At 40.5% G+C, this 111,989-nt stretch overlaps 8 protein-coding genes across 14 annotated transcripts; 3 read left to right on the forward strand and 5 right to left on the reverse strand.

The window, feature by feature from the left end:
* Nucleotides 1-4,083: 4,083 nt before the first annotated feature.
* On the forward strand, nucleotides 4,084-10,355 carry fbxl3l (F-box and leucine-rich repeat protein 3, like). The gene is made up of 5 exons (XM_037781189.1): nucleotides 4,084-4,410; nucleotides 6,084-6,444; nucleotides 6,713-6,835; nucleotides 7,033-7,204; nucleotides 8,046-10,355. Exons 2-5 carry the CDS (start codon nucleotides 6,085-6,087, stop codon nucleotides 8,687-8,689), a joined length of 1,299 nt encoding a protein of 432 aa, XP_037637117.1. The 5' UTR covers nucleotides 4,084-4,410; nucleotide 6,084; the 3' UTR covers nucleotides 8,690-10,355.
* Nucleotides 10,356-11,209: 854 nt separating this feature from the next.
* Nucleotides 11,210-30,254, reverse strand: atp10b (ATPase phospholipid transporting 10B). The gene is made up of 21 exons (XM_037779212.1): nucleotides 29,721-30,254; nucleotides 26,880-27,084; nucleotides 26,436-26,521; nucleotides 26,027-26,130; nucleotides 24,496-24,627; nucleotides 24,130-24,257; nucleotides 23,543-23,795; nucleotides 22,315-22,523; nucleotides 20,801-20,965; nucleotides 19,605-20,136; nucleotides 19,411-19,511; nucleotides 19,195-19,321; nucleotides 18,889-19,073; nucleotides 15,704-15,971; nucleotides 14,566-14,642; nucleotides 14,357-14,482; nucleotides 14,070-14,270; nucleotides 13,898-13,978; nucleotides 13,653-13,757; nucleotides 13,233-13,420; nucleotides 11,210-11,544 (listed from the first exon to the last, which is right to left on the reverse strand). The coding sequence occupies exons 1-21, from the start codon at nucleotides 30,128-30,130 to the stop codon at nucleotides 11,289-11,291; spliced, it is 3,939 nt and encodes a 1,312-aa protein (XP_037635140.1). The 5' UTR covers nucleotides 30,131-30,254; the 3' UTR covers nucleotides 11,210-11,288.
* A 2,927-nt stretch (nucleotides 30,255-33,181) lies between these two features.
* gabrb2a (gamma-aminobutyric acid type A receptor subunit beta2a) lies at nucleotides 33,182-71,086 on the reverse strand. Of its 2 annotated transcripts, XM_037780447.1 has the most exons (10): nucleotides 71,013-71,086; nucleotides 70,785-70,885; nucleotides 70,263-70,330; nucleotides 56,485-56,705; nucleotides 45,779-45,861; nucleotides 40,417-40,554; nucleotides 40,018-40,170; nucleotides 36,951-37,195; nucleotides 36,339-36,479; nucleotides 33,182-35,227 (listed from the first exon to the last, which is right to left on the reverse strand). In XM_037780447.1, the coding sequence occupies exons 1-10, from the start codon at nucleotides 71,084-71,086 to the stop codon at nucleotides 34,871-34,873; spliced, it is 1,581 nt and encodes a 526-aa protein (XP_037636375.1). In that variant the 3' UTR covers nucleotides 33,182-34,870. The 2 variants fall into 2 exon arrangements, with proteins under 2 accessions (XP_037636375.1, XP_037636376.1); XM_037780448.1 differs by lacking the exon at nucleotides 36,339-36,479 and having other exon boundaries at nucleotides 34,871-35,227.
* Nucleotides 71,087-71,341: 255 nt separating this feature from the next.
* On the reverse strand, nucleotides 71,342-79,754 carry gabra6a (gamma-aminobutyric acid type A receptor subunit alpha6a). The gene is made up of 10 exons (XM_037780449.1): nucleotides 79,602-79,754; nucleotides 79,416-79,522; nucleotides 79,239-79,306; nucleotides 78,625-78,845; nucleotides 78,446-78,528; nucleotides 78,206-78,349; nucleotides 77,198-77,350; nucleotides 76,864-77,111; nucleotides 74,065-74,297; nucleotides 71,342-72,301 (listed from the first exon to the last, which is right to left on the reverse strand). Exons 1-10 carry the CDS (start codon nucleotides 79,658-79,660, stop codon nucleotides 72,280-72,282), a joined length of 1,338 nt encoding a protein of 445 aa, XP_037636377.1. The 5' UTR covers nucleotides 79,661-79,754; the 3' UTR covers nucleotides 71,342-72,279.
* Nucleotides 79,755-81,133: 1,379 nt separating this feature from the next.
* nudcd2 (NudC domain containing 2) lies at nucleotides 81,134-86,186 on the forward strand. The gene is made up of 4 exons (XM_037779365.1): nucleotides 81,134-81,584; nucleotides 84,248-84,296; nucleotides 84,388-84,539; nucleotides 85,378-86,186. The coding sequence occupies exons 1-4, from the start codon at nucleotides 81,396-81,398 to the stop codon at nucleotides 85,459-85,461; spliced, it is 474 nt and encodes a 157-aa protein (XP_037635293.1). The 5' UTR covers nucleotides 81,134-81,395; the 3' UTR covers nucleotides 85,462-86,186.
* On the reverse strand, nucleotides 85,799-92,067 carry ccng1 (cyclin G1). Its single transcript, XM_037779364.1, has 6 exons — nucleotides 91,865-92,067; nucleotides 88,308-88,571; nucleotides 87,957-88,210; nucleotides 87,542-87,620; nucleotides 87,145-87,255; nucleotides 85,799-86,956 (listed from the first exon to the last, which is right to left on the reverse strand). Exons 2-6 carry the CDS (start codon nucleotides 88,569-88,571, stop codon nucleotides 86,765-86,767), a joined length of 900 nt encoding a protein of 299 aa, XP_037635292.1. The 5' UTR covers nucleotides 91,865-92,067; the 3' UTR covers nucleotides 85,799-86,764.
* Nucleotides 92,068-94,434: 2,367 nt separating this feature from the next.
* LOC119493869 (septin-8-A-like) lies at nucleotides 94,435-104,762 on the reverse strand. Of its 6 annotated transcripts, none has more exons than XM_037779356.1 (10): nucleotides 104,606-104,762; nucleotides 101,238-101,352; nucleotides 100,907-101,102; nucleotides 100,198-100,384; nucleotides 99,949-100,110; nucleotides 99,637-99,733; nucleotides 99,284-99,452; nucleotides 98,180-98,312; nucleotides 97,884-98,071; nucleotides 94,435-95,171 (listed from the first exon to the last, which is right to left on the reverse strand). In XM_037779356.1, the coding sequence occupies exons 1-10, from the start codon at nucleotides 104,690-104,692 to the stop codon at nucleotides 95,117-95,119; spliced, it is 1,389 nt and encodes a 462-aa protein (XP_037635284.1). In that variant the 5' UTR covers nucleotides 104,693-104,762; the 3' UTR covers nucleotides 94,435-95,116. The 6 variants fall into 6 exon arrangements, with proteins under 6 accessions (XP_037635284.1, XP_037635289.1, XP_037635290.1 ...); XM_037779361.1 differs by having other exon boundaries at nucleotides 101,203-101,352; XM_037779362.1 differs by lacking the exon at nucleotides 104,606-104,762 and adding an exon at nucleotides 104,224-104,578 and having other exon boundaries at nucleotides 101,203-101,352.
* Nucleotides 104,763-105,960: 1,198 nt separating this feature from the next.
* sowahab (sosondowah ankyrin repeat domain family member Ab) lies at nucleotides 105,961-108,995 on the forward strand. Its single transcript, XM_037779355.1, has one exon. The coding sequence runs from the start codon at nucleotides 106,265-106,267 to the stop codon at nucleotides 107,798-107,800; it is 1,536 nt and encodes a 511-aa protein (XP_037635283.1). The 5' UTR covers nucleotides 105,961-106,264; the 3' UTR covers nucleotides 107,801-108,995.
* The last annotated feature ends 2,994 nt before the right edge of the window (nucleotides 108,996-111,989 follow it).

Genomic DNA, 111,989 nt, shown 5'->3' on the forward strand with positions numbered 1-111,989 from the left:
AGTGAAGTAGGCCTACAGTATGAATACAGTGAGCTTAAATCCTGGGGGAAAACTGTATTACTTGTGCTTTAACAGGCAGGATTTACTATTGGTGCTTCTTCATGTTTGCATTTCCTTTTCCTGTAGCTAATTAAAGCCAACACAAACACTGTTCGAGGCTATTGTTTGTGCTTCTATTGATGCCACGTATATTGTTTACTTGAATTACAATAGGCTGAAAGGTTAGTATGGAATTTTTGCCCAATGATGCCAAAAACGTTCTGCCTACTGCAGGTTTAAAGTGGCAGTAGGCGGTATATTTTTGGCAACATCGGGCAAAAATTCCATAATAACCTTTCAGCATATTGTAATTCAAGTGTTCTGAGAGAAAACAAGACTTCTGCACCTCCTCATGGCTCTGTTTTCAGACTTTAGAAAATGTAGCCCGTGACAACACTTTGACCAATCACAGGTCATTTCAGAGAGAGAGAGCGTTCCAATTCAGCGTTCCTATTGGCTGTGCTACAGCTGGTGGGCGGTGCTTGGTATATCCTCAACTGATCCCAACATGGTCACAAATTTCTCATTTTACAGCTAAACAGTGCACTACAAGATGTTTCTGAAAACATTTGGGGCGAGAAATAGGCATCATAGTAACAGAATATTGATTCATATTTGATCAGCGCTGCCTAGTTTGACTGTTTGATCGGAGTTCGCGAGGGTTTGACAGCTGCTCAGAGACGGCAGGCTCCAGCTCGGCTCTGATTGGTTGTTTTCCTCCAGTCTGTGAAACCTTGCAGATGCCATTAGGAGCACTGGAGGACACCGGAGGACACAGAGGCACATGATTTTTTTCAGATTGTCTCATGCGCTACTCTCAGGATATAGTGACTGTTTTATAAAGATAACTTTTTCTTATCATATTTGCTCCATTTCTACCCGCTGCACCTTTAAGCCTCCTTGTCTCCTTGACTCCTTTCTCCCTTGTTTTGTCTGACCAGTAATAATTGTCACTCTGTAATCATCTATGCACCCTGTATGGTCAATCCGGGCCACAGTGTGTCTCTGAAATGTGATACATCATCACTACAGTGATACATCTCATATAGTTATGTCAAGCCATGGGGTAACTATAGTTACCCCATGGCTTGACATAACTTCAGACTGTGTTTCAGGCAGCACTGAACAATGACACTGGTTGTCCTCATGGGGGAGCTTTAAACACAGGGCAAACTTGTGCCTTGTCACCATGACTGACCCCACTACATGGGACATAAACATTTGCCCTGGTAATAAAATTGCACCTTCTTTTTTCTGTGGGTGGCTGCTGGTCCAATTATGATGGAAATTTAAAGAAAGAAGTGAATTGTGTGAACTGGTCAGAGGGTTCCTGATTTGTTTGTGTGGGATGACCTGTTCACTTGTTAAAATGTGAAATAGAATATGATAAATTGCTGTGTTTGATATTTTAATGGTGTATGAGTCAGCTCCTAATTGAGATTCCCAGGAGGGGTAGTTGTTTCCATGGCAACAACTAATGGGGTTCCAAATAAACAATAAACACGTCCTCTTAACAGTAGCCTACATATTATGGAAAAAACATTGAGTCAGTTATATTAATATTTGAGGCACAGCTGCATGCTTTTGAAGGTCTAAGGATGCAGAGGGGAAACTAGAATGACTTGCACAAACTGATTTCAAACAGCTTCACTTTTGTATTCCTGATCATGGCATGCCAAATACTAAAAGCTTTTTCTGTCACCATGCAACCATGCATCATTGATTATATGATACTGAGAAACAGTGTTTACAACACCATCTGCTAACTGGGAGTTTTATTTTGTAGTAATCGTGACATGATAAATGGCAAACTATATGGGAAACATTTGTCACAATAAATGGTAAAGGTGGGTTAAATGGCCACACACACACACAAGTATGCTAAATGGAAAACACAAAAACAACATCAGAGCTGCCAAGTCTGTAAAAGTACATTTTCATACTATAATCATATAGTAGTATTTACCAATATTTAACAGTGAGAGCAATTGCATTATGGGAACCTGCTGTCAAAAGACTACTGCTATATTGTGCTTATGAATGCAAAACAATGATCATACAGTAAATGCATGCACATATATGCAATATCTTACAAAAACCCAATGAGCCTGTATGATGAAGTATAGTGGCTGATTCACTCCTCCAGCCATCCTCCTTGTCAGTGTGCAGGATCTACTGGACACAAAGACATCCATCAACACAAACCATATGCGAGCATCAATAGACGCACAAACAATAGCCTCAAACAGTGTTTGTGTTGGCTTTAATTAGTTACAGGAAAAGGAAATGCAAACATGAAGAAGCACCAATAACAAATCCTGCCTGTTAAAGCACAAGTAACCTACAGTTTTCCCCAAGGATGTAAGCTCACTGTATTCATACTGCAGGCGTACTTCACTTTCTACTTCCCTTACCAAGAAGAAGTTTATTCAAGTGTGCTATTAGTATACATCTTTTAAACTTGAAATAAGAGAGTATACTTTCAGTTGACTTTTTATGTACTTATCAAAGATATACTTAAAGTGGCAGTAGGCAGTATATTTTGGCATCATTGGGCAAAAATTCCATAATAACCTTTCAGCATATTGTAATTTAAGTGCTCTGAGAGATACTTGGACTTCTGCACCTCATCATGGCTCTGTTTTCAGGCTTTAGAAAATCAAGCCTGTGACGGGAGACTTTGACCAATCACAGGTCATTTCATTGAGGGAGCAATCCTATTGGCTGTGCTCCGGTCGTGGGACCGGTACTTGCCGTTCCTTCACTAGGTTTCACAACGGTGGCGGCGTCACAAACTTTTTCATTTTACAGCTAAACCCTGCACTACAAGATGATTCTGAAAACATTTGAGGAAAGAAATAGGCATTAGAGTAACATAATATTGATTCATATTTGATCAGCGCTGCCTAGTTTGACGTTTGGTCGGAGTTTGCGAGTGATTGACAGCCGGCTCTCATAGACAGCAGATGGATAGCAGACCTCAGATCAGCTCTTACTGCTTGTTTTCCTCCAATCTGTGAAATCTTGCAGATGCCGTTGGGAGCACCGGAGAACACCGGAGGACACTGTTTTTTTCAGGTTACCTGTTTCATGTACTACTGTCACGATATAGAGACCGTTTTATAGAAATAACTTTTTTACTGACAAGTATACGGAAAAGTCTAAGTATACTTGGCTCATACTGACAAGTATACAGAAAAGTCTTAGTTTACTTGGCTTATACTGACAAGTATACAGAAAAGTCTAAGTATACTTGACTTATACTGACAAGTATACAGAAAAGTCTTAGTTTACTTGGCTTATACTGACAAGTATACAGAAAAGTCTAAGTATACTTGGCTTATACTGACAAGTATACAGAAAAGTCTAAGTATACTTGACTTATACTGACAAGTATACAGAAAAGTCTAAGTATACTTGACTTATACTGACAAGTATACAGAAAAGTCTAAGTATACTTGGCTAATAGGCCTACTTGTACTTAATCTTTTAATCGAGATACTTAAGAAAGTATAATGAAGTATCATTGCCCTACAGGCCCAACAGAAAGGTATACTTGGCTTGTAGTTGTGCTTACTTTTAGATAGATAGATATTAGATTAGATAGATATTATATATATAGATATTATTAAAAGTTTATTTAAATATATATTATATATATTAAAGTTTATTATTAAAGTTATTATATATATTAAAGTTTATTATTAAAGTGTATGACAGAGCATTTTGTAACTTTGCAATAAAAACACCCTCTACAACGTGTAGTGTTCAGCATTTATTAAACATTATGGTAGGCCTATTTACTCTGCAAATATCTTTGATTATTAATGACCATTTTTACATCTCACACACACACGCGCACACACTGACCTGCTTCCCAAGTGCGCGTGCACATAGTATGCTATCTTATTCTAGCTGCTCATAGGTCACACACACACACACACATGCACGCACACTAGTGTACATAAATAAATCAAAGCAAATGTAACCTCTCTTTAATAAGGATGCACAGGAGCATGTAGACATCCCCCTCTATACAGTATATCTTTGCATGCATGGTGGTGGGGGTGTTGTGGTCAGGTAGACATCCCCTCTATATACCTCTGCATGCATGGTGGTGGGGGTGTTGTGGTTGGAGATGCAGCCGAGCAGATCCATGTTTTGTCCCCCGCTCAGCTCACGTGTCTCTGCTGCTCGGCAGCGCCCGTCAAGCTGTCGCTAAAGCCGAGAGGAGAGCTTATTATGGGAGCTGCTGCTGCTGCTGCTGTCCTATATAAGCTGCAGCAACACACTGCATTTCTGCAGTTCTCCCCAGCCATGGATTCCAGTGGACGCTGTCCGAGAGCAAAGTGTTGTTTGTGAGACATTCATGTAAGTAACACGTGTTTTTATTGGTGTTTATTTTTCTGTGTTTGAAATTATTATGGGTCTGTTATGCTCATAAAGCGTCCAGATTTCTGTAAATGTGTCTAGCTGGCGCCACATGTGGTGCTTTATACTATTGAGTTCAGTCCAGTCCAGTCCAATTAATAGGTTTGAATATAAGTAGTAGCCTACTGTTCATCTATCATGCTCTTAAAGAGCTGTCTGAAGAGTCACCAGAGTATCAAGCTTCAAAACTTGTTGTAAATTGTTATTTATAGACTGGACCAGCTGTAAACAGACTTTACAGGTTGTTGAAACCTGTAGCTGAAGCCTCACAGCAGAGCAGGTCTGGTTACTGAAGTGAAGATACTTTCAATTATACTCGTAATTTTTTATGATTATTTATTTTTTATTATTATTATTATTATTATTTTTTTAACTCTACTCTTTCTTTTTGTCATTATTATTATTGTTATTTCTTTTCTTGGTTTTGTTTTGGTTTTGAATGTTGAGGTTGTTTTCTCTAGTGTACTTGATGGGTTTGTCTGTAAGCTCATCTACCTAAAAGTTGGTTTATAGACTGTTGTAATTACAAACAGTGGATTGCATATATGAAAACAGCCTTGAAAAAAGGAAAAAATAAAGTATAAAAAAAAGAAAGAAATTATACTCTTTTTTTAGAAGACTTTTATAAATAAGCATGAGCCAATAATGATTTAAAATGTAATAGTATCAGCTCACATTCAGATAAAGACTGCAATGCTGTGGAAAAATATGAGTCCCCAGTTATGAACCTAGTGAGTGTGACATTTCACACTGGTGGGTCATGCATGCGTACAGAGATTACATAAGTTTTATACTGGGACTGAGTGAAAGATTGCCTCAACAAGACTGCAGGAAAATCTTTGCAAAAAGGCTTCATCATCACTTCGTCCACAAGTGTTTTGACAAGTTTTTATGAGGTGAGTTTGCTATTATTCAATATCCATCAGAAGACCATATTTGATAGAGGCTTCAGTGCAGGTTATATCAGCAGTGGCAGTTTTCATGTTCATGCATGCAAGCTTGGGTGATATAAGCGGTAGTTTTTTTTTTAACTCAGTGTACGATAGAAGAACATGAGACGTGCACTTGGCATTTTCACAGAAATTAGTGGTAGATTTTAAAGTATAAATTGTCTGATAGAATTAGCAGTTTGTTTAATAAACAGTTGTTATAGATTATTATTGATTTATTAGAGTCAATTCCTGCCAGTGTGTTAAAACATCTGGTAAAATATTAAAAACAAACCATTTTCAGTAATGATACTGATTCAGATTTAACTGCTAGTAGACATGGGGGTTAAAAACAAGGATTCCAAAGAGTTGGAGATGTTTATCCTTAAAGCCAGAAATGACAAGCGGTGATAATATGCTGGATGAAAGAGTAACTTACTTCTAGAGGTCTAGTTATTAAATAACTACTATCTTTTATGTAGACAAGGAGAGAGAAACTAACCTTATTTTAGGTGAAATTCACAAAATTTTGCCTGGTTTCAGCCACAAACCTGAGAGTGTACTGTGCCTCTCAGGTCAAAAACCAACAAATATACTGATGTACACACTGTGCATGGATCATTTTACTGTTTGCATTTAAACTTTGAACATATCATGATCTCTGTGTGTGCTGATTTCTTTCAGAATGAAGCGAGGAAGGACAGGTTTCAAGTCAAAGTGCCAGCTCTTCCCCTCCCACGACAAGAGGGCTAAAAGACAGAAGCGGAGGACGTCCAGCTTTGCCCTGACCTCAACAGAGGACTGGGGTAACCTGCCCCACCATGTCGTCCTGCAGATCTTCCAGCACCTGTCCCTGGTGGACCGGGCCAGGGCCTCGTCCGTCTCCCGCTGCTGGAATGACGTCTTTCACTCCCCCGATCTGTGGAGGAGGTTTGAGTTCGAGCTTAATCAGCCGGCCACGTCTTACCTGCGCTCCACTCATCCTGACCTCATTCAGCAGATCATCAAGAGGCATGCCCAGCACCTGCAGTATGTCAGCTTCAAGGTAAAAGCCCTTCCCTGCTGTCACCCATTTCTCCTCTCCTTTCACCTCCACCTCCATTTTCACAACACAGCTGCCACGAAAACAATATGTGGCCTTCTTAATCCAAACCACCTGCTGCAGAATTGATAGTGACGCATCGGCTGCCTTGGCATTAGTGGGCTTAACACATCCAGGGCTGAGATTATTCTTACAGTGCACCTCCGTCTCTCCATTCCTCATTTTTGTGTGTGTGTTTTACCTAAATGTTGAATCCCTGCTTGTAATTCAGGTGGATAGCTGCACCGAATCTGCAGAGGCGGCCTGTGACATCCTCTCCCAGCTGGTGAACTGTACCATTAAGACCCTGGGGTTGATTTCCACGGCACGGCCCAGCTTCATGGATGTGTCTCAGGTAAGAGACTGCCTGTGCTTCATACACACATCTCAGCACTTTCACGGCTGCCCTGTTTGTTATAAAAAGCTGGATTAGCCACATCATGTCTGTCGATTGCACGTCAATCTGAAGACGGTAATCATTCTGCACAAATCCTGCTCATTTATCTGCTATCAGACATTCTGGTTTAATCAGCGTTGTTTGTCCCTCCTCAGGCCCACTTTGTGTCTGCACTGACAGTGGTGTTTGTCAACTCCAAGTCCCTGTCCTCCATCAAGATTGATGATACGCCAGTGGACGACCCGTCCCTGAAGGTGCTGGTCGCCAACAACAGCGACACCCTGAAGCTGCTGAAGATGAGCAGCTGTCCTCACGTCTCCCCAGCAGGTCACTGGGATTTTTTTTAAAAGGGGATTTTCTTGTTTTGCTTTTATTAGTCAGCAGCAACAGTAGAGAGTGGGCCAGAAATGAGAAGAGAGAGAAAGGGGGAATGAAGTGTTGCTGCTGGCCAGGCTTGAAGTACAAGCACAAGGTCAGTGTATTAAATCCCTAATGTAGGCCACCAGGATGCTCCATGTTGCTTTACTTTGGCATTACAAATCGCATACTTATTACTTTTAATACATACTGCAGCTGCCCTTACAAAGTACGTACTGTTGCATGCAGTATGCATACAATTGGGACAGACTACTTTGTCAAAACATTGCGCCTTGAACTTTGACCCTTGTGTTCATATATCTGCTGTGCAGAGGATTGTTGGTCAGAATAGCCAGTAAAGCATGCTTGCATACTCCTAAATGCGACTGGATGTAGTAGGACATCCTGGTATTTTTGGCCTACTGTATTTGACATACTATGTATTGGGACATACTAAATATTTTTCTGGCATACTAAATAGTATGGTAGTATGGGTATTGGAACGCACAGTTTGTATTATAATTTTGTAAATTGTACATTTTTATTCTTATTTTATTCTAACGTTTTATCTATTCTTTGTTATTATACTGTTTGTCTCGCACCAAAAAGCCAAAGAAAATTCCTCGTGTATACCCCTTACACCTGGCAATAAACACCTTTCTGATTCTGATTCTGATTTGTGACTAAATAGATGATCGATATTTCAGTCAACTGAACGAAATCGCACATCCTTAGAGCCAAGCTGATTATTTGTCCTTTTTTCAAGGATCTGCTCCCATTCAGATGTTCTGACGTCTCTTTCTGTCCTCAGGTATCCTGTGTGTTGCAGACCAGTGCCATGGACTCAGGGAGCTGGCGTTGAACTATCATCTCCTGAGCGATGAGCTCCTGCTCGCCCTGTCCTCTGAAAAACACGTCCACTTGGAGCACCTGCGCATCGACGTGGTGAGCGAAAACCCCGGGCAGACACACTTTCACACCATCAAAAGGAGCAGCTGGGAGGCTCTGGTGAGACACTCGCCTAAGGTCAACATCGTCATGTACTTCTACCTCTACGAGGATGAGTTTGAGCCCTTCTTCTGCGAGGAGACTCCCGTCACCCACCTGTACTTTGGCCGGGCGGTTAGCAAAGAGATGCTGGGACGCATCGGGATGAACTGTCCCCGGCTGGTGGAGCTGGTGGTGTGCGCCAACGGCCTGGAGCCCCTGGACGAGGAGCTGATCCGCATCGCCGAACGCTGCAAAAGCTTGACTGCCATCGGGCTGGGCGAGTGCGAGGTGACCTGCAGCGGCTTTGTGGAGTTTGTAAAGACGTGCGGGGGCAGGTTGACTCAGCTGTCAATCATGGAGGAGGTGTTGATCCCAGACAGCAGCTACAACATGGAGCAGATCCACAGCGAGGTGTCCAAGCACCTGGGCCGCATGTGGTTCCCCGATATGATGCCCACCTGGTAGGCTGACATAAAGCCAGAAGGGAGGGCTGCAGTGTGATGATGGGTTCTTTTTGGACAGGCGAGAGACAGTTTCTCTGTCGTCAGTGTTCATTTCTAAATCTGTCACTTGTATTTTTACCTGCAGTAGATTTGATATAAGACTGAAAATGCTTTCTTACTTAAAAACAGATTGATTTCTGTCGGCTTTCTCTCCAGATCCAGATATATCGTGATGTGACATCTTGGATGTAGTAGGTTCTTTCAGTCTGTGAAGGATGGTCTGAATTGCAACCTTTCAACCATTGTGCGTAAAGGATGTGGATCTGCCATCTGCTGGTTGCTTATGTTAAAAGCATCACACTTCATCATTTATGCTGAACAGCATCTCCCACAATACATCAGTGTGTGCTGTTCAGTGAATTCTGGGTCTTATTTTGTGGTGAAATGTTAATTATTTTCCTTATTGCTACATCCCTCTAAGTCTCGCCCTATCTACTCCTCCTTAGCATTCCTACATTTACCATGATACAGTTTGAGACCTCGTCTGGACTCATCCAGCCATTGGTAGAAAGAGCACGAACAATAGTTATAATAATGCAGTACAGAGAGAACAAGAGTTTCCAGTTGAGCCAGAGCAAGTCACACCTTCATGTAAAATGCAATGGACTCAAGTCTATCTATGTTTGTGTCAGTGGAGACTTTAATAGTTCAACTATACTACAACATTTTGATTTGGTTTTCACTTGTCAGTTAAAATATCTGAATTTAATTTAAAGGCTTTAAATGGTGCTATAAAATATCTGAATTCAGCTTTAGACATCTAAACCATTCATACGGACTATCTTCTTTTTTTCACTGCTAAACTTGATTTTATTTTCCATTCAAATTGGCATTCAAAGCGCATGTTCTATGTTTATAGTCTGAAATCTAAGTTGATAAGACAATTGTCATTTTGACCTAACAAACTCTCATTCTTAGAGAGATATCTCCATGTGATGTTTGTCATTATTGTCATCTTCTAAATTTGCTTAGTGATCCTCAATGATAAGATAAAACACAACCAAACCACAAAATGGACCCTGGAATACAATGAACATCACACATTCTGTAGTTAGTAATAGTAAAAACAGTGTTTTAAGTTCTGTTGTCACAGGTTTTCATCAGAAATATGCATATTTCAACGGGTTATGAAGAACTGAAGAGTTATGTTTAAGCTTTTTTTTTACAAAAAATATTTCAGATGCACTTTATTTTTTAATGTATATGGACATCCCTGTTCATCTAGGAGCACTGGCTAAAACAGATGAAGGTTTCCACACTGGATGTCTTTACCATGTTCAAAATAGAGGCCTTTGTGACAATCATAGTAGTAGTTTGAGTTTCATTTTTTTTACCATGATATATTTTTGTTACCACATGGTACAAATTTATTTTGTACAAAATAGTTTTGGTGCGTTAAATTAAATAAATCCCCCCAGCATCCAGTGCCACACTGCAACAAACGATGCATTAAAACAGCTGTAAAGATCTGCCTTGTATTGGTTAATTTGTCACATATCACACATGTTTACATGTTTTCTTTCTGTATGTGCAGCAGTGACAGGGTTGCTCAGCTCTGCTTCACTGTAACAGCTGTTTCTTTAACTTATGCTGTATTTAATTCTCAATAAAGATTATGTTTAATTAACTTAAATGTTGTGTATTCTTGCTGCTATAATATGATCAAGCCTTTTTCTGACTTTGTCCCTTTTGACCTTTGTGCAGCTTTTCATGTTCAACACTAGAGAGCAGCAATGGTCTAACTGGAGGCGGTGGGACCTTATATAAGCAGAGTTGCTACTGTATAATGAAGTATGCCAATGATAACTCAGCCCTTTTTACAAGTGGATTCAGCTTGTGCACACTCCATTTACATAAAAATGCTCCAGACTTTGTAGCTTAGGAGCCTTTTTCTTCTGATTCTTCTGAATTTACCTTTTTGCTTGTTTGATGCTGCATCTAAAATAAGATGACACACACTCACACACAGTTGGGATAAACACAGTTTGATTGTTTTCACGTGTATTTTCACAGCACATTTTACAGATATACAAAAAACTACACACAAGTAGTCACAGGCCCAGCCTACAGCATAAAAACATAATTTTCTATACAGGCAAATTTAATGGAAAATCTGTAAACTACACACACGTGTGTGTCGGCCTCAGTGACAGGATGCATTGTGACTGTTTAGGGTATCTAGGTGAGAGGAATATATTAAACCAGCTAAGCATTTTGTTCTGGAAAAGTGCCACGTTTTGGAGGGGTGGGTGGCATGACTAATTGGGTTACCACTGTGCTCTGAAAACCCATCAGGAAAGTAACAGGCTTATGTGTTCACTATGGCAGCTTGTTATGAGGAGAGTAAGGAGGAGAGGGCCTACATACTTTTTATCACTCATCACCCCAATCGATGATTCGTCACAAGTCAGAGAGGAAGAGTATTTCTCCCTGATTGCATCTATGTAAGACCACCCCCTCAAAAAAATGAAAATATTCTGAGATATATCCAGAGCCAGATCAGAATATTTAAAATTTTCTGAATAAATAATCATCTTATTCCTTCAACGAGTCTGTGTTTCTCATGTGTGTACAGGCTTCTCGGTGATGACATTCAGTGTGAATTCAGTGGCAGACTCAAGATAATCATCAACAGGGGTTTCTAGGATGGGACTGGGTGGGGTAGACGGCCCGGAGCGTTTGACCTGCACCTTGCCCCCGCAGCTCCTCCACTCCTTCATCCACTGGTCCCTCGTGGAGGGCTCCAGCCGGTCCAGATGCCTGGCTTGCACGAGCGGGGAGGGGGCGATAGAGTTCCTCAGCACGTGAAACATGTACCTGGGGGAGAGAGTGTGGTGGTGAGAAAGTAGGCCAGTGAAAAATATGCGGCCCTTTGATGTAAATCAGAGCATTCCCTCTAAATATCAGCACTTTCAGACGCATCAGCAACCGGGAGGAAGAGCGAGCCGCGGTGCAGATCGTTCCTGGACTTCACAATTAACATTATTTAATCACAAATCAGCCGAGACTGTCTGTGCACCACAACAACCGTACAATTACATAGCAGTTCATGATCTGCACAAGTCAAATACACGCTCCAAATTAATACAGAAATAATATAATTATGAGGTTGATTAGGTTTAAACAGAGGTGGAAGGAAGACTACAACGGTGGTTCAGACCTTTCTGACTAGTGACCCCTAAAAATTAGCAATGTCACCTGTGATCCGTCATCACAGGTTAGCTATGTGGAGCAGTGGTGGAAGAAGTACTCAGATATTTTACTTAAGCAGAAACCACAGAGTAGAAATACTACAAGTAAAAGTCCTGCATTTAAAATGTTACTTATGTAAAAGTACAAAAGTATTAGCATTAAAACATACTTAAAGTACCAAAAATAAAAGTACTCATCATGCAGAATGTCCCATTTCAGAATAATATATATTGTATTATTGGATGATAATTATTGGATGCATTAATATGTAACGATGGGTGGGGATAATGTTAACTACTTTATATACCGCTGGGTAGCTTGTGAATTCCTCTCCAGGGATCAGGTCTTATCTTAACCTATAATAATAATAATACATCATAATTTATTGGTTTATTATATTCTGTATAATTAATCGGAATCTGTAAAGTAACTTAAGTTATCAGATAAATGTAGTGGAGTAAAAAGTATAATATGTCCCTCTGAATTGTTGTGAGGTAGAAGTGTAAAGCAACACAAAATGGAAACACTCAAGTAAAGTACAAGTTCCTCAAAGTTGTATTATAATATTGTAATAAGTGCAGTACTTGAGTAAATGTACTTAGTTACTTTTCACAACTGGTGTACAGTGGTTTTTCCTTCTTTATTTGTAGGATTTTTAGAGACCTAAAGGGGTGAGAGTACCCAGCATTTCACAAGAAAAAAAACTGAATTATATTAAAGAATATATATACATATATATATATACATACTGGGTCCCCTCAGATGTATTTTGGGATCACTCAGGGGAAACACTAGACTAGAATATCCTTAATTAATGTTAAATAGAAATAAGACTGCAAACTGCTTAAATGACAGTTACATATTGAGTTGAAACAAAAAGTCAATTATTCGATTAGTTGATCAACAGAAAATGAATCTGCACTTATTTAAACTGCTTTTTTCTGTTTTATTTCATAGTCGAGATATGGAATATCTTTGGATTTTGGACAGCTGGTGGGACAAAACGGGACATTTGAAGACGTTGCCTTGGGCTCTAGGTGTGATGGATATTATTTTCTGACATTTTAAAGACAAAATATCAAATTGATTTTTAAAAAAGAAGCGTTAGTTGCAGCCCCAGTTACATATGGTCATCTTGTAATGGCCAGTGAGGCATCAGATGACCATATTTTTTGTGTAGGCTGCTTTTAAACTGTTGTCTTTCCAAGTACATAATATGGTAAGAAGCTACTCTGTAACAATGACAAGGGCACATTAAATTACTACCCCCCCTCTGTGTGTGACAGACACAGGGAGGATAACAGTGACGGTACCTGGGCAGCAGAGCCACCACAGTGGTGATGATGCAGACGAGGTAGAACATGGGGTCGGCCATCTGGCTCTGGAGGATCCAATACGGGTTGGATGGAGGGTTGCAGGTGACGCAGAGGGCGCTGTAGGCAAGCGTCACAATGAAGAACAACGCCACGCTGCCCAGCATGATTACCCAGTGAACCACCGTCTGCAAGGCAAGACGCATAAAACAGCAATTAGACATATTGATAACAATTACATTTGTCTGTTTAATTGCATTCATTTAAAAATACAGTGGATTAATGTAAACATATTATTATTATCATATTAGTTTCACATGCAGACCTGACTCAAACTATTTAATGATAGGAGTTTTGGCTCACTGAGAGTATATAGCGTGATTATATCTAGAAATAGATATCCATCAGTTGAGCACTCACCCAGGCTTTGATCTCTATTGACAGATGCAACAGGATGGTAAATAAAGAAATTGTGTTCAAAGGAGTTCCAAAGGTAAAAACATCAATGTCTGAACCCTGGTACGCCTGCAGGGGAGAAAACACATGTCGTCAAATTTTAAGCAAAAAGCAGTAAACCAGTGAAATAACTGGTAACTCGGAGGACGCACCATGACAGATGACAGACAACTTTAATCAAAGACAGACTATTCAAATGTTTCTCTTACCAAGTATGGAAAAAAGAAGCACACCAGACTCTGGTAGAAGGCGTCGAGTATGGAGACCCAGAAAGTTGTAAACGTGTACTCCTAAACAAGAACCAGACACACACGTTTAAATAAATCAAAATACATAAACTGTGTAAAAACGTAGCTACTATCATTTGGGAGTGTCACTGACCCCTTCACCCTGTCCGGTCCGGTACAGTTCAGGAACACCCAGCAGCATCTCTGCAGAAACGTCTTTGTCCATTATCCCAAACATGATGGGCGGCACAGAGGTGAAGAAGAGGTTGAAGAAGATCATCAGCCAGATGTCGATCATGGCGGTGCCGGAGAAGCCGCAGAAGAACTGATACCAGAACAGCAGGTTCACGTAGGCCTGGGGGAACACATTGAAGTGCAGATGATTAGATGAGAAACCTGCAGGCTAGATGCTGATTCAGACAGCAGAGATACGACACTCACCACATTCTTATAGAAGAAGTAAATGATCATGTTGGCCAGTCGGGTGTAGCACCAGTGTCCGTGGACCAGGAGGAGTTTTTTCAGGTGTTTGAAGCGAGATATAGCGAAATCACTCGCCATGACCGCCTGCAGATGACACAGAGTTTTGGACAGTGAGAGCAGTAGAAGAAACAAACAACATTTTCAAAGATAAAGACCTCAGTTCAGACCTGCATGCCCTCCTGACCGGAGAGCCCGATGCCGATATCAGCTGCTTGGATCATGTTGACATCATTTGCACCATCACCTGAAACCACACAGTGAGTTTAACAACAATAGTCTATTAAAAGAAGAAAATGTATTAAAAGCCACTTATTTTATGGGTCTTAACACATTAATACAAATAAAATGCATTTATTTGGGGAATTTAATGTGAGTTTAATGCAAAAAAAATTCTATATTTTGCCTATATTTTCAAACTAGATCATTTTCTCAATACCTGAATTAACTCAATTTGTCGTCCTTATAGAACCCAGTGAAGGGATGATGTGTCTCACCATGACGCAAATATAAAATGTAAAGTCTGCCAGGAAAACAAACCTTCACCGTCAGTATGTATAATATATTTAGGCTCTGGTAAGGAATGAATTTGTTTTTATTCAGGGTAAATGAGGATCTCGACCGTCTCTTGTCTAATGTCCAACAATATATTTCTCAGGAGGTTCAGTGACTCAGTTATCTCAATTACCTTTCTGTTCTCCTGTAGCACTGTTTGCTCTCACAAAACCATTTCTTTCCCATACAATGCTTTTTGCTTTCCTTCTCATAGCTCTGCAGACATTTTGACTTGTCATAGTAAGAAAAGCACAGGTGTTACTAGTAACATTAACAATGGTTCTGTTCTTTTCAAGTGTCCCAGTAAGTCATGACGGTGAGCCAGCATGAACAACACCAGGACCCTGAAACTGAAGAAGCTAACTGGAATTCAGCCATCATTAATCGGATAATTTACACCTGGGCTTTTCCTACTGTGACATGTCATAATGTCTTTTGTGAAAAAAGCCTATTGTATCCAAGAATTACAGTACCCCAGCAGTGTGCAATGGTAATCAATTTATTGATTTTCTGTTGAAAATTGGCATGCAAAAATGCTCTCAGGGGCCCGCTATAGTCTTATATATATATACTGTATATATATATAGATATAAAACAAAGACTTCCAAAAACACCACATTTCTTTGTCACTTTATGTTATACTGTTTTACAGTTTATTGTATTTATACAGCTGCTTTCTTCTGTTTTGCATAGATTAAAGTCCCAAATAAATGCATTTGGAATTACGTGAATAGCTCAAGAAAAGTTTCTTACCAACAGCGAGGGTCATGACCTTGAGCTTCTCCCTGATCAACTTCACCACTCTGCTCTTCTGTAAGGGCGTGACTCTACAGCAGAGCACAGAGCGGCAGCGTTTAGCCAGGTCCACAAAGCGGTTCTGCAGGTCTGACGACAGAGCCATGGCCAGGGTGCGTCCGTCGATCACCAGAGAGATGTTTTGCTTTGTATCCACATTACGCGGGTCTTTGTGGTACCTCCTCACCTCCTCCAGTGTGCTGTCCAAGATGGATGTGCACACGATCTGGAAAACAAAAAAATTAACTTTATTACATTCGTCATATACATACATGACATTTGACCTCTGCATTTAACCCATCCTTAGCATTTAGGAGCAGTGGGCTGCTGTGAAGCGCCCTGGGAGCAACTTGGGTTCAGTGTCTCACACAAGGACACATGCTTACACATCGACATTTGCTTATTTTGTGGTCTCATTGTAGTTCCAGCATCTCAAATGTGAAGATGTCCTGCTTTTCTTGGTCTTATGTGATAGTTAACAAAACAAAATAAATAACTTAAAGTTGTCATCTTTGGCTTTAGGAAACATTGGATGAGCTTTTTTTTTTTTACCAGCAAATAATCCGTTATAATTCTAATTAATTGTAATTATATGCTTATATTATAATTGTTAGTTGCAGCCCTGTTATAATACAACGCCCTATTAATTTGACTGAACTGCACTGAAGGTAGTAAGGTGTCCTAAAGAAAATACAAAATTAGAGGGTAAGTTGTAACTTGGATGTGACATCTCTTATAATCCAAAAAAAAGAAGAAAAAGTCAAAATGCATAACATAACAAGGCATAACGTTGAAGACAATCTGTGCTACAGAGTAGAGATTATGGTATGTGCTGTTAAAAGAGACATAACATCACTCTGCTGTTGAGTCATGTTCACGATGTCTGACTAGAAGCAATTACGAGCCTCTGGTCCCATCGGACTCGTCATTGTTGTCTGTAAATAACTCCAGCCTCTTAGCCAAAAGGAGAAGCGACATGATGAAAAAAATTGGGTCACATGCTGTTTTTATATCATCTATCTGATGCTGGTTAAATTTCATTAGGTGTGGTAGGGTGATGACTGTGGGAATGCATCCCTCTGGTGGTCATCGAGTTACAGTGGTTAAAAAAAAAAGTTCATTACCAATATGAGCAAAGAGGTATTTCCCCTGAGGGCTGAATATTAGACTGGTAATTAGATATGAAAGCAGTAGATATTGTATTGGGGGTATCTCACTCCATTCATCATCAATGACTAGTCCCGTCTGAGAGGAGCACGGCAGTCCCTTTGTTCCAGAAAGCTCCCCGTGTGTATCCGTTAGAGCCGACGGGTAATTTCAGTCTATTTGAGGACGGGGATGATTAGACGTGGTCAGGCTGTTACGAAGGGCTCATTCCTGTGCTACCAGATCTTTAATGGCCGGGAAGCAGGGCCCCACACCTGACACTTTATCTTTCTCAGATGAAAATGTGAGGGTTTGACCTTTAGTTAAAATGTAAAAGTGGTCAAAAAAGGTTTGGCCATTTAAATTGGAGGGAGACAAGCTCACAGGTAAAACCTCCTGAACTTACTGCTTGGAAAACACACGACTTGTTCTGAATGACCATCAAGAAAAGCAAACGCTGTCCTCGGAAACAAGCTGTATGTGATGCGGGAAATATAAATAACATAAAGGGCCAATATTCAATAGGAGTTAGTGGTGCTTGTATGCTTCTAATGCACCAGGTCTTTTTTTACCTTTGATTCATTCATTTGAAAACTCCATTCACCTTCTACTGAGTGGCTCAAATATTCAGGCATATATATTTAAGCAATAAATTATATATCATTTTGTATTGTTTAAAAAAAAGAAAAGAAATAAATGGACCTGTAATTTAAGTTGGGAAGTATTATTTTGTCAATGACAGCCCTATTAAATCTGATATCATGAACCACGGGATCATGAATCACAGTACATAACACACCACATTTTATAAATTTTTATGCGGATGATATTTAACTTTATTTTCAAAAATCCCGCCAAATCAATACCAACGTTGTTACAACTATCCTCATACAACGCTTTGTATGATATCTTACGAAAAGTTATTTTGTTATATTTTGTGTGTTTTCCTATGAATGTCCAGCAACACGAGCGATCAGTGCGCCTGCCCAAGCTCCTGTGGTATTTAGGTGACAAAACTACTTTGTTAGGTTTGGGAAAAGATCTTGGTTTGGGTTAAAATAACTACGGAAATGGCGTTACTTCAGTATGACAAACAAGACCTCTGGTTTCACACAGGACACAAACAGCGGTCTAATGGGTGAACGTCCTGTGTTTTTGAACTTACCCATCCACACAGACCTCCTCCCTACGCGAACTTTGTCTCTGTTTATACTACATCACCTGTCTTGGCTCATGATTACGTAGATTACTTACAAATTGATTATGTGGGTTATATATGAATTATAGTGCTTTACTTTTCGTAGGTATAGCTATGAACAATGCATGAGAACAGCCTGCTGTTTGACAGACCTGGTAAGATCTCCAGATGTAAGATCAACTGGTTTAGGTCAGTAGAATTACCCCTAAATTAAATCTAATGTTTCAGCATATATATATTTATATATAAAAAATCACCAAGAGATACAAGTTTAAAGGAATTGTTCAAGTTGAATGAGAAGATTGACCTCTCACCTCTGTACGGTAAATATGAAGATACTGCCAGCAGCCGAATAGCTCAGTTTAGCATAAAGCCTGGAAACAGCTAACCTGTCATTGTCCAAAGGTAAAAAAAAATTCACCTACAAGCACCTCTAAAGCTCATTAATCAGTTGTATTGCGTTTGTTAAATGTGTAAAAATGTGTCTGACTATTTCTTGGACTGGTAACCTCCTGGATTCTCTGCTTGTTACCTAGCAACTACTAGTAGGCAGATGTTGTTACCTTCGGACAGGTGTTTCCCCCTGTTTTCCAGTCTTTATGCTAACCTAAGCTAACTGGCTTATTAAGCTTGTTTTCCATTTTCATTTCATGTTTGATGTTACCAAAACAAATTCTAATTGTGGAGTAAGAAATGAGTCAGAGGTGTACCGCCATTTCTCATTTCACATAAGCAGTAAAGAAAAGCAGCTCTGAGTCAAACAGCCAACCTTCAGTGAGGCAGACAGCGGCCTCCTCACCTTGTTTTTGCAGCTCATGTTAATCACCAGGTCTTCCTCTTCCAGTAGCCTGCAGGCATAGCCGATGTTGACAGCTGTCTCCGGCTTGTCACCAGTCAGCACCCACACCTGGATCCCTGCCTCCCGCAGAGCCATGATGGTGTCTGGGACACTCTCCTGCAGACGGTCCTCAATGCCCGTCGCTCCTGTAGGAGGACATATATCCAAAGTCAGGCATGATTCAAACACAGAGCTTATCACACAGATGCACAGTATGCTTTTCAAGTGTTTATTATGAATGATGTGTGTTGGGCTGATGTATGTTACCCAGCAGGGAGAGGTCTGTCTCTAGCTGCACAGCAGTGTCCATAACAAGCTCCTCTCTGTTGTCTATAGCAGCCAGAGCTCTCTGTCTGCTCACTGACCAGCTTTCATACTCCTTGTCACTCACAACCTGCAGCACACGCAGAAAAAAAGATGAAACAGAGCTCCTCTAGTATAAGAAAACGATGCTGGTAAATATTAATATATCAGATTGTGCACCTTCTTTGTAAAGCAAAGTGTACGCAGCCCCGATTTAGCATAGCAGTCGAGGTGATACTGAGTACCTGCTGCTATATTCTTCAGCTTCCCACTGAGCTGTTCTGAAAATAATATGACAGATTTATTTATATAGTTTCATTTTGAATCATGAATTGACCCAGGGTATCTCAGTATTGACTTTCACATGCTCATACCTGCGTACGGTGTCCCGAGTAGCTCCATGATGGCATAGTCTGCCCCTTTAGTGTACAACACATACTCTTTGGTGATTGGGTGTCGCACCAAAACAGACATTCTCTTCCTGTTGAAGTCAAAGGTCAAGGTGTCCAGCACCTCAAACACTAGGTCCTCCCCAGACGGGAGCCTCACTGTCACGCTGCCAGGGGTGCGTGCCAGCAGGGTGAAGCCATATGCCTTGGCTGCGTACACCAGGGCTGCCTCATCTGGACTCTTTGCCTCATAGCTCAGATCGTCTGAGTTCGTTGCAGACTGGGATGGAGCGTAGAGCGAGCATCTTCGGAGCCCACTGGGGTCTTCAGGCTCCTCTAGTTTTATAGGGGGGTTAAAACTGTCTTCTTCTACAACTGAGTCCTGTGAGATGATGAGATTTCTCTTTGGCTTGCGCTGCCAGGAGGTGAAAATATTGCGAAGAGAGCCAGTCTTCAGCAGGTTGGACAAAGTATCCAGTGGGTTGGTAGTCTGACCAGAGCGTGAAAACATGTTCACCTGAAAAAGAAATTTGTATGTCACATAGTGTTTTTATATCGCCCATATGGTGATCACACAAAAACACTCTTAAAACCTTGTCATCCATTTCCACTCTGTTTCTTTTTGTGCTTTTACCTTTAATTACAAACTCAAGGGAAAAGCCACATATTTCTCCCATCTGCCAGAGCTGGGAACAGCACAGACGAGAGCAGCGAGTACTAAAATTAATAAAGCAACCCTGATTGCCCCTGCAAATCTCCCTTTACTATGTGGCTAATTTAGTGAGGATTCTTTACAACTGGGGCTTTAGAGATGAAAGGAAATTAGTACTGACCACTGATGAAAGAGCAGAAACTTGAAGCTAAACAATTGAAGAGAACTTTCAAAATTAAACTAAATGTTTGAGGTTAATAAGACGAATTTAAACTTAATTGTTGTCTGTGTTACTGATTAAATTATGGAGATTTTGCTGCTGTGCTGCAGCCAAATGGCTGGACACCAGGTCTATAGCTCTTTATTAAATAATGAATGAGACAATTAATAGATTCTCCACAGTGTTTTCTAGAAGAAAGAATTTTTTTTTGTAAGTTTGCATACTGAGAACAAATCCTTTCGTCCATCTTTCCTCTCCTGTCTGTGCCCTCCATCTCTACTTCCCATCCACAGCAAACGGAGCACTCACCCTCTGTCTCTGAGCTGTTGCCATGGAAACCACCACCGTGTTGCAAATGGCGAGACCCAGAAAAAAGTCCAGGTAAGGATCTATCTTCCGGCTGCCGCTGCTTCTGCTGCTCTCTGCCCTCCTAATCTGCTGAAGCAGCTTCCTGTCTGGAATCACCTGAGTTTCCTGTTGGAGTAAAAGTTAATCAGTTTTTTAATTAAAAGCTCATGTTGATAAACTATTTCTTGCTTACACTCCGCTTTCACTGTTTTGACATGACACAGGATTGGAAAAAGTTTTTAGCTTTTAACCTTTTCAGCCAGTTTTGTTTGCTCATGTGCAAGGGGATATATTGCAGGAAGGACAAAGGGACAGAAGGAAGTTTTCATTCATGCAAACATGCTTCTCTGTTAGAGACTCAGCATGAGGAAAACCATAGATGGGCTCTGTGCTGCCTCACTGGAATAAACACTAGACTGTTGCTGTCTCAGCCTGTATCTCCAGGCCTCTGCTCTTTGCTCTGTGGACCAAAATAGACACAGAGCTACTGTATATCAAGACGACGATGACTAATCTATAGTGCACGTTTACAGTTTATGTGACATCAGTGGTCTATGCCAAATGGTGCCCAGCATGACCATATGTCCCGTCACAGACACGGGGGCGTCTTTGAGCCAAAATGGATGTGCTTATCACTGACACCTAGCAGCTCGGCCATCTGCAGCAGGGACTGGGCCCATGAGGCCCTTTGACACGAGGATGGGTGAGATCTGGGTAAACAAATGACACTTTGAGGTCTTTTGAGCGTGTATTCAGACATGGAACAGAATATTTTGAATGCGGTCATAGGGTTAAAAGTTAAAATTTCTAGACATTAGAAACATGTATGACATTAATTACTCAATTAGACAGCAGATATCATGAAATGATGCAGAAAATACTTCTCGTCATAGACTGGAAACCTGTCCAGGATGTATCCTGCCTCTCACAATATCCATGCTGGGATATGCTACAGTTCCCCGTCACCATAAGCCGGATAACTAAGTTAATAAATGGATGGATAGATAAAGTTACATTTCCATACTGATAAATGCATTCTTAATAATGTTTTTGTGGTAAGACATCATCATAAACTCAATAAGGACATTATAATTCATTTCCCTTTACATTAGAGTAAGACGAGATGTCTCAGTAGCCGTTCCAGCTCCCTACATTAGGTTTGATTGTAGTGGGCCAGTTCACATTATATAAATGCACTGTCATGTTTGATTTTGAGCCATTTATTTGTGCTACTCAGTAATGATTATAAGTGGAAGGACACTTGTTAATCAAGAAGAATGAGTCTAATTTGTGGGCCCCTCCGGGTGGCCTTGAGTCAACTACCTGACAACTACACCTTCTGCATGAGCAAACAAAATGATCACCAGCATTTTCCCCATGGCGGCGTCCTGTGACCCTTCATTATAATATCAAGACGGGCAAAACCCGTGACTTCACCCCACTGCCTTTTCTTCCACACTTAGCGACCATCTTACCAGCGGACTGCTGAAGGCCACATCGCTCTGGGCATTTCCCTTGATCACGACCTTGCTCTTGCGTTGGTTGTCACGGTGATGTCGCATGTCTTCAGGGATGCTGGGGTCCTCAGCATCCACGGACCATCCAGTCTGTAGGTGGGGTATAGGATGGTTGAAGATGACCTCCTCCTCTGACTCAGGTTCCTCAAGGAAAGCAAGGCGGATGGCTGCAAATCCCCAAAAAACATGTTGATACATATTGTATATTGTATATATTGCATACCGTATGTTAGGTCCAGAGTCAAGTTTAAATGTAAAGCCCTTAACCAAAACTGCAACTGTGTCTAAGGACTTTAAAAACCTGGATTAAACAGCCGCACCCAGGTAGAATCAAAGGCTGCCCCAAAAAAACCCTCAATTAGCCAAATAAATGAACTTTGGGAAGAATTATAAAAGAGAGAACTCAACTCCAGGGTAAATAGATCAGTAATACAATTAGACAGAAATCAGATTGAAGCTAGGCAGCACACATTTGGAAGAAAAAAATCCAATTCAGTCCAAAAAAAGTATCCAATTTGTGCCTTAACTCCACTACATCTTAATATTCATATTCTGTCTGATCAAATTTCAATATAGAAGATAATCTAGGCTTGGCTTCACACACGCAAGACAGAGTCACAAATGCAGATCAACATCAAAATATCGCGACACAGCACAACTTGAATTGGAACAAATTAGGTTTCACACTGCAGAGCCAATCAGGAAGTGCATTCCAACTGAACAGGTGACAATCAAAACATGTTATTCAATCTCATTAAGTCCGCAGCCAGGTGAGCGGACCTGTGACACTGGAACACCACAGAAATTAATTAGTGGATAGACGAGACAACTATTTTTAGACTCTTACCACTAATAGCACAAAAAGTAGTTTGGCCAGCGGAAAGGACGTGTTGTTATCCAAATTATATCAGCTTTACTTTGAGCTAATTCTAAGATAAGCATGCTAACATTAGTCAAGGTGTCAAAGTGAGTGTAATTCAGTAATACGTTTCTCAGGTATCCTGTGATGCAATGAAGTGTTTCACAAGTGGAAAGTATGTAGGATCATCCAGACCTTTTTATGTTAGGCTACTTCTGGGATTGTGCTGTGTCTGAACATTGTTGTGTGTTTCACGAGAATGTATACAGTATATATATATATATATATAATTTTGGTTACATAAAATGTCTCAATATGAAGGTTTACCATTCTCTTTGTGCGGGTACTCGGTGCCCATGACGGAGCATCTGCGAAACACCATCTTGTTCTCAGTGAGGGTGCCAGTCTTGTCTGAGAAGATGTACTCAATCTGTCCCAGGTCCTCCGTGATGTTCAGGGCCTTACACTGTATGCGGCTGTTCGTCTCCTCATCATGCAGATCGATGTCATTAGTGATGAAGAAGATCTGACCCATCTTCACCAACTCAATGGACACGTAGAGGGAGATGGGGATCAGGATCTGAAGGTGAGGAGAGGAGAGGAGAGGAGAGGAGAGGAGAGGCAAGGAGACAAAAGAAAGAAAGGAGAAGAGAGGAAAAGTTGGAGTGGGGAGAAAATTGAAATATAGACAAGAGAGACAGCAGAGAGCGAGAAAGAAGTGATAAGAGAAATGAAAGGAAAGGAGGCGATAAGTGATAAGAGGAGTGATGGAAAAATAAAAAAGAGAGAGTAAAGTGGACAACAGATGTTGAAAGAGAAGATATTAGAGAAGAAAGGAGATGAGAGGAGAGTTTAAGAAACTAAGAAAAACACAATAAATCCTCCCTTTAATACACACAGTCAGACTTGTCCACCTGCAGCAGGATGATCATGGTGAAGAACATGTAGAAGCCAGACAGACTGGGACTGTCCAGGTGACCGCTGCTGTCGGGGACCAGGTAAGGGGGCACACCGGGCAGCGCCTGCAGCCATAAGTAGTGACCTGCATGTGTGAGGACAGGGGAATTAATCACACCGACTGTCGCACAGGGAAGAAAGCTATTTTTGGCACCACACCTTCCCCTATCTCCTCCCAGCTTCCCTGGTATGTGTTTTGGGCCTGTGGCCAAAGTGTTTTTTTTTTTCAATATTGGAAATTAAACATCCCCTCATAAATGTAGAATCATTAATCATGAACCAGTCTGTGTAGCGATTTTATGGTTATGTAATTCATTACTGACCTAGTGCTCCGACGAGACACATGGCGAAGAGGAGCATGACGCAGAAGATGACGTCTATGTTCAGCTTCCGCTCTAGTTTGCTGCGCTTGTATCTTGGCCCGTTGTTGTTGAGCATGGCCTTGGTTTCAGGGCCTTAAAGGTGGGATCAGAAGGTGTTGATTCAGTTACCAATAGACACTCCATTATGGTCAGTATGGAAGGGAAATTGATTATTATACCTTAAAATATGAGCTCATGCTGGGTCAGCTAATGTAAGGACAAAAAGCAGGGCACTAGGAGGTCATGTTCTCTGTAACATTTCAGGAAATTTGGGTGTTTTTTATATTACACACATTATGCAGATGTTTTTAAGACTTATGTTTTTAACCATGCTAACAGTGTGGATCTAGGCAATGTCAATCTGTCAGTCCACCACTTTCTGACTGAAATATCTCAACAGCTATTGGATGAATTGCCACGAAAGTTTGCACAGACATCTGCGATCCCTAGAGGATGAATCCTACTGACTTTGATGATCCTCTGACTTTACCTCTAACAACAACAGCAGGTCAAACTTTTCAGTTATCCTGTGAAATATCTCAACAGCTACTCGATGGATTAGCACAAAATGTTCCTGGATGTTGCATCGTTGTAATAACTCTGGTGATCCTTAAACTCTTCACATAGCATCATTATCAGGTCAAAAGTTGTCTAATACTTTGGTTTCTGACCAAATACTTGAAAACTAACTTTGTGTTTAGTGCTAATTAGCAAGTTAACATGCTTACCTAAGATGGTGAACATGTTAAACAGTATACCTGCTTAACATCAGCATGATAGCAACTGCCTTTTTTAGGACACATAAAAGCTTCAAAATTCACGAGTGGTATATTTACTGACGTATTTTATATCGTAGAACAAAACAAAAATGTGTTATGCTTGTGTTAACCACAGACCTTATTTCAGGCAAAAACCCTAAAAAACCCATTGACTTCCATTAGATGAAACCGGAAGTGCTAAAATGCTAACTCATTTACGGGTTTTAGGACTCATTCCTGCATCACTATATTACTAAATGTTAGCATGCTACTATGTTAACCTAAAGATGGTGAACATGGTAAAGCGTATACCTGATAAACATCAGCATGTCAGCATGCTGGCATTAGCATTTAGCTCCAAACACAGCTGTGCCTAATTACAGCTTCACAGAGCCGCCAGCATGGTAATACACACAACATAGTCTTGTTTGACTAAACTTGACAGTTATTAGGCAAAAAAAATAATAATTCTGATTTAAATGAAAGGAATTTAGTGTATTCTGCATCATAACTACACACCTGCAGCAAATCATAATGTAGGGTGGAAAGATTTACAGAAAGTGTAACTTAACATTTACATGCGTTTGGTTGGTAGTGAGTCAAACATTTGGGTGGAGTTGTAATCTGGACTCATGACCTCCGTACTTCTAAACTCCTGGCTATACGGCCCTGGACAAAACCACTAAAAGCTCAAGGTCAAAGCAGTGAAGCAGCTGAGAGAATGGAGACTATACCTGCGTACACCACAAAGCCAACAGCGTGCGTGTTTCTCACTGTGCAGCCTCGCAGCAGCAGACTCTCTATTCCAGCGCCCACCTTGTCCTTATCAGGTTTCTCTCTGCAGGAGGAGAAAGTGAGAAACCTCCTTTGTACTGTCAGATCTTGTTAGATATTCATTACTGCTTATATATTCCCCATTAGCGATTCCCCTGCTTTACGGCCGTAGCTGGACAGCATGGGCAGACCAGCTGTAAGAGCTGTGGTGCCCGAGGAAATCGATTATAGTCTATTACAGCCCCAATAATGCCTCTGGTGGCATCAGAAAGTGCAGCGAGTGGGTTGGAATTAGTTTTGCTCGGCTGCTCTGAAAGGCTCAAAGGAACTGTTTGGGGAATCCATGTGATCTGTGTATTTGATACTCACACATAACACTTGAAATGATTCAGATTGTTGTTGGGCTTTTCACACACCACAAGGCTGTTGAAGCTTTCAGGTTCAAATTCAGGGTCCTGGGAAATGAGAGGAGGTACAAAGGGACTACAGTATAAATGGAAACGTTTTAAAGGTAACTTAACCTGCACTTCCAGACTGACATAATGATTATTACACACACAAAAGACAGCTGTGGTCTAAAAATAAGAATTATGTAAGATATGTAATCCAACAGGTTTGTGTTTTCCGTCTGTTATGAAAGACTTTGACCTACTATAATGATCCACAGTTACCGTAGATGATCAGGAAATGTTATGTGTGTTAAACACCAATCACAAGGAGGAGAGGTGAGGCAGCACAGAAGGAATGGGGATAGAAGGACTGTGAATAAACACAGTAGAGAAATGAAACCCAGAACAAGTAGGTATTCCTCACCGAGATGCAGAAGCCAGTCATCGCCCTCCTCTGCTTCAGGTTGCTCTCTCCATCCAGGTTGGACGTCTCTATGTGACACACATTGTTGGGGTCTCCTGTATGCAGGAGCAGGAGGTCTGCAGGGACGATCTCATTGCTAATCACCTTCACAAAATCTCCCACTCGCACATCCTTCCAACGCCTCTCCATAAACTGTTTCCCTTTCCTGAAATCAGACATGTCAGATACCAACAGTCACTACAGATTATTGCATAAAGATATACAAGTCCCTGGGTGGCTGTTACATTGATTTTTGTCACATTTATTAACAGTATTGGCACAGTGGGTGTATTTTGTCTGTTTATGCAATCAAATGAAATATTGACTCACTCCTTATTGATAAAAGAATCACAGCAGCTGCTTAAGTCAGGGAATAAACAATACGACCAAATGAAAAATCAATGCTGTTGTTTTTGGAGAGCAGCCCAGATGTGTTGTGTGTGCTTTAGAATAAGGAAACGTTCAGAGGAACAGGTAGATATTATGAGCTGAGGCTGCTCCCAGGGGGTGAGCCTTCACAGAGAGCCACATGCTTTATGGCTTCAACCTGCACGTCAAGCTGGCTGACCGCGAGTGACAGAGAGCTGCAGGCATGCTGCCCTGCATGTAGGACCTGATCGGGTGGCTGCCACATAACACCACACCTCCATCAAAACAAAGCCAGGAGGGAAGGAGATTGTATTTTTAGCATGTTGTACTTAGTGTATACTTACCAGGTTGCACAAATATTCTTTCCTGTCAAAAAACCGTTATGTATGTCAGGCTGTCTAAAGGGTACCTGTTATGGGAAGTCCTTTTCTAAGAAGGGTTTTGTGTGTTCTCACATTGCATAGAGTACATTTCATTATCAGTAGTGATGCACCGATCCAACTTTTACAGTCATACCAATAGTGATACTTGGGCTTTAAGTGAAAAGGCGGTAAATTCTAAATTCAGAGCATATCTGCCTTTCAACGGATTTCAACATGGAGACGGCTGAGCCAGCAGCTAGCAGCTAACGGTGCTAACAGTGCAAACAACAGTGCTGACACAGTGTTTACTGTTTTACCTGGGGTGTGCTCTGAATATCAAATAGAGAACCATGTGATGTTATTTACGTACACTGGAACAACAGGAAATAGACTGGGACCCATTTAGAACGTTTACGTTTAAAACCGCGTAATGGTCTAAATATTGTAGATTTGTGACATCACAAATGGACAGAAATCCTAACGGCTTGTTTCACACGCAAAATTTCTAAATACGAGCTGTGTGCATTTCTCTGTATATTGAGCGTTTTGATAGTTTACCAGTATTTATATAGCACATAAACCTGTTTTATAATGTAAAAGACATGAAAATCTCACTTTTTACAATATGGGACCTTTAAGCAATAAAGTGACACTTAAGATAACCTGTTTGGTTTGATAGTAGGTGTGATATGAGTCACATTCATACAACATGTACTGAACTCTCTAACTCTTAAAACAACAGTCACAGGACCAGTCTGTGAGGCGTGGTGACTGGTTTTAATGTTCTGCAGTGAGCAGCAGACGATACAATTAGACTTAACAATAAATCAGCATGATTAACAGCCGGCATGTTTTGTGTTCGGTACCTTTGAGTGCAGGTGGATTGATAAGAGTTTAGAGATAGAGACAGATAGGATGACCCTGAAGATAAGGCACACCGTGCTTAAACAGACACACTTCACACCTCTGTGAAAACAACAATGTGGGTGAAGGGTGATGGAAATAAGGACGTGCATCTGAGAAGGTCTGATGAATTAAATCCCTCTCATCTGACAGCCTTCCACGTGGACCTTTACATGCACTGCAAGGCTGCGTGTTCCTCGTGCTGTCAGATGGATAAACTTCACCTAGATGGAGAAAAAGAGGAAGTGTGTGGAAGCCTAAAATTTATTCTTGAGCTTCTTCTGGAAACATTTGTATACTTCAAAGAAATCCCAGCCTATCGATTCTGTTCTAATCTGGAGCTTTAGCATCCCCACCCAGCGAGCAATAAGAGACCCACGAGAGCCCGCTCGCCACGGCTCAACTGCTGTTTATCTGATTGCGTGAGGCGGAGACGACTAGTGTCCGCTAACAGGCCCAGAGGGACCTGTGCGTCCTCCAAAGTGTCCGAAATGCTACATCTGGGGTCAGCACTGGACCCTATTAACACACACACAAATATATTAAACACACACAAACACGGTGTAGGCTTTTCCCCCAGCTGAGGCTGCACTTCCCAGCATCCCTGCTGACTCTTCTTGGGAAATTTGAAAGCAAGCAACTGCTGGTTAAGGATTCATCACATCACATCCAGAGGAAATCCACATCTCCTCCTCCTCCTCCTCCTCCTCCTCCACCTCCTCCTTCTCCTCCCACTCCACTCCAGCAGCGAAAGGGTTGAAAATGACAGTGTTTATCCTCCTTTGTGAATTATTCATTTTTCACCAGTAATTCAAAAATAGATAACCGCTAACCTTACTGTCTTTGCTGACGCAACACCCAGATGAGGATTTCATCAAATGTGCACAATGCAATGGTGAGAGATATTGTTGTGAGGCTCTTCAAAAGAGGAATAATCTCCCACACATTTTCTATTTCTAAGTCAAAAATTCTCACGGGGTGCTGAAACGCAGAGGAGGTAAAACACACACAGCACACAATCACACAGATCTACACACTCACACAGACATGCTGGATGATAAGAATGATAAACACAGATGTGTGGAGGCACCGTGAACATTTCCACATCATGCATGAACAGCACAACTGCACTGTTTCTATATTCGGGACGTGATTGTCTTTGAGTTACCTGCTGTAGATGAGGCACGGCGTGTTGTTGATCTTCCTGTCCGACTGGTACCTCCTGAAGTCCTCCCAGGCGTCCTTCAGGGCCGTCAGAGACAGAATGACCAAGATGGGGATCAGAGCTACCTCGGGCTGAAAGGCGTTAACCACCGGGACAAAGTTCAGAATAGCCAGGCCCACAAAGTAGATGTTGGCCAGACGGTGAAACTGCTCAAAGAGGTTCATGGGGATGAAGAAGAGGAGGGTGTATTTGGTGGTCTTGATGGCGTTGCCGGGGAAGTAGCGGTTGGGTTGCTTCGCCTTCTCCAGGCCCTCGTAAGGCAGATTGGATACCAAGTTGCGGAGGTCCTTGTCCCGTGCCCTCTGACCTCTCAGAGCATCCCTCAACAGGGCCAGAGGGCTCCTCCATGTCATGGCTGCAACTTCTGTTTTTCTCTTCCTCTTCTTACCAACTTTTCCTTCCCATCCTCTCGATTCTTTCAGCTCCTGTGGGTTAAAAAGACTCTCTGCAGGCCCATCCTCTCCTTGAATGAGTCTCTCTCTGTGTCGAGGCCTAATGCCAGGTTAAAACAAATGACAGCACACCTAGTCCTCCTCTGAGTCCGCCCTTTGCATTGACAGGTGTGTTTGCATTCCTCACACTGGAACTGTTCAAGCCTCACGGAGAGGGGAAATAAGGCGACTGATTACAGTCAGAAATTTAGCTGAAGGTGCTCCAGTGACTCAGCTGACTTTAACGTTGCTGTCAATAATCTAATTTCAGCAGAATCATTGAACCAACTCTTTGAAGTCCTTCATACGGCAGAATTACGAGTCAGTGACCTGCATAGTATAGTAGTCTTTGTCCTTGAAAATTAAACACACAAAAAGAATACGCTAATATGGTATGCACAGCTGACAATCTAATATTTGCAGAGCAGAAAATTGGTGCAGTGGGTCATAAGGAGATTTGAACTGACAACAACACCGAGCAGAGCGCTATGACTGCTCGGGGCAAACATATGAAGAGTCTACAGAGTGTAAATGAATATAACAGAGGGAATATACACAACCCATTCAGGAGTATACAGATGGAGAATACAGTCCACGATGTTTAAAGACATTTAATAAGACTGTAGATTATAATTAGCACAATTCTTTATTGGTGCATGTAAGAAAAATTCCCTGTTCACGTCCACAGAGAGATCAGAGGTCAGCTACAGAAGCCTGAAAGATTTCTTGCCGATAGATCTGAAAGTTTGATCATGATTATAAACCTTTTCATTCTGTTGCTAGGGTAACAGCTTTGGTCCACGTTTACTTCCTGTCAGCTGCTGCATTAACAAACATTGCAACAGGAAATACAAAGGAGCCCATTTAGAGTGTTTATGTTGTCAAGTTTGAAAAGGTCTATTCAGAATAGGGTGAATGACTGTGTTGACATGTATGTGTGTGAGACTCACGTATGACGGACTACAACAAAGCATCTTCTTGCACAGATGGCATGCATGTAGGACGCCTTCCACTTCCTGGTGTTGACATATGTTGTCTTTTCCAGAGCAGGCTGCAAAACCTGTTTAAACGCGCCAAATTTGCACTGGGTCACTCATTTATGATGCTTAAATTTTAATTTCCGAGACAGTTATAGCCATAGTAATGAAACTATATGTAGCTGGTTAGTATTTGATGCACAGCATATAGAGGCATTAATGGTAAATTGCCTCCAAATGGAGATAGATGGGCCTTTATTGTCTTTTTTTTTTTTTTAACAGATGCCATGCTCGACCTTGCAGGTGATTTATTATCAATCTAAAAAAATTTAAATGATTTCCTGTTTTGCCCTTGAATAGCTGACACTGGCGGGTTCATCTCTGCTGGGTGGTTCGGCGTGTTTTTCCATCCGAATTCGTGTATAGCAGGGGAGTGGCGTGACGCGTGTGTGCCAGACTCACCCTTTCACCCGTCCCAGTCAGCTCTGGCTAGGTTTGGCTTGGCTGGCACGCCGACTGCACAGTGGCGCAGCTGTGAGTCCACACAGACACACACACACAGGGACAAAACACACTATTGGAAACAAAACACACACACACACACACACACACACACACACACAAATCCACAGAGCAGAGGTCTGTGCATTCCTAATTACTCCAGTGACATGGAAACACTACAAAGTAGAAAGCATCTGCCTTGTCCCCCCCCCTCTCTTACATGTCAACACTAATGCCCTTTTTGAAAAGAGGAAAAGAGAAAGAGAGAGAGAGGGCCAATTTAGCACAAACCATCTGTCTACTGTAGTGGGATAATACATCTGTTATAGTGAAGGGGAACAGTAATGTAGAGCTGTTTCTTACCAGTGCATGGAGGAACCTGGAACAAGGTTACATGTCGCGTTACATCAGTTTTTACACCATTTTGCCTTTTTAGGTAGTATTGCACTCAGAGTTTTTACACCCAGAAGCATCTCACACACACACACACACACACACAAGCCACGTTCATTCCTATCTGGGTCTCTTCTGTTATCTCAAAAACAAAATCCTCAAACATGATCAGAGCCAGCTCTAGCCCTTTTGGTGCCCGCTCTAGGATTAGGGTTAGGGTTCAACCCCCCAGAACCCTAACCCTAGCCACGTAAAAGACAACACACATCAGACATCACAGTGGTTTTAAGACAAAAATTAAGACTTAGACCTCCATTTTCCTGAGCTCAATGAGAATAGTCCAGAAACTGTATATTTAAGGTAACCATCGAACAATCTCGAAATCCTCATTCCCTGCTTTTATGCTTATTTGTTCATCAGATATTTCCTCAGTTAAAACATCCTCCCTCCGTTGGTATCTCATTGTGTTCTTCTGGTTGTTTAAGTTCAAAATCAAACATTAGCTGCACATTAGGCCCTACTAGAACAAAATCTCTTTTTAAATATTCAGTGTTTTGCACCATCAAATATTCAATAGCATCCATTTAAGGGCTGTAACAGTGGTCAGGTCAGGGAGAAAGTGCAGTGCAGTGGGTTTGCTGAGTGAGGGGAGGATGCACGGAGAGGTCGAGGCATGGATGGATGGCTCTCTTTCTTGCCCTTTATTTTCTTTCTCTTCCCGTCTTTTTTTTGTAGCAGGCGCTCTGGCCCCTGCAGCCAGCGGGCCACAGTTGAGTCCACAGAGTGCCTCCATATCCATGGCTCTCTGCGTTAATGTCCCCTGAGGCTGGGGCCGGCGCTCTGCCCTGCTCAGACCCCGGCCGAGCCCAGACCGCCACTGCGGCCTCTCGCTCTGCCTCTCCATCCATTATGCAGCCAATAGTCCCCAGCTGCAGCCCTCACATCTCTCTGTTCACCCCTACATTTGTTTCTCTCGCTTGCCCACTCACTCTGCGTCGGGTTTAGCTGTTCACTCACTCATTCAGACATTCAATCAGCCATGAGCCCGACAAGCAGTCATCGTGAACACATTCATCCCGGACACATAAAACCGCCACCCATGTACTCTGTTATTGAAGTGATAGACTGAATTGAGTTTTAATTGAATTTAGATACATCTTCATAATTGCTGACAATCATTACACAAGATATTTACAGTCATTATGAAATATTACAATTGGAATTTACAGAAACTTTGTACAAAATATGCCTGACTTCAATGCCTGGATAGTGGGGTCCTTGTTTAGTCATCTCCGGAGAACAAAACCTTGACCCAAAAGTCACTGGTGTCTGGAAGTGCTTTAGTTTCAGCAAGTAGATGCTTTTAGAGTCCATTAAAAAGAAAGAAAAGAGAGAAAAGTCCCAAAAGTACAGAGTCAGCAAAGTTGTGAATTGTGTTTTTCTTTTTCCTCAGTTAAATTGCTCTTTTCTTTTTTTTGACTGAATGGAACATTTGATCTGTAATTCAACTGCAAAAACAACAACAGAGACCCATTTAAATAGAATAAATCCATAATATTTACACAATAATGCGAGTATTGATTTATAAAAATGAATCATCTCTTTTTCTTTAAACATGATTTATGTTTATCTACAGTTTTTCAAAACAGAAACCTAATCACAATGAAACGCATCATACTTCTATCATTCAGTTCTACTGGTAATGATGATTGTGGATTGCCATATTTATGCAGCAACTCTGGTCGCAATGAAACTCAGCTCACCTGTTAGCAAAGTTCTTACACCAGCTTATGTCGTGTTAAAGCCACTCTGAAGCTCCTCACACGATGGCAGTGATTACTGAGGAGTCAAATGTTCTCTTTAAAAAAATAACACGTGGTGATATGGACTTGATTCTGTCAGCAAGGCAAAAAGCAAATCAAAAAAAAATTGGCCAAAGCGTCAGTGTCCAACAGTCCCGCTCTTCCACCAGATAACACGAGACCTTCAACAACCTGAGGAAGCTTTTCCTGCTCAGCATTGGCACCATTAAAACCCCACAGGGATGTGCAGAGAAAAGAGCGCCCCCTGCTGTCCACCTGTTGTCATCCAGCGATGCTCCAACCATCCACCCAGGTGAGCCATCATCCTAAAGCCAAAGCTGCAAAATGGTAACTGACAGACTAAGCTCAACTAGTGAAACTAAAAATCGCTTTGCGCTCCATCGTCATCATGACTGAGATGCAAATGAAATCAAACATAAGCATGCTTTTAAAGGATGTTTTTGATATACAGTAATTATAGGAAAATAGACTATCAAGGATGACTCCTTTAAAATCATTTATAAAGCTTTCCTGGATGCAGACAGCTCGGCTACGAAGTAAATAGATACTAAACAAAACAAATCCTTAAAGTATATGCAAACACAAGCATAAATATTTGATCCACAGAGAGTAAGCTACGAATGACAAATATTAGTGATATATTGAAATTCTGGAACAGGCACCATTTATGTCTTTTTAAAACTCGCTCTTCTTTTTCGAGTGTTTGTCAGTCGTTTTAAGGTGTTTCCCAAATCCTAAAAGAGTCTGACTGGAGTGTTGGGTGCTGCTGCAGTCCATCCGAAAGTCTTTGCATTCTCTTCGCTTTTTCTAAAATGAACCAGCTAAAAAAAGTCGGTGCACTGTTTATCTCTCATTCTCTCTCTCTCTCACATCATCTCTCTCTCTCCTGATTTCTCTCATCCTCCCTAAATCCCCCCTTCTCCCTCCCTCCTCCATCTTCGCAAGCTGGCCACCGGGCGCCGCCGGGTTTAATGGACGTAGTAGAGCCAGTAGACGACGTTGAAGAAGGAGAAGACGGTGGGGAAGATCATCCTGGACCACTTGTCGATAGAGTTCACGTCGGACAGGTCTGGGATGTTCACCTTGAGCTGGGAGGCCCGTCTCCGTAGGCGCGACTTCTTCTGGGCGTGGCGCTCCAAGGCGCTATGGCCATAGTTCTGGCGGGCCATGGCTGCCCGGCGGTACTGCAGCGTTGAGCTATCGTAGGCCAGCATGGTGTTGCGGGGGTCTCCGGGTGCTCCCAGGCCCCGGGACAGATCCCCGCCACCACCCATCTCGTTCTTCATCTCCAGGGTGCTGAACAGGATGTTGTCGTCGGGAGTCATCTGTGTGAGGGTGTAAAAACAGGTGGAGAACATGAGAAGTTACTGCCACGGGGAAATCTACAAACTAAGTCTATAGCAAAATGATTATTAGCAACAATGATCATTAAGTCATTCACTGTGTAAAAAATAGTGATGAGGTGCTATAATGGGTAATGCAAATGAGTCAAAAATTGTGTTACTTACAGTGAAATTTGAATCACTTTAAATTATTATCATTGATCATCTGTCAATCAATATCTGAGTGATAATACGAGCACAAGACTATGAGATAACATTCCTGGAAGAGCACACAACGCACTCCACAAACTAATTCTCATGGAGAAATCTTCATTGTCATCTCAGAATTTCAACCAGAGTTTGGTTAAAATTCTGTCGATTCACAAGACAAACTGAATAAAACAAGAGAAAGCAAAAGGAAAAAAATGTGACAGGAGAAGGTTGAGAGAACTAGTAAAAGGACTTTGCAAAGATGGAGGAGAGGCTAAAAAGGTTCGGGGGTGGCAGGTCAGGAAAGACGTTGTAGGGAAGTGAATTCGGATCAACATTTCTTCATCCATAGCCTGACTTCTGAGGAAAAACGTCCCTATAATCCAATCCTGTCCCGCTGTAAATGGAGCTGGTTGTTGTTTTTGTGTAACTCACTTTGAAAGCGAAGCCACTTAATTGGCACTATTCATCAAACTGCAAATGATCTCTTTCTCTTATATGACGATCCATTTTTTTTTTTTTTTTCAATTGCTTCACTTAGCCTTAAGAGAGTTATCAATTACCTTTGAGGTTGTACAGTATTTGTAATATTATCTTAAGAGAAGCTACTGATGTTTTCTTCTCTCTTGCCATATTTGTCATTTCCCATCAATTTGGAAGTACAGCCCAAGTTGAGGTTAAATTAACGCCTGCAGAAATCAAACTGCCGAGCCATGTTTGTCAGGAAAATGCATGAAGAGCAAACCAAGAGAGGGAAAAACACAATGGTGGGAGTGATGATCAAAGTTGCCTTAAAAATCTATAGAAATCAAAGAAATGCACATAAAACTACAGCATTTTCCTCTGATCGGGATTGATTCAGATTGATGACATTGTTAGTTTTGACTTTCAAAACCTCCAGTACCTTATTTCTTTGCTCGCCTAGTCCTAATGCGGCATCGTCCACAAAGATGGGATCCCACATCGAGTCATATGCGTCAATTTCCCTCTGTTTCATTCTGGCATACAGAGCATCATCTCTCTGAACTACATTTCCCACCAGCCACTGCAAGCATACAAAATCAGCACTGTTACTTAGGGGGAAATCGTAGCTTGCCACACTCAGAAGGAAAGGGTGTTTTATTGGTTTTATGTTGCTGTTGTTCCTGCTAACGTTAGCAGCTGTGTAAAATTTAAAGGGAAGGCTTTGGCACCACAGCCAGGGATTGTTTTCCAAGGCGCCTTGCCCTTTGAGAGACACACAAATATATGGAGATAAAAATATAAGCCAATCATTGCTTCTGCATTCACTCTTTCAGATCCTAGTATAAGTAATAAAGTTGATACACAAGGCTAAACCAGTGAGAAACGGAGAGCTAGAGCAGGAGTAAAGAGTGCTGGTAAAGGACATCAAGCATTGATCACAGCATCACATTGACCTTGAGAGGAGAAGAAGTCATTTTGCTCCCACAGAAACAAACACACACATTAACTGACAGCACAGATACCTCTAGAGGAAGTCTGCCTGCACACGTACCTTGTTGGGGTCGGGTCTCAGCTTCTCGTTATTGGCCACGGCCGCTTTCTCGGCCGCCTTCTTCTGCCGCTGGGGGCCCTGGCCGAAGAAGATGTAGTTGACGAAGGCGTACTCGAGCAGGGCCAGGAAGACAAACACAAAGCAGCCCATCAGGTACATGTCAATAGCCTTCACGTAGGGGATCTTTGGGAGCGTCTCTCGCAAGTGGGTGTTGATGGTGGTCATGGTCAGCACCGTAGTGATCCCTGGATACCACAGGTCACACGTTTAGAAAGAAAGTGAAGTCTTTAGACACTGAAAGACATTTTTAACATCTTCTGTACAGGAAAAAAAACACAAGGTTGTTAGTTTGACTAAAAGTTATGATTTTTAGCCATGTTAGCTGCATTGCTCTCGGTAATGTTGATCCGTCGTCCAACACTTTGATCCAGACTGAAATATGTCAACAACTACTGGATGCATTAAGATGACATTTCGTACAGACATGCATGGTCCCCAGAGGATGAGTCCAACTGACTTTGGTGTTTCCCTGACTTTTCCTCTAGCGCCACCAGCAGGTTGACATTTGTGGTTTTGAGTGTATTATATTCACATCGAGGCTATCAGAACAGTGTCAGTAAAAAATAAGGTAACGTCAATCAACATTTTGACCTGACAAAGATCCAAGTAAGATCAAAACGTAGTCAATACAAGTTGTGGCATGGAGTAGTGTGCAGGCATTACCTTTTTCTTTACTGACAGTGTCGGTTGGATGGCCATGAAATTTAGTACAAACATTCATGTGCTCCCCATGATGAATCATATTCATTTTGGTGATTCATTAACTTTTTATCTATTGCCATCATCAGGCCAAAATTTTAATTTCTCCAATACCTTATGACCAAATACCTGCAAAACTAATAGCATTCCCATCAGCCTCAGCTGTACTTTGTGTTTAGTGCTTATAGAGTGCTGCAGGAATGAGTCCTAAAACCAAGGCCTATATAAAGGAGGCTGGGTCACGCGTCATATCTTTGGGGGTATAACACATGCGCAGTAAAATCTCGTCTGCACTCGCCGAAATTGAGCCAATCGCAACGCACGACCGCAGCTTCTGTTACACTGCTCATGTGTTATACCCCATACCTCAGGACCCATGTCCGCACGTGACCCAGCCTCCTAACTCCAGCCTAAAACTCGGAAGTGAGTTAGCATTTTAACACTTCCGGTTCCCTCGTCTCGAAGACAATGGGTTTTTTTCATGGGTTTTTAGTTAGATAAAATAAGGTCTGTGTTTAACACAAGCTTAAGAGATTTTAACATTTTATTCTACGACATAAAATACGTCAGTAAATATCCCACTCGTGAATTTTGAAGCCTTTACGTGTCTTCAAAAAGGCGGTTACTAACAAGTGGTTAAATGAAATCATGCGACCGTGGTGTGTTTGTTTGTTTATAGCCTAATGTTAGCTTTTTACTTCTAGCAACTGCATTCAAACTTTAAAAATCATAAAAGTGGTGTTCATTTACGGAGATTATCTTACAGAACAAAACGTGCAAGTATCATAAACCTTTGTTTACCACAGAGTTTATTTTCTGCAATAATCTAAAACCCAATGCAAAAACCCTATTGGCTTTTTGTCGAGGGAACCCGTGTGAGTCTAACTTCCGGGTACATCATCCCTGTAGCGCTCTATTAGGAAATGTCAGCATGCTAACACACTAAACTAAGATGATGAACATGGTAAACATTATACCTGCTAAAGTCAGCATATCAGCATGTCCTTGTGAACCTGTTAGCATGCTGATCTTATCATTTTTTACGACATAAAATGCAGATAAGTGTCCGAAATCTAAATTAATGCTCACTACTCAGTTAACTACTGAGTGTCCATTACAAAGGACGTAGTGAATGAACAAATGTGTCTTGTTTCATCACAATTTGCCTTACATCAAAATGACTGAGATCAGGTGCTCATCTTCAAAAGGATTTGAGTATGTGCTTGTGAACATGAGCATTTGTGTTAATCACATACATTATATAGCATTTATTTATAGCAAACAGACAGGCCTGAAGTAATGTGAACCCATATGGATAAAAAGATCCCTGGAAACCTCTTGAGACTGAAACTGTGTGTGTGGGTGTGTGTTTCATAAGGTTTACATCCAATCATGTATTCAAATGGACACGGAACAAACTGTAGGCTATATAAAAGCACATTGTAAACATCTGCTATTAGTTACAGCACAATTCACCAGTTTTTTTTGACATGCACACACTGTGTTTGATACATTAGTCATCTGCATGCACAATCTGCATTTGGTCAGATTCACACGTATTATAAATAACCCAGAAGCCAGCAGTGTCACTGTAGCACGGAGCCTCATCTCTCATTGGCTGCGCTCGCTCGCTGCACGCTCTCAGGACACTGAGCGGAGACAGATCTTTAAATCACGTTACCCTCTGAACGCACCGTCTGGGGCTCCAACCCGCATGTGTCCCACTCCAGAAAACAAATGGTGTGTGACAAGAAGGACACACACAAAGCTCAAAACCATTTCCTGTGCTGCTCCGACCTGTCATACCCAAGTTTAACACTAAAGTGGGCTTTCATTTCAGCATCAGTTTGACATTTGTGTAAAAACATTAAAATGTGCATTTGAGCAAATGTTTCCACCTTTCGTTAGGCTGAAATTTAGCTGTGATCTGGCTCTGATAAGCTGGGATCTCCGACCAATGAGAGGCTCCGATAGACAGACAGGCAGAGAGAAAGACAGCACGCTTCAAGGTCGAGCTGCAGCGCATCTCGCTCTGCATGAGTCATGCATATAGTCATCTCTGAACAACAGACATTTAGCCAGGCAGCCTATCACACACTGCTATCACTCACATGCTTAGAGCTAATGAGAAAAAAAGTAAATGCTGGGAAAATAAAGCAATCAGGCAGACACAATCATGTATAGATCTAAAGCACGTCGAAATGCGAAAGGCTCAATCTATGTTAAATGGCTCTTTTTATGCTCAGTTATCATTTAGCTTTGGGTTATTTCCCAGGGTCAGTGTTCAGCGGTGGCAAGGCGTTCCTACCCAGGGCCACTCTGGCAGCCGAGGCGTCGTAGTTGATCCAGAAGGAGACCCAGGAGAGGATGGTAATCAGGATGGAAGGCATGTATGTCTGCAGGATGAAGTAACCAATGTTCCTCTTCAGTTTGAAGCTGAGGGACAGGCGGGGGTAGGAACCTGAAGGAGGCACAGGGAGAGAGGAATAGAAATAGATTTTCCTCAATGACGCTCACTAAAAGCTATATTTTCCTTGACACCAGGGAGCCTGCCATATCTGACGTTTTTGTGCATGTGTGGATTTTAATGTTAAACTATAGAATGTTTTTCATTTACAGTAAAAACCTGTTTCCAGCTCAGCGTAGCAGCCAGTGCACCTGCTGCTACAAAGTCAAATGACCAGAGACAGAGTTGACTCTTGTGTACCTGTAGAGAAGACCACATTCTTAGAGATGAGGTTATATTCGACAATAGAGAACTGTGGCAGCTCTATTCTGTCGACCCCGGACACGGCGTTGTCTCCTCCCCGCCAGTAAAACTCAATATCATCTGTGGTGTAGCCATCTGCAGAGGAAAAACCGAAGAGAAATTATCATTATCATCTCCCAGTAATGGTCTATAATACATCATAATGTAGTGCGGTAATGTTAAATGTCAATGTCAGTGGTTTTGTGTGTTTTAGCTCATTCACTACAAATACCACTCACCATTTTCTAGAGCAGTAGTTCCCAGCCTGGAGGTCGAGACCCCCACATGGGGTCACAAAGTACATTTGAGGGGTCAAAAGAAGACGTCGCGTGACGGACACAGAAGTTGTAGTACCGCCGTTTAACTGGGGCCTTGCTCTGTCCTCCTCAAGTGCATCACCAATACAAACACGTTCACAAATAAATATAGCTACATGCTCACTGTGTTTGATCACGATCTCAAGCAGGTTTGTCTTCATAACCTACTTACATCAACTTGAAACAATGGCTGTTACTGCAAGGTAGGACATTGATTTTAAATATTTTTGTATGCGTTGGAGAATAACCCTTAAAAACAACATTTAAATTTGAAAAGTGATGTCTGGTGAGTCACTTAAAGGTAAAAAGCTTTGAAACTTCCCTGATGCTTTTCAGTGTAAAACAATTTCTACAGGACTGCACATAAACTCAGAAAAAAAGGTTTGGAAACTTGTGTTTGGTTGATTATTTCTCTGTTGTTACAATGCTAATGGTCATTGTATTTTACATCGTTGGAAAGCCTGTTTATTTACCTTCACAATGACGTCCAACTTGTAAGGACCATGCATTTGTGGGATGAGCAGCATAGCTGATTATGTGGGTAGCGCCCAAGTGAAATTTGCCAAAATTCTCTGCCAATGCTAAACAGTGCATTCTCCTGCTATGCTGATTGTTGCACCGATGGAGTAACAGCTTTTGGTGGGGGCAGTGTCATGGTGTGGGGCGGCATCTCCCTCACTGGCAAATCAAGGCTCGTCATCATTGAAGGCCATCTCAATGCAGTGAGATATCGGGATGAGATTCTGCAGCCAGTGGCGATCCCATATCTATGTCTTGTTTGTTCCTTGTTACTGATAGAGAGTTCAATCATCCAATCCACCAAACAACTCAAAACAAGAGTCAATACCAACAGGAGAATACACTGTTTACAATTGACGGAGCATTTTGGCAAATTTTACTTGGGCGCACATAATCAGCTGTGCTGCTCATCCCACAAATGCATGATCCTTACAAGTTGGACATCATTGCGAAGGTAATTAAACAGGCTTTCCACCGATGTAAAATACAATGACCATTAGCATTGTAACAACAGAGAAATAATCCACCAAACACAAGTTTCCGAACTTTGTTTTCCGAGTTTATATGGGGATCTTCTGGGGGTTTATAGAGAAAATGGATGAATGAATGGGACGAAATATTCTGCAGTAGCAACTCACATGCTAGTTTAAAGCTACATAACACAGCAGAGATTTGGAGCTCGATGTGTTTGTTGCACATGGATGCAAACCGTTGCAGTTGGGGGACTCCAGTGTTGCAGACTGCCTCTGACATGAACAGCGACGCAGGCGAACCGGGAGCAGCCATCTCTGTTCTCCCTCACATCGCTCAGAGTTCTACTTTGTCTGCCTCGCACTCAAAATAGAGGCAATGACCTATTCAGATGTGATGAATAATTAAACTGCGAGGCTTTGATTTTTAAAAATTAACACACAATTCTTTGTTGCTGCGGCATTCAAGGTGAAGTCAGTCACGGTGCTCGTGTTGGGTTGTTATTGGTTGGACAGGCAGCTAACTTCAGCCATAGGCCTTTTTCACAGCAGACATTTTGACTTGTCGTAGTAGGCATAGCACAGGTGCTTTAACAGTATCAACAATGGCTGCGTTCTACATGAACCTGCGTGCGCAACACCAAGACTCTTAATCTCACTATTTACATCTGTGTAAGATATGTCAACATGTCTGCTCTGAAAAGGTTAAGGTTGCCATTATTCTATATTCCCAACAAATCCCATGAAAAAAACAATACCAACAATGTGTTATTATCTCTTTACAAATTCTGACTTACTTATCCTGTCTGTTTCACTCAGCTTCCTATTGAAGATGTACATCTTGAACAACAGGTCACAAATATATAGTTTTCTTTAAAGGAACAGTGTGTAACATTTCGGGGCATCTATTAGCAGAAATGGAATATAATATTCATAACTATGTTTCCATTAGTGTATAATCACCTGAAACTAAGAATCCTTGTGTTTTTGTTAGCTTAGAATGAGCCCTTCATATCTACATAGAGAGCTTTACCTTTGCACTCACCCCCTAGTCACCATCAACGGCACAGCGGTGGAGAGGGTGGACACCTTTAAATACCTGGGTGTCAACATCCATAAGGACTTGACATGGGCCACCCACACCACCGCTGTAGTCAGGAAGGCCCAGCAGAGACTGTACGCTCTGAGGCGACTCAAGACTTTCAGACTGAAACCACAAATCCTCAGGGACTTCTACCGGGGCACCATAGAGAGCCTCCTGACAGGCTGCTTCACCACCTGGTACGGCAGCTGCACCAACGTGGACCGTAAGGCGCTGGAAAGGGTGGTGCGCTCGGCCCAACACATCACCGGGTGTGCGAGCTGCCCAGCCTGCAGGAGCTTTACACCCAGCGGTGCCTCAGGAAGTCCCCGAGGGTCATTAAGGACACGACACACCCCCACAACAGCCTGTTCTCCCTCCTGCCCTCTGGTAGAAGATACAGGACCCCCAGGACTCACACCAGCAGACTGAGGAACAGTTTTTTCCTCCAGGCCATCAGACTTTTAAATAGATAATTCATACGACACATTCTTACACAAAAATATATCTTATACTGTATATACTGTATATATTCTTAATACATATGTTCTTAATATGCCTGTATATATTGTTAATATGCCCTTGTATAAAGTATTTCCTTTTATAATTGTCTTGAATCTTGAATCTTTACTGAGTCCGCCATGTTGCTCCGCCATGTTAACTCAGAATGGACAAACCAAACACTGGCTCTAGAGAGAGCCTTTTTTACATCACCTGAAGGCCACCGTAGTTCTCCGACATGCTCGTGAAACTGCGTTAACCTGCACCGCAGAGTGCAAAACTGTGGTACCGCCAGCCGCTGTTTGAATTTCGTTGCTCTTCAAGTAGTGTTATTGTGGTAAGGATGGCTTCTGAGCGAGATGAATGCCGTTACCACGGTTTTGCACTTGTTACCGCAGTCTTGGAAAGGGAGGAGTGAGCAGAAGGGTATTCAGTTGGTTGCAATCTGCAACCACACCACCAGATACTGCCAAATCCTACACACTGTACCTTTAAAAAAGAAAAAAAGGGAAAATAATTTCCTATACAGCTGGGCGCTGTAGCTTTTAGCAAACTCAAACAGGAGTAAATTCTGTGTTTGTTGGGGACTATTTTCAGATGCGGATTAGTCCACATTTAATTTGGTGCTCTATTGAGTATTTACAACAATGGAGGTCTATGAAACAGAGGAATAAAGTAGACTTTGGCTACGCAAACAATACTTATTAGTAGAATCAATTAATCGTTGTTTTTGGTCTTTTCATGGGATTTGTTGAAAATTAGAAAATTATAGATTATCGCCAGCCTCGTTCTTTAATTGTTACCAGTACAACCTGGTGCAGCTGTGCGGCATAATGTGATTGATGTTGAAATCGTACACCAGCAGATACACTAAGCTCTCCCTCCACGCCTGCATTATCGTCATCCCAGCCTTGTGCAACCCCGCATCACCCCAATTAGGGCCGAGTCCACCATACTGCTGTTTTGATGAGTTCAGTTCTGATCAGCCATGATGATCAGGCTGTGATTAGGAGGGTGTCGAGGAGTTTGGGAAAGGGAAATATTGGCACGAAGACTGTAGTAAAGGAGCATTTTATGGCGCGTGCATAACTGGTCAGTCAGTTTGTAGCTCCATTAGTTCTGGACCATTGTCTCTGTTCGGAAAGATGTCAATGTATTAAATCACAGTATTCATCCTGGGCTGTCATGTGAGAGACGAAGCAGTATGAGCTCTAAGATATGCATACGTACGTGGGTGTGTATTTGCATGTGTATCTATGTATGGATTACAATAGATCTATAGTGTTGGAGAGGAGGTAGAAATCAATTATTGCTCAGTGCAGTCCAGCATGTGAGACCAGTGGTCTGAGCCACAGCAGTGAGCTGCTGATGTATCGGAGGATCTGGGGTTTTAAGACTTGTGTCTGTTAAAAATGCATCAAGTTTATCAAGGGAAGTGAGAGTTCTCTGGGCTCATTAGTCTGAATAAAATAGCATGCTCTGGCATGAAGCGATTCCAACGTTAAAACCATTGCCAGTTAATCCATATGAGAGCAGATACTGCCTGGTGATCAAACTGGAGCTGTGTGTGTGTGTGTGGGGAGGGAGTGTGTGTGTGTGTGTGTGTGTGCATTTTGTGTTGGGCTGCCTGAGAGAGGAGGAAAAAAAAAAAAAAAAAGAGAGCATGAGTGATGGAGAGAGAGAGATAAAAAGACTGGGAGAAAAAAAAAAGACGAGGATGAGACTGTGCAAAGAAAGGAGATGAGAAACGGAAAGAGAGTGATGAGGAGAGAGATGGCGAGCATAATGGGAGAGGAGCAGCGAGAGGCGGTTCTGACCCGCGCTGTTTTTTTGTGCTGCTTAACGCTGCTGGCAGTAGCGTGATCAAACCCGGAAAGACTGAGCCCTACACCACATCCCAGCCCCATAATCCTTTTCTCCGGGGACCCAGATAAAACATGCAGAGGACCTCGTCTTTCCTTCTCATGTTCCTCCACACTCCCTCCCTCCCTCGACTCGAGAACGCAGGATCACGTACAATTACAAACTCCATGTGAAATGAGCTCTTTGTAGTGTACAAACATGGAGGCAGTTTCGGGAGGAAGCTACACATAACATCCACTATCAGCACACCCCTGAAACACTGGACCTAATCAGGCTCCTCCTCGCCTTGGGAAGCCACTGCAGTTGGAGTTGAATTAATTAGGCTGGATGTTATCAGTCAGTGAGCCATTAGTGATGTTCCTCTTCTTGATGCGTATCTCTTGATATCTCATCAGCCTTTCTCAGCATTTTACATGCGGTCTTATCAACCTTCCTTCTACCTTGCCGCCACCGGGCCCGGCAGACTGTTTTCAAACCAGATTTCAGAGCTGCATGCGTACGTGGGATCTGTTTAATTCTACGTCTACGTGTGGGCGTGAGAGCTGGTTGTCAGGGACAACGGTACTTACAGCTTTCAATCTCCAGGGTGCAGTTTTGCTCATCTAGAGGGTAGCGGCGCAGGTCCATCATGCAGGCTGCAGTTGTGGTGATCCTACACACAGAGTGGGATGGAAAATATAGGATTCGTCAAAGAGCTGGCCAAAAAGCCCGGTGCATTTCATTTGACCTTCAACACAGAGAATGATGTCAAAGCAGGATGATGACAAATCCTTATAACTGAGCAGCCCCTGATACAGAACCATTCCTCCAAAAACAACAGGTTCAAATGGAAAATGTGATCAAATAGGTGAATCATGATGAACTCAAAATCAAATGCTAGTAGAAGTTTGCTGAAAAAATATATTTACAAGTAAAAAAAATGATCCACTTCTGCTGAGCCCAAATCATTTCCACAATCTGTGGGTGTATCAGTCGCTCATAGCCAGTAGTCTCGCTCTGTATTTCCTGTTCTGAGGGTCTCTAAAGAAACCTCCTGCTGGTCCCTGCAACTAACTCACAGTGCTTCTCCTTCCACCATTTCCACCCTGGTATGTTTAAACCCCTCTCATCCTGGCACTGGCCTACAAAGCAACAACAACAACAGCCCAGTTTATTGCTAGTTTGATGCCCTTTGATCATTTTATCCTTATATTTTGTTAGCAGTTTTTGCAAGTTTTGTTTTTTGGCTTTTTGCCTTTATTAAATAGTGACAGTGATAGTTATGAAAGGGAGACTAAACTGCTCTCATTGGACAACCCGGTATAAATAAAGGTTCAATTAATACATTTATTAATTTTCGTAGCAATTGATTTACCGAGTGAGACATTTTTTTCCTCAATCACATGTCCACAGACATCCAGGGATTCTGGACTTTGACATTAGCATTATCTTTCGAGTTTGCAGCATTTTAAAGCTCTTTAACACTTGAGCTAGGTCCCAAGTCCATACTACAAACTAATTACAAGCAGGTTTTAAGTATGCAATGTGTTCACACTGGAAAAGTGACAAAATTAAAGGCAGGGTTGACGATGTTATCCAGTTTACACTATTTGTTATATTGGTTGAAATGGTCTTTACACCCCGACAGCGATCCATTACTGATGAGCTCTGACAAAGGACCGGAAAAGAGCCGTCATCTGTAGCTGCTGTAATCCTGTACAAACATCTACCAATCACTGCCTCGCGGTGCGCTTGGAAAGAACCAATCAGATGCCTCCCTGCCTCCCTGCTGGTACTCTAACCTGGGTGTGCACCAGCCTGAACTCAAAGCGCGTCGCTGCCGCATGTTTCCTGGAGAATGGAAGAGAAAACTCGGCAAAAAGTAAAACTGCCGCGGTTACTTGTCATGAAGTAGCGTTGTTGAGTTGAGGTCCTCTCTCCGCTCTGTGTCTGTGAAGTAGTTACAATGCGGCGGTGCTCGTGCATGTGTGTGTGGCGTTGTCGGGTGTAGACGGAGCTCCTGAGGCGATGCTGCTTTCAAATTATGCTAGCTTACCAACATCGTCCACCCTACCTTTAAGTGTACAAAAAAGATTTTCATTTTACAGGTCTGCAAATTCCATGGTAATTAGGTGATAATTGGTATATAACCTATTTGAAATTTCTTTGGAATTACTGCCAAATTACCCCAATATGTACCTGAAAATATATCGAAAATGACTTTATTATAAACATTATTTCATAACTATATTCCGCTATTTCTCAATAGCTGGTAATTTATTTAATACATTTCCAGGAAAAGAATACCAAGTTAATTGAAAAGCTTTATTTCCATGTCTGCTGATAAATAGATAATAATTAGCAAATAACTTATATGAAATTTCTTAAAAATCTCCCTGAATCATTACATTAGCTACCAGGTTACATCTGTGTAGACAATAAGTCACACAATAGTGAGATTTGTGACTGATCAGAAGTGTCTTCTATTAGTTTTGGTTTTCCACCTCCGATGAAGAGCAGCGCACAGCCGCTTCTCAAGCCTAAGGGCCCTATTTTAACCATTACATGCTACTTTAGCATATAGTTAGTAATCTTCGATAAATGTTAAGGTAAATATTGTAAATGTAATTTGGCAGTAATTCCAAAGAAATTTCAAAAAGGTTACTTGCTAATTATCACCCAATTATCATGAAATGTGTGGACCTGTAAAATAAAGTGTTACCAAAAATACTTAATTAATTTGTTTCGTGCTGTTGATGTTCACTATTGTCCCACAATGCAATGCAAAAAAATAGTGAAATTGTACTGTCGTCCATCAGTGCACGTATTGCATCATTCCCTATTAGTACAAAATGCTACAAAAAGTACATTTATTCCTTTAAGCTAGTTGCAAGAACATGTACTGTACTATTAAAATGAGTACATACTATATACAATTAGTATGGAACTGGGACACAACCCTGGTTTCTTTTTTAAGTAGATAAAACAAGAAGAGGGTTCAACCTCACAATCACCACACAATCCTGTAATAAAGAGTCGCTGAGTGTGAGCCAGCCACGTCCGACAGGTTCACTCAGAGCGACGTACTTCCTGTTTTACACACGACAAGTTGGCCAGAGCTGAGACGGGCTGGCACCCGGCCGTGCCAAACCCCCGAGGCTGTCTGAGAGAGACTGGACACACAATTTAACTACTGGGACTAAATCTAGCATCCTAGACTAGTAAAACCACCCACCCCCACACACACACATGCACACACACGTGCACACACACATGCACACACACATGCACGCACACACTGATTGATATAACATGAGCGCATCATGCGACCATTAATAATAATAGCAGCCTGTGGGAGAATTCCCAGTATAGGTTGACCTTGTGTATGCCTTGTCATGGCTGGTTACTATCATCAATTTATGGCTTTAGTGCTCCATTCATTTATAGTTATCTCGCCAGGAGATTATGTATTCGGTTGTGTGCGTGCCTTCGTGAGTGAGTGTGTGCATGTGTGTACATCTCTGTCTGTCTGTCCACAGCTAAACTTGCATACTACTGGACCCATCAGCCTCTTTTACGACTGTAAAGGACCTCTAATGGTTGCAGTGATTCACACTTTTTGGAAGCATATTTCATGGACAACATATTTCATTGACTGTTTTATACTGTCACTGACTGTATGTACATACGTATGTATTTATGGCTTGGCAAAAGACAAACTGAAGCGAGCGCTGACTACAACAGAGCGTGTCTCCTCATGTCAGTAGGAGTAAAGCTAGTTAGCTGTTAGTAGCCGGTGGGAGTCCAATGGTGTGTTTGGCCCACAAAGCTAACTACAAATATATAATAATATGTAATTTTATAAGGAATATCCCATGATATAGCAACATTTCTGGAAGATAAATGGAGAACCTTTTTATGGATATAAATAAAACAGTCAGGCAGATGTCTGTTTTAGCTTCATACAGTAAATTAAATACTTTACTTTATCATATTGTTGCAAAACTCATATATAATGTCCAATATTGCCATGAATCAGCCCTGCAAGATTATTTTCCTATATAGGTAACATATATAATCATCATATCGCCAACCCTACGTGGTGAGATAGATAGAAAGATAGACAGACAGACAGACAGACAGACAGACAGACAGACAGATAGATAGATAGATAGATAGATAGATAGTTTTTCAATGTATAAACAGCAAAAAAAACATTTCTTTTGTATCTTAAAGGGGAAGTGTTGTGCCCACTTTTGAGCCGGTCTAAAAAACATTTTAGCAACGTTTCAAAGCATAAGCTAGGATAAACTGTTGTGCCATGGAGCAGAGGGAGTAAAAACTAAATCACAATATCTTTCGCCTCTTAACTTCATCACAACTATAAACTTATCTTGAAGAGTGCTCTGTCTTTAATAATTAAGAGCAAAAGTTTATTTGAAATCCGTCTACATAAGACTTGCAGCTCCCCTGGGTCAAGCCTGGCACGTTTAGGATTTCATTTTTTGAGATGTAGAGACGCACAGCCTTTCTCTCTCACACACTCAGACTCTCTGTCTCGCTCTCTCTGCCTCGTTTTTCTTGCTCTCTGGGCTCTTATGTAAGAGCCAGTTAGCAGGGCCATGGTGCACTGGGGGATTAACACAGGAGTCTTATATCTGTCCTAGTTTACCCCTTTTATGGCCACAACTTGCTGGGATGTTGTGCTCACCAGCCAGCCAACCATCACTCACCATCATCACCATCACTGACACTAAATCATCACGGTGGCAGAGGAAGCACAGGGGAAAAGCGGAAATGAGGCCAAAATGGCAGGGGTAAAAATAACAGCCTATTTATAGCCCACCTACATCATCAGCAGAAGTCTCGAAGCTTTTTTGTCTGAGACTCTGCATCACTGATCAAGAGCTGCTTCTGCATCCCCTGTCCTAGCTAGCATATCCAATATCCACGCCAACAATTAATAAACAGCTAATAACGAAGGAGGAGGAGAGACGGATGAGGATTTCTCTGCAGGATTCCCTCCCCGTCTTCGTCTCTCCTCCTCCTCCTCCTCCTGCTCGTCATCTCCGCTGCAGCGAGAGTCTGCCGTGGACCTCTGCAACAGCAGCAGCAGAAGCAGAAGCAGCAGCAGTAGCAGTGATCATGGAGCACAGGCTTGTTTGCTCTTCATCAACATCAGGGCCGGTCCCTCTCTCTCATCCCAACCTGCCGGAGGAGAGGCCACGCTCTAACAGATCACGCAGATTCAAACACGCTACATTTGCTCTGCGTCGGAACTAATAGGACATGGAGCTCTAAAAAAAGGTTGTTTTTTCCGTCTGTGCATGTTCCCTCACAGTTCAGCCTGAGTGTGTGTGTGTGTGTGTTTTTGTGTCTCTCTCTCTCTCTGTGTGTGTGTGTGTGGACCCCCCCTAAGGCAGCCTGTGCACCTTTATTCCAAATGACCTTGTTTACGGACATAACACAACCACCACGAATTCCCAGACAGAATCTCATTTCGAGGGAGCGTCACACAGCAGAGGCCGAATGCAGAGAGAGATTTTTGCAAAGCAGGTTACGAAACCTGCGTGCCTTTAATTGAACTGACATATTATTACATGGACACTGTAATGGAGCTGGAAGTTAAATTAAGATGGAGAAGCTTCCTCCATTTTGGATAGAGAGCCTGTGTTGAGCTGAGGAAACATGGCATGCAGGATTGTCTCTCCCTGCTCAGGCACTGTTGCCAAATTTGAAAATAAAATGTCTGCAGTGGCAACAAAAAGAGTCCAGCGTGTGCCAAAGCATGCCAAATCAAAGAGAGAGGCTTCTTAATTTCAAAGTACAGGCACATCCGAACACATGCAACATGCAAACTAGCCTGCCTGATCAATAATTTGAGAGGGAGATGGATAACTTTGAAGGCGATGCTAAAGCCCGTATTGATGGTATTGACAGAAAAAAAAGGCTTATTCAAATCCCTCTCTTCCACCACTCAGCAGCTTTCTCCTCCTGGCCATGCGATGTCATCTATTGAGCTGCAGAGTGGAACACTCCTCGCCCAGACAAAAGAGGACGTCAGTCTCCATAGCACAAGGATATGTCCTCTCACAAAAGGAAGTACAATATTCACAGAGAGAGAGAGAGAGAGAGGGAAGAGGGAGGGGGGATGGGAGGAATAGGAGGGAGAATCCTAATAATTTCTCCATTTTGAATGAAGTCTGACCTTCATGTCTCTTTCTTTCTTCCCTCTTTTCTCAACCCCTCTCTGTGAATTTTGAGCGACATGCATCAGGAGTCATGCACCGAATGTCTTTGGTCTTTCCTCCTTTCCTGCATAAAATGAAAGGCTAAGTGTGTGTGTGTTTTTTTTATTCCTGTTGTGTGTGTGTGTGTTTCTTTTCTCGCAGCCTGGGCGGTATCTGTGTTATTGGCTGAGCCTTTTCAGGGGCTGGGTAATTAGATCAGACTGCCTCTCCCCGAGAGTCAAACCCAGCTCTAAAGTGACAGTTGGTAGCACTGTTGTAATTTTCTGCTCCTCCTGGTAATTGAAGACCAGGATTTGGCAGGATTGGGATGCACATATCCAGGGAATAAGGAGTAAACAACACCCTCACCCTTCCTCCTCCGCGTGCACCCCAAAAATAACACTCGCCCACCCGCACACAACCACCCACACACACACAGATCCTACAAACGCACACAAACATCTAATGCCTCCTGCAAACTAAACAACACTCTAATCTATTGGTGTTCCCCAGGTGCGGTGTTAGTTAATTTCCGTTAGTTTAGCACAAATCCACGTACAGCTTTGAGGCCAATAATATGTTTACTTTTACCGCTTATTATGCAAGGATTTAGTGAGACAACATCGCATCTTATATAGCGTGACATATTTACTAGTGTTTGAGGTTTAAAAGAAAGCAAAAACGAGCAATGAAATGATGCAGGAGAATTGATTTTGAATTTGTGTTAGTGTGTAATTTCAAAAATATAATACAGACTGTTACGTTTTTAATATAATATATATAATATTATATTTTGAAGAATGTAGTTGTCATTATTTTGTATTTATTGTATTTTTCGGTGTGTATGAAAGTCGAGGTCATGGCTGAATATGCTACAAAGCATCTCTACTCCAGTGATTTAATATTACACTCCCATAAAGGTACTCAAAAGAGTCCAGTTTAAAGAAGCATGGCAAAAATCGAAGCAGCAGACGTCGACACATCCTGACTTTTAGTCTCTCGTACGGCTCAAGCTCTAAAAACACTGGCTCCTACATTTCCCATGATGCAACTGGATACCATCTTTTCATTAGACCTTCTGTACTGGATAAAAACTGCATGTTCTCAAACTCCATGGCCCGAGTCTGTAACGCTTTTTGTTATAAATTCGTAGTCTCCATGCCCAAGCGTGCCCTGATGACCTCACTATGACATCATCAAGGTTGACAACTACATTTCTTAAGATAAAAAAGTGGACCTGAATAAGAGAGATATTTTAATGCTTGAAATAAACGTACATTGATGGTGATCATTTTAATATAAATTGACATTCGGCGGTGGAAAGTAACATTTACTCAAGCACTGTACTTTATTAAAAGTTTCAGGTACTTCTACTCTACTTGAGTAATTCTATTTTGTGCTACTTTTTACTCCACTACATGCATTTGACAGATGTATTTACTATCGTTAATGACGATTTCACAAACAAAACACATGATCAATTAGGGCTGGGCGATATGGCTAAAATCTTCTATCACGATATAGGTCATTTCATATCTCGATAATGATATCACAAAATGTTTTCTGGTAATTCAACAAATAAATAGTGTATATGAAATAACCATATGGTAAAGCCTATTTTTGTATACTCCTGTGTGAATTAAATACTTGACAAATGAAAAGTACTGAGTATTTTCTCATTTTTTTAAGAACATTATACTTTGATGAATGAATGAATATAGGGTTAGCCTATATCGCGATAAAAACAATATAGAAAAACACATACGATAGACATTTTTGTATTATTTTGACGATGTATATCGTCATATTGCCCAGCCCTATCATCAATTAAATTTGATGCATATTTTATATATATAAATATTAAATACAGTATATAAAACAGATTACTTTAGTGCCACATTGACCAAGTACATCAATAAAAGGTTGCTTACATGTTTGTGCATTAGTGATAACATTTAAATTACATAATATCTAATAATATAACTTGACCAGAGGTCATTCTGCAACATGATGACGAGTACTTAGATAATGCAGGACTTCTAGTTGTAACAGAGTATTTGTTACATTGTGGTATTACCACTTGGATCTAAATACTTCTTCTACCACTGTTGACCTTTATACTCATGATAAGGAGTAAAATGAATTAATAGCCAAACAGATAATGATACAATCATGCACTCAGACACCCTGGCAGGACGCGTTTTCACATACAACCTGTTTCCCCGCTGAGGACTCTGAGTCTCCTCTCAGTTAGCCGTCCCCTCCACATCCACTAAAGCCCTGCTGCTGCAACCAGCCGGCCCGTCTCTACAGGTATGTGTCAGCGTGCTCACAGCGCAGAGGCATCTGGCCGGGCTGACTCTGACAGAAGCTTGTGTCTGGACTTGCTAGCATCAAACAAAACCTGGACCAAACCCACGAACCAAATAACGGAGGAGCCGGGAGGCACTGGCACTGACAAGGACAACGTATCTGAGGTAACAACCACATCTCTCTGCTGCACGCACACCCTCAAATTCACAACAACGCTCTCCTAGCCTCCGTTGCTTTTTGACTGTTATGCAAAAATATGTGTTTGGGTTTATATAATTGAGTCAGAGCGTTATAAATTACATTTCTCGACTGTTGAAACAAAATGTAGCGATGAATAATCTGGTGCAGTGCAGATACTTAAATTTTTTAAGCACTCTTTGCGCAATAAGGGCATCTGAGTCTAGAGAGAGAATGACTGAATGCTGCAACATCTTGAATTAGCAACAATAATCTCATCTTTTAAACACGGACACTAATCTGAGATCATTTACACACACACACATATATATATGAAGAGGAGGCGACAGATCAGAGGAGGCAGCAGCACAGTGATGGACGGGCTGTGCTAGCCTGTGAAGTCAAATATGCAGCATCAGTACAAATACAGATTCAGTGTTTGTATTGAACTGCTACATTATTGATTATGAGTTATCAATTATGGATGACAGTCTCCTCAGAGGCATCACAGTCCAATACCACAAAGAGACGTCTTGTAGACGGGTTGAACCCTTCTGCACAATCAGACTCAGTTCGGCTGTTTAAAGCACCCTGCTTTATTATTGATCACAACCGATCAATTATTAATATTGATGATCATCAGGGGACGTGAAAAGGCTAAAACATGAAGGCGTATACCTCCTCCTATACCCAGCTGTTAGTTGTGGCCATAACTTCTATCAGATATGTAAACATTGTATTCACCGAAGTAAGAGCTGAGATCTGGAAACATGGTGACAACAATCCAACAGAAATGATGATCAGACCGTTTAAACCGTATTATCTAAACCACTGGTTTCCAACCAATCTGGACCCCGCACGGTCACAGTCTCATGACGGTATCTTCACATTTCAATAGTTTGAATGGTGCTAGACGTCCCAAAGAGGTCAAATTATCCAGTATGTTAGAAGAAAACAGCCAAAATATAAGAAAAAGTTTTGTTTTTTGTCTGTCTCTAATAATTCTTTACGCCAAATTCACACTAGGCAGCGGCGAAGAGCGGTTCGTCGCAATAATTATATTTTTCTGCGGCCAGGAGGCGTGTTCATGTGTTTCAGGCGGGAAGAAATTCTTTGTAACATAGGTCAACATGTCACAGGAGTCACAGGATTTGTTTACTGAATGGCTGCCAGTCTTCGCCACGGAAAGTTAAACCCTTCCCAACTTTTGTTTGGCCCCACTTTGCTGCAGAATCACACGGCCCCAACTCGCTGAGCTCAGGAGCGGCCGCTGCAACTTTTCATAGGGATTGCATGGCCGCACTTTGCAACTGCTCTGGTGTGAATTTGGTGTTATTGTTCTTTTAAAGGAACAGTGTGTAATATTTCGGAGGATCTATTAGCAGAAATGGAACTAAATATTAATAACTATGTTTTCATTAGTGTATAATCACCTGAAAATAAGAATTGTTGTGTTTTCGTTTGCTTACCCTTCACGTTTTTACGTTACCTGTAGGCCACCATATTCTCCGACATGCTTGTGAAACTGCGGTAACGTGAGCCGCAGAGTGCTCTTAAAGTTGTGTTATTACGGTAAGGATGGCCCCTGAGCGAGGCGAATGGCGTTACTATGGTTTTGCATTCTGCGGTTCCAGTCTTGGAAAGGATGGAGGGAGCGGAGGGATACTCGGTTGCAATCTGTAACCACCAGCGAGATGCCGCTAAATCCTGCACACTGTACCTTTAAATAGATCAAACTTTTCTGTTTGCAACTGCATTTTATAAAGTTAAATATGGGACTGTTCATTCTTATGTACTGTAACTGCACTGTAATTGTTTAATCCGTTTTACTCAACTGTATCTTATCTTTCTCTTTATAAAACCTGCTCATATGTGTCTTTTTATATTGTTGTGTGTTTCTTTTATACCTTGTTTTAATGCATTTTTATGTCATAAGCTAAACCCTCTGAACTGCCTTGCAGTTGGAAGGTGCTACACAAATAAACCTTCCTTGCCTTGTTGTATCTTCTTTCCAATCTTGTTAATCATGTCAGAATTACCTTGCAACCCCTTTGGGGCAGTCTCATCTGCAAACCCCAGATCTTAAACCACTTTTGTTTTTGAGTTGAGCTCACCAAAGAAGTCTATAATTGTCCCTCATTGCGCGGGAAAACTATGATATTGTAAGTACAGTCACTTAACTGTGATGGATGTTCACAACATACAGTTTGGTGATTATTTAGCCATTTAGCTAACCTGGTGATTTGATTTATCTTCATTTGACTGCTCGTGTTCCTTGCCCCATCTATTTTTAGCAATGTTGCTGCGTTCCAAGATCTCAGCTATTAATTTGGTGAGTAGATTAATATTATTACCTTTAAGAATGATGGCAAAATCAAAAGAATTACTGTATGTAACTGCATGTCATGCTGAGCAGGAAATTGAAGAGCCACAAGAGTTTAAATTCAAAGTTAGAGTTCATTAAAAGGCTCAGTCGGACACAATGCATCTGATACAATCACATTACTTCATTATGCATCGTGATCAATCCACTAATAGCCATGACACGATAGGAAGGGCAGTTGTAAAAGGCTTACCTGAGTCCATAAAGCACCGTGCCGTCAGGGTGGAGACGGATCATCCTGTTCTTGACGGTGACGCCGTGGACGAAGGACTTCTTGTCGTTGAGGAAGTAGGTGTCGGGGACCCACAGCTGATCCGCCACTCGGTTATCCAGAGTCAGGTTGTATGCGATCTCAGAGTAGGACAGACGCTTGTCCCGCCATGCTTGCTGGAAGTACATCGTCAAGGTGTAGTCCTGGAGGACAGAGGGGGGGGAGTCCATTGAATGAAGCTAGTGCAGCACTTCAAAGACAAACTCATGGTGAGGATCAATAATGCTGACGTTAACAACAAAATGTACTGACTAAATCTTTCCGGTGGCACCCTAACCGTAGGAATATGTTTCATTTCCACTATCATCTCCACTGGGAAGCATGTCGAGCACCGTCACCCCCTGCTTACATCTGAACATGACTCCATAGATGTGCCACAGCACGTTGTATGGACTCTGCATAGTGAGAAGGTCAGCCAAAAGGTTGTTGGTGGTCTGAAAGGCCACGGCCTGTACTAGGGGCCATGGTGGCTGGGGTTTGGGGGTTAATATTCAACTATACTCACTTAATTTTGAGACCATAACCAGAGGGGAACTTTCTCAGATGGCTGACTATTGTCTCACGCAAAACAAAATCTGCTTCCACTCGAAACGAATGACGCCACTTTCTGCTTTATAGAGACAATACTCAGGACAGTAGATTTCTGCAAATTGGGCTTCATCCTTATCTCTTTTTTTGTATGATTTTGCTTCTAATTCTGCGTAATAAACGACCGAACTACTGAGATTTAGGTGAGAGTGTTCCAGATTGAAAAAGCTACATTTATACTGTACAGTTTGTTTTTACACATGCTCAGAGATGTAGAAGCAAACTGTATCTCCTCCTCTCTCTCTCTCTCTCTCTCTCTGTCTTTTCTCTGCTTCTCACTCTTAAAAAAGACTTACACCCACACAGCCACAGTAAAACACAGCACTGCAGTTGGATCTGCTCTGTTGCAGTGTATTGCAATGCAATCGATGAGTAGGAAAACAAATTAAAAAATACGGTCCGTGAAACGAGGCCCTTGGGCTTTTACTCCAAGCAGCCATCATCATCAGTTATCGCCGTGTTTCTATGTTTCCAAGCTTTTTTTTTTTCTAGCATTGTAGTGTGACACTGCAAAGCAATAGCCACTTTGGCTCTTAAACTCTTATCATTCATTGCATGCAGTGTGCGCGACCAAAGCACTGCGTAAAAAGGGCATCTAAAAATACACAAGCTGCTGCCATGTTGATTTTTTTCAGAAGTGAAAAGTCAAGCGAGGACGGCCGCATCCTTATCCTGTTGTACAAGAGTTCCCACTGAACCCTCCTCTCACACTCGCTCCCTCTCTGTCTCATTATCAGCCTGTCGATCGGATATCTCTATCACCTTTGGGATCGTTAGCTGCTGCCTGCAGTCTCGGCGTACATCACCCAGCGAGGCAGCATCTCCTGCAATACATTCCTGTCTTGACTACTATTGTTCAGAGTATTGATGAAGAAACACAGAAACACAAGCAGCTAGAGTCCTCTGAGAGGAGGAAGTTGCTAGCAGAAGCTAAACCTCTCTCTGACTAAATTAGAAAACTGAAGCTAATAATATGAACTGGAGCCCCTTGGCAGCAATCTGAGCAACATGAAGCAGAAATCATTTATCAATGTGGTGTCACAGACTTTCAGCAACAATATTTCTGTATTGTTCTTTTTGCTCCACACTGTGTTTTGATATAACTGGGGTGAAACATGATTTGACATTTTGGTGGAAAAGGGGACATCGTGAGTGTGTCTGGTGTGTCATACACGTTTGCATTCATAGCTCTTAATTTGTATTTTACATTAGCAGGATGGAAATTAGGGCTGCAACTAACGATTATCATCATTATCAAATAAATATGTAGATTTTTTTTTTATTATTAGATTTTTGACAAATATTTTAGTCCTTAAGATCCCAGAAAACAGGAAATGACAATCATAATTACCCAGAATCCAACTAAGGTTTGTCAAAATTGCATGTTTTGTCCAACCAACAATTCTAAATCCAACAATATTCCAATCACAATGATATAAAACAGAGAAAAGCAGCAAATCCTCACAGTTGAGAACCTGAAACCAGAAAATATTTCTGCTTCTACTTCTACGAATGATTAATTGTCAAAATAATATGATGTTACTTATCTTTCGATCGACAAATTGATTGACTAATGATTTCAGCACCAGCAGGATCTTTAGTTATGGATTGTGTCCAAAATCATTTCCTCGTTCACTCACTCAAAAGTCAATTACATTTTATTTATATGGGCTAATATCAGAAATTATTATCATAAATCACAAATGTGCCTCAATGGGGCTCGAAATTAGTACGCATTTTAGCACTTCCGGTTCCCTCGTCTGGAAGTCATTGGGTTTTTTGAATGGGTTTTTACCTGGATGCCTGAAATAAGGTCTGTGGTTAAAACAAGTTTAAGAGATTTTAATGTTTTATTCTACGACATAAAATACATCAATAAATACCCCACTGAATTTTGAAGCTTCTATGTGTCCTAAAAAAGGCGGTTGCTAAAAAGCAGCTAAATGAGACTACTTAACGCCATCACGCCGACTCGTCCGCCTTTGCAACCTCGCTATGTATACTGGCATTCATGCGACCGTGGTGTAGTTCGTTTATAGCCTAACTTTAGCTTTTTACTTCTAGCGATTGCATTTACGCTTCTAGAGATTATTTTACAGAACAAAACGTGTAAGTATCATAAACGTTTGTTTACCACAGAGCTTAATTTCTGCAATAATCCAAAACTCCATGGAAAAATCACATATTGGCTTTTTGTCGAGGGAACCAAGGTGATGCGAACTCCCTTGTTGGCCTACAAAAATATGTCATCCCCACAGCACTTTATTCTCAGACCCTAGATTCTGAGAAGGAAAAACTCCCCAAAAACGGAAATCCTTAACGGGGAAAAAAATGGAAGAAACAGAGGAGGGATCTCTCTCCCAGGACGGCCATACGTGCAATAGATGTCATGCGTACTGAATGGACAAAAATAGCAAAATTAGAGAATGGAAAAAACACTCACTACTCCCAATATAATGGACACTCAATATTTTACACTATAGTTGGCAGTAAAGTGAGATTTTGGATACTTAAGCATCATTGACATTTGTCTGCTAATGTTTGCCACTATAAAAGAATATTGCATTGTTGGATTAGTAGCAGGACGTCAGACAATCCTACTTTTACTTCACTCCATTGTGGGAGTTTTTGAGGGCACGAGAAAGTGAATAAAATTCAGAATTCAGACACTCAAATAAAATGGTGGAGAATAAGTATAGAGCGCTATACAGTAAATAATGAGTGATTATGGACACAGCCTTGGGCCTTTTTCACAGCAGACATTTTGACTTGTCACAGGTGTTACTAGTAACATTAACGATGGCTCCGTTATATTCCTGTGGCCCAGTAAATCCTGACAGTGAGCCAGCACGAACAACAGCAGGGCCCTGAGACTGAAGAAGCTAAATGGTATTCAGCCATCATTAATTTTAGTATTTACACCTGTGCTTTTCCTACTGTGACATGTCAACATGTAACCGCTGTGAAAAAGGCCTACAAAACCTTTCCAAATGTGTCTCTCGTTAACTTAACTGAGCTTGGATTCGAGATGCCTGCCCTCATTTTTTATGTGTGTGTAAATTAGTGTGTGTGTGCATTAGTGTGTGTGTGTGTGTGTGCAGTGCCCCGTTGTGTACGTTCAGGGGAGGTTAAGCGTATAGAGATGCACAGCTCCAGCACAGGGAACACCTGGGCCTGCACGGTGCCTCCTGGCTGTGCTGTAAAATGGCAGCGTAATTACGGCCTCACAGATGGTGCTGTTTACCTTCGCTCGGACATCACATGAGCTCAGAGAGGGACACAAAATACAGCTGCCTCCCCCCCTCTCTCGGTACAGTCAAAGTTATTGTTCAAAGAGATTTCTGCAACATAAACTACTGTACTGCCAGAAAGTACATTTTGTTCTGTGACAGGTGAGAGACTATTCTAGTGCTGTGCTGTAACACAAAGCAGGAAGATCATGTTTGTATTCATGCAAACAAAGACAAATCCTTTAAGTCTGCATGTTCATTTTTCATTTTTTTCAACTGCAAAATAAAAAACCCGCACATATCATATTCACGTCACTCCAATACTCTGCAAACACCCAATCAAAGCATATTTTAACACAAAATATTAAGTATTAAGTCACAATAAAAGGCCTTCCTACATTTAGCATTTCGTCTCCTGGACTAGAAATCCTTTCTGAGTAATAAACGAGACATTTGAGTTACGAGCCTCTTCACTCCACACACTAGAGATGGAGAACGAGAAGCAGGTGAGGAGGATTTCGCAGCGTGCAGCGTCCAAAAAAAGCTACAGAGAAGTGAGAGACAGACCGTCCCGTGTTGGAGTGTCGGCCTCCAAAGCGACCTTCAGTCTCCTTGTCACAAGCACTCCTCAGAAACTCCATTAACATCAGTGAGCATCAGTGAGGGAGACATCTTGTGGAGAGCACCAACATTAAAAAAAAAGCACTGACAGCAGTGAATATATAAAGACGATGAAGATACAAACAAGGCCCGGCTAACTTAAAAAACATCAAGGCTGGTTGCACAGTGACAGTGTCTCACTCCAGATATGTTTCTGGGCTAACAAACCCCCATTAACAATCTGACAGAGTGACACAGAGTACATTTGTGTTTTCACTGAGAAATCTGACAGGCTACAGTTGTTACAAGACCTCCATTACAACTACATCAGCTGTCACTACCGACATGGGAACGAGCTGCCAATAGACGAGCTTAACACAATACATACCGCTCTGTTTGTAGATGTAGGAGCAGCTGACGTTAATGCGTTCACTTTCTCTCTATAATGAAACCAGTTGGATTTATGTGGAGTAGTCATTTCTGTTTGTTGTTGTTTATGAAAAGATGTGTCCACCAATACAGTATTCTCATTTTCATTTGTAGTACACTCTAATTTTCTGTACCTGATTTAAGAAAAAGCAGGATGTGCACGCTTTGTCTTTCTCCTGCCCTCTTTAATGGCTCAAAAAACATATTTAATGTTGTTTTATCTGCTTGATATTTCATGACTTTACATAATTTAATGAAAATTTCCTGTAAGCATGATTTTGAACTGATGACATATTTAAGACGTCCGCTGCAAAAAAAATGACTTCTGTTTCGGGTCTTAGAGACTCCAGCTGTAAAAGGTGGTTAAATACAATATACTATATGTTCTTTATGTGTAACTGGTATTGACAGTACTACTACCACTTCAAAATCCCCCAAAAAGGTATTTCTGTCATCGTAGTTTTAAAACACTAGATACCTTCGGGGTCTAATTGACCCAAACATAAGAATATCAGGATAACATGTATGTTTCTTTGTTTGTGAATTACGTTTTGACAAACAAAATGAACGTATATTTGTCTATGTATAGCCAATACATAAACAAAGCATCAACATTAGGGCTGGGCAATATGGCCAAAATCTTCTATCACCATATTTCATATCTCAATAACGATATATATCATGATATAGCGTGTTGTCTATATGAAATAACCACATGGTAAAGCCTATTTTTGTATACTTTTGTGTGAATTAAATACCTGACAAGAAACTTAAGAACTTGAGTGCAAAAAAAGTGAAATTATAGAGAAAAAAATACATAAATATAGCCTTTATCACGATAGGAACGATACATAAATGATATACGACGGACCATTTTATGTCGTTTTGACAATATATATCATCATATTGCCCAGCCCTAATCAAAATGTTAATTTCATGGCATTTTTTTAAACAGCTGATAAAGAAATTCTGTAAACCAGTTTCAAACATTTATATTAATAAATATATATATCAATAAATATATATATATAAATGAAATATTTCCTTATTTGGAGTGAGAACAATGCTTTATGGTAGGTTGTGTAGGTTGTTGCAAAGACAGGAGTTACCACTCCAATACTGTTCTTCATATTGGGTTTTAATAAGGTCAAAATATATATTTAAAGGGAAAGAATTGTTGATTTACAATTATTATTATTATTACACATACAGCATTGTGGTCTGTGGTGGAAATTAAAGCCAATTTCAACAAAACGTAATTGTTAAACACCCATGACCTGCTGGTTTGACAGTTGTTATGTGTGCTCCTCTCTCTCCTCCGCAGCTTTACGGGACCAGACAGACGTCCACCATATTGCTTAACGCTTTCATCTGCTGCGTCCTGCTGCAGAGTGCTCCAGCAGAAGCAGAGAAAAATCTGCTGATAATAACAATGTCTACTGTGCACAGCAACAGGAGAAGATGATTCGACGTTTGGGCAATAACAAGCTCGTCTGCAGACATCTAAGCCTCTTGTCTGTTTGCTTCCCATCTAAAGCTGGAGGAGACGCCACAGCACATCGGCTGGTCAAGCTGAGTTTATTCATTTGTTGTGCTCTCTGTGTCCGGTTAAGTATGGGCTTCAAATTAAATATTAGGGGTCAAGGAGTGGATTCTGAATGAGTTGCCGGCCATACACATCCTGAGGGAAGTGACAACATGGACGCCTTTATGACTCTCTTTCCAATGGGTCATTTTTCAGCTACTTAGCTTCAGTGGAGAAAGTGCCTGACAGAATCATTAAGGGAGTCATCAGCACATTAAAGGCTTTTAATGGAGCTGGCTAACTTACTCCCTGTTTTAAGACACGCAGCTTTTTTGTTCGCCGTGCCGGCCATTAAGAAAGAGCGTTACGACCAATTTAAACTTGGCGTAACTTTGCTCTTGCAGTGGGACTCTCTGATAATTAAAGCGAATGACAAATCAATTACATAAATGTAGGAATACTCTTTTATTAATCTAAATGGGATTGATTCATTTTGATAAAGTGCATCATAAGAAATGCATTTTGGAAAGCCACTATTTACATTATAGAGCAAATATATCATGATTTAATAAAACTACACATAACCATTTAAAAATATGACACTAACTGCTTAATGTTCAAAATATTTTGGCATATTTTACAATAAACTTTGATAAATTATATATAATAAAAACCTTTCTTTAAAGGTTTTACTTTCAGATAAACTGTAATTACGTTTTTTCTTTTTTTAAAAGCTCATGGTCTCTTCTGACTTCCTCAAATGAACCCAGTCTCCGTGGACTAAACATTAAACAGAGAACCCAGCATGCACATTAAGGCAGCTGCAGGATTAAGTGTTGTTCTTGTGCTGTAATTATGCTGCTGACCATATTAATCTGTTACTGTGTGTCCACTCAGCATAACTAATGACATTGTTCTGGACAACCTGCATTCTTGTCTTAAGCTTTTTGGAAAACTTAGCAGAGCAAACAGAGCAGGCAGAATCAAAGTGCACGAGACAAACAAAGAGACATAATCTGTCTTGTATTTAAATGTTGAAAAAATGTGAACATATCTTTATAAAGGAAATGTGCATGGGTCATATTTTTGATGAATATTTTTGCAGAAAAGTCACAGAAAAAAAGGTGACACAGAATTAAGATTCAATAATATTTCAGATTAGAGCTGCAATTTTGATAATCGAGTAAGTGTTTAAGTCATCGCTCATGCAAAAATGTCAAACACTTACTCGATCCCGCTCCTAAAATGTGCGAATTTTCCGCTTTTCTCTGTTTTATATCTTTGTAAACAAATGTCTTTGGATATAAGAGGACTAGTTGAACAAAACAAGTCATGTGAATGTGACCATTTTTCACTATTTTCAGACATTTTATAGAGTAAAAGATGAGTGGATTAATTGAAAAATAATAATAGCAATTCAATAACTAAAATCATCGTTAGTTGCAGCCCTATTTAAGATACTATAGCCATCAACACTGTGGGAAATGTCCTGTATCATCAGCATTTATAAAAAAAAAAAGGCAAAATATCAACAAAATGCAAAAACAACAAAAATCCGCCTTCTTCAAAAAACAGAGCAACCTTCACCTGGATTATAAATGTTAAAAACCTTGAAAAAGTCCCTAGAAAAAGAGGCCTTATTTGTTTTTCCTTGACTTCCCTAGATCCACCCAAAAAAAAAGAGGCTGCGTTGTCATGGCAACACTGAGTAAAAATAACACAAGCTTATTTTCCACAAGCTGAGAATAAAATGGAACAGGATCAGTTTGGACAAACAAGATCAAAATGGTTGCTAATTCACAGACACAAGAAGCTGCATCCTTCACTGGGATGGAGAGTAACACCGAGGCCGCCGTCGCGTTCCCCCTGGTCATCGGTTCTGCCGTTATCTGACGGCCAGATCCCCTTACTCATGTAAAGAAACCAGCGCTTGTCAGGATAATGATCGTAATAAAGGGAACGCTCACGCCCCACTAATTCCTCCATCCCAGAAGCCACCACAGCTGGTTTGTTTAAATCTTTTAATTCACAGCCAGCTAATTAACATTCAGAGAACAGTATTATAGTACAGGCAGTGCCTCTTAACAACCGCCAACCTCAGGTATTTTACATGTAATTAACAAGCGGGATGAAGAAAAGGCGAGGAGTGAAAATACTCATTTACCTCCCTCCTCATTCCAGCCTCAGAGTGCATATTGTAGCTGCACTCAACATATGGATGGCATGCTGAAGACATTACTATGCAGCGCTGATGCATTGCTGAGACAACAGACTCGACTTGTATTTAATCAGCTGCACTGGCTGTGTGTGCAGAACACTTTTTAATGCACCGTAACCAGGGTTCGGTTCCTGGATCTGTGATTTCAGCAAAAACAAACAGCATTATGCAAATGCAATTTCAGCTGCTAAGTGAGAGAGATGAGTGATGGAGCGGGATGCCAGCGCTGAACAGACAGACTGACAGAGATAAACAGGGGGGGGGTGGAGGATGAAGGGGGGGGGTCTCAACCATGATATCATATCTGTGCCATATTTTGCACTAACCCCAGTGAGTCAGCACAGCCCACCCAGCGAGGATGTGTGGTCACACCTCGGACTCGGAGGACACTTCCCTCTCAAAATAGCACATTTGTAATGTCATGCAGGCGAGGCTGCTGCTTCCACGGCGCTGACTGACCTGCACATTTTTATTGCCCGACAACACGGCTGACCTTTGAGCCTCAGCGGGCCTTCGTTGTGGATCACAAGAGAATGTACCCAAAAAAGCAACTCCACTATGGCACGTGCACATGTGAGCCAACCTCTTACATGTGCAACAGAGAAGCAACAAAACTACAAATCCCATCACGCACTCGAACAACAACCATCCTGCCCTTCATGTCAACATGGAAGAAGAAAATGCCACAATGGCTTCAATCAGCCCCGACCGAAATGCAGAGTTCATTCTCCACCAGAGGCATTTCTATCTTTAATTAGAGGAGCGAGCAGCTGTCTACAAGCCAAACCTGCTCACAAACACTGATTTCAAACCCAATCTTTCATTTCTGACAGCAAATGACTTCATTTTCCTTCAGGTTCATATATTGTAGACGCAAAATTCAACGATCATATACAAAGGATTCAGTTTTCTTTGGAGACAATTTAGTTCAAAACCAGTCGACATTATAACCAACGTGCCTAACTAAATAAAGGCCTTTAATACAACTTTTCTCTTTGCTCTGCCCGAAGAGCATTTTTATTTATGTGACCCTTTTCTTCCATCTTCAAGAGCATCTTCAGGTTGCCTAGACTTACTATAAGAGACTGACTTAGCACTTCATTCTTCTTTTTGCAGGAGCAAGACTCCTCACCAGCACCAGGAAGAGAGTCCATATCCCCCCGGTACCGGCCTCTCTTCACCGGCTACCAGTGAAGTGCACGACTGATTTCACCATTCTTTTATTTGTTTTTAAAGCACTTCTTGGATTGGCACCAGGTTACATCTCTGAACTGCTCACCACCTCCCCGACCCCTCACATCTGGTGACCAATCACTGCTCTCCGTTCCATCCAGTTAAAAACAAAAGGTGATCGAGCATTTCAGTTGTTGGCCCTAAATTGTGGAATAGTTTGCCACTAAATATTAGATATCCCCCCTAAAACAAGTCCAAAGATCCATCTCAGCTATGATTTTATCAACATATTCTGTGCTTTTGATGAATTGACTTATATTCTTTTATATCATTATGTTTATGTTATTACTGGACCATTCGTTTGTTTTATTTGATCTCTTTGAAAAGCACTTTGGTCAATGTTTCTTGTTTTTAAAATGTACACTATAATAAATGTGACTTTTTAATTTTGAAGTAATTTTGAAAGAAAACAATGGCAAAAAATCTCCACTTACAGCTTTACAAGTGTGATTATTTTTTGGTTTTCTTTGTTTTCTTATGACAGTAAATTGAAAATCAAGGGTTTTGGACTGTTGATTGACCAACACACTTGAAGAAATCAACATGGGCTCTAGGAACTAATAAATTGACACTTTTAACATTTGTTAGACGAAACAATTGATCAAGTAAATAGTAGATTACTTGCAGCCTTTGATTTTAAAGTCATGTTTCTAACCCCTCAACCCTCACTGAAGCACTGCTGGACCAGACATTACAAACGTATGCTGTGCAGCCAAATACTGCTCAAACCCCCAGATTATTTTGAATTATTGTAGACATCCCAACGTTTTGATAGAAGATACCAAATATTTCAGGCTAAATTTTGAGGAAAATGCAGGGTTCAACGTTAATGGGTTTTTTGGCAAGTGGGTCAAAAGTAAATTTTTACTTGCCCTTACAAATGGTTCTATTTATTAGCGAATATCAAATAACAACAAGGACTAAAGTTAATTGTTATGTTTAATCTTTATTTAAGTAAATTAATCTGGAGTTTTGCCCCCATCCTCTATCGCCACCCAACTAAACTGTGGTTTCCAGGATAATTGTAATGCTCGCTTGCGCTTCAGTTCATAAATGCTGTCTTTACCCCGCCGCCATTTTCTCTCTAGTGCCCGATCGGTACTGTGCATGAGCAACTCAACAGAGATGAGAAGGAAGCGAGATGGCTCACTCTTTAGCTACTTCGTCGGCTTCATCGTCAGCTCCAGAAAAAAACAATGTGTTTAATTCTTTTTTTACCACTTGCCCGGGGGCCAGTGAGTTGCTAGATTTACTTGCCCGACGTGGCGTTCTTCTAGCCCCGGCCAAGTGAGCAATATTTACTGTTGAACTCTGAAATGTATTTACAATGATGTACAAGAGATCTAGTGTATCCATTAGATGATTGAACGTCATAAGGAACTGGAACATGCCGCTCAAGAATCAATAAGTGAAATCGAGTCAGTCGGTGGAATGAGATGGTTTTTCCAACCTTAAAGCCACTTAAGTAGAAAAAGGGAAATAGTATGTTGAGGGGTTAATAAAGCGCTGGCTGCAGCTCTCTTGTGTTGACATAGGGTCTGTTGTAACTTTTCCTCGGCCTCCACCGGGATGTAGATCATTAGAGGAGACGGTGAAACTGATCACAGTGACCTTCACCTCTCTCCCACCCTGTTCTTCATCCTCGCCTCCCCGTGTTGTTTTCCCTCTCAGCACTTTAATCTTAAAAGCGGCTGCTCCTGATGAGGAAGATCAAAGCAGCCGGCGCCGAGCACAGGTCACCAACTCCATCCTCGTGATCACGGTTGCACGGTGATATTATTGATTTCTCTGAGATCAATCTCGTCAGCTGCTGTTACCCTCTATTCTACCAAAGAGAGCTTGACGTGAAGAAAAGGAGGAGGAGGAGGAGAATCCTGTTATGTAAGTCGTAGGATTTTTCACAAGGTGACAACAACGTGTGGAACACAAGTCTCGGATGTTTTTTTATTTTAACTTCTCGTCTAAATTTGTCCGCCATGTCAGAGGGACGCCTGTGCAGATCTGGCAGGGAGAGGTTTTCTGAGAAATGAGCGAGATGAACGCTCTCTCATAGCCACGGGGAGTTGCATGACGTCAGCCGCCATTCACTGTTTGTGCACAGTTTTGTGTTTTGTTACACACTCGGATACACGGATGTATGAAGCAGTGTTTTTTTCCAGATGAATGCTCGCATAGATGCCTAGTTCTTAAGTAAGATAACCCTTTGGAGCAAGGCAGAGGTGGATTACATGGCTGCTGAGCCCAGAGTCACAGCCAGGGATCCAGTCAAAGTGGTGGGAGGAGAGGGAGGGAGTGGGAGAAAGAGGGAGGCCAAAGCGAAGTGAGGGGTTTCTATTTCAAATCTCCCCGGACCCCCAAGGCACTTCCGTTCTGGCTGCATCCTCCACCAAAATAAATCATCTCCATCAAAGGAAAAAGCTCTGACCATACTCATCCAAAGCAATCTCACACACACTGCTGTATTAAATGTGCTAAAAACTCATTCAGCTTCAAATGACCACACACACATTTTGACAGGCTGCCAAATCAAACTTAAAAATGGTTCAATTAATAATAGAAAACACATCTCCCCTCCATTCCTAACTGGCAAACTTGTTTTTCATGCTCTTATATAACGTCTCTATTATGTTGGGTCCACGGAGATGCTGCTTTGTAAATGATCTTTTCTCTGAATTCTCTTGCAAAGATTAATATTTTTCTCTCAATGCATCAAAAATCCCATGAGCGAAAAACCAGTTATTCCACACTAAGAAATAGAGTATATTTAATGCAGCAGAGCTCCACTGAATTGTCAGTTTCCTGTGGGGTTGCGGTCTGTCTGTCTGTCTGTCTGTCTGTCACACGGATCAATAGGTGGTGCTCTTGCATGGGCTGCTGAACTTTTCCCCCTGTCCTCTCTCTCCAAGTGGCACAAGACACTCATCCTTGTGCACCAAAAGCTTTTTTTGTTGTTGTTGTTGTTGCAAATGCTGTGTGACCAGACATTTATTATTAACAAATTTGCTTACGTCATCTGACAAGTAAGGGGGGAAGATGATCCAAGATCTTTCTTGTATGACTGTAGAATGTTTCTTTGTTTTGACCTGCCAAGGGACTATTAATTATCTTAAAGCTATAATCTGGTATACGGTGCATCAAATGGTGACATTTATGTTTTAAACTGTACATGGTCCCTTTTAAATTAATAAAAAAATTATAATAAAAAAGATCATTTACATAGAAGGTGATGATGTGATTGGTCCTTAAAGACACTAAATGATGCCAAATTTGGAGAGGAAGGTGGGTGTTTTTTTATTCATTTTGTAGGTAAGTGCATGGAGAGGAGAGAGGATGGAGAGGAGGAGAGGAGGGGGGTGTCAACAAAATTACACCACCGAGGCTTGACAACGTGAAGCAGTCAGGAGCACACACACACACACACACACACACACATGCATGCACGCACACACGCGTGCAGCTCCTCTCCACGCGCGCGCAGCCGGAGCCGTGCGTCCGAGTGCGCCAGTGAGTGTGTGTTTTGAATTCAAATGCAGCAGCAACACACCAAAGAGCTGCAAAATGCGGAGAGACTGAGAGGAGAGAAGAGGAGGATGGCGATGATGATGATGATGATGATGATGTGTTTGGGAAATGGAAGCCTTCACATTTTTTTTTTTTTTTTTTTTTTTTTTTTTAACCGAATAAAAAAAAATCACAAATTCACAAGAAAGATGCTCTCAGCCCTGCATGGCTCACATTATCCCAGCTCCTTTCACACATATATAATGACACACAACACACTGACCCGTGATAAGTATAACCCACTTCAGGGGTATTCCAACCGTGCCATCAGGGCAACATTAAAGCAAAGGGGTAATAATGATGAAGATGCACCTACCATGTTGACTTCAGACACCATGTCTATGCTGGCTATGTCTATATTCATCCCCACAGCCACAGGCGCACCTGTGAAAAAGGAAAAAAGAGGCGTTAATAAAAAAAAAAAGATAGATGAATAATTCTCCCATCATGTAAATTTAACAAATTCGTGACGCGCACTCAGGTTCCTCTGCTCTCCTCCACCTACAGGAGACTTGAGCATCATCATCAGCCTGAGCGAAGGGAAAAAAAAATCATGTTTAACACGCAGATGAGCTTAAATCACATCTTTTTAGTGGTTATAATCAAATAATTGATGAGATGTATCGATCACGTTAAAAAAGCCTCCCCTCCCCATCAAATGAAATATGCACACATCATTTCTCATATAGCCTATAATTGGCTAAGGCCTATTTGGCTGTGAAGAGGATGATGATTACGTAAATTAAAAGCAGATTTTGCGATTCATTAAACATGTATCTCACGTCTGGAGGGCGTGAAAACATGACATGTCCTTTTTTCATTTTTTCGTTTTCGTTACCTCCGAAATCTGGCCTCAACCGAATGTCGTATCCTTTCATCAGTCTGTCCACTGTTTCTTTTACCAGAGGCATATTGCTCGGATCTTTGAGATCCTTGGAGCTGCGGGAGGAAAAAAGGTGGTGTAATAATGCAAAAACAGCTTATTAATATCACACCAGGCTTTAACAGAGAGAGGCTGCATGATAATGCAAAGACAGGAGCACCGAGGAATAGAAAACGAGATTACCTTTGAGTGCAGACAAAAGTCACTAGTAAAGAAAAAGTAAAAATCCCAAAGTGGTTTTTCCTGATCCTCCCCATCGCAACAGCTTTTGAGGCGGTTTCGGGATGCGAATGAGGAGCGCGCACATCCAACTTCCTCCAGACAGTGCAGAGGAGCCAATGAGAGGCGCATGCGCGCAGCCAGCCCAAGATCAAAGAGTGGAGACTGATGATGGTGGATGAGCAGTTTCCATTGCAGAGAAAAATATTAAAGGGACAAGTGGTTGTGCGTAATGAAGAAGCGAGCATTTATGTCAGGAGTGAAATGAACAACAGCAGTGTTTATTTCAGGCTTGTTTTTATTCTCATGTTTATTACACAGCAGATGGGTTTGTCTACTGACAAGGTCAAACAATGGGATGCACTGAGGGGTTAAAGTGGTCAACTTAAGAGCAAGTTTTTTGTTACTGGACATGTTTAGAGGCTAAAAAAGAGAATAACGCTCCAACTGTGCAGGTAGACACTTCATATGCAAAACATCTGCGCCCAACAATCGTGCAGCATCCGTACAAAAATAGAAAATTAATGTCATCAACACCCATGGGTATTATATCCTACTCTTCTTCCCTGCAATGTTTCCAGAGGAACCTGCAGTAGATGTGAAAATGCAGAGGGAGCACCAGAGCGCCAGAGCAGAAAAGGTGGGATGGAAAACACAATCCCACAATTCATTTTCTCAGGTTTGAGTACATTTTTGAAGCCGCGGGGAGGGACGCGAGCCTCCTCTAAATTGCCTTTGATCTTGTTGTAGTGGGAGCTGTGCTTCTGTAGAGGGCAGGCTTCTGAAAGCATTGGTTCACTGTTGCATCACCACCAGTTACAGCCATCATAGATTATATCATGCACTTCTTTTTGATGTGTTTCTCTCGGCTCGTGTGTGTGTCTGAGCGTCATGCGTGCTGTATGTGTGTGTGTGTGGCGTCTGTCTCGGTCCGGGGGCCCCCGAGAAGTTGTTGTGTGTACGTGGCGGGGCTTTAAAGTGATTGAGGCCCGTGAAGGGCAGCTCTTCAGCTACTGATCAGAACACAAGTGGGCAGTGGTCACAGCCTGTGAAATGAATAGATGTGCGGCAGGAGAATAAATGAGTTTCTGATTCATTTCCTCTGTCAGATGAGAGCAGAGTGACTGCTGAGAGCTTGTTCACACAGAGAGAGAGAGAAGAGGGAGAGGAGGGTGAGGTGAGGCTGATGCTGAAGGTCTCTCCGGCTGCACGTGCCCTTTTCCAGGTCCTCTCAGTTTTTAAAAACCGCGTCCCTGCAAAACCAGAATACAGCAGATCACAAAATGTGAGAGGAGCACACAGAAACCTCTCTCATTCCCACATTTCAGCGACGCTCTATCTGCAGTACGCTGCACACACCAAACTGTTACTGTGCTCCCTGTCCTCTCGGTGCCTTCTTCAAAAGTACCGAGCGAGGGACGTGGCAAAAATATGTAAAGGGAATAGATGTGATGCAGCTGTTCTCATGCTCTCCATCTTGTCTCTCTCATTATTCTGCAGAACGTTCTAAACAAAACAACCATAAAAATTATCTGACAGGAACATGAGAGGCATGATGAGCAGATTTGCACTCCCCAGTGTTGCATAACACATCTCTCTCTCTCTCTCTCTCTCTCTACACCATCTCCCTCTCTCTTCCTCTCAGTCTTTTTGCACTGTATCTCTCTCTTTCTTTCTTGGACATGGAGCTTTGTGTTCTATAAGTGGCTCACTTATAAGCGGGAAAGTGAATAGTGGCTTTTTCATGTGCTTAATGTACAAAGTAAGCTCTGGTTTCTTTTGCCTTTAAGACCTGCTCCCCATGGAGAAACAGTGTTGTCATTAAAACAGCTGGGGCTTTGCCGGACCTCAGGTAAACCTTTAAAAAAAGAGGAGAGCACTTTGTTGCATATTTTTCTTCTCAAATTAACTGAACGCCCAGTCCTTTTTGTATTGTAAATCTATGATGATAAAAGCCACAGCGCTGGCGTCAATGCAGCAACAACGCCACCTAACATCATTCTCCTCGTTTTTTTCTCCCCCCTTACAACTCCCAGGGCTGTTTCAGCATTAGAAATTATTGATGTCTTTACTGCCTAGATAAAAGTCTTTGACAAAAACTGTGGGTAGTTATTGTTCTACTGGAGCTATCATAATTAGAGCAGAGTGAGACAGGTTTGTAGCTCTTTGAGATACAAAGTAAGTATGCATAAATATCATTCGTAAAATGTCTGATTTTTTATCTCCCTTTCTTAAATCATTTGTACAACAATGCTGGATACTTTTGAGTATGTGTCTGCTATTTTTTACTATTTTGCATGAAAAGCTTTCTGGATCTGCCGCCATGTCACACAAGACTCAAAAAGTTAAAGTCAAATGTTACCTTTTTTCTGTGAAATACCAGACAATTTTCCCTCCTCAATTTTCCAAGTATTATTCAGACTAAGAAGAGATAATCACTCTTTTCACCTGTTATATGAGGTTGCAGGTAGATACTGCTTTGTTTTAGGGGGTCTCAAGCCAAAATTGTTGGGACTAACTTCTTGCAAACTCCACTTTCTACAGCGGAATAACAATTAAAGAATAAGGCTGATGATATTCTATGTTTTACAAGTCCAAGTAATATTGTAAAACAGCTGGGGACTGTAGTTTGTAGCAAACATCACTCTAACAGGTTTAAACTGTGCATTTGTTGGTGACTATATTTTCAGGTGTGGATTAATACACATTTGGTGCTCAAGTGAGTATGTATGGCACCAGGACAGTGTACGATATGTGTCAAAATAAAATAAAGAGTGTCCATGTTCATTAAAATAAAGGAACATGTCACCCAGTGTAACACATTGATGTGCTTTGAAGTTCCTGGAGCTCTAAGCTCTAGCAGGCATTGGCTAAACAGACAATCCTTGTTAGTACAATCAATTCATTGTTGGATTTTGGATTTGTTGATAATAAGAAAATACAGCATATCATCAGACCCTTGTAGCAGTACCAAGATAGATGTGATTGTATCTGTAATTGAATGTGATTAACGTACTTGGTCCTCTCCATGGTGTTTTTGGACAGGTAGATGTACCAGTAGAATAGGTTGAAGATGCCAAAGGCAATGGGGAAGAGCATGCGGGCGTACGAGTCAATGGGGCTGGTGCCGGCCAGCTGCGGGATTTGAGGATGAGCTGAACCCTGCTGGAGGAAAATCGGCACCGGCGAAGCCTCACTAACCACTGAGTGGTTTCTCCTCTTCAGGCCTTCCCGAGGGTTGCTGTCCGACTGGTGGGAGGGGGTGAGGTGATTGGGAGGAAAAGCAGGAGGAGATGAGATGGAGTTAATGTGGGTTTTCTGCTCAGTGAGACAAAAAGGGTAGCTAGTGTAAAACAAAAAACTGGGAATTTCTAGCTAGCGAGTAAATGTATGGTGATTTTAACATGCTGGAGTCATGTATATATAAGTCTGGAAGGGATGCTGGTTCCCACAAGAGATTTCTCTCAATGGTATGCCAACATCCCTATAGAACGCAGCAGGTAGTTTGCTGGATGCCCATAGGATGGTTAGGAGATTATACAGGGAGGAGTGCTGGAGTTGTTCTCTGTTCTCACACTGAGGCTATTTTTAAAGCATCTAACCATGAGCCCTACACGTGAGACAGATCCCAGGAGGCCACTGTGGTGGCTTACTGTATTAGCATAAAGCATATAGCTCCAGATGAGAGCAATACAACAGCACGTATTACTATTTAATGTGTGGTGTGCCCTGAATGAGGAGAATGGAAGAGGCAGGGTGACTACTTGGAAATGCATAGAAAAAGACCTCCTATCGGTGGCATGATTTCTTTCTCTCCACATCTGAGTCTGGAGCTGCCGGCTTCCTGTTCATTATCAACATCACTGCATCATCACACTCTGCTACAGGGAGGAGACTCTGTACCTCCACTCACCATTATTAGCTATGTAAATGCATTTCAGATGCCACGTGATGTGAATCACACCCCTCCTTCAAGGGATAGCATGAGCTGATGTTGCTGAGCAGGTTGCTTTTATACCAAGATTAGGAACAAAACCTACTATCCTATAATCAGTTCTTATGGTAGAAAATCTGGTTGTAAAGATGTATATTTATAAACAGACAATCAGGTTCTAATGGAAAAAACGTGTGTGTTGTACAGATGAGATCAATTTCTAACATTAACATTAATGTGCAAAGGCTGTGAACATTGTAGCACTGGATTGTGGAGTTAGACCGTTAAACTGCTTTAACGGTCTAACTCCACAGAGGACAACGAGTCAGCGTGATGGCGTTTAGTAGTCTAATTTAGCCACTTGTTAGCAACCGCCTTTTTTAAAGGGACTGTTTGTAACTTCTTACACGCATAAATCACCCGGGTCGGTGTCCCATGCGCGCTCGCATATGCACGCTCGCATGTTGCTACACTGTTCAGACTCAGACTTCAACACAAACTACACGGAAGCACCAAAACCGCAAAGTTGTATCTAGTGAAGCCCGTCTTGCAAAACAGTGTTGGCCGCGGTCGGAGTACGCGGGAGAGACCGTAGCTTTGGTCTCCAGGGCCGGAGTCTCTGCTGTACTCTGCTCCTCTGCCTGCCTGCCTGCTTGCCTTCACTCAGCTCGCTCCACCTCACGTGCATGCGCGCACACTACACACTGCAGAAGACTTCGTAGCTCTGAGAATATCTAATTTATGTACAGTGGACGTTTGTGCAGAAGTAACTGCCGCAGCTCCTCCAGACCAACAGAGGTTTTCCGTGTCTTGTGAAGTGACGGGGCTCCGCAGCGAGAAACGTTATCGTCTCCGACCGGGTGAGAGCAAGCACAAGCGCGAGCCCAACACTGACTTTCGTTGACTTAACGGCCACAGGTGTCGCTGGTAACAAGCATTTCTGATTTTTACCAACAGTCCTTTTAAACATTTTGTTAAGCAAGATAATCTTCACAAATGAACACCATTTTATATGATTTTTGAAGTGTGAATGCAATCGACAGATGTAAAAAAGCTAACGTTAGGCTATAAACGAACTACACCACAATCACATGAGCGTGAGTATACACAACGAGGCTGCAAAAGGAGGACGACGAGTCAGCGTGATGACGTTTAGTAGTCTCATTTAGCCACTTGTTAGCAACCGCCTTTTTTAAGAAAAATAAGGGCTTCAAAATTCAGGAGTGGCATATTTACCGACGTATTTTATACTGCTAAAATGCTAACTAATTTCTGGGTTTTAGGACTCATTCCTGTAGCACTCTATGGGCGCTCAAAACAAAGCCAAAAACAGCTGTTTTTAGACGGACTTATTACCTATGGTGACATGTAAATGAAATTAAATGAGTTTTACAGTTAGCCTACATGAGAACATTTCAAATGGTACCCAAATGTAACCAAATGGCCAATGCCAAATAAACATGTCTCTCCTAAAACCTCTCCAACTTTGCTCTGCCTCACTTTATTAGGATCAATCTGTGTACAGACAATGTTCAGATGTCTGTGATATGGTTTGCTGGAGGTTTTGGGCTGCAACTACATAATTCCAAAGGAATAATCACTCAAAAAATGTACAGTTTCGTTAGGCGGAAAAATTAAATCTTTCATTTATGTTGTGTTCCATCTGCGTTTATATATACCCAGAAACATATACTGTATACTGATGCTTATACCTCTGCAGAAATCTCACAATTGTTGCCTCTATTATGTATCGATATTATTCAAATAGACCTTGTAGTTGCAGAGATACACTATATTCATTTATGTAATTTTTGAGCCAGAGGCCTAGGGTTCAAGAGCCCTATTAAAACCTATTTGACCTATGTAAAGTCAGCATCTCACCGAAGCGTTGTCATCATCGCTGCCGGTAGCCAACACCTCAAGTTTGTCTTGTCTAGCTTTTTGCCTCTTCAGACGGTTGACCTGGATGGTGGCCAAGTAGTTTACTGCTGCAAACTCGACGAGAGCCGACGCCACAAAGGCAAAACACACAGCAATGAACCAATCCATGGCGGTGGCGTAGGCTACTTTGGGAAGTGACTCACGGGCGCTGATGCTCAAGGTGGTCATGGTCAGCACTGTGGTGATGCCTGGAGGAAGACAAGCATTTATGAAACACATAGTATTACGATATCAAACATGATTAGCACACATTATTGTGGGAAGAGGAGCCTACCAGCAACTGTGCGTGCAGGAACAGACTCTTTGTTGATCCAAAAAGAGACTTGAGACAGCACAACGACCATTATAAGAGGGATGTAAGTCTGTATGAGGTAGTAGCCCAGCTTCCTCACGATGCGGAAATGGACCACCATCACAGAGTAGTGACCTGAAAGATAAACAGCACGTGTGAGGAGAGCAACCCCGAGGGACAGAGCAGGGCAGCACAGAAAGGATGCCCTTGCCTGCCCTTGAAAACAGAAAAGCTGTTGAGAGAAACATATAGATTTATGGCTGAAATAGTCCGCTAACTGTAAGACAGCATGTGAGAGACGAGAGGAAGGAAGAGAGGATGGACAAAAAGGAGGAGGGAGCACAGCAGACATTTGGAAATGGGATAAAGTCAGGAGGAAGGAGCGAGTGAGGAGGGGGTAGGAGGAGAGCAGGCCAGTGTCACTATGCGTAACACTGCCCTGCTCTGTCTAAACACATGCAGGCAGACCAAAAATACGCTGCACACACACACACATACAGAGGTTTCCTCTCTCTCTCTCTGTTTTCTAAATGGGTATCATCTCCACGTTTTGGAGCCTGCCTCATCCTTTTCCTCTCTATTCCAGGAATCTGCTGGGTTCACAGCAGGGGAGCACTTCTCCTTCTTCTGGTGAAAAGAGAAAATGCACACACACACACACACACTACTCCATCCGTCCTCCTCTCTGCCAGTGCATTCACTGGGCTTTAAACCCCGTAGTTCTTTTTAAAGGCACACCGTACGCATTGGGCCTGACCACTTAAGCATCTTACACTAGATGGCTGCTCAAGGAAGTCTTTGCTTTTATATAGGCTCTACTGTTTAGGCTCTATATATATCTATATTATATAGGCTCTAGCGTTTGGAGAAGCTCATCTGACCTCTTTGTACTCTCAGAGTCATCAGCTCATTTAAAAATGTAACTTCTAAGTACGACTGCAATAGTGTCCTTATAAGAAGAGCAATGCGATAGCTGACAGTGAGCGTTACCTGTGTTTGATTTGAATATCTCACTGGACAAACTCTGTCCCACCAGGTCGTACTGCAGAAGACTCATGGACTCAGCGGGACACTCGACAGACGCTACTGGTCCCTTCCTCCAAGTGAAAAGGATTTCACTGCTCGTGTAGGCATCTAAAAATGCAAAGGCAATCAGGGATAACTTTAGACACATTTATGAATCTGGTCATTATTATTCCTTTTGCTTACGAACACATCTGTTGTACTTACAGCTTCCAAACCTGAGAGGACAGGCGTGGCCGTCCATGGGGAAGTCCTGCAGCCTCATTGGACACTCTGCAGAGATTGTCAGTCTAACAGCAAAAGAGCACACAGACATCTTTTCCTATAAACATTGTGTCCACAAAAGATCTCATCAACAAAACAATAAGTGTACAGCGTAGGATCACCTCATGGTGTAGAGAACAGTCCCATTCTGCATGATGCGGAAGAGTTTGTTAGGTGTGGTCGTGTTATGAGAAATGGACTTCTTGGAGTTTCGGAAAAAAGTGTCTGGCGTCCAGATCTTGTCCACCATGCGGTTGTTCAGCCGCAGGATTTCAGGAGGGCCCTCGAATTTCAGCCGCTCATCAACCCACATCTGACGGAAGAACATGTCCATGGTGTATTCCTGATGCATGAACACAACACGTTAGTGGGTGCAAAACAAAGCACCCTAAGCTTTAAACTTTAATCTTTGTCCCTGACATTCATCAGTATGCATAACACTGAGAGTCATTTCAACTTGCAATGGAAGGTGTGGAGAGATGATGAGGCAATGATGGATGCCACTCATCCCAGATAATCATTAATCAATCCATTCAGCCATTCCCTCTGTCTGACATGTTGTCATATTGATTTAGAGGCCATCAATAATGGAGTTATAGGGCTGGTCAAACAGATTAAAGCTCATTAGATGGTCTCATGGCAGATTGCCCATAAGGCAGGAATTCAGTGGTCACTGAAGCGCTGTTATCTCCCACAGACAGCACATATACATCTCCTTACAGCAGTAGTATCTTACCATCTCAACATCTGACACAGGTCCAAAGCTGGTGACAAAGATGTCTGTTTTCACCTCCGTAACACCACCTGCAACAGTAAAGTAGAGTGCACACAATAATACAAGATGCACAATATAGCACAATCTACTTAATTTATCACTAAGTCTTTAGACTTTAGGATTTAAAGTCTGAATTACCTCCAGATCCAGGTCGCAGTCTGTTGTCATAACCGTCCAAAAGTCGGTCCAAAATGAGAGTGATGTTGTCCGAGATAATCTTCTCAGCTCCACATACACTACCAAGACTGCAGGAGAAAAAAAAAAGGTTAAACTTGCAGACTCATTGTACTCGGCCCCATGTTCTAACAGAGAAGAAAGACTTACCTTATCCAGCAGATAAAAGTAGCTACAGTTAATGTCAGGACGGCCATCCTGGGCAGCATTTATCACCAAATTTGCAGTCAATTCTCAGAGAAACTCATACTTAATAAAGTGGTGTATGAGAGGAGTAAAAATAAATAAATAAACGGAGCTAGAGTCCTTACTGGTGTTGTTAAAGTGACTGGTAAGTATGCATAAGCACACCGGAGGCACTAAGTCAAGAACAGTAATCTAATTAACAGATTAGTAGATCCACTCCATTTTTAGACAAACTATTGGTTTCCTTTAAAGCCAAAGTAAAATAATTAAAACAAAAAACACTTAAAGTCAATGCAATGCATCAATTTCATTTTTCATTTAATTCAAAAATGTATTTCGAACATGTAGAATACAAAAAAATAAAATAACAAAATAAAGAAAAAGAATGATCATACCAGCAAGTGGACAGTCAGAAACAAGTAGTATTTGCATACAATGAAAAGCATAAGAAAAATAAATTGTCAAACACTTGATGCCTTGATTTACATATTCGAAAAGGAGTGAGAAGAAGTATAAACTTATTTAATCCCCCCGCCCTTCTCCATAAGTCAATTATTAATTATTAACCAGCTTCCTTATTGAGCCATACATATACTCTAATTAATTATTATTATTATTATAATTACTCATTATTTCCACTACTTTAATGACAAAGATTAAGATATACTTTTATTTTCCCCGTGGGGAAATTTTTCCTGGGCTCCGTTCAACTGCAGTTACAAACGCTAAATTAAAACAGCATCAGCAACAATAATAAACAATTCCACACAAGACAGGGAAACAGTTCCACAGAAACACATACACAGTCCACGTACACAATGGCACATACTATCACACACACCATGGCAGGTATTGCACCCAGGTAGTGCACTGCACCGTCTACCGTCTTGCCCATATTGCACAGACAATAGCCCAATATTACACAGATGCTGCTGCTCCCCAAGTGCTCCACAGACAGACTCGGGAAATCCTTTGTCCCCCGAGCCATCAAACTGTACAACACCTCTCTAGGGAGGTGGGGGACAAAGGAATATGCACACAGTGCACTTTAGACTAAACTACTGGAGTTACCCTGCACTATATTCATTTTTAACAGCCTCTTCTGCACTTTTTTAATCGTCGTGTATCACAGCTGTTACCATGCACTATATTCAGTTTTAACAGTTTTCTTCATCTCCTTGTACTTTTATATCTGGTATATTTTTTTGTACTACTAACTTTTTTACTGCCTTTTTACTAACATGTTTTTGCACTATGGAACTGTGATGATGGAAACTTGAATTTCCCTAGGGGTCAATAAAGTTACTATCTATCTATCTATCTATTTATCTATCTATCTATCTATCTATCTATCTATCTATATTGCACTGTCCTATTTAACTAATTCCTAAACTAATTCCCTAATATTCCAAAGCACTGACAAAAGTGTGCCATGTATCTCATGACTAGTTTTCTTGCTGTAGCTCGTGTTATCAGACAGCAGGGGGCGCAGTGTTGCTCACAACCGGACGTGACATCAACACTGAGAGAAGAAGAAGTTTCTAGAGAGTGAGGAGCAACAAAACATGAGGAAGAGAGAACATAACTATCAAATACTGGAGTTAATTCAACTTGAGATGCTCCTGACAACACGTAAAGCAGCAGTGAAGTAAAGAGTGGTTGAGATTAACAGACTGGTAGTGTAACTCCTCTGTCATCCAGAGATACAGCAGTGAGTGAGTGAGTGATCTGAGCTGTCAGCTGGTGTGTGGCTGCAGCATGTCGGTGCACTTCGAGGAGAAGAGCGGTGTGGTCCCCTGTCAGACCCCCTGGGGCTCCTGGTACCAGACCATGGAGGAGGTCTTCATCGAGGTCAATGTGCCTCAGGGGACGTCTGGGAAAGAGGTGAAGTGTCGTTTGGGATCCAGAGACATCGAGCTGCATGTCAGAGGAGAGGACATCTTCAAGGTAAAACTACCAGTCAAGAGACAGGAGGATGAATGAGGAAGATGTGGAGAGTCTTTTCTCTTTTGCAGTGTTTGAGATCTATGCAATTATATACATGCAATGTGGGTGTAAGAAAGGGACGTAACATAAAACCAGATAGATAGATAGATAGATAGATAGATAGATAGTAACTTTATTGATCCTGAGGGAAATTCAAGTTTCCAGCATCACAGTTCCATAGTGCAAAAACATGTTAGTAAAAAGGCAGTAAAAAAGTTAGTAGTGCAAAGTACATATAAATATACCAGATATAAAAATACAAGGAGATGAAGAAAACTGTTGACAGCTGTGATACAGGACTATTAAAAAAGTGAATATAGTGCAGAAGAGACTGTTAGAAATGAGTATAGTGCAGGGTAACTCCAGTAGATTAGTCTATGAAAGTGCACTGTATGCATTATTATCTGTAGAAATAAAATATAAAATAGATGTATTTTTGTAAAATAAAGTTATTTATTGCATGGAACTTAAAGGTCCCATATTATGCTCATTTTCAGGTTCATACTTGTATTTTGTGTGTCTACTAGAACATGTTTACATGCTGTAATGTTAAAAAAAACAACTTTATTTTCCTCATACTGTCAGTCTGAATATGCCTGTATTTACCCTCTTGTCTGAAACGCTCCGTTTTAGCGCATTTTGAAGGAATTGCAACGGAATTGCAACAGAATTGTGTTGCTAGGCAACAGCTTGGGTCCATGTGTACTTCCTGTCAGCTGATGACATTCACATACACTGTAACCAGGAATAAACTGGGACACATTTAGAGTTTTTACGTTTAAAACTGTGTAAAGGGTCTAAATATTGTATATTCGTGACATCACGAATGGGCAGAAATCCTGACAGCTTGTTTCAAATGCAGAGTTTCTGAATATGGGCTGTATGTATTTCCCTGTGGATTGAGTGTTTCGATACTTTCACAGTATTTATATAGTACTTTAGTCTGCTTTATAATAATAAAAAAAACATGAAAATCTCCCTTTTTATAATATGGGACCTTTAAATTTACAAATGACACAAAAACAAAAGAGGATACCTAGAAAAGGATGAGGGCCTGTGGGTTATGCTCAAATGAAATAAATAAATAAAACAACAAGAGGACACCTAAACCAGAGCTTTTGCAAATACAGACTAACTGACTAAAGAGAAGTAAATATTAATAAAATCTCTAATAACATTCACAACAGCACCCCTGCTCCGAGTGTCTCTATCCAACAGATTATCTATTACTATGTGTACTTTCATTAAACAAAACTATATCTAGGAAAAGATGAACTTTATTAATCCCCAAAGGGGAGACTGGTTTGCCACCATAAACAAAGACGCAATACATCCACAAAGACATGGACATAATATACACAATACGTCATCTACAGTGAACACCCTGCCTGGTGTTATCTATTGTGTAGATTCTACACAATAGATAACACCAGGCAGGGTCATTGAAGGAAAGTACATAGTTACATTGCGACAACAATAGGATCAGGGTCAGTCAAAGCCAAGTACACAATCAATAAGTTAGATCAAAAACAAAATCATAAAAATAAAAAGTGCAAATGTGCAACCACTGGCATACCAGTCCCTAGTTTTAACACACAACTAAAGTCTGCAACCCCTAGTGTTAGTAACCAGTGATCCGTGGTCAGTGGACAGAAGACTGAATTGGCTAAAACCCTCTCTCCTCAGCATAGTGAAAATCTATCAAGCACAATCAAATGGAGAGGCACGGTGGCGTGCTGTTCTCACTAAATCACAGCCGGCTCGTCTGACGAGCTGGCCGAGTATATATAACTTCTCCCGTATTGATGAGCTGGACCGGGTGGCTCCCCAATCAGGGTCATCGGGATTCCAGTCAGGAAGTGGATTGGGCATCTGGGACCAATGTCACTTTGGGGACCAAACATCCTACTGGGCATACATACAAAACACTGACCTGTTGGTTTTGACATGTAAATGGTAGAAGAAGTTCAACAATACCACAGTTTAAAAGTAAAAATCATGCATTCGAAATATTACTTTGGTAAAAATATTACCAGAATATGGTCCATTCTGCTTATTATATAATTGGATTATAATGTTTGGTTCATAATCAGAATGTGTACATCACTTTTCTTCTGCAGCTGGTAAAGGTCGGGCTCATTTTAACTACTTTACACACTGCTGGGTAGCTTGTGAATTGTCCCCCTTGTGATTAATAAAGTCTTATCTAAACCAATAAAAAAAACAATCTATTTGTTGATTATATTTTGTATTATTAATCTGAATCTGCAAAGTAACTAATACGTTAATGTACTACTGGGAAAAGCACAGGTGTAATCAATAACATTTATGTTTGTTCCATTTCAAGCTGAATAAATGTCGGAATTTCAATGAGCTTTCTTTATCTCAGCCTACTCGGTCTCCTTGACCACATTAACAATGTGGTGATAAATTCCCTATTACTTAAAAACAAAATCATCATGAAAAAAAAGGTGATGCTCAAAGTCTGACTTGAGTTCAGCCCAACTCATGATGGTACATCTTATTTTGTGACCTGTACTGAAATCATATACTCAGGACAATTTTGACTGCTAAGTGACCAAATAATGTGAACCTCACAATCTCTTCTTTTTACACTCCGTCAGGGAAAGTTGTTTGACACAACCATGTCTGACGAGGCTACGTGGACACTAGGTAGGTTTCATGCCTCTAAATAACACACTCATTAACTTCAATGTACAAAAGCCATCATGTCTCACACTCCTTTGCCTCTTTTTCTGCTTAGAGGACAAGTGTCTCATCCGGATCATTCTGATGAAGACCAACAGAGAGGCGGGGAACTGCTGGTCCTCCCTGCTGGAGGGGGAGTACTGTGCGAACGCCTGGGTCCAGGACCAGATGCAGAGGAAGCTCACATTGGAGCGGTTCCAGCGGGAGGTCAGTTTAATTAAGGGCCTCCTGAAGGGTCATGGTCTATGTTGTTGCCAAGACATTATTAACAAGTTATCAGATGCACACCTGCCTACCTCTGCACATGGCCACGCTAGTGTAACTTTGTTAGCCAGGTAGATACTTCTTTCTATTGAAGGCCTTATGAGTTGTGTCTAATGGCTTAATTAATGGTTTATATATGATTTATTGATCAGCTTTTGTTGCCAGGTTGTGAAAAATACCGTTGGCTGTTTTTGTATTTGGTAATAATGTAGTTATAATTAAGTAAGCTATTAATACATGCTCTTGGATTTCTCATTTTCTAATAAGCCATCAAGTCTGTATTAATAAGATGCTAATAAATGGATTTTTTTGATCCAGATTGTCTGCAACCCTTTTCTAGAAATACAGTGTGTGTTAAAATGGTCTAGCCAGTCAGGAATTTTTCACAAATTGACAACCAAAAAGTTTTTATTATAAATGTCTTTTAACTGTTTTATAAAGCATTAGTAAAAGATTTATTGATAATTAATAAAGCCATTATTTACAGCTTATAAACCCAGAATAGTGTGCCTTATTAGAAAGTGGTAAGATTACATCACTTTGCTGCAAATTTACTTTAACCAAAACGTTTCGAGACGAGGAAAGCTATGGCAGATGTGTTTTTTGTCCATTTAAACTTGAACAATACTTCCCAGGTAGTGAGAGAAATCAGATATGAATTTATCTTCAGAGCATCACAGATATTATCATTAAATTCTGTGTGTATTTGTAAAATGAATGAAAATGTATGCTCGCCTCGTTACGTGGCAATTTATGAATTAATTGCATTCCTCTTTGCTAGAATCCTGGATTTGACTTCAGCGGTGCAGAGATATCTGGGAATTTTGCTGGCGGTGGTCCGGACTTTTCCAGTTTACAGAAGTGACCGATGTCATGATGCCAAAAACCTGTTACATGCTGGAGATGTAACCTCTGTCTAATGAACACTATGGAGGACATCCGTGGCACGTAGAGGAACAGGGGATTAATCTGAGCTCGTGTGATGAGAAATCAAAGATTTGCCTTCAGAACTCAAAAACTGGGCGGTCTACAAGACTTTACTGTTCAACAGAGACACTTTTCACAGCTGCCCTTTTATCTGGCTAGTTTAGGCCTGATTTTGTAAGTCTCATTATACAGAACAACAGATGATGGAAACTGTTCTATTTGATTATAAGAAGCTTGCGTGATGTGTTTTAATAATGAGAAGAATGCACAAGCAATGGCTTTTCAATAAGGTTTTATTGAAAGGTACAAGTACATAGGTTAACAAGATGGTGTATTCAATTAGCCATTTTGAATTTGAGAAGAGAACACATTTTTATTTTTGTCACTAAAAGAAACTTCTACTCAACAGGGAAACTGAAAAAGAAAATGCAATACAAATTCCAATCCACATTTCCACTGCAATGGCCTTTTTTTGTAGTGTTCTCTGCATAATTGACAACTGAAACCAATTAATATATGTGGTACTTCACTCTGTGTACACTAATTAAGTATTGAAAACAACTCATCTGTAACCACTGATGGCATTTCAGCTCAAACAGTATGGTCAGCCATACATGACGGGATCGTCAGTAGCCTCGCTTCACTGGAGAAAACCAGAGTTCCCTCGCCGTATCAAAATAACAAAAAATCATCACCTTGGGTAGGAGTGTGCAATCAGGACAGTTTAGCAACCTAGGGTGAGAGTTAAGGATTTCGGGCCCGATTTCTTGGTTTCCATTTTTGCTGTTCACAAAATCCTTCTCCCTCCTCTTCCACATGGTGGACTGAGGACCTAGGTGGTTCTATACTTATTAGCTTAAAACTAGCAACCCGTTCCAGGAAATACCAAACACCGTGGAACGGATTTTTTTTACAAGAACATACCGTACACTTGTGCAAGCAACTCAACCAGGAAAGTAAAACTTTGCAGGATGGCAGTAGATAAACCCTTCTGACGAAGCATTACTCCTCGTCATTGGGGCAGATGTGAATACAGTGTGCTTGATCAATGTGTGATGGAAAACTAAGTTGATTTTTGTCTTTTCCTTAAAGAAATCCATCATCAACGATGAAGGTCTGTAAGGAAAATAACTGGAGCTGTACGTGGGTGACCATACTGCAAGAGAAGTCACCCAAAGATAATTTGGGGACAGTTGTAATTTTTCTATGCACGTAAGGTCACCCCGCTCGTACCCCCAGGTTTAACAAGCTGTCTCGGGTATGGTGGGAAGATGAGTGATCTTGTAGTAGCTGTGCTTCAGCTGACGTGCAGTTCTTCCCGAGATAGTCCAGCGAAGTCTCTGGACATTCGGCTTGGAGCACCTGGTGGTGGCATATTCAGCCAGGCATTTTCCAACCAGCTCCCGCACACAGACCAGGCCCTCGTCTCTGATCTGCACAGCAGAAACAACAAGCGGAAAAAAAGAAATGAATTGTGCACCCGAGTGTCTGTTCCACAACATAATCCTAACATTCGGCAATCTTTGGGCTCCAACCAGACAAAGCTACTTACAGCAAAAATAGTACGTCAGAGTTGTTAATTGCAGAACACATATTTAAGATCGTAACAGTCGTAACTTACATTCAGCTTCTTCTGCAGACTTTGTAGGGCCCCTGCTATTTGGTCAATGTTGTCAGGGTCGTGTTCTTCCCGGGCCTCGTAACACAGGAGAGCCATGGCAAGCAGAGATGGCTGCAGAGAAACAGAGTACAGATTCTTAATCACAAAAACAACTGCACACAGTAAATATATTTGTCTAAGAAAACTGGCATAGAAAATCAAGAGAAAACGTGACATTTTGCTCAACACAGGTGCACCTGATACTTTTACTATCACTACAAAGATGAAAGCTTTTTGATTTTCTATCAAACGGTTAGCAAAGTGGAACTGCTGGATGCCACAAATAATCTAATACAATATCATTCCAACTGGAAATAGGCCACCTTAAAATGTAGGCAGACCAGTTATTTTGAGCTACCTTTATTTTGGAGAAGGCAAATGAGCAGTGACAGGCTTTCAGCTGAGCCTCCAGTCTCTCTAGGCTCAGTACGTCCTTGCTGTGAAAAGAAAATACTTTTAGTGGCAATTTATAGATAAGATGGATGAGAGGCAGAGCTCACTAGATCAGACATCAATCTTCCCATTTCAATTTAGTGACAAAAAAAGACAACATTTTAACCTAAATACAACAATATAATATCACTGGTAATGTTTTAAACAGATTTGTTTTCTAACATGTCTAACATGATTTCACATAGTTTAAGTGTTTAAAAACATGTTTGGCTAGTGTTCTCTTTAAAGCCAAATATGAGAAGACACATTTTAGCAGAGTAAATATAATCTCGTTGAGTCATGGTTCAGCCCTGCAGGTTGATGTGACCGTCTGTCCTTACCTCTCAGCGTCCAGCTGCTCCTGGATGTGGCTGTGAAAGAGGCGGAGAAAGCGGAGGGCTGTGGGGGCCTTCACCTTCCAGTAGAGCTTCTCCATGATGATCTTCTCCATCCTCATCATGTCAGACACTGTAAAGCGATTCTGACTGATGCGGATCAGCTCGTTGGCTAGAGGCACGTTCTTCTCCTCTTCCGTGGACTTCACGCCGATGTAGAAGCAACACAGGCCCACGCAGGACAGGTGCTTTGGTTGAATCTGTGAAGGACAGGGACAGGATATTAGACTATAAAACAACCTTTTATTATTGTAGATGGCCAACAAGATGTTTTCATGCATGCATGTATTCACAAACCTTCATTACGGAGAGGAATCGATCCAACAAGCTGATGGCCAGTGAGAAGGTCTCTGAGCTGAAACCAAAGAACCTGGTAAGAGAGAGCAGGTCCTTCACCTCCAGCTCCCTCAGTCTGGCGGTCATCCTGAGGCCGTTGTCCTGGGAGCTCTCGATGAGCCTCAAGCCGCTCAGCTTTGGTTGGTATCGGCCCTCTAGATCCGTCATGGCCTTCAGCTGAACTGCAAAAGGCAGTGCTCCAGCTCCTGTCACTGTGTCGATCATCTGTACAGATAGAGAAATATAGTTGAATAATACTGACTAAATCTAACTAAACACAATATTTTTGACTCCAAGTCTCAGTATGGACAATGTGACAAAATGTGTGTTAGACTATAGCAATATATGATACTTTGAAACCATAGGTATGGCTATATGTACATATATTAGAGCGTAAAGATTAGTCAATTAATTGCCTATTAGCCCTTATCTAAACAATGCTTTAATAAGACATTGTGCTCTATAGGGGTGTAAGAAAATATCGATACACATGAGTATCGCGATATTACGTTGCGCGATACTGTATCGATTCTCCAAAACACTTGATTTTTTATTAACCTCGTAAAAATCAGACGGTCCGCCGTCGGGCCCGACCGCTATTCGATCTTTCGGAGGTTGTAGCGGGCAAACATGCCCACTTAAATTGTGTATTTCTGGTATGTTCTTTATACTATTAGTTTTCCTAAAATAAAAAAAAAGAATAAAAAAAACCAACCGTAATATATCACCTTGCTTACAGTATCGCAATATATTGAATCGTTACATCTGTATCATGATACGTATCGCCAGATTCTTGCAAATACACAGCCCTAGTGCTCTGGGGAAAATAAATAATAATGTGGATGCCATGGTCAAGCAGGTAGACCGTAGACACTGTTTCACTCTGCTATAACATTCAAATAAGTGAAGAATTTGCATCTGTGAACTAAGTCCAGTAAAAGATAGCAGTTACATACCTTAAAATAACCAAATCCCAGATGATATCTAGCCTTGAACTATCTCCTTGTTCTACACAAAAAATGTCAACTATTTAATTTATACCATAGCCTGAATTAGGGAAATAATATATAAAATAATTATAAATAATGGTTTTAAAGAAATTGTAATTCAATAAGAAAATGGTTAAACACAGTTCAATGTAAAAAATGAATGTAGTTTGCTAATAAGAACAGATCTGGATTGAGGATATGTATCGGTCAGGAGTAACTGAAGCATGGGAGAGTTTCCAAATGTGTCAGCTATCCAATAACAAGCCTTCCCCTAACAGCTGTCATTGAACTGGACTCAACTGGAACAGGCAAGAGGGTGTTGGTCACTTACAACATGGATACACATAACAGGGACATGCCAAATAAAGTTTCTCACAATTTGTAATAGTATTTATAGTATATAGGAGTATACTCCTGCTGGTTTACAAAGCACTAAATGGTTTAGGGCCAAAATACATTTCTGATCTTCTGCTATATGTTATGAACCATCTAGACCTCGCAGGTCATCTGGATCAGGTCTGCTTAGTGTCCCCAGAGTCAGAACTAAACATGCAGAAGAAGCAGCGTTCAGTTTTTATGCACCAAATATTTGGAACAAGCTCCCAGAAACCTGCAGGACCAACTCCAACTATGAGTTCTTTTAAATCAAAGCTTAAAACTTTCCTGTTTGCTGCTGCTGCCTTTTATTAAACCAGATAATGATCTTATATACTGCACTAGAGCTTTTACTCTTGTGTGTTTTACTCTATTTTAGCTTCTATCCTAGCTTTTTGTTTTTAGCTTGTTTTTATTTTCTAATCTTTAATGTTTTTATAACTGTTTTAATTATGTCTTAATGTTCTTTTGCACTTTGTCGCAATGTTCTTGAATGTTTATTTAAAGCACTTTGAATTGCCCTGTTGCTGAAATGTGCTATACAAATAAAGCTGCCTTGCCTTGCCTTACTGCAGATAAATGCAAATGCTTATCACTTGCCTTATCAGTCTTACATGTGATTTATTAAACTTGTGACAGACTGCAGCATTTAGGTTGTCTGTCATTGCGAAATCACCTAAATTTATGCAATTATTTTTGATTAATCTGTCCATTATATACTGACACATAGAATACTGTAAATCTACTGTTACGGATATGTGCAATAACATATGCTGATCACTCTGTGCAATTATTATCTGATGCTGTGCAATAATTATATAATTATCTGACGGACAATTTGTGCTATAATCCGGCAAAACTGTCATCTCATCAATATACATATTGTATTTTTATATTTTATATTGTATTATCTTTTATATTTTAATATTTATATTGCACCATTTCTTTTTATTATTCTATTATCTTTTCATTAGCACCTATGGGATTGTCACAATCTAATTTCGTTGTACTACACAATGACATTAAAGGGCTTGAATCTTGAATTATATTTAGTCTTTACCTGGTTAGAAAATAGTGAAAAATGTGCTTAAAAAAAAAGCTGACTTGCCTTTATTTTTCAATCAAATTTAGGTTAATACAAATGTATTAAAATATATATGATTAGCTCTGTTTTAGGAACATGTTTGATAGTCTAGGACACATGATTAGGCTTTAATACAACAGGAGCAGGAGGCCATGTGTGTGTGTCAGCAGGGCAGCAGTAGTGATGGGAATTCCGGCTCTTTTCAGTGAGCCAGGTCATTTGGCTCAGCTCACCAAGAAGAGCCGGCTCTTTCGGCTCCCAAACTGCTCTTCATTTTACCACTTCTGCAATTTTATAATTCAGCCAATTTAGCGCTGTTTTGACCTATGATTAGTATTTGTTGTCGATCCAAAATAAAGACAGATTCAGCAACTGCACGGCTTATTTCTCGCCTAAAATGTATTCAGAAACACATGTCGGTGAACTATTTTAGTGAAATAAGAGAAGAAAATTTCCAAACGAGCCTTCATACTGATTCCGGTTTGAAAGCTGGGAGCCGCAGCCCACGGAGGGAAAGCGTTCGTCTGTGTGTAGTGACAGCCCCCCAAGCGTCTAATGTTGGGAAGCGCCGCGTCCCCTCGCGATAAAAAACGCCCCTGTGGACACGTACCAATCAGACGGGAGCCGGCTCTTATCGTTCACTTACAAGAGCCGGCTCAAAGAACCGGCTCGTTCGCGACCTACACATCACTAGGCAGCCTGCGTTATGTCAGGACATGTCCCAGCGGCCATACACACCAACAGAGAGCTAACCTAACAGAGAGCCTGCTGACAACAACAAACACCAAGTGACAAGAACACACAGTTTAAACTGTGGTTAACACTATAAAGACACAACACTGCAGACATTAAACCAGTTTAACGTTATGCTTCATGACGTAAACTGACGTAAAACGACGTAACGTTAAAACCGTTAGCTCCAACCGCTAACATTCTATTTCCTAACGTTCATAACGTTAGTTTAGTCTCTTTATCAGCCACATAACGACGAGTTTAACCTCTTAAATCACACAATAACGCTTTAAATCACACATATAGTCAGTAAACATGAGGAGGATTTGTTTACTTACCTTTAGTTGAAGTTATGTTGCCTTTAATGTGATGAAAAAGAAACCTTAACAGGCTTTTGAATAAGCGCGTGAGTGTATGAAATTGTAAGTATGAACTTTCACTTAAGAAAGTTTTAAGCTGTGTTTAATGTCTGCCTCTGCACACCCCCTACCCTTGGTGTAAGGCGACGGGGAAAAGGGCCGTCTGGGTATTAAAGCAGACATAAAACCAGGCCCATGACCAGACACGGTGCGCTGTGATTGGTCAACGAAGGACGACGCTACTGGTTCTACATTTCTATTGGATACTTCAACAGCCATTCACGATTAAGTCCCGCCCTCTAAAGGCTGGGAGCCAATCACAGATGGGGAGGCAGGAACAAGACCGGAAGTTGCGACCTCTTGCATTATGATGTTGACATTAAATTATATTATAAGATCAAATAAGATAAGATAGAACTTTATAAATCCTCAAGGAAGATCTTGTGCCAGAGATTGCTCAAATATACAATAAAATTACAAGTTCAAGTTTATAAAATACAAGTTTATAAAATAAAAAAGTACTATTTCTAGCACAAGTGCCTAATAGAATAACAATTAAGTAAGATACATTTATTGAAATGAGTAAATAAGATAAGATAAGTAAAATAAAAAAGTACTATTTCTACCACCAGTGCCTAATAGAATAACAATTAAGTAAGATACATTTATTGAAATGAGTAAATAAGATAAGATAAGTAAAATTAAAAAGTACTATTTCTAGCACAAGTGCCTAATAGAATAACAATTAAGTAAGATACATTTATTAAAAATGAGTAAATAAGATAAGTAAAATAAAAAAGTACTATTTCTAGCACCAGTGCCTAATAGAATAACAATTAAGTAAGATACATTTAGTAAAAATGAGTAAATAAGATAAGATAAGTAAATAAAAAAGTACTATTTCTAGCACCAGTGCCTAATAGAATAACAATTAAGTGATATACATTTATTGAAATGAGTAAATAAGATAAGTAAATTAAAAGTACTATTTCTAGCACCAGTGCAATGGAATAACAATTAAGTAAGATACATTTAGTAAAATTAGTAAATAAGATAAGTAAAATTAAAAAAGTACTATTTCTAGCACAAGTGCCTAATAGAATAACAATTAAGTAAGATACATTTAGTAAAATGAGTAAATAAGATAAGTAAAATTAAAAAAGTACTATTTCTAGCACCAGTGCCTAATAGAATAACAATTAAGTAAGATACATTTATTGAAATGAGTAAATAAGATAAGATAAGTAAAATAAAAAGTACTATTTCTAGTACAAGTGCCTAATAGAATAACAATTAAGTAAAATACATTTAGTAAAATGAGTAAATAAGATAAGATAAATAAAATAAAAAAGTACTATTTCTCGCACAAGTGTCTAATAGAATAACAATTAAGTAAGATACATTTAGTAAAATGAGTAAATAAGATAAGTAAAATTAAAAAAGTACTATTTCTAGCACAAGTGCCTAATAAAATAACAATTAAGTAAGATACATTTATTGAAATGAGTAAATAAGATAAGTAAAATAAAAAAGTACTATTTCTAGCACCAGTGCCTAATAGAATAACAATTAAGTAAGATACATTTAGTAAAATGAGTAAATAAGATAAGTAAAATAAAAAAAGTACAATTTCTAGCACAAGTGCCTAATAGAATAACAATTAAGTAAGATACATTTAGTAAAATGAGTAAATAAGATAAGTAAAATAAAAAAAGTACAATTTCTAGCACAAGTGTCTAATAGAATAACAATTAAGTAAGATACATTTATTGAAATGAGTAAATAAGATAAGATAAGTAAAATAAAAAAGTACTATTTCTCGCACCAGTGCCTAATAGAATAACAATTAAGTAAGATAGATTTAGTAAAATGAGTAAATAAGATAAGATAAGTAAAATAAAAAAGTACAATTTCTAGCACAAGTGTCTAATAGAATAACAATTAAGTAAGAAACATTTAGTAAAATGAGTAAATAAGATAAGATAAGTAAAATAAAAAAGTACTATTTCTAGCACCAGTGCCTAATAGAATAACAATTAAGTAAGATACATTTAGTAAAATGAGTAAATAAGATAAGATAAGTAAAATTAAAAAAGTACTATTTCTAGCACCAGTGCCTAATAGAATAACAATTAAGTAAGATACATTTAGTAAAATGAGTAAATAAGATAAGTAAAATTAAAAAAGTACTATTTCTAGCACAAGTGCCTAATAGAATAACAATTAAGTAAGATACATTTATTGAAATGAGTAAATAAGATAAGATAAGTAAAATAAAAAAGTACTATTTCTAGCACAAGTGTCTAATAGAATAACAATTAAGCAAAACAGTTGGTGAATCCTCAGGGAAAACTGTTGAGCATTTCTTAAAATGTCATATACTGATTGTTTTCATAGGCCATGCGTTACCACACTATGCCAGTAGTGGTCTCTTCTTTTTAAATAGGCAGGTTTCTGGAACATTCTGGAGGGACCCTGAGCCTGCTGAGACCACAGCTCAAAAAGTCCACTTTTCTGTCTAAAAGTGCAATTATGGAGATAACAAGACACACAAGTAGTAAGTCTTTATTACATCAGGATATACAAATCTGCAAGCAGGCCCACACAGACCCACTATAAAGATCTACTGACATAAAGAGATTTAATCCTGAATTTATATACACCCAGGCTGTTTTCAAGTAACAGTATATATATATATATATAGTTTTTGCAGTTTAAAACTATGAAATACTTCTAACTCTTTTTTGACACAACATAAGGGGCTGACATGTTAGCATGATAGGGCAACTTTTATAATGATAGTAAATATAATAGTATTTGTATTATGACGGATTTAAAGTGCTTATAAATCATAATATAATGAGCAATCCGTACAACATTTAACAGCAATATAATGTCACTTTATAAGATATATGTCACAGTGTAAATTGTCATCAGTCAAAAACTACAAGCATAACATGGCAGATAAATGAAGGTAGCACATTTAGTACAAAAACTGAGATTTTGGCAATGATCTTTCATTAGGAATGAAGGTTAGGAGCCATGCAGAGACCATGCTACAGAGCGCTGCTTAGAAGCTTTAAGGAGAGTTTAGTAGACATGGAAGACTTCAGGCTGAATCACTTCCAGGGATGTTACAGTAAGTGCATTTCTAAAAAATTGTCATTTCACATTGTAAAAATAATACACTTGATTGTTAGTCAGTGATCTTTTGATGTGGTAGAAAGTCTTCTAATTCAAATTCCTTCCTGAGGTTAAGGAGCACGCAGATGGAAGACTAAAGAAGCTATGAGAAGGAAAAAAAAACCAGGTCATTTATCTGAACAAGCAACTCTACATATTCATTAAGGTCATTAGACAAACCTGAACAACATGAAATATTAAAGTTTAGTGCAAATGATAATTAAGTTTAATGAGCATTTTGTTATTTGTCCTGTTTGCTGCCACTGACGGAAGGCATAATCAAAACTGAAATTTGAATTAAATGGATAATACTTTTACAGAAACACAGTCAACCAATCAAAATCAGAAAACCATGTTTTGGTACATCAGAACGACAATGAGGGCAATATGAAATGCTGTGGATCATACAAATGACTGATGAGATGGGAAATCCCAGAGAACGGAGAGAGTTCAAGGGGAATGGGTTCAGCTGACCAACAGATGAACTCATGCTCTGTTTGGTTTTCCATTGACATTATTTATTTGAATATAAATTATGGCAACATATTTGCTCATTTCCAGACTCATTATAAATTAAATCTATTATTTATAACTTTGCATAAAATGGTGTTAGACAATTAAATCATTTTACCTCAATCTGCCAATAATTAAAAAACAATTATCAATATTTGTATGTACATTATTAGAAAGTCTGTCTGTAAAACTCTGCTGGAGACCATTCAGCTTGTGAGTTATTGCATGTATAAAAACACACACAAATGCTTACTTCATGTTAATACAACAACATAACTAACATCCATCAGTTCAATTCAGTCAGTAACTAAAAGTCTCCCGTTCTACGACAGGACATGAACACACATTCATGGCAAGAACATAAAACAACACACGCTACACGTTATGAAAACAGTCCGTGGATTGTGTTTCTAGCAGAGTCAGCATTGGGGACAAGTTAAACACACTGAGCAAAGCTACCTTTTTGATCCATAAGTACACAGTGGCTCATAGCCTTCACATTGTTCAGGCTGACATACGTGCACAGTCACTGTGACACCGTCCACACATACAGTGAGTCAGTAAGTAATGTCAGATATGACATGAGTCTCTTTTCCCATGCTGATGGCAGACACATTCCTGGTTTCCCTGGATGTTTGATCCAAAACTCAACTGAAAGGGGAAAAGAAATAAGACAGAATATGGAAAAAAGAAAAAAAATGAAGGATTTGAGGAATGGTAGAAATCAAAGGAATGAATGAATGAAATGGGAATGCAATGCAGTGTTTGGGGTTGTGACTTATTTTATCATCCACTTCCTTTCCACAGGCTTACATTTTAGACTACGGTCAGAGTCAGACTGGCAGCCCAACTCCTGTTTTTGACATTTTAACATTTAAATGAGATTATTAATGGAAAACAATTTCTCCAAATGAGATTTAGGCCACATTCATAGTTCATAGGTGGACCGAAATCAGATATGAAATGAATTCGTAGAGATGTTTCCCAATCTGATCACTCAAATCAAGAGTTTAATCTCTCATTAAGGTCATATCCAACAAGACACATGACACTGACACCACGTCTAGAGCACAGCTAACCAACCATGACTGCTCCACCAAAAATGGTTGCGTATAAAATCAACTATTTCTGTCACTAATGCTGCCTGGTGACACAGAGAGGAGGACTTCGGCTTGCTGTTTTGTTTGCATCCTGGAAAAACACACCACTGCTTTTTTTTTAACCACAACAAATAAATGAATCCAGCCTATCACTTGCAATTTGAAAAACAAATCCGGTAGTCTGAACAAAGCCTTTTCGACACCTGAAACCTTGTTATCATACATTCCTCATCTTCCTCTATATGACTAATCTAAAGCACTATCTTATAAATTCTTGTGTGCATATATTTAGTGCATGTGGCTTTTAATGCACTTTTAAATATGCGATAATCTATTTACTGCTTTTTCTAAAACTGGGTTATACAGCGTAGCCAGAAGGATCATTAGCGACAGTTTCTTAGAGGAAGTGCTGAAATCACATCTTGGGCCCTGTGTGGCATTACACTGGCTTAATGTCTTTGGTTCTCTTAACATTTTTCACCCACATGGTAGGGCATTAAAGCCAGTTTAAACTGCCTGTAATAGTGACAATCTTTGAAGGAACTAGGCGTCCTTTTTTGTTCACATTTGTTTGTATTTTACTAATCGTTAAGACAGCTTTGTGATTGGGGGATTTTCAAGGATAATCTTGAGCTTCAAGCTGTGTATGTACATTTTGAGCGTATATAATTGATCCTGACATATAATGTTTCCACCTGCAGAAATTATTTCGGTTCTGTGTGGGATGTCTGAGTATTGTCTGCGTCGCGCATGGCGTGAGCATCGGCGAGGCCAGTCGAATGTAAACAGAAGTGCCCCTGCCTGAGATACAGTCTGGCAGGTCAGCCTGCAGAGACATAAGCATCAGGCTGTGTCATGCAAGCTGTGACCCTTCCCACTACGTCTGGGCACACAGTGTCAGTCTGAATCTGTCCCTGTATCAGTTTCTGAGCCAACATGGCTTCTGGGAAAATAACACTATCTCATTAATCACATTGTACGCCTCCCCCCTCTGTCCGATTGACTCTATATAGACTGGCTCAGAGAATACGTGTACAAGGCTTGTGAATATAATATATGTGTGACATTTAACTGATTATTCTTGAATTGCCTGAAGGATTTTTAGTAGCATTACCGCTTGCTCTGACAACCGGGATGTGCGAAAGGAACCACTTGAGCAGCAATACGAATGAAATACATACAGTACAGTAAAGCAGACTTACTTCTTCTTGTCCTTGTCCTTCTTGAATGGTTGTGAGCAGCCTTGGAGCGCCTGTCCCATCAGCGTCTCAGCTGCAACCTTTCTTCTATTGAAGGCATTCATCTCCTCCTCCAGTTCTCGTCTTTTCTCCTCCAGATTCCTCTTTTCTTCCTGGTGCATCCGCTTGAGCTGCTCAAACCGCTCGTGAAGCTAGAGATGGAGATGATGATGATGATGGGACAGTGCACAATGTGAGATAAACCAAATGTGGTATATTCTGAATAAGAAAAGTTATTTTACAATCATGTCAATCCCCACCTCTTTTTCCTTTTCTTTCAGCTCTGCTTCCGTCTCCTTCACTTTGTTAACGAACATCTGTCTCATTTCTTCCTCTTTGCGCTGCAGATCCACAAGGAACTCCTTCCTCTTGCCTTCGTATGTCTCCTGGAGGCTGAAGATCAGAGTAAAAGCAAAGTTAAGATCAGGATTAGCATCCAGGAGCTGGTTGCTCCAGTTTAGTTGGCATAAATGTTTACTAGGTGGGGATTAATGCATCACAAAATTAAAATGGGTTGGATCACACAAACTAGTTCTTATGTAGAGCTACTAAATATTTACAAACAGGAACTGTCAGGCATAACTGGAGCAACAAAATTAGCATTTTAAAATATGGCCCATTTAGATTGATGAGCAAAAGTGGGGATATGGTCGACATCTGACACTTGATAAAAATGCTGTTTAATAATGATATAAAATTGGAATATTTTAAACAATATACTTCAAATTACAAAACATTATGCCAATAACATTAGACTAGATGACCAAATAAGTTCATTGAGTTGCATAATCAATATTTACCATTCACTCTAATATACATTATACATAATAATACATACTATTAACTCTGAAACACATGTCTTATAATTCTGCATGTGCATATGTAAACTGGAATTACTGCCTTCACAGATGTTTACTAGTGAATCACTAGTTTGAAATGAGCTAGGAGTCACTGAGAATTTAAAAGGGACTTAACAAACAAACAAACAGATTTATAAATAGCTGGTTCAAACTAACCCTGAACTCCATCTGAGGTAAAACAATTAACATATCATGTGTCATTTCATGAACGCAGGAACTGGAGTTACTGTAGCTCTCCCAAATATCAGGGAGATGGGAGTGGCTAGTCTCTAGATGAATTTATGAAGGCATTAAAGGTTCAGATGAGTCACAAATATAACCAAATACATCAATTAATGATACTGTTAAATAATTAAACTATGAGCATAGATGTTAAGTGCTGTTTATCGATAAAGTCGTTCATCAGCACGATTTTAACATCATAAGAGAGCAGGGGTTTTTGTTGGCCGTTCCAGTGAAGCAAGTTGCCCAGATGCATTACATCACTGCTATCCCTAATTTCACCTGAACGACTGGCTGTCCGGGTCTGTGTCCTTGAAGCCCATCTCTTCTAGCTTGCAGCGACGGTAGAGCTCATAGTGTCGGGCGTGCGTTTGCTCTCGGAGGTCCTCCATGTTCACACGCAGTAGCATCTCCCTCAGCTTCACAAAATCACAATGGTTTTCATTCTCCACTGGAAGAAAAGAAGCCTGGTCATTTTGCACAAAACTCAGTGCTTACTGTGCTCATAAAAACAGAGAATCGTGATATCGTGTTTATACCTCAACTGAAAAACTAATAATAGCTCGGCAGCAGGCATCTGATTTAGCACTTGCTACTGTTTTATGATGCTTGTCAAATCAATTCAACGGACTCACCCTGTACTGATCCCCAGGGGTACAGCCTTGCTTTCACCATCTTATTACCCACTTTAACGTCTTCTAGACTTCCAACCACAGCAAAGGGAAGATGAGTCTGTAACGTATATCGTATTGATATTGTTACAATATGGTTCAAAATGATACTACTGTTGTCAAAATCCAGGATATCAACCCCCAAATAAGTGTTACAATACCAAAAGATGGGTGTGGGCTTAATACAGTGGTGGAGAAAATGAGAATGCATATTATCTTGTAAAATACATACAGTATTGTATTATGTATTTGTGCCTGTGTGTTTCTCGGACTCACATTCATGGAGGTGTTGATCTCTGCAACAGCTTCATCCTCTGTAGGGAACTGATAAATCTGCACTCCATTACTGACCAGCTCGCTCATAATCTTGATCTTTAATTTGTCCAGTTCGCTCTTGGATACCGTGTCTGCCTTCGCGATAACAGGGATGATGTTCACCTGCATGGAAACACATAGTATGAGTGACAGACCGAGGAACAAGTAACCCTCGCTGCTGAAATACACAGTGCACGATTCTGCGTTCACCTTGCTGTCCAGTTTCTTCATTGTGACGAGATCAAGGGACTTCAAGGAGTGTCCGGTGGGAGCGATGAAATACAGGCAGATGTGGATTCTTGTGTCATGGCAGTTATACAAGGAGCGTTTTATTTTTAGCTCTTCCTCGAGGAATCTTTCAAACTGGGCGTCAATATACTCAAGAATGGGTTTAAAGCTGCACAGAAAGACATCAAACACGAGCATTATTATTTTATCCTTACATGTATGAACAATAAACCTTACATCGCTTGTTTGAAAGAAATCTTAGTATCCTAGTTACAAACACTGCAACTACAGTCTCGCAGCCAAGAATGCCCGCTTTCTTCACTCCCTGCTGTTGGAGCACTCAAATGTCTATTGAGATTGCATTCGTTCTACCAGTCATTCCCATATTTCTTCCCTCCCAATTCACATGCCAGAAACAGGCCAGATCTCTTTCTCAAGTCCATACTGTGTGTGTTGGCTGTAGTACCAGAGCAAGAGGGGGAAATGAGTAATAGCTGGTGCTGAACTAACCAAGATAAATGTCGATGATTTTTTTTAAAGATCAGTGTCAAAACAGCACTGAACATTTCTGTAACATTTTAATAACATTGTGTATTTTTCTTCCTTTCTTCAGGACAGTTTTGTTCATTTTTCACTTTGGATAGCAATCAGTCTAACTAAAAGTCAAATGAACATCTCCAAGAACCTGTACCTTTCTTCTTTGTTGATCTGGTCTCCGAACCCGACAGTGTGCACAATGGTCAGCTTGAGGTTGACATTGCTCTCCTGCAGATCGTAGGTTTGTGGACGCAGCTGTACCTCAGTCTGATAGTGGCTGGCTTCCTCATTTTCAAATGTTGTATTGAAAAGAGTGTTCATTAATGTTGACTTGCCTATCCCTGTCTCACCTTTAAAAAAAACAAACAGAGAAAATGACACAGAGATGAGGGAAAGATGCGGTGAAGCATTAATGCTCCAAATTCCAAATGTCACATTCATAACACTAACTTTAGATTAGGAACTCCTCCTGGGTTCAGACGTACCTACGCAGAGGATGTTGAAGCAGAATCCCTGTGCGACTGATTTACTGACCAACTGATCTGGGAGGCTGTCAAACCCCACATGACCTCCGAGCTCCAGGTTTCGCTTTTCTTCGTGCTGAGGTGTTTGAAAAACAGGCAGGACAAAGAATATATCAGACGAAAATGACTTGCATTTTAGCAACATTTCATCATATTCACTTTCTATCATTAAATATTCAAGGAAACAACAACAAAAACCTATAAAATGGTGAGGTTAATAAATGTCCTTCTGTCAGATCCCATCCCCACACTCTGCTCTCAAGCTTAAAAGCATTCTTTGCAAATGAGGTCATCTCTCTCTCTTCCACTTAACACACTGAATGGTCCGACCCTACAAAAAGGTTCTGACTCAGTATCACAAAACAAACTCCTCCTTTATAGACACACAGATCTGGAAAGAAAACAAAAAACTATGAGAATCATTTGAGTTGTGCAGCACAGATGTCATACTTTACATTGTGTGTCTTGTGTCTGTATGTGAAGCTTTAGTATGAGGGCTTAGCCTAAGTTTAATTGGTTTGCAATTATAAGTAGGCTTATTTTTAGGGTTGAAACTAGGGCTGAGCAATGTGGAGAAAATCAAATATCACAAATACCTCATATCGATACTGCAATGATATTGTAGGGTTGATTAATGGTGCTTTCACAAACTATTTACACAATGCGATTTTTGATAAATAATCGTCAGTAATGTGGATATAATGACTAAGTGGGTAAAGTCAAATAATAGAACAGCTAGAACAATCTGGTAAGTTCAGAAAACTACATCACTTTACTGTAATGCAGCCTTTAAAACCAGGAAAAGACAACACATATGCCATATTACGATATTACGATATCCAAAATCTAAGATGATATCTAGTCTCCTTTCACAATATTGATATAAAATCAATATATTTCCCAGCCCTTGTTAAACCTAACAAATATTTTCATCATCAATTAGTCTGTTGATTATTTTTTTTCGATTAATAGATTAAGCATTTACTCCATTAAATGTCAGAATATTGTCAAAAACTTTGCATGTTTTGCTCAACCAACTGTACTAAACCAAAATGTTTAATTTGGTTTGTGATTAAATCAGAAAAAAAACATAAACTTTGAGAAACCGGGACCACAAAATGTTGGCTTAATAATTGACTTAACCAGTTAATTGGTTATGAAGAAAAAAAAAATATGATTAAATTCACTGCACATATTTCCCAAACAATGTTGTTGTGGCTGGGCTATATGACAATATGTATCGTCAAAACGATATAAAAATGTCTATCGTATATATTTTTCTATATCATTTCTATTGCGATATAGGCTAAGGCCTATATTTATTTATTTTTTCTCTCCATAATTTCACTTAAAACTGTTAATTTTGTACTCAAGTTGTAGCTCAAGTTCTTAAAATGAGAAAATCCTCCATATTTTTCATTTGTTAAGTATTTAATTCACACAGGAGTATATAAAAATATACTTTACCATGTGGTTATTTCATATAGACTTTTTATTTATTGAATTACCATAAAACATGCTATATGGTGAAATATATGATCATTAGAGATATGAAATTACCTATATCATGATAGCAGATTTTGGTCATATCGCCCAGCCCTACATAGTAGTAGTCTATACTGTCCTCCATGTTCATTAATATAACTCTGAAAATACATGGAGGCATTTGAATCTGTACATATTAATAATAATACTATAAAGAATGTACTTTGCCCTGGTTGTATAAGCTGGGATGCAGTTCATCCGTCCTATACCAGATAAACCCTGGGATACTGGCATCTTGCAAAAGGCTCAACATGAGGATCAGGATGGGTTCAATACAACAATCATCCGTTTCTGTCCCTCTCTCTTCACAGACACACACACAAAGAGCTCTTTATCTAGATGTTGTTTCACAGGGTGGGAGGATATCCAAGCTGCTGGTACCCACAACTCCCCTCCACAGTTACACGAACACACACACACACACACTACACTGTCAACACTTGCTGTTAATTTACAGCAGGATTTCAACAGTATTAACCTGTTATTGCTAAAAACAGTGCTTTACTGTTAATACAAAAGAAAACCTGTTAAATTACGGTCATAGGCCGTTTTTTAACTGTACTATAATGCATTCTTAAAAAACATCACTTTACTGCTGATTAACTGTCTAAAGTATCATCAGTAACAGTTTCATGCAGTATTTGTTTTAATTCTGGGACCTGATCTGCACATGTGAGGCTTGTACATTGTACATGATTGTAAAATCAGTGAATTAGCTTTATTGTTCTTCACTCACAAGTTGTTATGGTTTGCATTCTGTGCTTGTAGCAGCTATAGACACACATTTTGGGGAAAAGTGTCAACAAGTCTATTATAGCCTTTTTCCTAAAAAGTGCCTTTAATTGTATTTAGTGTGACTATTCCTATGTCTGTATGCTAAGTCTATTCATCTAGGCAAAAAATAATGTTTATTACAATGTATGTAAAAAATAAATAGAGCATTAAAACAAATCAGTAAGATAATGTAAAAGAAAGGTGAAAAGCAGCTATATAATGTATCTTTAAACAGTAAATTAACTGTAAAATACTGTGAAATTAATAAAAAAAAAAAACAGTTCAAACTGTATTTTTCATTAACAGTACAAAGCTGTAAATTTCATCGACAGTATAATAATGTTAATTTTACAGTAACATAAAGGCAACCGTGCTGCCAGTTCTTTACTGTTATTTTACTAGGAAATTCTTAACAGTGTACCTTAACTTTACAGTCTTCTATTTGCAATACAACCAACTAAACACCAGTCTACTGTAAGCTATGATGTCTTTTTTAATGAACACATACATTGCCACGAATTACACGTTTGGCTATAATGCATATTTAATTTTTTTGCTGAGCAATCTCCTGAGAAGCTCTAGCTGCCACTTGAGGAGGCTGCTACTTATGTTTATCCTCTTAACTTACTGCCTGCTGTCCTGTGATTCATTCAACTGCTGTCAATTCAGCACCCATGTTATTGTCCACCTGTCACAGTGTTGACATGGTAAAAACAGCCAAGTGGTGACGCTTCATGCAGGTTTCATGCTGCACAGTTGGATGCAGCACCACAGATTGCACACGATGCATCATCTCTATTGAATCAACCAGAGCTGAAACTCCTTTATGTCTTTTTATCCCGACACACAACGAGCTTTCTCTGCTGCATTCCCACCATCACCTCGCTCTCATGCACATAAATACACCTGCTATATGCTATAGTTTTAATTCCCATTTGTACAGAGACGACGCCACATCCTGAGTCACCGCCTGCAGGCCTGCAGACACCAGATCATCATCATATACTTACTGCGAACACATCCACATCATTGGCCGCCATCGTCATCCTCAGTGTGCAGGAATTATGTGTCTTCATCCAGAGCTGCTCTCTCCACATTAAAACACACTCACACTGCTTTCAATATGGAGCCACTTGGAGGCAACACCCCCTCGGTGCTGGAGGGCGACACTACACCATCTCTCTGTAAAGCCAATAAAGCTTTATTCTAACTCTGAGGGGGTTTAGTGCAAGATCTTTTTGTTTGTCTGTTTGTTTGGGGATTATTCAGATTACAGACTATCTTTAACCAAGGAAACAAGAGCTAGTAATACTTTTAGAATAGAATAGAATAGAAAGCTTTATTGTCATTGTATTAAATACACTTCTTCTGGTCAGTGCTGTAAAACAAATACTTGACAAGACTAAACAAGGCAGATAAAACATATAACAGGTAAAACACACACACAGTTATAAAGCAAATAAAACAGGTAAAGTAGGTGTAATAAATAAATATAAACAGAAGTGTTACACTAGAAGTATAAAATATAAAATAGATGTAATGTAAACAGGTAATTGCACTTGTAAAATAGGTAGAGTAGATGTAATAAATAAATTGTAAACAAAGGTATCAACGATGCAATGCTTTAAGCCTTTATTCTAACTCTGAGGGGGTTTAGTGCAAGATCGTTTTGTTTGTTTGTTTGTTTGGGGATTATTCAGATGATTCGACAGACTATAGCTTTAACCAAGGAAACAAGAGCTAGTGATACTTTTTTTTCACAATTTCCCATTTCAAAAGGGTCCAAGTTCATTCAACAGTTACATGCTGGGACACCAGCTGTCTCCTATAGCAACGCAAAACACATACACATAGTTCTACTCTAGTATAATTCTTTAACATTTGACTCTGATTTTTATATGGTCATTTTATAATCTCTACATGTAAATATACAACAAAAAAAATTGTGCTCCCTTGGAAAAAATAACCTATGCTATAAGAGGTAGCCCACAGCTTTTCTATAGGATATGGGATCCATGGATCACTTATATAGAATATTCTTAACCTTTCTAGGTTATTTACTTAATTATTCATTAATATTTTATACGTGCTGTTTTCTTTTTTTTCTCTCTACATTTATTTATTTCATTAATTCATTAATTCATTAATTCATTAATTCATTAATTTATTTATTTATTTAAGGTTTCTATCTTACCACCATGAACTATACTACTGTAGTACTTATTACATTTAATTCTAACTAACTAATTAAATTATTTAAAAACATATTTCTTTGTTATTTTTTCTGTAACTTTACCTCTAGGGGTGGGAAGAAGGCTGGACCTGTCTCTGTGTGGGATGTGTATTTATGTATGTAGCCTACATATTAAATGTAAGATACCATTTGTCTTTTATGTTTGTTATTCTATGTTTGGGAAAAAAAGGAATAAAAAGAATTTCCCCCAAAAAATCCTAGTATTTCTATAGTATTTTTGATCAGCTGTGGTTTTGCTCCACCAGCAGCCTTTAACTGGGAGAGCCATAACAAAAGAAAAGGGGTGAGTTTCTTTGTGGAGTCGCCGGAAGCTGCAGGTTGGTGGAGGACAACAGAGGAGGGGAGACCGGACAGCGGACAGATTATCCCTCTGGCTTCATCTAAAACTATCTGTTTTTACACATTTGGACAAAAAATGTCTCTAACCCAGGAATCCCTGCTGTCTTTCCTGCTGGAGCACGGAGGCAAAGTGAAGAACTCGGAGCTGCTGAACAGCTTCAGGACTCAGATCAACAGCAGCGATCCGCAGGAGAAGCAGCACAACAGAGACCTCTTCAAGAAGCTGGTGAACAGCGTCGCAGTGGTCAAACACATCGACGGGGTAAAGTTTGTGGTGGTGAAGAAAAGGTACCAGGACTTTGTTGTTAAAGAGGCTGGGCATGATGACAGTTTCTCCAGCCAAAACGCCAGCTTTTCCTGCACATCTCCTCCTCGAGTCGAGTCCATTTATTCTGACATTGAGAACAATAACATGTGCACAAACTATTATGGTGATGCAAAACATGCGTCTGCAGGCCAGGAAAGGAGGCAGGTATCCAGAAGCATTAGTAGTGCGGATGAAACTACTGTTAAAGTCCTGAATATCTGTGGAGATCAGGCGAGCAGAGCCTGCAAATCTGGAGCTGTGTTTGCTGTCATAGCAGTGAAATCCCCTCAGAGAGACTCTGCAGCAGCAGCAGCAGCACAGGATGGATCACACTCCCAGGTGCAAAAAACCTCAGACAAACCAGTCACCAAAGTTTCAACACCTGCTCTGAGTCCTAACTTTCCAGCTTGTAAGAAGGGTGCACAGGATGGATTGCACTCCCAGGTGCGTAAAACCTCAGACAAACCAGTCAACAAAGTTTCTACATCATCATCAGTGCCAACTCTGACTACTAACTTTCCAGCTTGTAAGAAGGGTGCACAGGATGGATTACACTCCAAGGTGCGTAAAACCTCAGACAAACCAGTCACCAAAGTTTCTGCACCACTAGTGCCAGCTCTGCCTCCTAACTTTCCAGCTTGTAAGAAGGGTGCACTAAGTGACTCCCAGTGTTGGGCCCAAAACAGACAGCCAGAGGACATGCAACCCCCAGGCTTTCCCCTGGGGAGGCCCCAAAACAAGAGAGATGATGCAAAGTACTCCGATTCTGTGCCTTTGGAGCCATTAGCTCATGAGTGGTTGGTAAAGTGTGCTGCTGGACTGTGGGGACAGATCCACGCTTTGCTGTTGCAGGACACACGGCTGGCACAGAAGAAAGACTTCATGTCAGGCTTCACAGCGCTGCACTGGGCCGCCAAGGTCGGCAACAGCGAGATGGTACACAAGCTCGTGGACGTCTCCAGGAAAAGAGGCACTTGTGTTAACGTCAACTGCAAAGCACACGGAGGATACACGCCTTTACACATCGCAGCCATGCACGGCCACACTGAAGTGATGGTGTTGCTTGTGCAAAGCTACGGAGCCAGTGTGAATGAGAGGGATAATGATGGCAAGAAGGCCTTCCACTACCTGGGCACAGGTGTGTCAGAGGAGGTCAGAGCACTTGTGGGAGGACTACAGCAGAGCAGGGAGAAGACAGAAGATGGAGAGTACAGAGAGCACCCGAAAGGCTTCAACACTATTAGTAAACTGTTCCAGCCTCACATAGGGAAGAAACAAAAGACTAAGTTTGCTCATGACTGGTGAGAATGGATCACATTATTAAAAGTGTGATAGATAAGACTGTCTTAGTTTGTATATTATGTTAATATAAAACAAAGTAAACCAACATTTATCATTTAGATAACTTAAAGGTCTATAACTGAATTATAGTCTCTCAGTACTTATTGCTGCTCTCTTATACAGTGTATTACTGCTGGATGTACTACTTATGAATGGTATTTATAATTTAATCACCTTTTTTTCTTTAGCTGAATTCCACATATTAACAATGTTATTTTGAACCCATTTGTATTTATTTTTTCTTACTAACAACACACACAATCACAAAGTGATATTCACACATATTTTCATTACCTAATGTGTAATAAATCTGTAGAAGTTACGTCTTGATTTGTGACTTAATAGTATGAGGAAATATGAAAACAGACCACACCTGGGAAACGGTTGCTAGCAACACATTGTGTTGTTGATGTAGGATGTAGGACTTATTGCTTTTGTGCACAGCAGATCATGTTTTTATGATATTCTGATCATCAAAATTAAAGTTTTCTAAAGCAGAGAAAACATAGAAGTTGTTTTTTTTACATTTTGAAAGAGCTTCAGTAAAAGTAAAGTGGACCTTTGTGGGGGCCAGATATGCAAAGCAGGCGAGCAGACTGGGTGCTGGAATGTCTCCTTTATAATCTCTTTGTGAACTTGAGCTGTAATGGATGAGAAAGGCCTCCCTTTGTGGGACACCATGGCTTCATTCTGTGGACTGATGAGGTAATAAAACAAAACACATGATTTCTCAGAACCGTAAGAAGAAGAAGCCAAAGATTAAATTGTAGGGTGGGGTCTAATTTAAACAGGAAAGACATAACATCTTCAAAAACATTCATGTTGTCATTAATGAATGAATGGCCTTTTCACAAATCCGGCATGCTGGAAAACAGTAATCTGCCTTTTTTCTTGTACAGTGTGTCCTTAACTGACTCGGAGAAAAACAATCCCTGATGATATGAAAAGACAATGAAGCCATAAGAAAAACTGTGCCAGAACAATGTCCTTTGTCTTGTTATCTGGAAAAAGAAGCTGCTTGCCTAATGATCCCGACAAAGGACAGCTGCACTCACACCAACTATCCAACATAGCAGACTGCATTGTGTTCAATCCACCTACAAAAACTTTTCTTTGCTAGGCAACTGAAATACAATAAAAGGAAATCTACCACAGAAAAGCTTCCTATGTCGCTTCTTTGATGGTCCAGACAAGCATCAAAGACTGTCCAACAATACTGTGGAGTGGCGCAGGTCTTGTATCATTTCCTGTCAGTACAAAATGAATACTTATAGCTACTTCAAAACAGTATAATATGCACATTAGTATACCTTTTAGTATTAGTATATGGCGTTGAACTGAGACACAGCTACAACCTAAGTTTAAAGACAAGCTAGTCCTTAGAGGCTACAATTACCCTTCATAATATAAAAGTGTCGGATGGCACAAACAACATCATTTTTCTATTTTTATACCCTTGCAGACAGTGAGGCTAAACCTTTTTTTAAACTTGTCCAAATCAATCAACATTAAATCAATGGTAATGCCATCCAACGCTATCCTACTGTACTAAAAGCTTTATGCTGATAGCATGATAATGGAGCTACACTGGTGCTGTGTTTTAAAACAAAGTAAGGCAGCTAAGTCATTATAGTAAACACAAAAACTATATCTGTGTCTAATCAGTGGCCACAACATGAGGGCCAATTACAGCTATTTCCACCACACAACATGAGCACTGATTTAATTGTACCATCTTGGTTGACCTGTTTTTCAAGGGATGACTTGTGCTGAACAGACCAACTCTTTTTTGTAATTTCTTCATTTTGAGTCAGTACCTCTAAATAAATCACATTGTTTTAGTTTATCTTAGATTATTTTAACAGATGAGGGGCAATGTTATGTCCCTTTATTTGCTCTTCATAAATGAGGCCAGTAGAGGGCGAGCTTGCTAACATTATCATTCACAGTTTTAAGAGGTCACCAGAATAGTTATGCAAACAGTTTTGTGGGAGCCAAGTTTCATATACATGTTTCAGTTCAATAAATAAGTACAGTCTGTATTTTATGCAGGTGAGATAAATAAGTGATTTCTTTGAATAAGTTAATTAATAGTAATTAATATGTTGAAAGGTTAAAAGTAATTTAATGATAATTTGATTTAATTCCTCTTGATGTAATGTCTTTGTGTGTTACTTTGTAACTGTTGGATCGGTAATTAGGTTACAGTCGCTTTAAGAGAAATAGGTTTCTTGTGCTCATTGAGGTAAAAACAGTGGGTTTGTTCAGTTGAGACTCAAGTTAATGACCGAGCCACACGGTTTTCTTACCGTAGTACAGTTTGCTAATTAGGAGAACTTAGCTTTGAATGATCCTGTAAGAAGATACTACAAAACTGTGGAATAAAGATTTTTGTTTTGTCCTTTTTTACATCGGAGTCCTGTGGAAGTTTTTCCTTCTCAAGTAAATGTACACGAGTAAATCCAAGGCGATCGTTGAGCTTCAACCCCCCACAAGTTTTTAAAATATATTACCTCCACCAAGGCCGAAGACCTAGGAAGGAGGTTATGTTTTTACCGGCGTTGGTTTGCTTGTTGGTTTGTCCGTTTGGAGGATAACTCCAAAAGTCCACAATGGATTTGAATGAAATTTCTTAGAGGGGTCAGGTGTGGCACAATGAACACGTCGGGGGGCGACCTACATGAAACCTGCCTTGGCGGAGGTCTGCGCTCTCCGAGTGCACTTCTAGTTTATACTCTTTTTTCATTGGGTGAGAAGACCTTTAATGGTAGTTCTAACTTGTCCATGTTGATATGTTAAAAGTGTTATAAGATTACAAAGTTTAGAGTTTAAGTAAGACAATGTCCTATAAGGTGTTAGTTTCACATGTGGAGTAATTGCAAAACAAGAACACTAAAACTGGCTGAAATCAATGTCATGACAATATGAGTAAGAACATTTTTCCAGCTGATAATAATTTGAATGAATGTACAGAAAATCACATTAAATAATCAAACTGATGTTCACTGCAACAAACACTGTGCATTAACTTCAGACAACCCTCTTAAATAAAACATTAAATCTCGTATTTCTAAGTGGGTGATATTTTTTTGTAAAAATACAATTAAAGTTAGCCACTTGATAAAACTACTTCTTCAGCGGTGTAAAGATAAACTTGACAAAGTGTCAGGACTGGAAGTGGAGAGGATATGTCTTCAAAATAAAAGCGCAAAATATGTTGACATAAAGATCCCTATATTCTTTTTGAAGGCCATGATGTGTAATATTATCAGCATACTGCTGGGCATCTAAACTAGGAATAAATATCTTGGGTTTAAAATTCACTTTTTTGTGATTTTGCTGTTTAAATCTTAATTAAAATCTTATATCTCAGCCAACATTTGTATGTGGGGCCCATGTGGGTAGTAAATGGGCTGAAAAATGGGCCCTATATGGGATTGTCCGTGGGTTCCATAATGGCCCCGTGCCAATTGCCCTTGTGGGTTTCATGCAGGAGTACACTGGGTGTTATATGGGCCCAATCTGGGCAACATAAATCAAAACCCATCTCGGCCCCAGGTTTAAGTTCTATTTTGGTACTACAAGGGGACTAAATGGCCTGAAATATGGGTTGTAAGTGGGTTTGTCCACAGTTTCCATGTTGGCCCCATGCACTAATTTCCCAGTAGTGACCCAACTAGGACCCACACGGGTATGTGGGACCTACTTAGTTGATCGAAGTGGGCCCCAGATAAGATGCCCATTTTGGGCCCATGCCCACTTGGTACCCAGGTACCCCCCAGCATAACCCATGTGGGGCTCACATAACCATGTCGGCTGGGATAATATAATATCATTTTCCACTTGTGCAATTGTGTTAATAGTCTGTTTATTGTCAATACTGTATATACTGCTCCTATTTTTATACTTCCTTCTATTTAAATGGTTCATATTTTGTTACACTTTGTTTAGCTCTTTTTTACTGTGTTAGCTGATGCATCTTGTTTTTTGCACTATCCCCTTTGCGGCTGTACACTGCAAATTTCCCCACTGCGGGACTAATGAAGGAATATCTTATCTTATCTTATCTTATCTTATGAATGCGAGTTTTACATTAACATGCCGATAATAGCTACTTTGAACTCTGAACATAGAGAGATCTCTAGGAATATTC

This window comes from Sebastes umbrosus, chromosome 9 (assembly GCF_015220745.1).
Source record: "Sebastes umbrosus isolate fSebUmb1 chromosome 9, fSebUmb1.pri, whole genome shotgun sequence".
NCBI classification, from domain to species: domain Eukaryota; kingdom Metazoa; phylum Chordata; class Actinopteri; order Perciformes; family Sebastidae; genus Sebastes; species Sebastes umbrosus.

Bases quoted from the DNA above. Each gene is read 5' to 3' on its own strand.
- atp10b (XM_037779212.1), bottom strand. From the start codon at position 30,130: ATGACATGGAGGAGCCCTCTGGCCCTGTTGAGGGATGCTCTGAGAGGT. The intron at 20,966-22,314 runs GTAAGATGGTCG...TTACTCCAACAG, and splicing joins TGGCCTTCAGCAGTCCGCTG to GAAACTCAGGTGATTCCAGA. The intron at 13,979-14,069 runs GTCAGTGACACT...GTTCTTGTTTAG, and splicing joins GGACCGGACAGGGTGAAGGG to GAGTACACGTTTACAACTTT.
- LOC119493869 (XM_037779356.1), bottom strand. From the start codon at position 104,692: ATGTGGAGAGAGCAGCTCTGGATGAAGACACATAATTCCTGCACACTG. The intron at 101,353-104,605 runs GTAAGTATATGA...CAAACACCTCAG, and splicing joins ATGATGTGGATGTGTTCGCA to CACGAAGAAAAGCGAAACCT. The intron at 98,072-98,179 runs GTGGGGATTGAC...CTCCATCTCTAG, and splicing joins TGAAAGAAAAGGAAAAAGAG to CTTCACGAGCGGTTTGAGCA.
- gabra6a (XM_037780449.1), bottom strand. From the start codon at position 79,660: ATGCTGCCCAGGATGGCCGTCCTGACATTAACTGTAGCTACTTTTATC. The intron at 79,523-79,601 runs GTAAGTCTTTCT...TTTCTCCTGCAG, and splicing joins ACTTTTATCTGCTGGATAAG to TCTTGGTAGTGTATGTGGAG. The intron at 78,529-78,624 runs GTGATCCTACGC...TTTTGCTGTTAG, and splicing joins ACTGTTCTCTACACCATGAG to ACTGACAATCTCTGCAGAGT.
- ccng1 (XM_037779364.1), bottom strand. From the start codon at position 88,571: ATGATCGACACAGTGACAGGAGCTGGAGCACTGCCTTTTGCAGTTCAG. The intron at 88,211-88,307 runs GTTTGTGAATAC...TGTCCTTCACAG, and splicing joins GATTCCTCTCCGTAATGAAG to ATTCAACCAAAGCACCTGTC. The intron at 86,957-87,144 runs GTAAGTTACGAC...TCTGCTGTGCAG, and splicing joins GTCTGCAGAAGAAGCTGAAT to ATCAGAGACGAGGGCCTGGT.
- fbxl3l (XM_037781189.1), top strand. From the start codon at position 6,085: ATGAAGCGAGGAAGGACAGGTTTCAAGTCAAAGTGCCAGCTCTTCCCC. The intron at 6,445-6,712 runs GTAAAAGCCCTT...CTTGTAATTCAG, and splicing joins TGCAGTATGTCAGCTTCAAG to GTGGATAGCTGCACCGAATC. The intron at 7,205-8,045 runs GTCACTGGGATT...TTCTGTCCTCAG, and splicing joins TCCTCACGTCTCCCCAGCAG to GTATCCTGTGTGTTGCAGAC.
- nudcd2 (XM_037779365.1), top strand. From the start codon at position 81,396: ATGTCGGTGCACTTCGAGGAGAAGAGCGGTGTGGTCCCCTGTCAGACC. The intron at 81,585-84,247 runs GTAAAACTACCA...ACACTCCGTCAG, and splicing joins GAGGAGAGGACATCTTCAAG to GGAAAGTTGTTTGACACAAC. The intron at 84,297-84,387 runs GTAGGTTTCATG...TTTTCTGCTTAG, and splicing joins CGAGGCTACGTGGACACTAG to AGGACAAGTGTCTCATCCGG.
- sowahab (XM_037779355.1), top strand. From the start codon at position 106,265: ATGTCTCTAACCCAGGAATCCCTGCTGTCTTTCCTGCTGGAGCACGGA.
- gabrb2a (XM_037780447.1), bottom strand. From the start codon at position 71,086: ATGGGGAGGATCAGGAAAAACCACTTTGGGATTTTTACTTTTTCTTTA. The intron at 56,706-70,262 runs GTAGGTGCATCT...TCTGTCCTCCAG, and splicing joins TGGTGTCTGAAGTCAACATG to GACTACACCTTGACGATGTA. The intron at 37,196-40,017 runs GTAGGAACGCCT...TGTGGTATCCAG, and splicing joins GGCTGCCAGAGTGGCCCTGG to GGATCACTACGGTGCTGACC.